This window comes from Bos javanicus, chromosome 12, assembly GCF_032452875.1.
Source record: "Bos javanicus breed banteng chromosome 12, ARS-OSU_banteng_1.0, whole genome shotgun sequence".
Taxonomy (NCBI): Eukaryota; Metazoa; Chordata; class Mammalia; order Artiodactyla; family Bovidae; genus Bos; species Bos javanicus.
In genome coordinates this window covers 75354236-75497798 of record NC_083879.1, presented here as the reverse complement: position 1 = coordinate 75497798, position 143563 = coordinate 75354236, and the positions used below count along the sequence as shown (strand labels likewise).

General features: G+C 42.1%; 1 protein-coding gene and 1 long non-coding RNA gene across 3 annotated transcripts; one reads left to right on the top strand and one right to left on the bottom strand.

Moving 5' to 3' along the window:
- Nucleotides 1–27581: 27581 nt before the first annotated feature.
- On the bottom strand, nt 27582–86322 carry IPO5 (importin 5). Of its 2 annotated transcripts, XM_061435248.1 has the most exons (28): nt 86243–86322; nt 74479–74590; nt 67284–67377; nt 60994–61074; nt 58469–58661; nt 56563–56665; nt 55398–55494; nt 55075–55179; nt 52691–52813; nt 52488–52608; nt 50618–50705; nt 48680–48786; nt 43002–43126; nt 42819–42908; nt 42564–42737; nt 40609–40827; nt 39110–39193; nt 37579–37711; nt 37360–37481; nt 35261–35357; nt 33917–34089; nt 32884–32995; nt 32740–32795; nt 31569–31691; nt 30496–30715; nt 29685–29913; nt 28327–28468; nt 27582–27727 (listed from the first exon to the last, which is right to left on the bottom strand). In XM_061435248.1, the coding sequence occupies exons 3-28, from the start codon at nt 67371–67373 to the stop codon at nt 27641–27643; spliced, it is 3294 nt and encodes a 1097-aa protein (XP_061291232.1). In that variant the 5' UTR covers nt 67374–67377; nt 74479–74590; nt 86243–86322; the 3' UTR covers nt 27582–27640. The 2 variants fall into 2 exon arrangements, with proteins under 2 accessions (XP_061291232.1, XP_061291233.1); XM_061435249.1 differs by lacking the exons at nt 74479–74590; nt 86243–86322 and having other exon boundaries at nt 67284–67463.
- On the top strand, nt 74540–78794 carry LOC133258550 (uncharacterized). Its single transcript, XR_009740076.1, has 2 exons — nt 74540–74628; nt 77603–78794. It is a non-coding gene; the product is annotated as an uncharacterized LOC133258550 (long non-coding RNA).
- Nucleotides 86323–143563: the final 57241 nt, after the last annotated feature.

The following is a 143563-nucleotide window of genomic DNA, read 5'->3' as shown; positions in this document are numbered from 1 at the left end:
TTCCAGTTAGAAAAAATTGCATAGAAAAGGAAAATAACCAGAATTTATTGCATAACAGTTGTATCAATTGCATTTATATGGTCCTAAGAATGTGACACTGAAAATTATTCTAAGCAAAATTATACTCTTGTTCTATTAGGAGGATAAGAAGGTAAAAGAGGTGTAAGAAAGAGGTAAATCCTTATATTCCATCGCAGGAAGTCAAATCGTTAGTCGCTCAGTTGTGTCCAACTCTTTGTCACCCCATGGACTGTAGCCCGCCAGGCTCCTCTGTCCATGGAATTTTCCAGGCAAGAATACTGGAGTGGGTTGCCATTTCCTCTTCCAGGGGATCTTCCCAACTCCAGGATCAAACCTGGGTTTCCTGCATTGCAGGCAGATTCTTTACCAGAGAGAAGGAAGTCAACAGGTACTGCTTAAGGTTGAAGAAGAAATATAAAAATAAGCGTATTATGTAAAGAGATGAAGAAAAATAAAAGAATCAGTTAAAGAACTAAAACAGTGACCCCTGGAGAGTGAGAAGTTGAGATGATGAGGTAGTGGGGAGACTAATGTCAACAGTTTTATCCATCAGCACTAAATAAAAATAAAACTGGAAAAAAAAACCAAAACAGAAAACGTTAGAGAGTTCATGAATAGACCAGCAGAATGGACATATCACTCTCACATTTCAGGTTTTCTTTCCCACAGGTTACTTGGACTTCAGTTTGGAAACACTTTTCTTAGTGGTATTTACACACCTGTCGGTCAACAAAGTGCAGTGGGCTCTTGCTGTGAGTCACACGTTGTGAGTTACCACATGCCAATAACATCGGGAAGGGTCTCAGAGGGTACTGTACCCGAGATCCTCAAGCAGGGTGATAAGCAGGCGGGAGGTGACGTTTCTATAACATTACTAAATGGCAGTAGTCAGAAAATATCTAAGATGGAGAAACACTGATCAAGTTTTTCAAAAGCATTAACGTTAGCCTAGGTGAAAGAAGGCAGTCTCAAAAACTTATATACTGTATAAGTTCATTTATGTGACATTCTGGAAAAAGCAAACTCCAGGAAGAGAGAACAGATCTGTGGTTGCTAGGAACCGGGGATGGAGGAGGTGTTGAAAATGAAGCACTGGGGGATTTGGGGGATGGTGGTAGTTCCAGAACCACATATACTGAGTTCGCCAAAAAGTTCGCTCTTTCTCTTGAACTTATTTACAGAACAGAAATAGAGTCACAGACAGAAAACAAACTTATGATTACTGAAGGGAAGGGATAAATTAGGAGGTTGGGACTGACATAAAACAGATAACTAACAAGGACATACTGTGCAGCACAGGGAACCACACTCAGTACTTTGTAACAGCCGATAAGGGAAAAGAATCCGAAAAAGAACAGATGTGCGCGTATAAATCAGTCACTGTGCTGTCCACCTGGAACTGACACAATGTTGTAAACCAACTATGCTTCAGTAAAATTTAATAATTTAAAAAGAGAATAAAAAACTAAAAGAAAAAGCTCTAAGACCGATGCATGGTAAAAAAAAAAAAAAATGTATCTAGGAGAAATATGGTACCTGAAATTGTACACACAGTGCAAATGGAAAACCACAATTTGTATAATTTGCAGCATTATGTGAAATTTGAGTCTGGCACCTTAGACAACCTGGCCATCCTGACAGCCTGTGTGAAATTTGTAAGAATAAATTACAGTTGATCCTTGAATACGAGGGCTTTGAACTGCCTAGGTCCATTTATACACGACATTTTTTAGTGGTAAATATTATATACTACACTATCCATGGAGGTTTGGATCTGCACATGCAGAACCTGGAATGCAGAAGACTGTCTATAATTCATCCACAGAGTTTGAATGTGCAGAGGGTCAGAGGGTGGACACGTCTAACCCCTGTTCAAGGGTCAGCTGTATTTTGGAAGACATCAATTATGATAATTAATCATTTATAATATTAAACATTTAGTGAAAATATTATTTGATTATGAAAAACAGAATAGGAAATTTAAGGACATATTAAGTTTTCTGTGTGAGAATAAACTCAGGCCTTACATCAGCTAGAATATTATGCTTTTTTTTTTATACTGCTAAAAAATCACGGAGAAACATAATTCTTTTTAAACCAAAAATATCAAAGCAGTATAAGTTGTTTGAAGATGAATCATACTTATTAACATTACCTGCACTTGCCCTTATACAATTTTTCTGTATTTATATACCAAGATCTTCCAAATCTTTGCATTTTCTTGCAAAGTTGTGGGGTTTTTTAGTATATTATTTTTTAGCTTGAAAACAACTTGTATTTTTCTTGCTTTTTAACCTTATAATTTAACATGTAAAGGCAATACTTTAGTTTATGGAGATTAACATATGCTTGTATAAATCAACACAACATAACCCAAGAATACTTAGAGAAAAAATAAATTTTAACTCCACATGCTTACAAAGGCTAGTCCTTTGAAAAAGCTCAAATACTTGATATACTGCAACCCAGAGAATTTTTTAAATTGAGTTTATCCATCTCCACAAATCAATCGGAATGGGAGCCCTTTTAATTTAAGAGACTTTAAAGTCTAATTTATTAACCTCCTCCAGAGCTAGCCAAAGATAACAAAAATCGATTTGTTCAGAAATCTCCCCAAAACCCTGCAATGGAAAAATCGCCTTAGGCAAGATAAGGTAACTCTAGACTTGTGCAGCTGATTCCTGTTGTACTTGTATGGAAATAATGTTAGTCAAATCAAGGCCTCAAATTTATTATTTATTTCAACGCTGCTATCAAAACATTTTAGAACAAGGGAGTAAAGACTTCTGAATACCCAAACTTCTGAAAAAGCAATGAGAACACCAGCAAAAAGGGTCAAAACAAAATTTTTCAGAACTCCGAAAATTAACCAAAGGCTTGCAACAATCCAAAAAGTGCTTCTTCAAGAAAACAGGCTGAATCTTGGTAAGAACCATGATCTTGGTACCATTTTAATTTGCCTTACTCTGCACCCTCTCTCAAGCTCTGCAGTAGTCTTGGAACCCAACAGTCTTAGAACCACAGTTGGAAAAGCAGTCCATCAGTCCGTGGAGGAAGAAGAACTGCTCTGGAGCTCCCCCAAAGCCACATTCCCAGAGAACCCTCACTGTGTGACCTGTCGCCCCGCTCAATGGCCACGGACATAGTAGAACCAGACTAGGCCAGAAAGTAGAAGCAGTGGGCAAGATGTAGAGCTTAGGACTTCCCCTGGTGGCACAGTAGATAAGAATCCACCTCTCATTGCAGGGGACACAGGTTCAATCCCTAGTCTGGGAAGATCCCACATGCCTTAGAGCAACAAGCCCACACACCACAGCTACTATGCCCATGCTCTAGAGCCCACATGCTGCAACTATGGAGGCCCGTGCGCCCTAGAGTCAATGCTCTGCAACAAGAGAAGCCACTGCAATGAGAAGCCCAAACATTGCAACAAAGAGTGGTCCTCCTGCAACTAGAGAAAGCTGGCGCAAAGCAACGAAGACTCAGCACAGCCAAAAATGAATAAATCACATTAACAACAACAACAACAAATACAGAACTTAACTGGCTCAGAATGACATGTACCAGAAGGACCGAAAGAAAGCAAGCCAGCACTCCAGGGTTCCCGCTGAGGTGTACATGCAAAGTGCATGCTTCTCCAGGCTCCCATGAACACACAAACAGAAAGATCTCAGCGGACCCTCCAGGAAGAATTGTCAAAGGGCAATTCAGAGAAATGAGTTTAGTTAAAAGGCCAGCTGAAACTGAATTTATACACAAGGAAGATTAATTGTCTATAAATCAAATGTCACTGAGCAAAGTCAGGGCAAGGTTTATAAAGTAAAAATCACAGACCATCTGTGGATCAGAGATTGCCCTTAATTTTTTGGTCTTTGTGGAAGCTGATGAGCTAAAAACTGCCAAGGAAGACAGTCTGCCCTGGGGCAGAGGGACATACTTAAAGGGAAGGTGATTTTAGTAATTTATGGGCTTTCCAAGACAGCTTGTGATTTCCGCTGTGGAATGAATGTATGATGGAGACTAGTTACTGGTACACTGGCACCTACGCCTTACTTGGGTCAGATGGCATTGTTTCCTTAATGGTCCTTGATCGTGGCATGACGTTAAGAGCAGACACTTGGAGTCCGTTCCATCAGGCCTGTCGTTCTTACCCATGCAGTACTGACATGAACTTCCTCATCTGAAAATGCAGATAATGTCATTTACATTGCAGCCCTGTTTGTATGATTAAGGCAAATAATGTTGGTTTGTTTTTTTATATGCTTAACAGTATCTCCTGTGTAAGAAACACTCAACAAATGGTACCCTTTATTATGAATTATGGGAATAACTCACTGTGTCAGTCAGGGTCCAATTGGGAGAAACCACACAGTAATCCAAACAGGGAGAGTTTAATATAAAGAACTGTTAACTAATTACCTGAAAAGAAGGCGTAGGGAGCAGCCACTACCTCCAGGCCGAGGCAGAGCATCTAAAAAAGGAAGAAACCTGAAAGAAGGACCCGTCCCCAGCCCAGGCGGGGATACAGACCTTGTTGAAGGGGGTATGGCCGCGCCTATTGGGTGATGGGGAGGTTTGCTAAGGTTCCACACTGGTAGAACTCAGTGAGTATCAGCCAACTGGGATGCAGGGCGAAAAAGCTCTCAGACAGATGCTACATTGTGGAAATCACTGGGAATCCGCCCTTGAGGTGGTGATGCTGGCTTGTTATGCTGGTCTACAACCATGAGGACAAGTGAAAAAGAAGCTTTTCCTATGGGGCCATCTTGGTATTTCCTTTAACCACTAAGCTTGTACTGTGCTGTGCCAAGTCGCTTCAGTTGTGTCCGACTCTGTGCGACCCTGTGGACCGTAGCCCACCAGGCTCCTCTGTCCACGGGATTCTCCAGGGAAGAATACTGGAGTGGGTTGCCATGCCTCCTCCAGGGGATCTTCCTGATCCAAGGATCGAACCCACTTCTCTTAAGTCTCCTGCGTTGGCAGGAAGCTTGGACTACTTTAATAAAGATAGAAAGGGAACATAACAAGAGCTGTAATTCTCACGTTCCCATCCCAGCTTCCCCATGCAGTAGCTGTGTGACTTTGGGCAAGTGTTTTAACTTTCTGGGGTTTCAAATTTCACCTTAAAAAAAGGGGTAGTAATAATAACTGCCTTTTAATCTAAAAAAAATACAACAAACGAGTGAATATAACAAAAAAAGAAGCAGACTCACAGATAGAACAAATTAGTAATTACCAGTGGGACGGGTGAGGGGGTAATGTAGGGGCGAGGAGCTGGGAGGCACAAACTATTAGACAGGCTACAGGGATGTGTTGTACAGGGAAGAGAGCCGATATTTTGTGATAACTATAAATGGTTGCTGCTGCTGCTGCTAAGTCACTTCAGTCGTGTCCGACTCTGTGCTCCCCCATCCCTGGGATTCTCCAGGCAAGAACACTGGAGTGGGTTGCCATTTCCTTCTCCAATAACTATAAATGGTAAGTAACCTTTAAAAATCTAATTTTACTTTAAAAATCACCATTACATATACTTTAAATACCTTATAACTTTGTTTGTCAATTAAACCTCAATGAAGCTGAAAAAAAATTTTTTTAATTAGCTAGAAACAAAATGACCTCCCTTTTTGTGAGGATTTAATATGTTAATACTTATACAGTGCTCAGAAAAGTATAGGCAATGAGTTAGCACTTAGTCTACTGGCCATTATAAAGTAGGTTCTGTTATTATCATAATCCTATTGCTAGAGTAAATATAAATTATTAAATAAATGTATTAGCAAGTTAGTGTGTTTTTCCTTCCAAATAATTTCTTAATCTAACTAAAATAGCACAGTGCTCATGGTGCTTTGCGGAAGGCAATGGCACCCCACTCCAGTACTCTTGCCTGGAAAATCCCATGGACGGAGGAGCCTGGTGGGCTGCAGTCCATGGGGTCGCTAAGAGTCGAACACAACTGAGCGACTTCACTTTCACTTTTCACTTTCATGCATCGGAGAAGGAAATGGCAACCCACTCCAGTGTTCTTGCCTGGAGAATCCTAGGGACGGGAGAGCCTGGTGGGCTGTTACCTCTGGGGTCGCACAGAGTCAGACACGACTGAAGCGACTTAGCAGCATGGTGCTTTGTAACAGTGCATCTTGAGATATATTTTTAGATCCTAAAAAGTTCCTATATTTTACAACTCCAAATGCCAAGAAATAGATCTCAGAGTATTAATCTGATGACCACAGAAATGGGTGTTCCATAACAAATACCTAAAACACTGGCCAGATCTTCAGTAATAAAACTTATGAGTAAGTGTATTTTAGCAACTGTGTTTTTTGCAATAATTTATTGCTAATAAAAACCAAAACCAAAATCACTGCAGATTGTGACTGCAGCCATGAAATTAAAAGATGCTTGCTCCTTGGAAGGAAAGTTATGACCAACCTAAGCAGCATATTAAAAAGCAGAGACATTACTTTACCAACAAACATCCATCTAGTCAAAGCTATAGTTTTTCCAGTAGTCGTGTATGGATGTGAGAGTTGGACTATAAAGAAAGCTGAGCACTGAAGAATTGATGCTTTTGAACTGTGGTGTTGGAGAAGACTCTTGAGAGTCCCTTGGACTGCAAAGAGATCCAACCAGTCCATCCTAAAGGAGATCAGTCCTGGGTGTTCATTGGAAGGACTGATGTTGAAGCTGAAACTCCAATATTTTGGCCACCTGATGTGAAGAGCTGACTTATTTGAAAAGACGCTGATGCTGGGAAAGATTGAGGGCAGGAGAAGGGGACGACAGAGGATGAGGTGGTTGGATGGCATCACCAACTCTATGGACATGAGTATGAGCAAGCTCCAGGAGTTGGTGATGGACAGGGAGGCCTGGCATGCTGCAGTCCACGGGGTCGCAAAGAGTCAGACATGACTGAGCGACTGAACTGAACTGAACAAAAACCAATGTTCGCAAAGAAAATCCATAAACCTCCAGACTTTAGCTATTGTTAAAGGTTCCTTTGACTTTCTTTGGAATATACTCACTTCCTTCAGAAAATAAAAAAAATAGGTTTCTTTTTTTACAGGCACAATATCTCCTAGCCTCTTAAAAACTGTTTTCTGTCTTACAGAGAACATGCCAGAACAGTAGCCATCTGCTGTCAAGGCTTCAGCACCTCTCTCTGTGGCCCATCCTCTCCTTTCCACACTCTTTGGTGGATGTCCATAGGAGCCCGACTCTGGGGCTCAAAACAGCCAGTTCTCACTCAAGGAGCTGAGGACCCCTCCCTGGAAGCCACAGGGAAGTAGGGACCACGTCAGGGGAGATTTTAATTTGTGTCTGTCTCTTGCTGCTGTCTTTTCTCTCTTCTCTTTTCTCAGGAAGCAAGAACCTGCCTTTCAGGGCTTTGGGGGTTCATTAGTGGTTTAGGGGATGCTGAGTCAAAAGCAGAAATACCAGGCACCCAGTGGACAATCCCCACTGCTGTGTTTGGCTGTGAAAGCCCTAGGCTTTGAGAAGCTGGAATGAGAGGTTTAGGGAGAGGAAGAAGGGAGGGAGAGGTACTCTGAGGCTCCCCTGAACTGGCCAGGGTGGCGGTCTGGGGATTTCTGCATTTAGCAGACATGGCAGCTCCCAGGGGGTGGGAGTGGAATTCGAATATGGAGAACGGGGTTCAGGCTGCACCCCACATGGGAGCAGCAGCAAGGATCTGTGTGGGTGGCACTGGCGGCAGGGGCATGGGCTGTGGAAGGGCTACCAGCCTGAGTGCCCACTCACCTCAGAGGACCCGAGTGCAGCTCCCTCGTCCTGTAGGTCCTCCAGGCACTCGGGTCTGACCCCTGGCCGAGCTGTTTCCATCCTCCGAGGCAGGACTGCTGTGATTTGTTAACTCCTGGCAGCTGTACTTAACATGGCACTTTAAAAAAATGCCAGAAAACCAAAGAGATTAACTGGTAAGAGACAAAGATAGAGTGGCTGAGCCATACACAGATTTAATAAATGGGTAATTTAAGCCTATAAACACAGCTAATCCCATGCATTTATATTACAACAAGGGTTGTCTAATTTGACTGCCAATTCCCTCCTCCTGTGGAATTAATAGCTTTCTAAAACTTTAATTTTTTTTTTTTTGGTTTTTTAACTTTTAAAGTTGATCCAATCGTTTGTTACTTTGGTTAACCTTTTGAGGAAATGATCATTGGTTTAAATTCTCTTCTTTTTTCTTTTTTAAAGTTTCTAGATTTTTCAGTTCCATTGAGCAATGGTTAATTACCTTCTTTTCTAAATCCCTTATGAGATCTATTTTCTATCTTTTTGCCTTCTTATTGATATATTTAGAGAAATGTACTTTCTTCTAAATAACATTTTGCACTCATGGGTTTTGGTGGACGGACTCCAGTGCTCTCCTGGGGAGTTTTTAAATGCTGCAGGGTATTCGTGAAGGCTGTTCTGGTTACTGGGTAACTTAGGCAAAGGGAGAAAGTACTAGAAGGATCCTGGGACCGCCCTGAATAGTAAAGAGCTCAACAGCCAGCTCTCAAATGCAAGTGCCTGGGAGCCCTGGCTGGGGCTGCCTCTAGGGCACCCCCTTGTGGGCTTAGCTGGGAAATAAAGTCAAGACTCCAGAGAGCTCAGGGTCAGTTTTAAACAGCTGGAAGAGCAAGTCTGATGGCTCAGCTTGGGTCAGGTGTCTGCTTCTGGGTCCAGTGGGAGGAACATCACAGACAGGTCCCCGGACATGTGGGGTCACAGAATAAAGAATTGTTGTGAACTGAGTGGCTACCTCTGTGTATACAGTGGAGTCACTGTCATGTCCTAGTAAGGCCTTTGGCCAGTTCTCTGCTTCAGTTGCTCCACTTGTAAAATGAGGATAATAATGAAATCTACTTCATAAGATTTCATTTAATGAAAATTAAATCAGTTAATATTTGTAAACATGCACAGAGAGAACAATGCCTGTCACAAAACAGACACCATGCAAGTGTTTGCTATTATATTTCTAATTTTATCAATATCTGTGCTGTCTGCACATTCTTTATTTACTTGGAACTTCTCCATCTATGATTATCTGGAGTGTGAGAGAAACTCATACACATTTTGAAAAGGTCTATTCTCCAATTCATCTAATTGTCTAAAACTCTGTTAACTCTACCTTATTAGTGATGCTGTTGTGCTCTGAATCTTTAGAACCATTCTTTCCTGTATGTGATCTGCCATATTCTGAAGCGAAGTTCTAAGGAATCCTAATAGATTTTCACTGACTGCTTCTTGGATCACTGTCACCTTTTCATTCGTACATTCTTCAGTCAGGAAGTCCATGGTACTTAACGAATCTGCTGTGTTTTCATTACTGTGCCTTTCATCATTCTGACATGCCAACGTGGCTACTGCCTCTCGCTTTTGCTTAAGTCTGTGTTGTCAGAGCTCATTTTTTAAACTCCTGCCTTTCTTACATTGGCACAGGCATTTCTTTTAGTTGGCTTTTTTTTTTTTTTTAAATGGGTCTTTGGACATAATCCCAAATCCATCAAATCCTTGGTGTTTAAATTCACTCGGTGACTCTTTCTTTTTAGAGGAATTGGTCCCTATTATAACTGTCACGTGTGTGTTTATCTTCGTTGCTGCTGCTGCTGCTAAGTCGCTTCAGTCGTGTCCGACTCTGTGCGACCCCATAGACGGCAGCCCACCAGGCTTCCCAGTCCCTGGGATTCTCCAGGCAAGAAGACGGTCTTTTCCACAACCGGATGTCAGCTGACCCCTGGTCCACTTCACCCTTGTTGCTGGCTCTGCGTTTGGCCGTGCACTGCCTGCCTAGATGCCGAACCCAGGTATATCTCAGACACACGCCCTGCCCCACCCCACGCCCACCAACCCACGCACACTTAAATGCGCACATGCGCACATGCGCACAGGCGCCACGCCCCCCCCCCCCCCCCCAAGACCACTAGCCTGCTGATTGGGGAGGACTCGGGGACGGACCACGTGACCTTCCCCCCAGCACGCTCTCCCACCGTCTTCGAAGCCTCTGTCCCGCTGTTTCTTCCTTGGTGCTTCTGGTCTCACGTCCTACCTAGAGCACTTAACAAAGCATTTCTCCCAAAGTCCTTCTTTGAGTCTGTTCTTCTTAGTCTCATCATATTTGTGTTATTAAGTGTCAGGTATCATAAAATAGGTATTTCCTCATTTCTTCCGTGTGAGATCAAGATGAAGTTATCTAATCGACCTCGCAGTGGAAATTCTTCCTCCTCGAAGTGTGGCCGGTGGTACAGGAACGTGCGCATCACCTAGGAACCTGTGGGAATCTCGGGGTCCCATCCCAGACTTAGAGAAGCGGACTCTGCATCCGAACAAGTTTCTCATACACATAAAAGGTCAAGAGATTCCGGTCTGATGAACTTTTCAATGCTTCCAATTTTAATACGTTAATAATTTAATACATTTACATCATAAGTAAATAGAACTTACCACCTTCTTTACGCCCTAAAAGCCCAGCCATCCAAGTCAGAAGCCTTGGGGACAACCCTACCTGCCCCCAACTTCAAGTCCAGTCGATGACCTGCTGATTCTCTTTCCTTAATGTAACTCATAGCCGTCTCATTTTCTCTCTTCTAGTCCCACTGCTTCCAGGTCCTCAGAGTTTTCTTTCTGGATTCTACCTCATCTTTCTACCTGCCCTCCTAGCCTATAGTTCTGTTCCTCTCAGTGAAGCCAGAGGCATTTTCCAAAACTGTGTATCTGATCCTATCACTCCTGGCCTTAAGATCCTCCAACATTCCCCACCGCCTTCAGAATTAGGTCCAAACTCTTCACGTGGAATACAAGAACCTTCTTATCCACACGTTGCCCACCTGTCCAGGTACATTCTTCTTTGCTCTAAGCTGCAGCCACAGCTGCTTCACGTTCTATGTCCCTGAATGGTTCTATGTCCCTGAATATGGCTTTTCTTCCCTCTGCCTGGAATTTCCCTCTTTACCTGAATAACTCCTCTCTACTTTAGAAATTTGGAAGTAGGCCTTCGCTCTGCTGAGGAGCGTTTTGTTTCTTAGTCTGGGGCAGGTGCCTGTTGCTTGTCTCCTTATGTAGCTTGAAGAGCACCCCACGGCACATGGTACAACCTTGTTTGCTTGTCCATCTGCCTTTGTAAGCCCGTGGGCAATTTGAGGGCTGGGACCACGCTTAACTGACCTCTCTGAATGCCAGCTTCTAGAATGGAGCCTGATCCATAATTCAGTTCAGTCGCTCAGTCGTGTCCGATTCTTTGCGACCCCATGAATCGCAGCACGCCAGGCCTCCCTGTCCATCACCAACTCCCAGAGTTCACTCAAACTCATGTCCATCAAGTCGGTGATGCCATCCAGCCATCTCATCCTCTGTCGTCCCCTTCTCCTCCTGCCCCCAATCACTCCCAGCATCAGGGTCTTTTCCAATGAGTCAACTCTTCACATGAGGTGGCCAAATTATTGGAGTTTCAGCTTTAGCATCAGTCCTTCCAGTGAACACCCAGGACTGATCTCCTTTAGAATGGACTGGTTGGATCTCCTTGCAGTCCAAGGGACTCTCAAGAGTCTCCAACACCATAGTTCAAAAGCATCAATTCTTCAGCACTCAGCTTCCTTTATAGTGCAACGTGCACATCCATACATGACCACAGGAAAAACCATAGCCTTGACTAGACGGACCTTTGATGGCAAAGTAATGTCTCTGCTTTTGAATATGCTATCTAGGTTGGTCATAACTTTTCTTCCAAGGAGTAAGCGTCTTTTAATTTCATGGCTGCAATCACCATCTGCAGTGATTTTGGAGCCAAAAAAATAAAGTCTGACACTGTTTCCACTGTTTCCCCATCTATTTCCCATGAAGTGATGGGACCAGATGCCCTGATCTTAGTTTTCTGAATGTTGAGCTTTAAGCCAACTTTTTCACTCTCCTCTTTCACTTTCATCAAGAAGCTTTTGAGTTCCTCTTCACTTTCTGCCATAAGGATAGTGTCATCTGCATATCTGAAGTTATTGATATTTCTCCCGGCAATCTTGATTCCAGCTTGTGCTTCTTCCAGCCCAGCGTTTTTCATGATGTACTCTGCATATAAGTTAAATAAGCAGGGTGACAATATACAGCCTTGACATACTCCTTTTCCTATTTGGAACCAGTCTGTTGTTTCATGTCCAGCAGTTCTAACTGTTGCTTCCTGACCTGCATACAGATTTCTCAAGAGGCACTCAGTAAACAGTTGTTTAATAAAGAAATGAATCAAACATTACTCTTGCTATTTATGGGTTTTACATATTGTATTTTCCATTAAGACAATATAATTTGCACCAAGATTTTCCTATTAGTTATAGGGAAAATTTTTTCTTTGCTCTGAGTCTACTTTTGAGATGCAAATTCAGTTGTCCAATTTAAATGATCCTTGAAATGAATGGTTTTTAACGGCAGGCTTTTCTATTTTTGAGGATTTACAAATGTTGCTTTCCTCCTCTCGAAGCACAACAACTTGATGGGGTAACTGACCTTGGATGGTGATGCTTGATCCTAAATTTCTCTGTAAATGTCTTCCCTGATTTTTCGGTCGTAAAATTGAGGTTTTCTTGTCTTTGGCCTCAAAGAAATGGAAAGAAATGGAATCTGGAAGATTAACTGCACCTAGAACAACCAAGATGACGCTGGTCAGACCAACCATTGCTGACCAATCTCAAGATGACCGTCAGGGAGGACTGGGCTGTTTCTGCATGTAACCCCCTCTCTGTCTATAAAATCTCTTGCCCACTGATTGAGAATCAGCCTTTGGACAGGCGTCTGTCCTCCCCACCAGAGGCCGGCATCCAAAAGAAAGCAGAGTTTCCATTCCACCAACCTGGACCCTATTGTCTTTTGAGCGGCAAGCAGCTGGATCCCACTTTCAGTTGCATATCCACTGTGCAAATATCAGAGGCCACTGTGACCTTGCCAGGCTCAGCCCAGGCACCCTGTCTCATTTTTATTTCACCCTCGAGTCTTACAGACTTTCCCAGCATGGGGTCTGTCTTCATTAGGGAAGACCCCTCAAGGGAAGACCAGTCATTCTTTACAGAGTGGTCACACTGGCTGGCACCTTCCTGGGACGAAGAACGCTGTGTGCAACCTGCTCTGCTGGGTGTGCTCGGTAAACGTAAGGAGAGGGATCGAGCCTCTCCCTTGACTATAGATAACAAATGAAAAGAGCTTCAGCTGTTGGCAAGCTGAGTGAAGACAGTCAGAGATTATTTCTTGATTCTTAACAGGTGTGTCAGAGAAGGACCTGGCAACCCACTCCAGTGCTCTTGTCTGGAGAATTCTGTGGACAGAGGAGGCTGGTGGGCTACTGTCCATGGGGTCGTACAGAGTCGGACACGACTGAAGCAACTTAGCATGCATGCATGCATTGGAGAAGGAACTGGCAACCCACTCCAGTGTTCTTGCCTGGAGAATTCCGTGGACAGAGGAGCCTGGTGGGGCTGCCGTCTATGGGGTCACACAGAGTCGGACACAACTGAAGTAACTTAGCAGCAGCAGCAACAGCTGTGTGATGAACCTTTGAAACTAACAACTCATTATTAAACTGGAGGAAGCGGAGGAAGAAGACTCCGTTTCAAGGCAGAAAACCAATATAAGCTTGTTTTCTTTGTTTCAAAAGCTTGTTTTGGTCAGTAAGGATCCCTGGAAAGAGAATCTTCCTCAAAAGCTGCTTGTCTGGACATCTGCTGTCTCCGTGGCTTGGGGACAGCCGGAAAGAGGCCTTGGTCATGGGTTCAGTCCCTATGTGGGCCCTTAACATTGCTCCTGACACAGTTACTAATACAAACTGTACTTTGGTTTCAGCCCTCCTAAAAATGCATGTCACTGATTCTGAGTGGGTCTGAGTGAGATGGCATGGGTACATCCATCAGCACGATTGGGAAACCAATTTAAAAGCACATGGTTCAATAATCTTGGGTTTTCTATGCTTTCTTCGCAGATGGAGGACAGAATTAGAGGACTTTTGAGGAACCAAGGTGGGAGAATTAAATAAGGACATGCAGTGCGTATTGAGCTTCCCTGGTGGCTCAGAGGGTAAATCATCTGTTTACAATGCGGGAGACCTGGGTTTGATCCCTGGGTCAGGAAGATCCCCTGGAGAAGGAAATGGCAACCCACTCCAGTACTCTTGCCTGGAAAATCCCATGAACTGAGACACCTGGTAGGCTACAATCCATGGGGTGGCAAAGAGTCGGACACGACTGAGCGACTTCACTTTACTGCATATTGTAGTTTAAACAGGAGTCTTTCAGTTTTTGTTTGTCCTTTCAGGAGGACAATAAGTAGCCATGTTAAAAAAAAAATGTTAGAGGTATACCTACCAGTAGCTGGGGCTTCCCTGGTGTCTCAGCTAGTAAAGAATCTGCCTGCAATGCGGGAGACCTGGGTTTGATCCCTGGATTGGGAAGTTGAGCATGGCAACCCACTCCAGTATATGCCTGGAGAATCTCCAAGAACATAGGAACCTGGTGAACTATAGTCCATGGGGTCAGAAAGAGTCAGACACAACTGAAGCAACTTAGGGTGTACACATGCATGCACGTGTTGAAACTATTCATCAATTTGGGGAAAAATGGACATCTTTACAATATTGAGTCTTCCAACCAAGAGTACAATATATATCTACATTTATCCAGGTCTTCTTTGGATTATTTAATCAACATGTGATTTTGAGCATACAGATCGTGCCCTGTTTTGTGCTACAAAAGACCCTGAAAAGATAAGCTGCCAAATGGGAAAAAAAATTAGCAAATTGCATATCTGACAAAGACCTTGTATCTGTAATGTACAATGAATTCTCAGAACTTGACAGTAAAAAACAAAACAAAAACACAGACTAGCAATCTAATTGTGAAATGGGCAAAAAATACGAATAAATATTTCATCAAACAGGAATTAGGGATGGCAACTGAGCCCATGGAAAGATGTTTACCATCATTAACCACATCATATTTTAATATTGACAAACTTTGATTATACACAAAAATTAATATACTGAGTGTTCGTGTTGCCTATTTAGTGTGAGAGATACACTAATGATAAAAGGAAAGTTATGACCAACCTAGAAAGCATATTAAAAAGCAGAGACATTACCTTGCCAACAAACGTCCGTCTGGTCAAGGCTATGGTTTTTCCAGTGGTCATGTATGGATGTGAGAGTTCGACTGTGAAGAAAGCTGAGCACCAAAGAATTGATGCTTTTGAACTGTGGTGTTGGAGAAGACTCTTGAGAGTCCCTTGGACTGCAAGGAGATCCAACCAGTCCATCCTAAAGGAGATCAGTCCTGGGTGTTCTTTGGAAGGAATGATGCTAAAGCTGAAACTTCAGTACTTTGGCCACCTGATGTGAAGAGCTGACTCATTGGAAAAGACTCTGATGATAGGAGGGATTGGGGGCAGGAGGAGAAGGGGACGACAGAGGATGAGATGGCTGGATGGCATCACTGACTCAATGGACGTGAGTCTGAGTGCACTCTGGGAGTTGGTGATGGACAGGGAAGCCTGGCGTGTACCATTCATGAGGTCGCAAAGAGTCGGACACGACTGAGCGACTGAATTGAACTGAACTGAATGATAAAAGAAATACTTAAGAAATTCAGTACTGTCAAAATTATGTGTTTTTATCATATACAAAGGCTACTGTTTTCTCCATAGGCATATGCCAAATGTATAACAATGTAAAAAGTATTCACCATATTGTATACATATTCCTTTTCAGAAATGTGTTAAGAACACAGAGCTAGCTTCACCTGTATTTTAGGGTAATAGATGTTATTTTTCATATTTTAAAATATTTATCCTCAATGAGTCCCTTCTGTTGTGTTATTCATTTGATCATAAAATTCTTGTGGTTTCTTCAAATTCTTCTAGCTCGCTTGCTTCACCATATTGTATGAGGCTCTAATTCTGAAGGGAATGCCTAGAAGCTGGGTTCTAAATATTGTTGTAAAAAACAATCCTAGATATCAAATAGCAATGAATTCTCCACCATATATTTGTTGAAGATCAAATAACTGGTTGGCATTTATCAGGCACTGAAAGTACAGAAAGTTTTAAGTCCTCCACCGTGGAAAATTTTCCAAATAACTCAAGACTTAAGCCTTACCAAGTTGTTAATTGAATTATTTGTCTCAACAATGAAGGAGGGTCAGAAACGATAATAGAAACACACTAGTAATTAAGCCAGGAGAGAATCTTTCCACTTGAGAATCATTTGCTATCTTTTCTGCCCCAAGGGCTCTAATTCACGATAATCTGCATTTCTTGCCCATTTATGCTTTGAAAACTGACCGCAGAAGGATAAAAATGTAACCCTGGCCTGTGACAGGAGATGGCAGCCACATTATCCACCTGACTGAAGAGAAGGCCTCAGTGTCTCTAATATAAGTGATATATTCTTCAGAATCAGCTTCCAGACAGGCCAGCATTTTTTTCCTCCAAAAGGATGAAACACAGAAAGTCATTGTTCGCTAACTCTTTAAAGCAGTGACGCTCCTCTGCTGCCCCCTCAAGGTTCTCACATTTTTTTCTCCAGGGAGACAAATCTTAAATAACCCCCAATCCTGTCCCAAATAGAATATAAAAACCATACATACGTTGCTCACCGTGCAAACTATTGACAGCATCAATTATTTAAAAACAGTCATCTTGGGGCTTCCCTCAAGGGCGAAGAGTCCGCCTGCCAGCGCAAGGGACGTGGGTTCGATCCCTGGTCCGGGAAAATCCCACACGCCTCGGAGCAGCTAAGCCCGTGCTCCACAACTACTGAACCTGAGCTCTAGAGCCCACGAGTCACAACTCCTGAAGCCCACACGCCTAGAGGACGTGCTCCATGCCGAGAGAAGCCCCTGCAATGAGAAGCCCCGACGCTGCAGCTACAGAAAAGCCCGCACCGCAACGAAGACCCAGCACAGACAAAAACAAAGATGAACAGACAAACAAAAACCAGTAATCTTGTCTTCCAGACATTTATTCCATGGGCTGACTGTTTACTTTCCATTGAGTAAAATTCAAGGATGAGGTGTCTTTCAAATGTATTTTGTATACATTTTAAGGTAAAAGAGAAAAAAAGAAAGAACCCAAAGAGTTTCTTTTTTGGGCTGTCAAACCGTGCAGTTTGCAACATCATAGTTCCCCAACCGGGGTCTGAATCTACACCCTCTGCAGTGAAAACACAGAGTCTTAACCACTGGACCACCAAGGAGTACCCAGCAAAACCTTTTTTTCAAATGTTTTTAGACTCTAAGATATCCACAGGGACGTCCCTGGAGGCTCAGTGGTAAAGAATCTGCTGGCCAGTGCAGTACACACGGGTTCGATCCTGGTCCTGGAGGATCCCCCACGGCTTTAAGCCCATGTGCCCTGCTCGCTGAAACTAGAGAAAAGCTTGCCCCAGCAGTGAAGATCCAGCACACCCAAAAGATAAATAAATAAACAAATACAATTTAAAAGATACCCACAGTATACATTTGTCAGAATAAATTCAATTTTGATTATTTTACTGTCCATCATCAACCTATCAACTCAATTTTTGCTCAGCAATAAAAGAATTTACTAGACATCGTGAAAGGTCAAATTTCGAAAAGGTGTTTTAAGTTATTTGTAAACTGCTGTGAACAGGTCCCCTTCAGGTTCCACAGGCATAATGTGTCTGTGGGAGGGATGGGGGCACCCAGCCTTCACCAGAACATCTGCACGCCTGACCTCACTGAGTTCTCAGAGACCCAGCAGAGCAGGTAGTTCCCTGTTTCACAATGAGCAAATTGAGGTAGAGAGGTTATGATGCCAAGTGCATTTTCCAAACCACACAACTAATAAAGAGGATACCTGCGATTCAAATGGGGCTTCCCTGATAGGTCAGTTGGTAAAGAATCGGCCTGCAAGGCAGGAGACCCTGGTTCGATTCCTGGGTCGGGAAAATCTACTGGAGAAGGGATAGGCTATCCACTCCAGTATTCTTGGGCTTCCCTTGTGGCTCAGCTGGTAAAGAATCCGCCTGCAACGAGGGAGACCTGTGTTTGATACCTGGGTTGGGAAGATCCCTTGGAGAAGGGAAAGGCTACCCACTCCAGCATTCTGGCCCGGAGAATTCCATGGACTGTATAGTCCATGGGGTTGCAAAGAGTGAGACATGACTGGACTTTCAAATCCAGCCTGGTCTGACTGTGAAGTCCATGCTTAAATGTTGGAGAAAAGGAAACCCTCGCACGGTGTTGGTGGGGATGTCAATCAGTGCAGCCACTGTGCAGAACAGTATGGAGGGTCTTCAGTACATTAAAAACAATTACCATATGATCCAGCAATCCCACTCCTGGATTTACATCCAATGAAAATGAAACCACTAATTTGAAAAGATAGGTGTACCCAGTGTTCACAGTAGCATTATTTACAATCGACAAGATATGGAAGCAACCCAAGTGTGCATCAACAGATGAATGAATAAAGATGTGGCACATATAGAAACTGAAATATTGCACAGCTGTAAGAAAAAGAGAATGAAATCCTGCCATGTGCAGCAATGTGGATGGAGCTAGAGAGTATTATGCTTAGTGAACTAAGTCAGACAGAGAAAGGCAAATACTGTATGTGGCTGTTTAGAAGGTGGCTGAGCAACTTCCCTTTCACTTTTCACTTCCACGCATTGGAGAAGGAAATGGCAAGCCACTCCAGTGTTCTTGCCTGGAGAATCCCAGGGATGGGGGAGCCTGGTGGGCTGCTGTCTGTGGTTAGCAGCTAGCAAACAGACTTGGGAGGATTCTTGCTAAGACTGGATGATGCAGAGACAAACATGGCAGTCTGAAAAGTCAAGCCCTAGGTGAAGGAACCACCTTACCTGCTTCCTGAGAAATCTGTATGCAGGTCAAGAAGCAACAGGTAGAACTGGACATCGAACAATAGACTGGTTCCAAATTGGGAAAGGAGTACATCAAAGCTGTATATTGTCACCCTGCTTATTTAACTTCTATGCAGAGTACATCATGAGAAATGCGGCGCTGGATGAAGCACAAGCTGGAAATCAAGATTTTCGGGAGAAATTATCAATAACCTCAGATATGCAGATGACACCATCCTTACGGCAGAAAGCAAAGAGGAACTAAGCCTCTTAATGAAAGTGAAAGAGGAGAGTGAAAAAGTTAGCTTAAAACTCAACATTCAAAAAACTAAGATCATGGCATCTGGTCCCATCATTTCATGGCAAATACATGGGGAAACAATGGAAAAAGTGAGAGACTTTATTTTCTTGGGCTCCAAAATCACTGCAGATGGTGACTGCAGCCATGAAGTTAAAAGATGCTTGCTCCTTGGAAGAAAAGCTATAACCAACCTAGACAGCATATTAAAAAGCAGAGACATTACTTTGCCGACAAAGGTCTTTGTAGTCAAAACTATGGTTTTTCCAGTAGTCATGTATGGATGTGAGAGTTGGACCATAAAGAAAGCTGAGCATCAAAGAATTGATGCTTTTGAACTGTGGTGTTGGAAAAGACTCTTGAGAGTCCCTTGGACTGCAAGGACATCCAACCAGTCCATCCTAAAGGAAATCAGTCCTGAATATTCATTGGAAGGACTGATGCTGAAGCTGAACTGAAGCTTGAATACTTTGGCCACCTGATGTGAAGGACTGACTCATTAGAAAAGACCCTGATGCTGGGAAAGATTGAAGGCGGGAGGAGAAAGGGACAACAGAGGATGAGATGGTTGGATAGCATCACCGACTCAACGGACATGCATTTGAGCAAGCTCCAGGAGATGGTGAAGGATAGGGAAGCCTGGTGTGCTGAAGTCCATGGGGTCACCAAGAGGCAGACATGACTGAGCAACTGAACAACAGCAAGATGAGGGAAACAGCTGAGAGGAGTCTGATTAGAACTTGGGTCAAGGAGAGTCTGTCACTCTCAGGGGAGTCAGAGAGAAACTGTCACAGTATTTTAAAATATGGATAAAAGATACCTGGGAGTTTTTGTCTTTTTTTTTTTTTTTACACTTTCTCATAAACTGAAAATTATTTCAAAATGAAAAGTAACCTGCCCCGCCCCACCCCCCCCCAACAAACCTATGGAGGTCTCCTGTTTTCCTCTGATTCAAACCTCCAAGTGTCTCACTGGCTAAGCCATATTCTTCTTGCTGGCTTTTGTTCATCTAATGTGATAGAATAATTACCACACTGTATTTCTTCTAATCAAGTAGAACAAAACTTCTTGGACCTATACAATTGTGTTGCAAACCTCATCCAAGAAAAAGTGTTTCCTGAACTTCACTCATGAATACTGTCCATGTACTTGCCATACCTCAAAACAACTGTGCCTCTGTTTACAGTATAATTTAAAAAGTCCACTCAGTGCCTTTTTAAAGGAAAATTTTAAATTACTATACAAATGAAACACAGACTGATATCATTTGCTATGAAAATAGCATGCAACCACAAAATACACACATGAAAAACAGAACAGTGTTATTAAATTTAAAAAAGATGAAATGAAATAAATGAGACAATTAATTTAGGAAAATGCATTCTTGAAAATATGCTCCCTAAAGAGAGTGGAACTTTTTATGCTGATTTAGTATAAAAGGATTTTGGCCAGATGTCACTTAGTTTAAGATGAAATGAGGTTCTAAATCAATATAATGAGCTAGTTTTAAAATTTTGATGGTAACCAGCACCGCACATACTACTTTATATATCATCATTTATTGGAAAGGACAAGAGACATTTAACCACCATCTTTAACAAAGTTCAATATTGAGAATTAATTCCTAACCAAAAGGACGGTACTTTTATTCCAAAAACGCATTTGAATGTTTATGGCCCTGGAAGGATACATTAAAATAGACAATCTTTCCTTCTGAGAATGTTTTAAAAAAATAATTTTCGGATAATTTAGTTATGTGGGAACTTTATTATACACTTATTGCAAGGGCACAGACCTTGAGTTGGCCAATTTAAAAAATTTCTTTCATAGCAGAGGTATTTAGAGGCCAAAAGAAAAAAATAGGGTAGATAATCATTGTTGACTTAATGGGGGGTAGGGTGGGAAGAACATAACCAAATGTTTTAAACAACTCAGGCTAGGTTACCTAGAAGGGTAGGCAGTTTCTCAGATTAATTCTTAACCTGAGACTCATATCCACAGAAAGACACGTCTGCATTTTCATCAGGGATGCTAATTTCCTTCCAGAAGGTGGTTATGAATTGCATCAAGCAAAAATGTTCTGGAGGGATCAAGTTCTCCTTGTGAGTAGAGCTAGGTGTAGGTGGCTGAGGAGAAAGTGTGGGAAGAGACTTTACCGAATAATGTTTTATAAACCTTAAATTTTGAACCAGGTTCAAGTGGCCCTTTTTGTAAAATTTAAGTGATTAAAAAAGGAAATTAAGACTCTCGAGAATTTGGGCCCCTTTCTCAAAATACCCACATATTTTTGTAACATATGAGAACTAAAGGGAGAGAGCATCCCTCACTTATACACTCGCTCCTACCACCTGAATTGAGAAAATATGTCAGTGCTTTTTTCCATATTTCCAGCAAAGTGTTGGAAAGCAGGAACAGGAACCTCAGATTGCTAATAGATTCTCCACTTCTGTTGGTATCTGGAATGTCTGCCGGACTGGGAACTGGCCCCCAGGCCTGGATGCAGCTCTCAAGTAACAGCCGCTACTGGAGTTCCCCAAGCATGCTGCACTGTGGTTACACTGTTCCATCCAATCCTCACCACCACCTTCCACCACACACCAATCAGAGGAAGCCTTTGGAGCACCCAGAACAAACTATTTAGAAATAATGTAATCCATGGGCTTCCCTGGTGGCTCAGAGGTAAAGAATATGCCTGCCAAGCAGCAGACGAAGATTTGATCCCTGGGTTGGGAAGATCCTCTGGAGGAGGGCATGGCCACCCACTCCGGTATTCTTGCCTGGGAAATCCCATGGACAGAGGAGCCTGGCAGGCTACAGTCCATGGGGTTGCCAGAGGTAGACAAGACTTGTGACTAAACAACATCCAGATAGCTCAAAAGTCAAGATGGGATGTTTGCAATGAACTGTCCAGGTAAGAAGCAAATGCTTTCCATATGAAAATGTTACTGGGCGCTTTCACTTTCATGGGGAGAGCATTTGCTTCTTACCTCGAGCTGGTTCATTGCAAACATCCCATCTTGACCTTTGAGCTATCTGGATGCAAATTCTCTCTGTATACTGTGTAATGAAGCAGGAGCAGGCAGAGGGAAAGACCTTACCTTCAGGTGGAAACAGTGGTTTTTAGGCAGGAAGCCTGTGGGTCTAGGGCTCCCTTATCAGGTGGTAAGAGAGTTGGGACTGAAAGGGATGGTGACTAGTCAGATGTGGGGATGGGCTCTGGCCTGGCTGGCCGACCCATTTTGCAGGCCTTCAGGAGTGACTTCCAGGAACTGGCTGCTGTGTTGGAGGTGGGCAGGCTGTGTGGGTAAAGCAAGTTGCATAAAGCAAGTTGCCAAAGGGTGAATGGCAGGCCTGAGGGCCAGGGAGGTGCCCCTCACTCTGCTTCTGCTGACAGGGCCCTTGAGGTTTCTAACTTTGGAAGAAGCAATCCCTTTTGTGACACTAAAAGTGAGTTGGTGTCCTCAAGCGCAACTTCCATTCTGCTTACGCACCTTCACTAACTGTTCTTTTAAGACATGATTATTTCAATGCATTATAATCTCTCCAAATTGGTGATGCTATTTGTATCTTTACTTTCGTCTTGAGACAGCAGCCGTAAGAAGAGCTTATCTGGGCTTATTAATCATTCATAGTAGTGGTAACCATTCCCCCTAAGACCCAGTTCACAAACATGACATTGATGGGCTGTATTTTTCCCAAAGTAGAACTCTCTTTTCTGGCCTTTTAATAAATTTAAATGTGTGTTTTTTAGTAAAAAGACGCGACAGGGTTGTAACCCTATACACATTCTTTCACTATTTCCTGATCAAAGGGGGATCTACTTCATTTCAATGGCTGTTTAAAATTTCCCTCCAAGGGGAGAGCTAAGTGCAAGTAGTACAAGTGCTAGTTGCTCAGTTCTGTCGGACTGTCTGCCAGCCCATGGGCTCTAGCCCGCCAGGCTCCTCTGTCCACGGAATTCTCCAGGCAAGAATCCTGGAATGGGTTTGCCATTTCCTTCTCCAGGGGATCTTCCCAAACCAGGGACTGAACCTGGGCCTCCCACATTGCGGGCAGATTCTTTACTGTCCGAGCCACCGGGAAGCCCCCAAGGGGAGAGGGGTTAGAGAAAATCCAGGAGTGTGTGAAACAGAGTGGAAAGCAGCAGCCACTGACAGCTAGTACAGAAACAAACAAGCCTGGATGCCCCACTAAGAGGTAAAGTAAGAGGGTAAGTGCAGCCGACTCATTGGAAAAGACCCAGATGCTGGGAAAGATCGCAGGAGGGATGAGAAGGGGACAACAGGGGACGAGATGGTTGGATGGCATCACTGACTCGATGGACATGAGTTTGCGTAAACTCCGGGAGTTGGTGCAGGGAGGCCTGGCGTGCTGCAGTCCATGGGGTCACAAAGACCCCACTCCAAAGTCAGACACGACTGAACTGAACTGAACTGTCAACCCGACAATGACTTAGCAGCAATACAGTCCCTAGCAGGAACCAGAGGTGGGTGTGAGGAGAGGGCTTAGAGAGGCTCAGCCTTCTTTTTGCTGCTGGTTCTTTCACCCTCCAAGACAGCACATGCTACACGTTGGTTGCAAATGCTCCCACGTGGGCCATCTGTGACACAGCCTGTGGCAGTAGCAGGCCTGGAGAGACTGCTTCCGCTCAGAGAAGGCTTTCCAGTGACCAGGAGAGGCCAGACTTTCAGTGTCTGGTGCAGTTTGCTGGAATGCCCAGATGGACAGCTTCCAAGTGAGCACTGAGGCACAGAAAGGCCGAAAAGCTTCCCGAGGGTCCAGACTGGTGACAGTGGGGTCAGGCTGCCCACCTCTGGATGGCCACCACGGAGACCTCCTCCTGCGGGGGGCGGGGGGCAGTCACCGAAAGGGCAAGAGTCCCTGGTCTGGTGGACAGAACCACCCAAGGCTTGAAGTGTGTTCCCTAATCAAGGACAAACTCTTCATTTTGAGGTCGTGGTGCAGACGAGGTAATGGGTGGCTTTAGGGGCTGTACCACAGCATCCATCTCCAAACACCAGCCACTTGGTGCTGAGCAAGTAAAATCCCATTTCCATCGGCCAGATACACTCCTGGTACCACTCCGCTGACTCTGCAGAGATGATCCTTTTCACAACTTCCTCTCAATGCTGAGGCTTTTCAAGGAATTTGCAAAAAAGATACTTGATTTTGAAAAAATGAAAACTTAAATGATGATAACTAATACCAAGCCTGACTTCTAAACTCAATTCAATTCCCTATAAGGTGGGTACTATTTTATTCCCATTTTAAAGAGAAGGCAACTAACATACTGAAGTTATTAGCCTGTCTGGAGTCTCAGCACATGTACCGTGTACGCTGAGATTCTGGAACCCAAACAAAGCTTTTAATCAGCTGTCAGGCGTGATGGCCCATCTTGTTTCTGTAGTCTATTGGCACACCTGTTAAGTATTGTCTGAACATTTCAAAACAATATTCTGCTACTCTAACTGGAATTTTTTTTTTAAACAATTTTTGTGGTGTTTTACACAAAAACTAAGATTACACTGCTTTGGGATTTCTTAGAAATTGAGTAACTGAGCTACAGTTTATCTTCAAAGAATTTGTATTCATCCACTCAAACATACACAGAAAAAACATGACCAAATATTGTCCAGCAACCGACTGTTAAGATTACAGATTGTGTGAGGAAAAAACAGGGGAGGCGGGTAGAGTCAGTCAGTCCAGGATAGTTCTAACACCCTACCTGGTCAGAAGTTCAACTGTTGGAAGTAAAAATCCAACCCCACCCCTTGCAGGTAATTCACTTCCTTCTAAAGCTTCATACCTTCAGGGCTGAGGAAATGAAAGAAGATTTTGGCTATGACTCCTTTGAGGCAGGGAGTTAGGAGGAACAAAGTGATTTCTACAGAACAAGCCAAGAGCCAGATGGTTTGATGCAATACTTGTAGGCAGAATGAAGCTGCACTAATTACTAAGTGAACCGTTCAGCTTAGCTCTTTAGCCCTCCAAATAGGCCGTCATTCAACATGAGATCACGAGGATACAACGCGTAAGGCACTGCAAGTATGCACTGCCCTGTATTTATCAGGAGACCAGGTGCATCATGGATGTTTATTTGCTTATGTATTTACTGATGGTTTTGTTAGTCAAACGACAACTACAGAGTTACAATAAAGTTGACTCTCATTATGGAAATATCATATGAGCTTTAAGACAATTTTTTCTTCAGATTTACAGCATTAAGAAAAATATTCCAAATGAGTTGTGCTAAAAATTTCTGACACTTGTGCACGTAGCTTAACCCTCTGTGTTACAAAAGACCCAGAAAATGTAAGGGCCACACACATTTTTTTCCTCTAGAAATAGCTCGGATTCGTAAATATATCATTATTGGCTGTCATGCAAGGCCACTAAACTTGGTACAAAAGAAAAACCACATGAATTTTCATCTTGTAGAGACAAAATCTTGTAGAGGTGTTAAAAAGGTTTCCCCAGGTAATTTAAAAGAATTGTGTGTCACAATTAGTTACAAGCCCTGGATTTCAGGATCATGTCACAGTCTTTAAAACCAACTTCTCTGATTTGGTTCAACTCCAATTATTTATTCTATTTCTATGCAGAAGGATGCAGTCAACCTGCAATTGATTGATCTGTACCCACCTACTTCTTTCAGGGACCTTAGACCCCTGTGACGGGGGTATGTCTTCTGACTTTTTCCAAAAACATTTAAGTAAGTGCTCAGTACAGCCCTCCACAAACAGCAGACTCTCCAAAAAAAAGTACCCATCTTCTGACCATATACCATCTCAAATTAGGTGAGCACACACATTTTTAACGTTTTTAGTAATAAGTTAAAAAAAAAAAAAAGGCAAATCTAACTTGCTCCAGTTGATTGCCATCACTACTCGAATGAGCTTTCCAAACAGCATTCTGTTTAAGAAAGGACTGACGGGTTGTCCTACCACATTTTACTCCAACAGGAAGACAGGCTATTAGGGAGCTTCAAATATCCCCTCCCATCATATTAAGAGAGTCAAACAGGTACCACTGAAAGCAATGATCTTCTTGAGAAGTCATTCAACATGGTATGTGCCCTGCCAGATACCAAAGCTTCTGGGCTAGAAACAAAATACACGTGAAGGGTATTTGCTCCCAACCAAACCATCTTTATATAATTTATTCTACTTTCTACTTCATTTCAGATTTACTTTTAATAAAGTAATGCAAATCATTTAAAGAAAAAAACCTTTAATTTTAAATTCTGATCTAAGCATAAAATTCATTTTTGTGTCACGGTTAAATTCAGTACAAACTATAAAATTGTTAACACTTGAGTTTCAACAGAAATCTAGTAAGACCTCTTAGAAAAATTCCTTAAAGAAACAACAGCAAGTCATTTACTGCTATGAGGTTAATACATAAAGAAAAAAACATTCACACATTTTACTGAATTTATCAGTAAATACTTTTAGCCATAATACTTATCATAAAATTAAAAGTTTAAAAGTTGTGTGTGGCTCCATAGCAATTACAATTTGCAATAAAAATACTAAGCCAAATTCTTTTTTTCTAACAAGAACAATGCTAGCTTTAAAACGACTGAAGTTTGCACATCAATTGTGAATGGCGTAGGTGTATCATAACTTAGCTTAAATTAAAGTGGAAGATGGTAAAAACTAGATGCTTTTAACTTTGAATTGCACGAAGAAAATATCAGGGGGAAACAAAACTCAGAGCCATTGTTAGCCGTTTAAAAAATATTACTCTTATATTAAAAACATTAAATGAATCAAAGCCAGACAGTACTAAATTTTTACACAAACTTCTTTCGTATTTCAACGTTGTTTATTGAGGAGTGAATGAGACTACTGCCAGACATGCCAACGACACTTCACATTCAAGGGCTGGAAGCCAAAAAGCTTTCCAAACTGAGTCACTGCATAAGCCTTTTAGGGAAAAGGATCGAGAGTGACGTAAAATAACATTTTCATGCTTGTTGTTTTTGTCTTCAGCTTTTCTTCAATGTTTGGATCTATGAGCTTGCTGGGTTGAAGGCTTCTTTCTACCCCACAAAAAGGCTCACACTCCAATTAAGAGAATGAACACTAGGTGTACAGCAACTTGTTTTAACACACATCTATGCTGAGGAACGGATCTTAATTAAAGCTGTTTTGTCTTAAGTTTCCTTGTATCTAGTGAGGAAAATTAATTTTATTTCCCTTTCGCCTTCACATGGGTGGGTCACACCAATAGAAAAATACTCTTCAGTGTTACTGCAGGGCTCACGGGACTTCCTCAGTAGTCGGGTGGGGGGAAATCCACTTACACACCATCCTGAAGCCCAGGGCTTCTCGTTCTGCTGTTGTGGCTTTGCAGAAGAATGGCCTACACACAACTCTACCGTTCTCTTTTGCTCAAAAACAAAACAAAGAAACCTAAACAAAAGGGTAAACGTTTATTTGGAGTTAGTTATCTGGTGGTGGTAGTAAGGCCCTTCAGGCAGAGTTCAGGAGCTCCTGTATGGCTGCCTGCTGCTCGGGACTGAGCTGCGCTATGCATTCAGTCCACAGTCCTCCAGAAGTCTAGGAAAGAACAACGTCACATGTTTAGATTTGGCAAACGGTTACTGGGCAGTACCCTCATAACCATCATTAGGCAGACGGTAACGGCAAAGTACTCTTTCCAGTAGATTAGCCTGATGAACACCATTGTACAAGCAAGACATCTTTTCATTTCTATGAAGTATGTTTCACTCACAGTAAGCTTTCTCATTTGTACGTTGATAAAGCTACACTTTTGATGACCTGTTCAAGTTATCTACACACATCCACTTAGGGAGGAAAACTTGATTATAAAACATTGGTAGCTGACAGTTACTACGATTAACGTCTCGCCTTTCTGTTTTCACATATATACAGAAAAATAACATAATGAGTATGTGCTAATCTCAGATTTAAGACAAAGGTTTCAGTTTTAATAGATAATGAGAATATACAGATAGATTATATTAAGTATAATCTATTTGAGGCTTGATGACAAGATAATATAAAAGTGAAATTTCCTTAGCTTGTTGAATTTCTACTCTCTTCCTCTAATAGAAAAAATACAGAAAAACAAAACTAAACAAAAAATCCCAAAACCATTTTAGTTCTTCTTTCCCAATTTAACTAAATCAGCTTACCTGTACTTGGCGAACTACATTGGCCAGACGTTTGGCACAAGGATCATCATGTTTAATTGCCTCATGCATTTCTCCTTCTGCGATTATACTGAATATTTTGGGCAGATTGGTATTGTTTGGGCCAAGGACAATTGGGTGATTACTGAAATAAGAGAAGAAAACCATTATAAATGAAAATTGTAATAGAAATCACTCAAGCACTCATATATTTTCCCATACCCTTCCCCCAATACCAAATTCTGTTATTAGATCCTTCCTTATACAATGATCATGCGCTAAAATCAACTGCCTTTTAAATCCAGTAGGAGGAAACCTGATTAGCTTTGCAGTTTCTTCCCATGTAAACCATACATATAAGAACAGTTCCTTAACATAAATTTTATTTAGATACTACAGAATGGTTTCTAAAATAAATTTGAAGTTCAAAAAGACTTACAGGCATTTCAAAAGTAAACTGGGAAATGAGTTCCAGTCAAGTTTAATGGAAAGAACCCTAACAGTGAATCTGACTAGTTTCATCTTTTTCATCAGGAAAATTTCAGAGCAGTCATTTCCAAGGGAGAAGATTAAATAGCATGATGGAGAACAGGTCACTTCAGAGGCAAGAACAGGTTAACGCATCTCCACGATGGCTCTGAAGTATTCCTTAATGATGTCCTCAGTGAAAAGACTTCTAGTATTTTTATGACCAGTGAGAACTTAGGCGTGAAGGAATACACACATTGGCCCATTTCTACAAACTCCATGAGACGAGTGGTTGTAGCCCCTGATTTATTTATGAACTAAAAGCAGTAGTTAATAGTGACAGAGCCCAGACCACCAATGGACACAACTTTGATGTGATAGCTTTTGTAACCTCCTGGTTGTTCTAATTCTTAGCAATACTCACAGACACAAAATAACACTAATAACGCCAAAGGTCAAGGGCCAGACCATGAGTGCCCATCTGGTATATTTCCCTTAGACCACTGATTTTTTAATTCAAAGAAAAACACTAGTATTTCAGAGGGTCAAATAACAGTACGAACCCATGTTCTTTCGTCTCATTCTATTAATAAATGATATGCCAATGATGCCTCAGTAAAGCTAATGACTGAATGGATAAAAGAATGAATGAATGGGGTGGAAGACAGAACAGAATCTTCTTTGAACATCTTATTCTATAATGACTCATCTGTTGAACTGAATCGCACATAACTCAAAATTAGATGTGATTATAAGGCACTCCTGTGATAAGGCTTCTTAACCTGATTTATAAACATAGCATTATTAGGACCTGAACGCCTGAGAGGCACGCACAGGAAGCACCAAGCTGCGTGAAGGGAAAGGAAGTAAGGCTGCCCTGTCCCGCTGCCCACCTCTCAATGAGGTCGCAAAGATAATTGAAAGTCTGAACAGCTTCTTCTTTATCCTCATGCAGTGGAAGCCAAGAGAGCCAGTGTGGGAGGACTTCTTCAACGTTCACACAGTCAGGCTTGAACTTCATCATTTTCCCCACCGCTGAGATGCAGTTCTCAGTAGCATTGATGTTTTCTTTGGTCTTAGCATCAGCAGACTGAATAACTCTTACCAGCAGTGGAAGTGCTTCTAAAATAAGCATTTGGAAAGAAGTCAGTCCAAGGCTCATTTACATGCAAATGATCAAAAATATGTCTTATTTTTTGGTCCAGCTACAAATCACAGTGAGAAAATGTTCAAGTGTAAGGAGCACTTTGTTTTCATGACTTCAGAACCATGACAGGGGAGAGGGAGGTTGCCTGGTGTGCTCAGGACCAGCCTCACTACATTAATTTATAGGCCCCCCAAGAGGTCAGCAGTCTCCAGACTTGCACTCCTGATCACCTCAGTGTACTACAGCTTTTAAAAGCCTCCAAGCTCTAGTCCTATGCCGAACTCACAGGGACCCAGACGTGCCTTAAAAGCACGTCCTCCAAGCCCCAGATGAACTGCACCCTGGGACCGGGGCGAGGAGGCGCTGGTCCCACTCAGACTTCATTCCCATCTCTATGCAAATGAGGATGGTAAATGTCTAAGTGCTGTAATAAGGTGTGTGCAAAAGGAAAAGAGAAGGAAGCAGTGTATACTGTTTTCAGGGTCAGGGCAGAAAGCAAGGTAGGGCTAACAGGGATGTCTGGGGCGAAATGTGCATAACCAGACAAACAGAAGTACCTGTGCAGAAAGGACGGTAGTTATCGCCACCATACTGTGCCATGACTCCCAGGCCATATGCAGCTGCTTGCCTGACTTCCGGGCTGCTGTCACATACGTATTGGAGCATTGGCCTTAAGAAATATTCTGCATATTTAAATGAGGCTGGACTACAGTGTTCTATGACATCATCAAAGATGCACAGTCCCCACTGTCTGTCTGGCCACGGTCTATGTGGACACTACAAAAGAGACATTCTTTTAAGCTTTGGATACTGGAGTGAAGACTATAAAAGAAACAAACATTCACTATTGGCTGTCATCTCACAGGGATATTCCTGATACAGGTAATGAAAAATAAACATTGCAACAATCAGTTCTTATGAATAACAACCCTCAAACTACAGATTTTCCACCATCTGAAATTACCAAGTATGAGGAAGAATGACAGCAGCATCTACGTACATACATTTACTTTACAAAAAAGACAACGGCAATGCTATATTTAAAAAAAACACAGCAACAGCAAAAGCTGCAAAACTTTATAGTACTGATTCAACAGGATGTCACATGCCTACATCACTTTTAGAAACATACTGTGCTACAAAGTATCACAAAACACATAATTAAAAGCCAAAAAGGGGTAAATATCCAATGACTGCTTTTAATTTATAATACATGTAAAAAAACTGAATATGTAATGCTATCATCCAGAACCTATGATTGTTGGTGGTACATAATAAAGATCAAAACTGAATTTTCTAGGGTCTACTTTAAAACAAAAACCTGTAACCATTTTGTTTCCACTTGTTAATTTAGCAGGGTATAGATAATCTGAAATAATAAAATGTCAGTTGTATATTTTTAGACTGCATTATAAATTAATTGGACTACAGAAAACCTAATTAGTAAACTTCCAAACATACACTGAGAAAGTATCCAAGGCAATGCAATAAACTCAGTAAATTAAAGAGGTACGGTGAAAACTATGATTTCTAGGATCCATTTTAACCTGAAAGTGTTAAATTTTAAAATGCTGTAATAGATTTTCAGGTCAACTATCTAAAATAATTGTCAAAAAGAGGTAATACTCACAATTAGGTTGACAATTAACGGAAGCAGCTGTTCAAACCATGGTAACACTTTTTCCTTGTAGCTACTGAATATTGAATGTAAAATGTCTGACACTTTGGTCAGAATATAAACATCATTATCATCCTAAAAAAAACCAAGTGGGCATACTATGTGTTAAAAAAAGTATGTATGTATTTAAAAAGTGTCCTCACTATTCTTAACATTTATTATAAAAAAATCTAAGAAACATAGAAAATTAAGTTTCTTGTCACTTTCCTAAGAGCACAACAAGAGTCCAGAGACTGAGGTTACTCCAGTGATATCTTGTCTGGCAATAAAAAGGCAGAAGGAGTATTCAAGTACTGCACTTACTGCAAATACTTTCCTTGGAATGTATTTAAAATAGATGGTTGAAAGACTATCCCAAATTTCAAAGTTTTGAAATGAGTGATTTTACTTTACTATCTTTTGTTTGTTTTCTAGGATTTCTCTAGTTTTGGAGTGGGATGGTGGGGAGATGTGGGGTCAGTTATTTACAACAACCTCATCCCCGGGAACCATATGCGTGTCAGGGTGAGCACCTGCCAAGGACAGGGATGAGTCCCACGAGCCAGCACGGGTCCATCAGATGGCCACATGCCACGCACGGCAGACCCTACATACAGAGCTGACCTGTGTTGATGGCATCAAGTGGTCTGATGGTAGGAGTTCTGAGTAACAAGGTAAAGAATTATGTCAACCACATGCCTATTGTTTATAGGGATAGGGAAATTTGCACAATTCTGTGGTCCAGGGGAAAGAGAGCTGGTATTACAGAAAGACCTGGCCTTAAGCACGAGAGTGTCAACAGTGTGGCTCTAGGCAATCACTTAACATCTGAGTTTGAGTTCACTCATCTTCAAAATGGGGAAAGCACCAGCAGGCACAGATGAGCATTGTGAGAGTGTAGAAGATACGAGGGAACTCCAAAGGTTTGTATGTAAGGTCACTGCGACAAAGCGCACACACAGCACCAGAACACAAACCAGCTAGCCTCAAACCTCTTACTCTCTAAATGAATAAATGAAACACACATCAGATTCTTCTGCTGAAAATTACTAAGAAGTACCTTTTAGGAGAAGTCAGATGAATCAGAAGCTTAAGCATTAATGCAAATGGTCACGTAAGTTAAGTTCTAAATGGGGTAACTTACCTCATCTTGTAGTGATTCTTCCACCTGCTCATCATAGTCTTCATCTTGTCTTTTAACTAAAACACACCCAAATAAATGTCTTCTTAAATGGTCACCAAAAATGGTCAAGAATTACATCCAGAAATGAAAGTGTGGAAAACTTACCTTGCCGCAATTCTTGGTTTTTAAAATGTTCTTCAAGTTTAGCTTTCAGTATACCACCCAATTCTTCAAAGTGTTCATTATTAAGGCATCCATCTCCCATGACTTCAATGCACTAAACATGAGTTTGAGGAAAGAAAGCAACTCTTAAGATTTAAGTGTTTTGGAGTCAAAAGTTAAACTCCATTAAGAATCAGATGGAGGCATTGAGAAAAATGAACATAACTCCTACCCTGAGATTAAACAGTAGATACACTTGGATTATATTTGCTACCACACCAGTACTTAAAAAAAAAATAATTTAAAAAATATTTTCCCTTTAAACATGTCCTGAGTACGTCTTAAGTGCCAGGAATTATGCTGGGTGTTGCAAATTCAAAGATGGAAAAGACCAACCAGTTTTTAAGAAGCTGTTATCACATGCATACTCTGTACAGAGATGGTGCTGGAGAAAGGCTAAGCTTGTGCCACAAATGGAGGGAATGAGATGAGCAAAGGCATGGAAGCAGGCATTCTTTGAAAAGTAACAGAAAATCTGAACTTGAGGAGTGCAAATGGGAACAAAGAATTTTTAAACCCAGTTGTGGAGCAAGCTATGGAGTTGTGAGCCTTGGAAAATGGGGGGAGTGACTCAAAAGCAAATTAATGCTTGAGGAAAGGTGACTGAACTGTGAGGGAAAGAAGGAATGGCTTCTGGAGCAGATTAAGTGAGGCACAAGCAAAAAGAAAAAATACAGCAAAAAACAGAGAAATTTAGGAGAGAGAGAAGAGGACAGAGACCAGACTTGACTTGGATGACACCGAAGTGTCATCTGGTGGTTGGATTACTGGGTAAATGACGATGGAAACTAATCAAGAACAGAATACAAGAGCAGCTACTCTTAAAAAGTAAGGAAAAGAGTGATAACACCAAATTAAATATTTTTGGTTGCAAATTATGTTACAGCATAAAAAAAAAATCCCCCCATTTATTTAGTAAGACAAATATATGAACACACAAACTGTTTACACTAATTGTGAAGAGAAAAATATTTACCTTTGCAAAAGAATGCATTATTTCTGAGAGGACATCTGAATCTGGTTCTGTGCCAATGGCCTTGATTAGCGCATCACACATAAAATGCCACATCTGTGTGAGGTACTCAGGACCACGAACCCTCGCACACTCCAGGAGAAGAGGCATGGATTCTGCTGCTGCCACTCGAACGCGTTTTATTGTTAAGGAAAACGTACTCACTCAAACGAACCTTAGACAACATTTAGCGTGATTCCTATCTTCAAGATTGTTCTATTGTTTTGCTCAGTTACATACTGAAGTGCTCAGTCAGTTATTAACAGGAGTGCTAGGCAACTTCTGTTTATCTAAGAGTGCTCTCCAAGAGCTTGCGTTCAATATAACCTGTGTATAAAAACTCAAGTCTCCCCGCCCCAAGACATACTTCCTGTCTTTCCAATCACCTACAATATAACAGGAATAAAGGTTCAAATATAACCCCTCAACACAAAAATAACGGAGGAAAGAGCCAGGACTCTCACAGTGTCTCAGGATATACCTATCCCCAAACTTCAGGTAGTACATTTCTTACAAAGGCACCTGAAGTAACGACTTTACTAAGAAAACTACCAATGATCTCTTCCTGAATCAGTCTCTGCAGAGTTGCCTCCCCCATCTAATATCATGTCTAAAATAAATGTCTTGAGAATTCCTCTTAGAAATGATTCTGCCCTGTCCTCAGGCATTACGGGACATCTGCTGGGGAAAAGCCCCCTTCTGTGAAGGACACCACCGTCGGGTACTGCGCAAGGAACCGCAACCAAGGGGCTCTGGGGCCGCAGATCTGCGTGTGTGGCTCTCAATCCACTGTGCTGTCATTTTTTAACCCATCTTAAAGTGTGTGTGTGTGCAAAAAAGTGTAAAAATATACCTATACTTACCACAACTACCATTATACTGAAGAGGACAATTGTTACATGAAGATTTATTAAGAGACATTTCTCCCCAGAGGTATTATCCACATTTGAAATGAGCTAGAAAGTTAAGCTGGTCTCTAACCAATTAAAAAGAATCTTACTTTCTTAACATCACCAGAAGACATTTGGGGAAAGTGGCAATACACAATTATAGATATTTGCTAATAAAATCCCAGTCCTTAAAACTCCTCAGTGCTTCACAGAGAACTGTCAAACTAGTGGATAGCGGACATTCTCCTTTTCAGGTTTTTGGCACAAGTGAAACAAAGGCACAAGCAAAGAACCTGAAACCACCATCAGTGCAAACAGAGCACTGGTGACGCCCGCTCACCTCAGCTGGCACAGAGCCTCGTACTTCTACAACTGACGTCTATCTAGAAATCTTTTCTGTTCAAAAATTACAGGATATCATCGTGGAAATAAAATTTCAGTAGAGGTACCATGAGTTTGACAACCTGTTCAGTATACTCCACAAAGCCTTCTTTTAACTCCTTAGCATAACAAACCTGAAATGAAAGTATTGGAAGAGAAATCAAGATCCATGTCATGCATTTGTTTTTTATTACAAACTGCAAAACTTAAGGACCACAGAATGCTCTACCCTAACTAGAGTAAACTACTTTTAAAGCTGTATGCAGGACAAGGAACGTAGTCAAACTCATGGGAACTGTAAAATGGGAAAGGGCCATGAAACAACTGTAAAATATATTGTCATTTAAAAGGTGGAATGCTTCATATTCTTATTTAGTGTGGGGAAGAATTTAGCAAAAGCTTTCGTACTCTGAAAATACTTCAAACGAAAGATACCACTTAATTAAGGCAATATAAAAAGTTATTTTAAAAACCATGAAAATGTAATCATGGCACATCTCTTCTGTAAATCTGCAGCTATGAGTTTCTGTTTTGAATTAAAAAAAAAAAATCATTACAACAATCAAACGAAAAAAAAAAACATCGTAATTCTTTTCTCTTTTACCACATTAAAAGATTTGATAATTGTGTTTATGTAACTGTAAAAGATGTTACATTTATATTTTTTCTCAAGTTGATACTATAAAGATTCCAAAATATTTATAAATTATAGGCAAATATGATGGCTCAGTGGTAAACAATACGCCTGCATACAGGAGATGCACAAGATGCAGTTCAGTCTCCGGGTCAGGAAGATCCCCTGGAGGAGCTAATGGCTATCCACTCCAGTATTCTTGCCTGGAGAATTCCACAGACAGAGGAGCCTGGTGAGCTACAGTCCATGTGGCCACAGAGTCTAACACAATAGAGTAAATAAGCACACAGGCGCTGATAAGAGTAAGTTCAAGAGATATGCTTAAATGAATTAGAAAACAATGCCTTGTTAATAGAAAAATAAAATTGAAGTCATTAGTTTTTATTTAGGCTTACTTAACTGCTAGATTTATAATATATCATAAAATGGTTTTTCCAGTGGTCATGTATGGATGTGAGAGTTGGACTGTGAAGAAAGCTGAGCGCCGAAGAATTGATGCTTTTGAACTGTGGTGTTGGAGAAGACTCTTGAGAGTCCCTTGGACTGCAAGGAGGTCCAACCAGTCCATTCTGAAGGAGATCAGCCCTGGGATTTCTTTGGACAGAATGATGCTAAAGCTGAAACTCCAGTACTTTGGCCACCTTATGTGAAAAGTTGACTCATTGGAAAAGACTCTGATGCTGGGAGGGATTGGGGGAAGGAGGAAAATGGGACAACAGAGGATGAGATGCCTGCATGTCATCACTGACTCGATGGACGTGAGTCTGAGTGAACTCCGGGAGTTGGTGATGGACAGGGAGGCCTGGCGTGCTGCGATTCATGGGGTCGCAAAGAGTCGGACACGACTGAGCAACTGAACTGAACTAAACTGAATCTCTTAAAAATTTTTTTACTCAAGTTTAGTTGACTCACAAAGTTGTGTTCCCATAGTCTCTTAACCAGTTAATAACAAAACAAAACTTACCCCTCCCTGTCTACAACACATACTCATACAGGTTAAGATAATCACTGTAAATATCCTGGTTCTCCTACCATGTCTTTTTTCATACAATGAAATCATACCAATTTTAATACTATGAGCACATTTTTTGTTCATTCAAAAACATTCCTTAGCCCCTGTCATACACTAAGCACAAAATGGGCAAAAACCCTTCCCTCAGTTAGCTCTGTAACAGTTTTGTAATACTCCAAGGCACAGTGCTTCCTGATCATCATCTAACAACAGGTATTTGGGCTATTCACTGTATTGGGGCTATTCACTTTGTTCTTGTTATTAAAAATAGCACTGGTAAAGAAAGGTTTCATCCACATGATTTCTTTAGGATTGAAATCTGTAAGTAGAAATGTTGAGTCTAAAGGTTTCTATATTTCTTAAAGAATACATTCCTGGCTCTTCAAACTAACTTCTTCAATATCTATAAGAAGCACTCCTATGAAATATATTTACACACACACATGTATTCATGAGAAGTTGTAAAATAAAGTTTAGTAAACATAATTACCAGCATCTGACAAGCAGTTGACTTTTCTTCCAGTCCTGCAGTTTTAATACCAAAACTTTGCTGATCTCCAAGGTTCACAAATTCCCAACCATCATCATCACTCATGTTCTCCATGTCTTGAGCTATTAACAAAGAATCAAAGCAAATTCATTTTAACTTTGTTAAAAATGATAACAAGGAGAACTCCTACAAGTGCCACTTCCTCATGAAGACACCTACTATCTAGAAGGGCTACTTCAGGCTTAATTGAAGCTGTCTTCATTAAAGGCCCCATCACCACCGGTAGGTACTGCTGAAATTCTTTCCCAAGGATTTTGCACATCCTGGCCCATGCGGAGATCATGTAAGAGATCTGGGGGGGAGAAACAATTAAAAATTAAATTTAAATTGATGTTTCAAAAATGTGTAAAGCCCCTTTCCCCTTCTCATAGAAATGATGTTTTATTTTGGCCCTTCAAGCAACAAGTGCGCTAAAGACCACATACTTAAAATGTTCGTAAACAATAAAGTCACTGAGAACTTACTTCTACATGAGAATACAGACAACAGGTGAGGCAAGAGACAGACCAGTGCTATGTCTTATGTTTTCCTGTTTTCAAGAAGCAGTACATAACAGCACATGAATCATGTAACAAAAATCCACTTAGACTTATCAGCCCCTGGCCGCTAATTTTCCCCAAGGCAGGACTTTACCTGACTTTGCCTACAGCCTAACACTCCACTCAGTCAATATTAATCACCCCTTTCTCCTCCTTGTTTAAGTTTTCTGTGTAGGGGGTTGTCCACATTTAAGATACCTCTTCTACTACTCAATTTAGGAAGACTTTAATTACTACAAAGTACCCTAGAGAATCTGGTTCTATTTCATCTCTATTGCCCACAAAGGGATTTTTACCCTCTGGTATCTATTTATATACTTGTTTACCTCATGTGGCTGCATGTGCAAACACACTCCCCTACTCCTAATTTCAAAAACAAAACCAAAAAAAGTTTGAAAAACAAAACAAAACATTTTAAGTATGGAAAACAATTACAGCATGGCTGTGCAAAGTTAAAATTTAATCCAACAATTATTTATTGAATGCTCATTGTGCAGCAGGCACTGGGAGTATCACCAAGAATAGGATAGACATTTGCGACATTATTACAACCGGGTCCTAAGCACCCACCACTGAGACTTGTACTGGCCAGGAAATCTGGGCAGGAGTTAGAAAGGCTGAGTGGGAACGGCTCTTTCTAAGCTACAGGATGTTTGTTCCTGGGCAGAGAAAAGAGCACAACACATTCTAAAATTGTTGGTTGCGACATTTCTTTTGCTTTAGAAAGGGGAAGGAAGTCACGTGGCACTGAACGGGCCAGGAGAGATCCAAACGGACATGTCTTGGAAGTGGCTGGATAAATAAACCCTGCGTTCAGTGACTGAAGTCACAACCCTATGGAGGAAAACCAAAGCCACGACTGTGGATGACACTGCTCAAGGGAAGTGAGGAGATCCGAGCACCTAGGATAATGGAGATCAGCAGCACCAAAAACCTTCAGTCATAAGAGCAGCAGCCTGAAAATCGACTGAGGAAAAACACGGTGTGCAAAAGTAAACACGTGTAAGCACACATGGTGTGGAAAGCCAGTGAAGAATGCCCCTGAAACCAGGGGTTGTATTACCTCAAGAAACCTATTGCTCAATTTTTCTTCTCAGTATTTAGCCCTGCACTATCAACCAGGATGGAGGGGACCATGCGCGCTGCTTTACCTGAGGGTCGTCATCTTCCATGTCACTGAAGTCTGTTTGCGTCTTCAGCAACAGCTGCATCACATCAGAGGCATCCTGCATGAACTGGAGGAAAGTTTGGGGAAGACACATGTTACTCACGTATGTCTCATCACAGAGATACCACTGCCACCTAATTTTGTTTCTCACATAATAAATCTCTCTCCCCAAATCTATTAACATTTCCCGCGTGAGTTTTAACCCCTCAGATAAAAGTACTATATAGAGAAGTTGTCACATATACTTCAACAGATTTAGTGCTCTAGAATTTCTAGAAAAATGTTTTTCAGTTAAAGTCAAAATGAATTACAGTATAAAGATAGTTCTCGTGTCATCCAGTTTTGGTCCATGGCTTATGCATTTCCAGCAGTAAAAAGATAACTCAAATTCAGAAAAGCAATTCTGGATTGCTCTCTAGCTTCCCTGGTGGCTCAGTGGTAAAGAATCCACCTGCAATGCAGGAGACCCTGGTTCAATCCCTGAGTCGGGAAGATCCCCTGGAAGAGGAAATGGCAACCCACTCCAGTATCCTTTCTGTGAAAATCCTACTAGGGACAGAGGAGCCTGGTGGGCTATGGTCCGTGGGACTGCAAACTTGGACACGACTGAGTGACTGAGCTGCAAAAGCTGTATGATTTTCACTTCTCTGTTTAGTTTTGGCTATCTCCACTGTATAAACAGGCAGTGCTGCACAAAGATAGTTTGAAAGCCAAAATACAGAGTATGGAACATAAAAATGTTTTACTGACTAGGTTCTCAGTGTCTCCCAGAAAACTATTTGTAAGATAAAAGTGCTAGTTGTGGAGGAGACCAGAGAGAAAGGTTTTATGTTGAAAGCTCTGAGAATCAGAATGGGAGGGGCTGATAACAGAAACTTTTTTGGGGTTAGCTTTGACAGCTGAGATGCTGGCTAGGATGAAAAACACATGGGCCAATGGTCCTTTTTAATTCTTTTCTGAAGATCTAAATGCATATTTCTCTTGGGACACTCAAAGCTTTGGGGATTAACAGGATTGCAACTGGAATGTTCCCAAGCACTTTTTTAGTTTTAAAAAAAAAATTTTTCAGTCACACCCTGAGGCATGTGGGTCTTAGTTTCCTGACCAGGGATGGAACCTGTGCCCCCTGCACTGGAAGACAGAGTCTCAATCACTGGACTTGGGTCCCCCGAGCATATGTTTAAATATGGGTAAAACTGAACATATGGGTCTGGAATTCCACAAGCCTCCAGAGATAAGACTGCACATGTAAGGAAAGGTTTCAAAAGCATGACTGAGTTAAGAAGAAACCTTATTAGCAATGAAAAAATGAAGCTGATAATTTATATATAAAATTAAAGTAATACAAGAATAAGATGATGGAAAACAACTAAATCTTTAGAAAACCTCTTATCAGAAAGAAAAAAATCCTCTGGTACCCTTGATGCCCCCAAAGCCAGATGACACACAACAAACCCAACACATTGTTGACAAGTCGCTTACCTTTTCCTTCCCAACAGCCAGACCAATGAGGCTGATGCACTCAATAGTTTTTCCTCTGAGAAGTCTGAGTTCCTTTTGAACTGCATTCTCGACAATGTGCTTCAGTGACGGCATGAATAAGTCATAGTAGGGGACAAATTTTTCTTCTGCAGTATCTGCAACTGATGCAATAGACGTCACAACTTGTTCCAAAACTAACTTGGTGCCTTTCTGGATCAACTGGAAGGAAGACAACAGAACATCAGCCCCACAGAGGAGAAGATGGGGCAAGCACTCCCAGCCAGTTCCCGAGGGCTGCACTGAGACTGCACGCTGAGCCCACCCTACAGCAGCCAGAGTGGAGACTAGGTCTCAGCGCAAACTGAAGAGCCCCCGCTGAACTATCTGTGAGGTGTTCTCTCCTGTCAGCACAGCGCTCCTCACTTGTGTCCACTTTATCTCAAAGCACGGCTAATTCTCGAGCATAAATGTGAACTCCCTTAAATTTTTGTATCCAGCAAGCTTAATTTTACTCATTGTTCTTCATTTATTTCCACTACTTAATTTTATATCTTGTGCTGTCCGATTAGGTCGTGGAGAAAGTTCCCTTTTATGGCCCATTCCTTTATTTTCTATTTCTCTTCAGAAAAATACCACTGAGGACACCCCTGAGAGGTGCCCTCTTTCTCCACCCTGGTGCAACAGGTGAGATCAGCCTTCCCCCTGCACCAACAATCCAGTGTTCTCTGACCTGCCGAGGAAAATTCTTCCTGGGTACTTGTGGTCAGGCCATGTCAGCACCTGGCAATGTTATTCTGTAATTCCTTGTGGGTTCATAGAAATAATTGAGCCAGCAACTGCTTCGGACCCTCCACCCCCTCATCAACCACAGCCACTCTCGGCAGAGCTCTTTCTACTTGTACCTCGAGTCCCCACACTGCTCTGCAAGGTGAGCTCACTCCTTCCTTTGGCATCTCGCATCTGCTCTGTGGTTAACGTCATGACCAGCCTGTGATCCCACAGGAACGTCTTTCTTCCTTGGCTACCCTGCCTCCGCGCAGCTCTTCTCACACACACACACGACCCTCTTCCCCTATCCCATCTCAGCAGCCCCTTCCTTCAGTCTGCACCTCACACACGGGTCCCCAGCGGGGAGCTGGGTTATATACAGCCATCCTTCAGCCAAATCTACTCGAATGTCCTATCTGACCCATCTGATTTAACTAACTAACCTAACTGACCTGCCCTCAACTCGACTACCTCCCTGTCTTCACGTACTACACTCACCTTCCTGTATCATGCTCTTAGCTTGCTATCGTAGTTCACTGAGTGCCCATCCTCTGCTTCAGACCCCTTCTCTGCCTTCTGGGACCTTGTAATTTCCCGTCTTCCTCTCTGCTCTCCTTTAGACCAGGGCTAGGTGAAGTGCGGTTTACCAACTGTTACCAGTTCATCATGAGCCAAAGTACAGACGCTGAGTATTTAGAAAAATTTTTATAGCAATCTGACAGTAACTTTATGTTTGCTGAATATTCGAATTAAAAGGCTTTTATTTTGTGCGTCCTTTTTATTTTATAGCAGAAATTTCATTTCATTCTACTTGATAACAAACCAGGTTTCTGTTTTTGCCTGTCTTACCTGCATCCTGTCTTTTTCTGCTGCTGCACTGATTATTATTCACTTGTTTTTAGGTTGCCTCTTACTTAAGCTGTAAACTATAAACCATCTTCTATTTGGATGGCCAGGCCTTATTTTAAGAATTCAACATGTTTAATAATACAAAAAGGATATTCTTTTTTCACGTCTTCTCTATGTCTGTCATTCTGGTTAAGAGAGTGGGCAGTCTCTTTCACCTTTTTAAAATCAAAGTGGCAGAAACTGCTAACGTTTCCTGAGAAGTCTCTTTCAGAATCACCATTCCCTCCGATTTCCACTATACCAGCCAAACAGACAGCTTAAAAGACAGTGAAACTTACCTCTTGAAGTTTAAGGACCATGATGGAATGCAGATGCTTCACCAAGCTGTCTAAGTATGGAATAAGCAGTGACTTGGGACAGTCCTCTGTGAAGTTGATGAGAGCGGCGGCAGCGTGGGCCTGGACACGCTGATTGCCCTGGTCTTCCATGGTCTGCAGCAGTGCTGCAATCACCTGTGAGACGAAATCACACAGGCTTTTCAATCACCACCCCTCTTCCTGGAGTTTTTCAGTGTCTGCAGACTCAGTACTTACCTTCTCATGGAACTTCTTCTGGAAACCAGGTGCAAAGTCAGTAGCCATCTGTCCCACAGCATTACAGGCCGCATACCTCACCCTGGGATGCTGGAAGAGGAGCTCGTGTGTTAGTAAAGGGAACAGGGTCCCCTGCGAAACCCTGGCAATATATTAAGGAATCAAATGTTTACTGGTACTTACAGGATCCTGAAGAAAAAGCAGAACAAAATTTACTATCTCGTTGAGAATCCCCTCCATCTGCTGGTGGCATCCTTCCCCAATGGCGGACAAGGCCATGAGCCCCGCGTGCCGGTACTTCCAGTCAGCTGTGGAACAGTTACATGGCGGGGAAGAGCAATTAGACACCACTGATGGGGCCTTCCAGTCGTCAGGAGTATGAGAGTAACAAAGTATGGTCATACATGGCTATTAGGTAGGCAAATAGAAAAACTCTGTTTCTGGATTACTTTACTGTCACAGTGGTTACGTCACACAAGCATTTCACTCCCAAAGTTGAAAAGACAGCGTGGCAGCAAAGGGCTTGTCAGTATTTATACCAACCGCCTAAAATAGGACACGTCCCCACAGACTGACTATGGGCAGTGAAGATACGGATCTTCTGTCACATACTGCTGTTCACTGAACAGAGACTTAATGATCTCCACAGTCATATTTCTCTAAAAAGAAAAAACGCCAAGGAGAAAAGATGCTGTTTTCGAAAAATTTTTATTTAATAATATGGTAAATGAGCATGGAACCTTATCTGTATTCTAACATTAACAATGGCTATCTGCTTTTTCGTTAAGGGAATATTAACTAAACCAATGTTTATTTTACTGGACTTCATATACTATTCTATATAATTTCCCTGACTCTCATTTCTAAATATTTGTTTTTACTATATTATCATTCACTTTAAGGTTGCTTTAAATTCCTTGTGGAACAAAAGAAGATACACCTAAATATAAAAACCTGAACAATGGTTCTCAAAGTGGGGTTCAAGAACCCTGTGATTTCCTAAGACTCATTCATGGGGTTCACAAGGTCAAAATCATTCTCCTAATAACATTATTCTTTCACTTTCATTTTGAGAGTACAGAGTATTCTCAGGATTACAGCATATGTGGAATATCAAGAAAATCAACCCACATTATAAAAAAAAAAAAAAAAAAAGAAAATCAACCCAGAAGCACACATAAGAATTCAGTTTTACCTAAGATATTTACAAAAATGCCCAAAATAAAAAAAAGACATCCTCACTATTTTCCTGTGTGTCTTGGAAAAGAGAGTCGTTTTTCATGAAATATGTCATTTCTGTTAACATGTAACAGGTTTAACAAACACACTCTGGGTCATGGTTGTAGAAAACAAACCAATGGTTACCAGGGGGAGGGGGAAGGATAAACTGGGAGATGGGGGATATACACACTACTATACATAAAATAGTTGTAAGGATCTACTCTATAGCACAGGGAACTTACTCTACTCTACTCTTCTCTATAATGACCTATATAGGAAAAGAATCTTAAAGTGGAGATACATATATATATATATATATATATATATATATATAGACAAATAGGTATGTATAACTGATTCATTTTGCTGTACACTTGGAACTAACACAACATTGTAAATTAACTATATTCAATGAAAAAAAAAAAAAAAGCTCTCATCATATTATAAAGGGAAGCAAATGTTCATATAAAAAACCCAAAAATCAACAGCACTCTGAGATCCTCACTGTAAAGGGGTCCTGAGATTATAGTTTGAGAACTGCTGGTGTAAGAGCTAACTAAGTTATAAAAGAAAATCCTAAATGAGAGATCAGACTTAATTCTTTCCTTTGGGGAGCCCAAAACTCATGTAAAGATGTATGTTGTAACCAACTTTACTGAAAAAACTGCTAAATTATTTGCTAAACATTAAAACTTTATTATTTATGATAACATTATTATATCAGTTCAGTTTAGTCACTCAGTCGTGCCCAACTCTTTGCGACCTCTTGAACCGCAGCACTCCAGGCCTCCCTGTCCATCAGCAACTCCCGGAGTCCACCCAAACCCATGTCCATGGGTGATGCCATCCAACCAGTTCATCCTCTGTCGTCCCCTTCTCCTGCCCTCAATCTTTCCCAGCATCAGGGTCTTTTCAAATGAGTCAGCCCTTCGCATCAGGTGGCCAAAGTACTGGAGTTTCAGCTTCAACATCAGTCCCTCCAATGAACACCCAGGACTGATCTCTTTTAAGATGGACTGGTTGGATCTCCTTGCTGTCCAAGGGACTCTCAAGAGTCTTCTCCAACACCATAGTTCAAAAGCATCAATTCTTTGGTGCTCAGCCTTCTTTATAGTCCAACTCACACATTCATACACGACCATTGGAAAAGCCATAACCTTGACTAAACGGACCTTTGTTGACAAAGTAATGTCTCTGCTTTTTAATATGCTATCTAGGTTGGTCATAACTTTCCTTCCAAGGAGCAAGTATCTTTTAATTTCATGGCTGCAATCACCATCTGCAGTGATTTTGGAGCCAAAAAAATAAAGTCAGCCACTGTGTCCACTGTTTCCCCATCTGTTTCCCATGAAGTGATGGGACCAGATGCCATGATCTTGGTTTTCTGAATGCTGGGCTTTAAGCCAACTTTTTCACTCTCATCAAGAGGCTCTTTAGTTCTTCGTCACTTTCTGCCATAAGGGTGGTGTCATCTGCATATCTGAGATTATTGATATTTCTCCTGGCAATCTTGATTTCAGTTTGTGCTTCTTCCAGCCCAGCATTTCTCATGATGTACTCTGCATGTAAGTTAAATAAGCAGGGTGACAATATACAGCCTTGACGTACTCCTTTTCCTATTTGGAACCAGTCTGTTGTTCCATGTCCAGTTCTAACTGTTGCTTCCTGACCTGCATACAGGTTTCTCAAGAGGCAAGTTAGGTGGTCTGGTATTCCCAACTCTTTCAGAATTTTCCAGTTTATTGTGATCCACACAGTCAAAGGCTTTGGCATAGTCAATAAAGCAGAAATAGATACACACTTAAAATGTATTTCAGTTATCATTATACTATTAAGCCAGAATTTCTCAACTGAGGAATAAGAATCTTAAGAAACCAATATCGGATACAGATTAATCTAGACTTTTACTGTGGTGGTCATTCTGCAATGTATACAAATACTGAATCATTATGCTATACATCTGAAACCGATATATTGTTATGACAATAACTCAAACAAAAATAAATAGTAAAGAAAAATACTTTAATGCAACAAATATTGAAATAGATAAATGTCTGTATTTGGTTTGGACATTTAAAAGTTATGTCTCATATATTCTCAATGGGCAGAGTTCCTGGAAGTATATTCAGCAAATGTGATGGGATGGTACTGGGATGTGAAAATGGTCTTCCTGCTTTGAATTTTAAGATTAAAAAAAAATTGCTGTTTATCAATGCTAGAAAAAATACAAGGGCTTCCCTGGTGGCTCAGTGGCTCCGTCTGCCAAGGGGGAGACATGGGTTCGATCCCTGATCCGGGAAGATACCACACGTTGCAAAGCAACTAAGCACAACTATTTAGCTTGTGCCCTGGAGCCTGGGAGCCACAACTATTGAGCCCAAGCATCCTAGAGTCCGTGCTCCACAACTAGAGAGCAGACCCACTCTCTGAAAGCAGACAAAGGCCCACACGGCAGTGAAGACCCAGCACAGCCAAAAAGAAAATAAACCAATAAATAAATAAATAAATAAATTACAGTGGGATAGATGTTAAGTTGATGCTTTTGAACTGTGGTGTTGGAGAAGACTCTTGAGAGTCCCTTGGACTGCAAGGAGATCCAACCAGTCCATCCTAAAGGAACTCAGTCCTGGGTGTTCATTGGAAGGACTGATGTTGAAGCTGAAACTTCAATACTTTGGCCACCTGATGCGAAGAGCTGACTCATTGGAGAAGACCCTGATGTTGGGAAAGATTGAGGGCTGGAGGAGAAGGGGACAACAGAGGATGAGATGGTTGGATGGCATTACCAACTCAATGGACATTACTTTGGGTGAATTCCCGGAGTTGGTGATGGACAGGGAGGCCTGGCATGCTGCAGTTCATGGGGTTGCAAAGAGCTGGAAACGACTGAGACACTGAACTGAACTGACTGAGATGTTAAGTTACTAGAGAAAAAGTATTGTTTGTCATTTTTAACACTCTTTTCACGTGCAGTGAAGTGTTAGTTGCTCAGTCATGCCCGACTCTTGGTGACCCCATGGACTGCAGCCCACCAGTCTCCTCTGTCCATGGGATTTTCCAGGCAAGAATACTGGAGTGGGTTGCCATTTCCTTCTCACATGTAGTATTAACACTAAATACACTTTTGGACCCTAATTCCACGGGAAGAGCCTATTTTTTTCCACGAACAAGGAAATCAAAGGTCCAGACTTGCTCCAAGCCACACATTTAACAACAGCAAATCCGTACCCAAAGTTCACTGCCTTACTGTGAACACATGTGAGTTCACTGTAATACATGCAAAGCCTTCTGCAGCCAGCTAATATTGTAGCAGAAACTTACAATCAAATTCTTTAATTGCAAATGAGCAGGTCCACAATATATTTGAAGACTGGCACTAAGCAGTGTGAAACAATGACAACTGGGTGACGTTGTGCAAACTTTCACATCTCTGGCCTTTACATTCTTCATCTTAAAAATGGAAAAGCTAGACTCTCTCTACTAGCTCTTATAGGTTGACCAGCCTGTGATGCTGTCTCTGTTTGGGGAAAAATCCTTCAAAATTTAGGGGTAATAAAAGGGGAACCTATTGTCCAAGACCCAGATGTAAAATCACCATCATCCTAAAGAAACAATGGTTTTGGACAATGCCCTTTTAGAATACATAAGAGCTTTATAGCATAAGGAGGACCTACTTAATAAAAAGCATAAGGGCTGGTATGAAGCTGTTATTAAGACCCAGAATCAAAGGCTGGACCCTCAAGTCCGTCTCCTGCAATGTACGCTACAAACATACACGCTAATACAGGTAAGCCAGGACTTCTGTAAGAATGTATGCAGTGGCATTATTTATTACGAACAAAACTGTTCGGTTTAATGGGGAACTGTGCAGCGCTGTGTCGCTGTTTAGCGAATGGGAGGTTATCATGAGGTGACAGGATGCGCTGTGGGGCAGAAGCTCCCAGAAGCATGGGGTCTGGGTGCTTTACTCACGTTAAACACAGCTGCCTTTGTGCATAATGAGGACAGAGACTCAAGTCTCAGAGAACCGTTAACAGTGAACACCTCTGAATCTCAGTTAAGGGCCTTTCAGTTTATACAATTCAGATTTGAACTTTTTAAAATATGTCAAGCACAATCACTTTGTAATATAAAACACAAAAATGACAATTTTTCTTATTGAAAAAAATTACATGGTTCAAGGCTAGTGACCAAGTATTTGTTAAATTATAAAAACAAATACTGACATGGCTTCCCCTCTGATTTGTACAAGGCATTTTATTTTTTTTAAATAAGATATTAGATGAAGGAAAATTAAACCAAATACACTAATATTTCATAAACACTGCAAATACTGGTACGTTAAATTTGAACTTAGGTATTTCTGACTAGGGAGTAAAACAATTTTTCCTAGAATTAAAAACTTTTTCCTATATACTGAAGCTAATAATTCTGAGGAGGGAGACTAGAGCAATAGCTGCAGTATCGAGGAAAAAACATTCTTTACCGTTAAGACTGAGTGCTTCTAAAGATGACTAAGTAGTATTTTATCAATATGAGAAGTAGGTTAAACAGAGAATATAAAAAGGCAAAGACTGACTTTCAGACACAGTCTAAGCCAAGCTCCACTATTCCAGCATTTCAAAGAGGTAATAGCTTACGGTTCTGAAGCATCTGCATAATGTGTTCTTTGATCATTGGCAGGACGAGCTTTCCACCGAGTCCACAAGCCATCCGGTCTAGAGCACTCTCACCAGCAACCGCATTGCTACACAGAGAACAATATAATTGACATACAGAAACACGTAAAAACAGGACACTGCACGGACGTGTTTTTAAACCGACACTGAAGAAGAATAGCTCGAGTAGTATTTTCTAACATATGTACTGAAGTTTTGGGTTAAAACCCCTAGAATTTAAAAAGGGGTGGGGGGGGGGTGGATAAAATTTTTATCATGCCTCATCAATAGTTTAAAAGTCTTATGTCTGAATCTGATCTTTCACGACTTCCCTCTGTCCCCACTCACTGGTTAAAACTTAGCTTCTGACACTCTGAAGACTCAGAGGGATCAGCAGTGTTTAGGAGAGCCTCTGAATCACATTTCCTGGAAATATAGTCTTCAAACTTATCAGAACACAGAAAACAGAAAAGGGTGCTGAGCCTGTATGTGATTTTCTCTAAACTGGGAGCTTATTCATCTTTTAAAGGGGTGCAATCTGCCCTATAAAATATTATGTGTAAGTGAAACTCAATTACAGTTTTTTCACTGAAAATCGAAGGAATTTGGGCATTAATGCCTTTGCACATTTATTGTTTTAGAACCTCAAGATTAGCAGTTGCCACGTACATGACCTCTAACTGCTCTGTGAAGGTAAGACCAGAAAGACAACACCATGACCTTGAAAACAGGCTCTTAAGACTTAGCCTGACCTTGAAAATGTATTTATGTCCTGCTTACTCAGAGATAAAATCTTATTTATCTAGTTCAGAAAAAAATAGCTTCTTAACATCACATACACCTTAGTGCCTTTTACAGGGCAAATTAAAAGCCAGGAAGCAACACATCACAGTAACTGAACCAGGACAAGGAAACTCGATCAGAGCCCCGTCTCCTCTTCAGCCCTATTTAGGTGTTTCCAGTCAAGGATTATTTTCATATACTTCTATAGGGTATTCAGGCCAAAAGTCAGTTATTTTTAATGACAGGATCAAGCTTCAAAAATACACCATATATTTTCGAAGTCGAACGTCTTTAATTATATCTGTAAAAGTAGCTTACACTGACTACCAATCTTTCAGGGAAATAGTTTCAGTTCTTTTTAAGAAAAGGAGGTTAGGCAGTCTGATGTCCTGGGAAGAGTAAGAGAACTGGTTTTAAGTCCAGTCTACTAACTGGCCATAAACCCTGGACAAGTCACTCAATCTTTCCTCTCCATTTCTGCACTTAAAATAGGACACTAAACCCTCAGGCCCACTGAAAGGTCAATTAAAACGGTAGCTCTGAGGCACTATGTTTCATACATGTTTAAGGGGCCATTTTCACTATTTCACAGTGAATATACATTTTGGGGACTTCTCCATAGGAATCTGTATTCATGGGTGCCTACTGAGTCAAAACAAGTGAAATAGTAAGTTCAGTGTTACTGTCATCCAGTGTATAAATCTCACCATCATTGCCCCTTTTCTATTCTACATTTAACTTGCATTATATGAGGAAAACACAAGGAATCTGCTGAAACAACTATTATAACTTAAGGTCTACACATACACAAAGGTATTTACCACAATAGAGCTCCTTCATATATATTTCTGAAAGTACTCTTAAAAAATTCTTGACATGACGAACAGTTTAGAGTAAGACAGGGTAGAAAAGATAGCTACCTTCACTAGAAATAAATATCTACAAAATTTGATATAGGAAAACACACAATGGAGAAAGCCAAAATGTCCCACGTTTCAAATTTAAAAGCTTAACCTCAGGTTTGTAGACCACCACGTGGGGCAGAGACAGACCCTGTAACCCTAAGCTCTCACCGCCAGCTGGCCTCGCTCTGTCCCACCAGGGAAGCTCCGTACAGTGTTCGGGGTATGTGATTACCTATCAAAGTCATCATCTTCCAGTTCATCTGCATTTGCCCAGTCCTCATCCTCTTCAAGGTCAACCATCATGGCTAACATCTGCGGAACTAAAGAAAAGAACTACTTCATACCCAAAGACCATGACGCTATGATTTTGTCAATGTCACCCACAAGAATTGTAAGAGGTAAAACACAAAGGACATACTAAAACAAAAAACTTATTTGCCTGTGCTCCCCACATGTGGCTTGTTCTCTTTTCACCTTTCTCATCTCCCTGGCTTTATGTTTTGTTCTTTTTTAAGAAGTAAACATTAAGGCGAAAAATCAAAATTTCCAAGTCCTGTTACGTTTTCTTCCTCCCTCATCAGAAGTAAGACCGTGATAAAATCAGTGTTTCTCATTATCAAACTTTTTTTCTTTTTTACACTTGAACTACAGTTTTCTCTGTGTATAACATATAGCAGTATTCAAAGGTTTTATTTTCTATATAATAAATGGTACATATACCCTTCGGCAACTTGCTTTTTTCTCAAGACACATGGATTTCACTTGAATTACTTCACAGCATTCCATTACATAAACACATCAACCTTTCGGTGGACATGGCAAAATTGTGCTTTGATGAGATACACCTATCTCCTTGACAAGAGCACGTTCAGGGCATTGGGAAAAGGAAGAGAACATATATTAAACCCGGTCTGTACAACCAGGCTATACAACCCTGGACAAATCAATCTTTCCTCTCTGTTTCTGTGCTTGAAACTGTTACAAGTATCTTTATTACTAGAACCCACTCAAATGCTCTCCATAGTGGCACCATAAACTTAATTCCTATGGGAAGCTCAAAAGGAGGCCGATCTTATGTCACAGGTGTGACGTCTCCCGTGAGTCCTCTCTGCCCCACACCCTTCATCAACCACCACCTGACAATGTCAAACTCTGACAACTGGTGTTCCACAATTACACTCGTGTTTATTGAGACTGAGCAGTGTTCAACAGCTATAACTTTTGTGAATTTCCTGTTTCCAACCACTGTTTTCTGCACAGCAAAACTCTGTTGATGTGTGCACTCAACTACTTTCTTCCAGTCTGGCTTATCTTTTGATCTCATTTATGGTGTATTTGGTTGGTCAAACAACTGTTTTAGTACAAATTTAGCAATGTTTTGCACTTATGATTTTGACTCTGTCTTTAAAAAAAAAATCACTTTCTACTATTAAGCTTTATATGTAAAATGTATCTGTATTATTTCGTGTCTAATCAACTGAAAATTGAGGTTCGAATATGTTTTTCCCATAGAAACAACCAGTCGTGCAAACTATCTTTGATGAATTATCAAAGTTCAATTTGTTTCCACATGAGCAGATCTGCTGCTGGGCCACCTTGTCCCATCTGATTCATCTGTCTATAGCTGCACCATCAACAAACTAAATCTTCACAGCTGATAGGCAAGACCTGCACTTCAGTCATCAAAATTGTCTTGGCTACTCCAGGCCCTACATTAGACTCTATCTTATCATGACCAATTCTATTATAATTTTGGGCTGAAATTATACTGAATTTTTAGGTTAATTTAAAGGGTATTGACATTGGGTTCTCTTATTAGTCTTTCAATATGTTACCCAATTTTCCCCAGAGGTCTTACACATCTTTTGGTTTACTTCCAAGTATGACAAACCACGCTTGCTACGCTGAGGTTTCAGGGTGCTGGAGCATAGCCATCATGTCGGGCCTATGCAGTTAAGAATGTATTGGTGCATTTTCACAGATTCACCTGAGTTTGAAAGGACGTTCAGTCTTCCAATAAATCTGTGGCCTTGCACAACTCTCAGCAAACCTATCCGACAATTTTTCCACCTTAAAACAAACTATTTAGACTTTTGACTTACTTGTCTGTGCAACAATATTGGTATGTTTTCTTAACATAGCAGCTGCAGTCTCAGAGAGGGTCACAATTACTTCCAGGGCAAGCTGGCGCTGCATGTTATTGAGGCCAGTGTCTCCACACAACTACAAAGAAGATACATTTGTACACATTTAGTTGATTCATTGAAAACAAGAAACAGAACATTCACTGCACTATTTAATTTACCTTTAGACTCAGCTGTAAAGTGGCTTCCAAATGAGGACGTAAATACTTTGGAACCGTGTCTGCAATCTCAACAAGGGATTTTAGGACTGAATCATCATTCTGGTAGCAGGAGTCGTTTACAGCCTAGAAAAGATGAAATAGATTAAAAAAAAAAAAAAAGTCTGTGTTCAACAGTCACTTTATGATGCCTCATTAGCCAGAGTATCAAGAGGAAAGGACAACAGAGAAACGCTTGTGTGCTATTTTTCACTAAATAACTTTGCAATCAACCTTATGCAGATGTTCTACCTACAACTACGTACATATTTTACTCTAGTCTAACGTTAACTACAAACGTATAATATAAAGATTTAAACCTAAGTCAAAATTAAAACCAGTCAATCTCCAATAACCACAACGACAAAACTTAAGACCGGCAAGGAAGTGTTTTCACAACCAGAAGGAATCTCCTTTTCTCTGTCCTTCCAAAATTCATACAGATAGTAAATACTAGATCCCATGATATATTTAAAGTGTCCAATTATACTGTATTTCTCTTTAATGACAAGTTCAGTCACTGTGGAATTTTAATGTAGCATTCTGTATCTACCTTTGCTTATATCACAGCCATAACTCCTAGAAGTTCTGGCTAACATTTTAACTTACTCTAAATTGAGACAAGAAAAATACAAAATTAAATAGTAAGTCAAGATGTGTCAGTAATATAAAACATTCGTTTCATCAGCTAATGTTTTGTCATTGACTAAACTATCTTTTCAGCTTAGTATCATGGGAAAAAAGTTTCTAAGTCCTGGCAGCAATTCCATCACATATGAACTTTTTAGTTTCAGATTCCCTGCTGCTGCTGCTAAGTCACTTCAGTCGTGTCCGACTCTGTGTGACCCCATAGACGGCAGCCCACCAGGCTCCGCTGTCCCTGGGATTCTCCAGGCAAGAACACTGGAGTGGGTTGCCATTTCCTTCTCCAATGCATGAAAGTGAAAAGTGAAAGTGAAGTCACTCAGTCGTGTCTGACTCTCAGCGACCCCATGGACTGCAGCCTACCAGGCTCCGCCATCCCTGGGATTCTCCAGGCAAGAATACTGGAGTGGGGTGCCATTTCAGTTTCCCTAAACCCTCTCTAATCTGGCCCTCAATAGGGCACTATCTCTCTCAGGGGTGTTTCTTTGTTTGTCACAAGATTGAGGACATGGAAAGGCTGGGGTACTAGATGTCCCACACCCGTGACACTAACGCTTATGAGGAATTCATTTGACCGTATTATGCATCTTTACATGATTATGTCAAACATATATATAAAAAAACTCATTTATAATGGTCTCAACCTAGACCCTAACTCACAAATTCTTTTTTGCCTGTTTTAATGTACTATGATATATTTCTTCCCTAAAATGCAGATACTGTACAAATAAAGAAGGAACCCGTATTTTGTTTCATCTGGAACCGTACCTTTTCTGGAAATCACCAGTTCAAAACACCAAGAGTAACACAAATCATGGTGTTCAAATTGCCAATAATATCTATCAGTCCACATTTTTAGCTATTGCATTCGTATAGACCGTGTAGAAATCACCTAGTCTCCTATATCTGTGTTGGGTCAGGCCCTAGCATTTATACGTGGAAAAGCATATCATTTTACTAGACATTACTTTCTCTTTTTCCTTTGTATCCACTTACAACCATACATTGATATTTTAAAAACTTATATGCGTACATAAGCTGTATGCACACAAATTCATTTCATTTTAAGAGAGAATATGGAAAATTATAAAATACTTGTTATAAAAGGAGGTTTGAAGTCTGACAAGGTTGAGACCAATTACTCTAACTTCCCCAAGTTTATTTTACTTTCTCATTGGGGCAGATGTCCTTAAAATAATAATTTATCCTTGGCTTCCAGTAATGTTTAACTGTAAAATTACTTTGTGATATAAACTGTCACAAGCCCTGTATTTAACAGTAAAGACTGTTAAATGGTCCAATCTGGGTTTCAACTATGCACAACTCCACCATGCACCACTCAACACTGTGACCTTGGGCAAGTTTCTTATCCCCTCCTTAGCTTTTCCTTCTGTAAAATGAGCATTTCATAGGTTATTTGGTTGTTCTAATAGAAATAACCTACTGTGATTATATACTCAATAATCAGCATATGTTGCTTATTATCATTTGCCTTAAAGAAAAAATTTGAAACGAAGAGACCCAAGGTATATCAAAGGCAAAACATATTAAGAAACGTGCATGTTTTGTTCACTGCTGTATCCTTAGTTGGCACATAGCAGGCAATAAATATTTAATGAATAAATGAATGCAATACAGAACTCTGATGAGAATTTAAGCAACAGAAAACTAGTTAAGGATATAATTATCACCTATTTTCTTACCTGTAAGAAACCGGGTAACAAGTCTGCAAAATGCTTGAACAGAGCAACATTATGCTCGTTGGCAAGTATAAACGCAGCGGTAGCTCTAGCAGATAATGTTCGGATCTGAAATGAAGACAGGACAAATGCCAAACATGAGACATTTTTGATAGACGTGCAAATTCAAGTTTCCTTCCACAAGATGAAATTGTCTTTATCAGTAACATTAGTATTTATATTTTCAAGTATAAGAGCCAAGACAATCTCCAAACACACAGATTCTTTCACAAGTTAGATGCTGTATTAAATTATGTGTTAATATTAATGGAATGGAAATTACTCACCGATGGATGTTCCTGATCTTGCATGCACTGAACTAACATCCGTTTGATGACGTCTAAATAGTGTTGCTGCTGATTCCCAAAAATTCCTGGGAAGTTCCTGAAAATACGATAAAAAACATCCTCTGAAAACTATGTTATATCTTAGTAAGTTGTCAGCTAGAACATCTAATTCTATGTTTATTTACATGACTCAATAGTTTACATTAATCCCTAAGGCTGAACATCACCTACCCGACCTCCAAGCAATTCTACTCTGGGCTTGGGTGAACAGAAACAATGCAGCAGAGGAGATCAGACTGGGAGAAGAGGGGACTCAGGAGCACACCTGCCCAGGTCTCTGCTTTACCCTTACTGCCCTGTCTCAGCAGGAAGCTGATCCGGAGTGCAGGACGGGACAAGAGCAAGCACTGGGGTTCAGGGGTAACTATACTAACCATGCTCACAAGCTGCTTCCAGCCCTGGTATCCAGGCAGTCCACATTCTGCTCTATTTTAAATCTGGTAAATAATTACACTGAATACCTTTACTTAATTCTCCAGTTTGGACCTTTGATAGAAACAAGATACATTTGACAACTAAAGTAGAAAATGGTGTCATATCTACCCTTCTTTAGAGGTTCAACGTAGATCTCATTAAAAAAAAAGAGAGAGATCTTGCTAAGTTACAAATTCAATTATATATTATTATTTTAAATGCAGAACTGTACACTAGGCCACACTTTTTAAATGCAGACAATCATTTAATTCTAAACTTAGATCATTTGCTTATAAATGAGATAATTAAAATACATTTTTATAAAGCTTGGTCACAGACCAAGACAGTGGGGGTTCACAATTTTCTTTCTTTTCTTTCAGATGCTAATATTAGAATGGCTTTCTAAAAGTTACAGTTGGTACTGTTAATCTCTTGAAGAACAAACTGTCCCAGAAATTTTTTCAGAATCATAAAGGACAAAGGAAAGGAATAAAAACTGCAGAGACTCCTCAGTTATATATCAAATGAAAAGCTTTGTTCTTTCCAATTTTGCTTCCAACAAAAGTACAAAGGTTATCTAGAGGCATTCTTTAAGGTTAAAACGTTAAACTAGAGTAAAACAATCAATTAAAATGCACTTCGGGCACTTATAACATTAAATTTTCCAAGCTTATCAGCCCAATGTATATACCAGAAAATATGAAGGGCAGCTTCCCGCAGTCCCATGTTTTGAGAGCTGACGGAGTCAAAAAGGAACTTCAAACCTTCAGGCCACTGGTTGTTGCCATCCTCATCTAAAAGTAAAGAAATCCAGGCATAAGGTGTGTAAATTAAACTTCAAAATATTGACGGTGAATTCATTTCAGAAGCCTCATTCAAAATATGTGGCTATAGAAAGTGTCACTTGCTCTGTTTTTACAAAAATTTTAATGAAACCAAGTCCTTCAATCATAAAATGGCATTATAATCTAGTAAAAAACAATTGTGTAAATCTGGGTTACAGAAGCACAGGTATTAGTGGTGGTTATTTCTCAGGAGGGGGATTTGGAGAAAAGAAAGCACACTTTGACTATGTGACTAGTTGAATCCTTCACACATATTATTGCTATTAAAGAGGCTAAAAAGTAGGCAAAGTAAGTATCTGATAACAAGTCTTGAAACCAAAATACTTATTGCTTACAAACTGCAGAATGGGAATCCCAGAGCACTGTTCACGCTTTGCAGTTTTAAGTGCTACAGGATGTTATCAATGTGTTGACATTTTAAACAGATTTCAAAACACAGATTTTTGTGATACCTTGCGATAAAAATGAACCACAAAAATCTACTGAACCAGTTAAGACTTGTTGGTTTTACTGTCACAAAGAACTTAGGAGTTACAGAGAATATAGACATGTTATGCATTTTTTCTTTCTTAAAAATCGCCCCCATATTTGCTGAACTTCTCTGAAAGGAGAAGTGGGATAACAGAAAAATTTATGGAGAGAGCACTTTTTCCATTATTAAGTGATTTTGAGTTAGGAGTGATGTAACCTATAAAAATTTCATCTGCAAAAAATTTGAAAATAGAACTTCCCAAGTTACTTAAAAATTCAAGTTTCTGTGGGTTTAGAACTTACTTAAAAACTTAACACATTTCCTATTAATTTTCAAGAACTGGCTGTATCAGTAAGTTGAACATACGCATTACTAGTGGCGGTGGTTTAGCTGCTTAGGCGTCTCTGACTCCTTTGTGACCCTATGTACTGCAGCCCGCCAGGCTGCTATGCCCACGGAATTTCCCAAGTAAGAATACTGGACTGGGTTACCATTTCCTTCTCTAGGGGATCTTTCTGATCTGACCCAGGGATCAAATCTGCATCTCCTGCATTGCAGGCGGATTCTTTACCACTGAGCCACCAGGAAAGGAGATTTAAAAAGTCATGTCATAATTCACTAAGCACAACTAAAAATGTTTTCCAAGTTAGCCTTATCTTAGTGAATTATTCTTTTCAACCTTTAAAAAATACCACCTAAGTGAAGAGAGTTTATGATGATTCTGTCAAAAAAAAAAAAAAAGTAACAGCATATCCAATTATACTACTACTGTTTTAAGTGTGACCAAAAAAAGATCTGGCTGCTGATAAAATGCATTTTCAAATGTTTTAACTTAATTTCTAAAAATATTTTGTGGTACTGAATAACAAACTATAGTAGTATAGTAAGCACACGTGCTTAATTTATAAACACAAATATAACAGCACAAAATCTCCTGGAGTCCATGATTTCTACTTCTATTGCCAGGTTTGTAAGTTAGACTATACTTTCAAAACTACAGATTATGGGGAAGATAAAACTGACAATTGTAAAGTAAACTAGAAAATTATTTCTCTACAGAGAAATGGTTTTGAAGATTAAGAGGTAAGAATTATATCTGCATTTCACAACATCTGTAATGTTTGGTTTTAAACGCAAAATCCACAATCACTCTCATTTTGAACAGAATAAATGATACTCAAGTACTTGTGATTCGTCCTCTAAGATTCCACTGAAACAAAAAAAGAAATATGTACTCACTTTCGTCCGTAACATAATGATAACTGTATTTGCATACACACCTATTAAATTCCTGGCCAGTTCAGCAGCAATATCACAAATTTTTTTCCTCATGCTAGACTGTGTTTCCATTTGAATAATCATCAGTAGCTCACTCTTGATGGCAGTCTGAACATCAGTGGGAAGAGTTGGATAGACTTCATCAAATGCAGAGGACAAAAGACGTCTTAGGAGAACGGCAGCCATTTGTCTAGCCTATAAATAGATAACATTGTTAATGACCTGGTGTCTTACTGGAGAAAAAATTTCCAACAAACTACATTCACTCTGTCATTGATATATTTCACTATTCTATTTTTACAGTTCATTTCAAAAGCATTTTGTTTAAAAAAAGGTAAAATACATAAAAAATATAAAAATCTTTCTAATCACATTAGTCTTTTGTACAGAAAATGCCATACAAAGGCTATTTGTTTATAGCTGAGGAAAAGCCCTGAGCGTATTACACCTTGAATCCTGGTAATGATGAACCTGTCTTTAATTTGTATTTTTAATATTCTCTTTGGAGAAAAGCAAATCTTATGTAAGTCAAAAACCCTGTAATAAGTCTTTTCTTATGTCTCTATGTGGCTCTCATTCCAGTATATCAAGTACCTTTCCTATTTAATCTTATGCTCCCAGCCTGGCCTATCTTACTATATTATTACCCTTTCATTAGCCTCTTACATAAAATGCTATCAAATCCATTTGTCTTTATATTTCATTCATGCAAATATTACAAGTTCCGCACACCTAAAAAGTACTAACTAATCTCAGCAAGTGTATTACTAACCCATTTTCGTATCTGTAAAATGTATTTAAATTTGGCATTTCCTACATAATAGTCCTTCAGATTATTAAAAGAAAGCTGAAACAAATGCCATTTTAAAATTTTATCAAAAGTCAATAAACCACTGAAAATATTAAACTGAATTTTTCATGTTCTTTTTTTCTGGACTGTAAGTACTCATGGATCCCTGTAACTATTTTGATATTGTGACAACAAAAAGCCATAAAAATTTCCACTTTTTCCATTATCTGAATCTTACTTGGAATCATTTCTGGCAGAGAGAAAAATTTAATTTATGCTCTACAAAGGATTCAGAGAGGTTGCTACGCAGTGCTTAGTTGCTAAGTCATGTCCAACTCTTTGCAACCCCATGGACTGTAGCCCCCCAGGCTCCTCTGTCCATGGGGATTGTCCAGGCAAGAATACTGGAGTGGGTAGCCATTCCCTTCGCCAGGGGATCTTCCCAACCCAGAGATTGAACCTGCATCTCCTGCACTGCAGGCAGATTCTTTACCATCCGAGCTACCAGGGAAGCCCCTCAAGAGAGGTTAAACAATGGTTAAAATTAGTGCAATTCTTCTCACACATACACTGACTTATGGAGGTTCTGAGGCTAGTTCATAAATCAAAGTAAGATCTAAAGAGGGTTCAAAATAGGTTTTTAAAGATAAAATTCAATAATTTTCACATTATTCTTGGCTTGAAAACGTTTCATAGCTAACCTGCATCGATCTTCAAGAATTAAAACAGCCAACTATTTTAGGGATTTAAGTTACTTCTATGTTTGTTCCTCACATTTGACATTTCCTCACATTTGACATTTTAAATTAAAGAAAAATAGTATGTTACAAAGGTGAAGAAGTGTCTTTTATCACCTGTTTTAAAAAACTGAGGCACATTTATAGTGTTTCCTAAGTGGTACTGGAAAGCACTAAATTGCCAGCTTAAACTGACCTACTAGAAGGCAGGTGTAACACTATAAGAAGATGAGTGTGACTTCATTTCCATCATGTGTTAATAGAAGCATTTTACATCTAATGTGACTGCTAGCAATAAAGTATCACTTTACAAAATTCTAATGCAATGTTTTTTACTTGGAGTAAGTTTTCTAGACTTGGGTATTTTGATGCCTTTTCCATGAGGGAGGCTATTCAATGAACATTCATTATACACAAGGATATTACTTTTGAGAAGACAAAGTTGGCTGTTAAACGAATAGAAGAGCAGTAACAAACTATACATTTGAATTTAGTACAGAAGCTAGGTAATTTGCTAAAAATCATGATTTTTAAAGGATTCTAACAAAGTGTGTCCTTGTTCTTACGCATCTGTAGCACAAATTCTTCACCATCCAGAGATAGCTTAAGCATAAAGTATTTTTTCATTTGGCAACACATTAGAACACTGAACTCAATTTCCTCCTTTAGAATGAACTGTTCCTAGGAAGAAAAATTTTTATAACTATTAAAAAAATCACTTAAATTTAATAATTTGTATGTAATTATTTAAGAACCATTAATTCGAAAACATTCGAGATACACCATCTTACATGGAAAAAAAGAAATTCTCACTCTTAAAACAGAGTATTTTAAAAAATTATCATTCCAAGTAGCTTTTCACAACGAATTAAGTTCAGAGTTCTGGTAACGTCTACACAGTAAACAACAGTTCGCATTACTCACTCTGACCACCATCTGATACCCAACTTGTTTGTAAAAAAAAAAAAAAAGGCACATTTCTCAGGTATTAAAGAAGTACCTCCTCAGCAGCTGCTGTATTTCTGATGGCTTGTAAAAGGAATGTGATCTTCGACTGGCCTGGGATATTCTCATAGGTTTCCTACATGAAAAACATTAAAGATTAGAATATCATGTTAGAAAACTTCACAAGTATACCAGTGACAGGAAATGACAAGAAGAGCAGGGAAGATTCATGCATGATGAGTCCACCAATCTAGGTCTGGTGGAAGTTTTCTCCTGTGACAGAACATACTTTGGACAGGCCAGGAAAGGGAAAATATCAAATAAGTGACTTAATTAAGATCCTTTCCACCCTTCTTAAATAGATTTTTCTGATGTACAGGATCCCTTTAGGGCTCCTCTGATTAATAAAACTCAAGGCCTGGGAGGGGGGTTCAGATAGGGGACACATGTACAGCCATGGCTGATTCATGTCAATGTATGGCAAAAACCACTACAATACTGTAAAGTAACTAGCCTCCAATTAAAATAAATAAATTAATTAAAAGGAAAAAACAAAACAAAAACTCAAGGCCTAAGAGAACCAAAACCTTGATCAATGTGACTTGGGCTATCATGCTGCCAGTTAAGTGCTCACTCAATATCCTTCTCCATCATGGAAAACTGCTTATTTTGTCAACATTGTTTTGATTAGATGATGTAGAACTGGTTCAAATTACCACTTATAACCACCAGAGAAACAACCTCAGATGAAGCAAGTCAGAGAAAGGGCAAGTATTCAAATTCTCTATGCTACATTTTCTTTCAAGCAAGGATTATACTGAAATCATTTTATATACATAAATAAAAGGTCAGGAGAAAGTTGGCCAGAAAACTTAGTATCATTTCTTTGATATCACTTTAATAGATCTAGAAATCTAGGTTTTGTAACTCAGGACACTTCTTCCCTTTACAATTAATCACATAAATAATGAGAGCGAACTGTTAAAACAGTTAAAAAACAAAACCAAACCTGACACCAATTAAAAGGCAGATTGTTAAGAGTGGATCAAAATATAAGACCTAAGTATATGATGCCTACGAAAGTAAACTGAAGAGAGGTATAGATTCACATGGACCTCCCAGGTGGCTCAGTGGTGAAGAATCCACCTGCTAACGTGGGAGATGTGGGTTCAATCCCTGGGTTGGAAAGATCCCCTAGAGAAGGAAATGGCAACCCACTCCAGTATTCTTGCCTGGGAAATCCCCATGGACAGAGAAGCCTGGCGGGCTGCAATTCACGGGGCTGCATAGCGTTGGACATGACTTAGAGACTGAACAACAAATAGATTCATGTGCATGCAAATAATGTGGGAAAGAAATCATTCTTTTAAGTACACTTGGAATTGTTTTCCCCAAGAAGTCTCTTAGTAAACATTCTATTCTCATCTATCCACTTTAAGGGTATAACATGTAGGTAACACATTAATATCCCAGCAGGCTAAATTCAAAGAGCTGGCCTGCACTTTAACAGCTACTGTGCCCTATAATTTACCTATTTTCTTTCTAGTCAGAAGTGATGAAGACAGGGAAAGGAAAACTGGACTTCTTTGAATCCACATCTCCCATTTGTCTAGTGCTCTGTGGTACCCTGGGATATTGACAGATAAGGAAATAAAGGCTCAGAAGTTAAACAACTGGCTCAATATCACAGCCAATAAATAGTGCAAAGAACTCTGGTCTTCCGAGGCTAACCATACCCCGAACCTCCCCAACACTGAATGCTCTCTCTGGGTTTCACCTCTGGAGCCCGACTGTCCTAAACAACCAGTGCTATTTAGTTTTCAAACTTCTTAATATCTGAATTTGGGGAAGAACACATTTTTGAGGAAAAGACAATACAAAATCTTCTGATGACCTCAAGTTCCTCTCTAGTACATAAACGTATAGGAACATAACACTGCTGAAAACTGTGACCAAAAGCATTCACAGCTGAGGAGAGAAGAGGGTCTGAATTTATCCAGAAATGAGGTAATTCATGTAAAGGTATTTTCATTTAAACAAACTCTCTAACAGTACAATAAAAATGTCTTTTTGTTCCTTGTACTAGCTTAGCCCCTGTTGCCCTGTAGATGCTATAAACATTTAAGTTTTCAGTGGTCTAAATCAAGTTCTGGGGAAAAAATATTCTTCACTAAGATACCACGCTCAGAAAACTTATTAAACTCTATTCCATAACAAATTAAAAGTCAACTAGATGAGAGTTTGGTGTGACCCCTGACTCCTGCAAGAGGGGTCTCCCCATTTGATATGTTTCAGTGTGGCAATCCAGATCTAGTATTATTACATTTATACCACAACATTGTCAGGATAGTTTGGCAGCAAGAACACAGCCCTCAAGTCAAAAGAATAACTTTTTCTTAGCCTAAGTAGACGGAGTTCCACAAAGACAGAAATGGTATCACTTTTTGGTTGTATTCTCAGCACCGAGTAGGTTAGAGAACAGCAAATACAATTTTTCTAAGAATATTCCTAGCACTAGTCCAGGCAGGTTCAATGAAATGTGAGCAGTGTCACTGTAATCATAGTGCAATTCCATTTGATACCATCAAAAACAATCACACAATGTAAAGCAGACCTCATCTAACCCTCCCAAAGGAGAAATGCTAATATGCACTCATCTTACTCATTCCATTCATATTTATGGCAAGCCTACGTTGTATATGGGCTTCCCTGGTGGACTCAGATGGTAAAGAATCTACCTACAATGTGGGAGACCTGGGTTCAATACCTGGGTCAGGAAGATCCCCTGGAGAAGGAAATGGCAACCCACTCCAGTATTCTTGCCTGGGAAATCCCATGAACAGATGAGACTGGTGGGCTACAGTCCATGGGGTCCTAAAGAGTCAGACACAACTGAGCAACTAACACTTTCACTTACTTTGTATGTGGAAATGTAAAGAGAGGACAAACAACTTTTATCTAACGAACACTCTGGTTCAGGTAAAATTTTTAAAACGTTGCCCTCCTTCAAATCTCATCAATCAAGTGTCGTACTAGAATCAATGAAGAATATAAGTCATTGGAAACAACTGAGAATATAAAATCCATGCATATATGATTAGTGAAATACTCAAGCTTATGTCATAGAAGAATGTCCACTCATGAATGGACATTCAACTTATTCTGTTAATTACTGAATTTTGGGACTCAGAGGCATTTAAATCATTTCTTCAAATACCAGAAACATTTTTTTGTAAAGCTAAAGAGAAAAATCCTTTAAGATTTAATAGAAATAAAGCCTACCAAATGCTTTGTACAATATAAAAAGCTTTATCTTTTTAAAAGTTCTGAAACCATTCAATGATTTCAACAATATATAACAATAAGTTTTTAAATGTACTTGACTTCATATCTGGAGTCAAAACAAGTGACCTTAGTCAACAGTTTGGTATTTATGTGTCAACTAAGTATTTTTATTTTGACTGAGTAAATTACACAAATACTTACTGAGCCCTTGCCAATTCTTTAGTTAAGAAAAAATTCTGTTATTTGTTGTGGTGTGTGTGTGCGCTCAGTCGCTTCGCTCTTTGCGACCCCATGGATTATAGCTTGCCAGGCTCCTCTGTCCATGGAATTTTTCAGGCTACAATACTGGAGTGGGTTGCCATTTCTTAATCCAGGGGATCTTCCCCACCCAGGGATCAAACTGGTGTCTCCCGTGTCTCCTGCATTGCAGGTGGATTCTCTACCTGCTGAACCACCAGGGAAGCCCAATGGCTTCCAGGTTACAACAAACTGTAATATTCAATTTTATTTAGTTTGATTAGTTATAAAAGGTTCACTTTGTAAGGCAAAAAAGAGAAGAAGGTGGTATTAAGGTATCATTTCATGCAGCCATTTCTGTTTCAAATATTTTGCTTTCCTAAGGAGCTCTATCTACAGACGAGTTTAGTGCTATATTACATGGTGCCAGGGAGCTTCCTCTCAAACATTTACCTTTTCTGTCAAATTAAGAAAATTGTGTATTATAGTACTTACTTTACATGTTAACATAGTCCCAGCATAGACAATGAAAGGAAAAATATAGTATCTGAATGTTTTCACTAAGAATAAAGAGACTCAGAGCGTAAAAGTACTTATTTTCAATTGTTCTTGATGAGAAAATGTGCTGAATGCTGCTAACTATCCCCAAAGTGATGGGAGAGATAAAAGATTTACAACAGGCACCAATTGGAATTCAAGCTGAACCAGACATTGGTATTTAGTTCAATAGAAGAGAGATTCCCCACTAGGCTTGACAATAGAGACTTAAGCAACTGGAGGGAAGAGGGAGAATTAAACTAGCTTACTAATTACAATGCTGTTCTGCTTTGCAACACATGGAAATTTCTATTATGGGTTGGGATTAAGAACTTATTTTGGTGAAAAATTACCTCTAGAGTTAGCAGACAGCATTAAAACGTTTTTACAGGCTCATCACATCCCACTGGTATCAGTGCAAAGTGATGCAACCAACAAATGCATATCTCTTCTAAGGAAAAGACAACTTTTAAGTATTATACAAACAAACCTGGCAAAAGTCTGAAAATACAGTATACACGTACTCCTATGTACAGCACTGTTTTTACCAGCAGGACACTAGAAACTTCAACGTTCATTCATAGGAGGCTGGTTGAGTAAAGGCATCCATAGCTGCTTTAAAAAGCAAAACAAAACCCTCTAATAGGGCAATGTGAAATACACTGAATAAAAAATTCCAAGTTGGGCAACAGGATGCATATTATAAACCCATTCGTGTAAAAATAAATGTATATATATATACGTAATATTTTGCAAGGAAGATGCATAACCACTTAAAAGTGGTTACTTTTGGGGAATGGGATAAAAAACTATTTGCAATTTGAATTTTTTACCCTGAGTATGTATTACGTGTATAATAAATGAATCGACAGTCACTAGGACAAAGTTAATCACAGTTTAAAATGCTTTTCACACAGCACTGAACTTTCAAAGTATTGACCTCACAGATCATAAAACCACTAAGTGTAACCAGCAGATCCTCTATTTAAAGTAGGAATGATGCTGTGATTTTAAAAACAACTATAAAATCTCGTGAGTCCTGAAAAGGATTTCATTAGCTATGTAAAAATAAATGTTTGCTCTGTAAGAATATCTGGCTGAACGTCCCTCATTGAATCTTTTTCTTTTCCTTCACTGAATCTTATAAAAATCTTCAATCACGTGGTGACAAAAAATTCCATATGTAATCAAGTCTGAGGATAGGATCTGATAATGCACTAAACAGAAACTGGAAAGTTTCTGCCCTTCCCTTGACGTGTCTCAAATCGCATCTCAACACACTCGAACAACAGTCTTCTACAGAACCAAGTGTGCCTTACCGCTACCTGATAAATGAACTTGCAGATACATTTCAAATACTGTCTCTTGAAACTTTATCCACAGCTCCACATTTTGGCGGTCAGGAGCCAATAAGGTGGTTAAAAAAAAGAGAAATTCAGGTTAGATTGGGTGAAATTTAAAAAAGCCTTAAACATGTGGCACTAGCCCAGATAGACAACGGAAGTCCAAGGATATCCCATTAGTCTCTAGAGACCAAAGAAAATTTATCTGAAGGATGAGCAAAGTAAGGTGCAAGCTGCTTGGAAAGAAATCCTAAAGGCAACTTCGCAAAAACTTGTGTGTGGGGGCGGGGGGGGGGGGGAGGCGGGAGAGGAATGGAAATCCGGCTTCTGATATTAGAGACTAGACTGAGAAAGAGGACGAGATGGAAATAGGTGGAAAGAAGACGAGGCACACTATTCAGTAGGAGGGGTCGGGGAAGGGAGGGACGGACGGTGGTGTTAAGAGTTGAGGGGCAGGAGAAGAAAAGCAGGGGTGATGGTTCAGGGAGCAGCCAGGGTTTTGGGGGGGACCAAAGGGCTTGGGCAGGGTGGAGACCACAGCTGGAAGGGCGGGGGAGGCTCCCAGCCGGAGAAAAGCGGGAAAGGGGCGAGGGGAGCCGAGGGGCCCGCCCCACACCCCACATCCCTCCCCGCCGCCCGGCTTCCCCATCTGGGCGGGGGCAGCGTGTCAGCAGCGGCCGCACGTGTGTGCGAGCGGCGGCGGGGAGGTAACTGGCGCCGGGCGCCGCGGCTGCAAGGGCCGGAAGGGCCCGGGGGCACCGCAGGGAGCCGCGGGCCGCCTCACACGTGGGCTGCGCGGCCGCCGCCCGCCCGGCCCGGCCCGGCCCGGCCTGGCCTGCGCCGCCGCGGCTGACCGACCGAGGCCCGGGCGGGCGGCGTCGGGGGGCAGGGTCGGCGCGCCGACCCGGGGCGCCGAGAGTCGGGGGGCGGCGCGCTTGGTTACCTCTGCCTGTTTCCGGACCACATTGTCGGGGCTGAGCAGGTTTCCCAGGAGCAGGTAGAACTGTTGCTGCTCCGCCGCGGCCGCCGCCATTGCGCTAGGCGTGAGAGAGAGAGAGAAGGAGGGAGGGGAGACAGGAGCCGTGAGGCGCGCTGGCGGGCCGGCGGGAGGGGCGGGGGCGGGCCCAGCGCGGGGACCGGCACCAGCCTCGGCGCGGGACTGAGGAGGGGGGCGGGGGGGCGGAGCGGGCCAGAAAGGGCGGGGCAAAGGGGAAAGGGGAGGACGGGGCGGGGCCTCGTGACCCCTCACCCCCGCCGCGGCCGCCGGCGCCAGCGCTCCATTGGCCCTGGACGCCGGTGGAGGGGCGGAGCCGAGGCCGCCTCCTCGGGGGCCGTGCCGATTGGCCACGCACCCTGCAGCGCCGTCACTGGCAGCGCGGCCGGCCGCCTGGCTGGGCGCGGGGCGGGGCGGGGGCGGGGCCTTGCGGCCCAGCTGTGGTCGCGGCTGTGTCGCGGGGAAAGCGGGAGGAGCCGGTGGGCCAGCCTGCCGGGCTGCGAGGGGGCGTGAGACCGGGCTGGGGAGGAGGGGCCAACTCCAGAGCGCGGGAGATTTCGGCGCCGCAGGCGGGCGGGTCTCCTCCCCTTGTTGTCCGCCAGCCCCTCCCTGCTACCCCAGCAGCGCCCCCAGCCCCTGGGACCCTAGGTTAGACCCCCCTCACTCCCTCCGCCGCCCCTGCCCCAGAGGGAGGGAGTGGGTTTCAAAATCCACCTCCTACTTCCATTCTACCCCCAGCTCCACAGATCCCTCCGTCAGTCAGACCTGATCTTCCCCGGGGCTGTGACTCAGGCCACCCCTTCCTCCCGCCAGGCTCACCGGTGACTCACGCCCTGGGCTTGCCCGGAAGAGGGGTTACTCAGCCCCGGGCCCTGCCGCCAGGCCTACCCTCCTCTCCTAGCCCGTTGTCGTCCTGAGATAGCCACGTAGCACACTTTCCTCCCCCTCTTCTCACCCCAGGATCCTAGACTATTCCTTTGATTTCCTTGTTTGGGGGTCACATTTCTTTCAATCAGTTCAGTTCAGTCGCTCAGTCGTGTCTGACTCTCTGCGACCCCAAGGACTGCAGCACGCCAGGCTTCCCCTGTCCACCAACTCCCGGAGTTTACTCAAACTCTTGTCCATTGAATCCGTGATGCCATTCTTTCAATGGCTGGGGTAAATTAAGACCCCCATTCCCTTTCCTAAAGAAAGACTGGCTTGTAGTGATCTTTCAATAAGTGTTTGGTTCACACCAGTCCTTAGGAGCTCAGAGACCTGGTTTCAGTTTGAAGTTCACTAATCCATAGATCCTGGGCTTCCTGGTGACTCAGACTGTGGAGAATCTGCCTGCGATGCAGGAGGTGCAGGTTCTATTCCTGGGTCAGGAAGATCCCCTGGAGAAGGGAATGGCTACCCTGTCTCCAGTATTCTTGCATGGAGAATTCCAGGGACAGGCCGAAAAGAGTGGGACAGGACTGAGCAAATAACCCTTTCGCTTCACTCAATGCATGGATAATACCCCCAATCTGCCTTCATTGGAGGTGCCAAAGGCTGAGGGAGTAGGAATGTTCCAATCAAAGGGCACTTCTGATGAGTTCCTACTGTGTCCAATGCATTGGGCTAAAGGTGACAATGAAGAAAATAACAATTCATTTCTGTCTCAAGAAGACACATTTGTAGAGAGAAGGTTCCACATCGAGTACATAGAGATGACTACATTTCTCGCTGCTCATAGTATTTATTTAGGGGATTTAATTTCCCGTTGACTATTCTGTTGAGGTTCTAGTCTTTGAAAGTCTTGCAACATTTGCTTTTGAGTGAATGATAAACCTCGGCTGTACATTTAGAGTCCAGACCACTGTGTCCAGAATCTGTGGGCCAAGGCTTGGGTGCTGTGCTTAGGTGTGCTCAGTTGTGCCTGACTCTGTGACCTCATGGACTGTAGCCCGCCAGACAAGAATACTGGAGGGGTTGCCATGCCCTCTTCCAGGGGATCTTCCCAAGCCAGGGGTCCCACTTTGCAGTCGGATTCTTTTATCAACTGAGCTGCCAGGGATCCACATGAAACTATGATTGCTGGCCAAAATATTTTTAAAGAATTCTGACTGATTCATGGAGAAAACTCCCTTAGAGAGTTTTATCTCTGACTGATGGTGTTGTCCATAAGAAGATTGCCAACCTAGCTTTGTACAATTGATGTTTCTTAGGTGTGACAATTTGTCATTCTTACAACACGTTATTTCTTCAAAGACAAACCATTGTGTACATTAATTTGGGGTAGGTTTTGATTTTTGTTTTTTGCAGTGGACATGTCTGGATTCTGAGGAGGCTTAATAACCTCACCCAAGGTTTATTAGGATTTGGGGAATTACATACTACAACAATTACCTTTAATGACTAGCTTACCTATGAAGTAAGTGAATTGCCTACAGGCTTGCTCAGAGTATGGCCTGATCTAACACCTGCTGTAGTATGTGTGTTTATAGGCAATGACTCTGTAGATTACATATATTTATCTCAAATATCTCAAATAATAGAAAATCCAACCTAAGCCTAGAGCTCCCTTAGTGGCTCAGTGATAAAGAATCCACCTACCCATGCAGGAGATGCAGAAGATGCGGGTTTGATCCCTGGGTCAGGAAGATCCCCTGGAGAAGGAAGTGGCAACCCACTCCAGTATTCTTGCCTAGAGAATCCCATGGATAGAGGAGCCTGGTGGGCTACAGTCCATGGGGTTGCAAAGAGTTGGACATGACTGAGCAACTAAACCACAACCTAAGTCTACAGATTTGTCAAAATAGGAAGCTTGATGAGGCAAAAAAGCATAAAATTATTTCAGGCTAGAAACAACACAAGTTAGTATTAGTGGTGACATCAACTGCTAGAATATGGACGGACAGCCCATCTTTCTTTTAATATTGTAAGTATCTAATCAAAAGAGAAGGAGGAGATTTTTAAGGGTAATGAATAAGGAGATTCCCAAATGGGAGCAATGCCTATAACCTTGGAGTAGGTAACAGAACAGTTGAGACCAGTTTTGGCGTCCAGAACACCTACTAGGTGGATAGATTGCAAGACCTACTGTCCTCTTAGCAGCAGGACTGCCTGTCACCTTAGAAGAGTTTGTAATGCTCGGCTTTCTAGGAATTTACTGCACTGGAAACCAGTTTCCCATGGAGATAATGCAGTTTGTTTTTTGCGTATTATCTCCCCATAAGAAAATAGCTCAGATATTGTATAAAGGCAGTCCACAAGAATAGAGATTTATTTCCCAAGGAGATTAGATGGTTTAAGGTAAAGAACCTTGAACTTGAGTTGAACCGGTTTAAGTCTTTAGTCTCTTATTAGTCATGTGAAGTTCAGTGAGCACTTAATGTCTTTAAAGCTCAATGTCTCATCTATAAAAAGGAATAATAATGGTTGTTAAGGTATGATATTACTAATCACAAAAGTTTTAACATTAAAGTATAATTGGGAATGAAATGGAGGAGCAGAAAACTTTTTGAGTCTTACTCCCAATGGGTTGGCATTGCTTTGGGCTAGTTAACTGGGAAAACGGCCAGCTCTTGATGCCTTTGTCTTAGCTTATTGAAAGTGAAAGTGAAAGTCGCTCAGTTGTGTCTGACTCTGCAACCCCATGGACTGTACAGTCTGGAATTCTCCAGACCCCTATTAAATTCTGGAGGCATAGTTGCTTAGGGCATTTACAACTCCCTGTAAAAGACAGTGAGGTAGGAAAAATGGAAAGCTGCAAGTTTCTGTCACCTGCGACCTGACGTCTAGGTAGTTTAGGATATTTGAAGTTTGTGAGAAGGCACCGTACTGACTGGCCATCAGTCTTGTTTATAAATCTACAGGAGGCAAAAGAGAGCCTCAGAATCCTCTCTGGTTGCCGCTCTTCGTTTCCTGGGCTCCCACATGGATGGGCCTGTCCTAAAAATGAGAGGAGACTGGGGAAATGAAGCTTATGAAACTTCTGTGGAAGCTCCTGTCAGCTGTGGTAGAATTTGGTCTTGTCTGTCATTTCTGGTTCATTAGGTGCTGAATGCAAATAAAATAAGATTCTCCCAAATGAACAATTTGTAATTTTTTAAAAGTTGCTGCAGGACTCCAAAAGAACCTTAATTACCTATCCTGGTAGTTGTAAGCATATGGGCTTTCTGTATCACGACTTATTATGAGAGTCAGTTTGGATGATGTCAATGGAAGTATTATCATCTGTAACTGTACACAGGTTTAAGGTGATGATATTATTTACAGATGTTTGTATTTTATTAATAGCTGCTGCTGCTGCTAAGTCACTTCAGTTGTGTCCGACTCTGTGTGACCGCATAGATGGCAGCCCACCAGGCTCCCCCGTCCCTGGGATTCTCCAGGCAAGAACACTGGAATGGGTTGCCATTTCTTCTCCAATACATGAAAGTGAAAAGGGAAAGTGAAGTCACTCAGTCGTGTCCGACTCATAGCGACCCTGTGGACTGCAGCCTACCAGGCTCCTTTGTCCATGGGATTTTTCCAGGCAAGAGTACTGGAGTGGGTTGCCATTACCTTCTCCCCAGTAACATAACATACTGAAAAAAAAGTTGGCTATATTTCCTCATCTGTAAAATAGGGAATAATACTTCTTCATAGGAGTGTTGTAAAAGCTAGGATAACATTTGTAAATGTACACAGTATGGCATCTGCATCGTATTTACTTGGCAGTTGCAACTATTATTAGTTAGATGGATTTGGGTATTAAATAATAAACAGGCCTTAAACAATTACTTTTAAAGCTACATAGATATAAATGTGTAATCACATTTCTGTGTGTATAAAATATATCTGTATAGTTTCTATTAATCTTTCAATTATACAAATTAAAATAGTACGTGGATGAATTTAAAGAATAGTTAGTAGACACTTGGCTGATAAAGAAGATTTCTAACTCTTTCCATTACTGATGTTATCAATTGCCTAGATGAGAGCAAGCAGAAAAAGTTGAGAGCTGTTGAAGAGCTATTTACTCAAAATAAAAAATGCTGAATAGTTCACATTTCTTCTGCCGCTTTTTATCAAAATGTTCGAGCCCCTCTCTGAAGCAGTCAGTTTCAGTCAGAGCATGCCAGCCAGGGGTGAGTGAAACCTGATTCCCAAGGGCACTGAACACAATAGGCCCTCAGCAAATTGCTGAATTGAACACACGCAGGGGAAATTTGGACTCTCTCTCATAGCTTTATATATGAAATTCACTATATGTCTGCAGGTGGTTGATTCATTTTAGGGAGGCAGTAGAATTTGGAGGCTAGGCTTACAGGCTCCAGAGCCAACCAGAAAGAGACTTCACAACTTACATGCTGCTTGATCTTGCCCAAGTTAATTAACTTTTCTTAGCCCCAGTTTCCTCTTCCATGAAATGGAGATAACAGAAGTAACTTTCACCATGTTTTAAAATACTTGTCATAGTGCCTGGCACAGAGCAAATGCTTAATAAATGTTACAAATCATTACCAATGCAGATTCAGTCAGTTCAGTCGCTCAGTCATATCCAACTCTTTGTGACCCCATGGACTGCAGCACTCCAGGCTTCCCTGTTCATCACCAACTCCCGGAGTTTACTCAAACTGATGTCCATCGAGTCGGTGATGCCATCCAACCATCTCATCCTCTGTCGTCCCCTTCTCCTCCCACCTTCATTGTTTCCCAGCATCAGGGTCTTTTCTAGTGAGTCAGTTCTTCTCATCAGGTGGCCCAAGTATTGGAGTTTCAGCTTCAGCATCAGTCCTTCCAGTGAATATTCAGGACTGATTTCCTTTAGCTAGACTGGTTTGATCTCCTTGCTGTCCAAGGGACTCTCAAGAGTCTACTCCAACACCACAGTTTAAAGTATCAGTTCTTCAGTACTCAGCTTTCTTTATAGTCCAACTCTCACATCCATACGTGACTACTGAAAAAACCATACCTTTGACTAGACAGACCTTTGTTGGCAAAGTAATGTCTCTGCTTTTTAATATGCTGTCTAGGTTGGTCATAGCTTTTCTTCTACAGAGCAAGTATCTTTTAATTTCATGGCTACAGTCACCATCTGCAGTGATTTTGAAGCCCCCCAAAATAAAGTCTGTCACTGTTTCCATTGTTTCCCCATCTATTTGCCATGAAGTGATTTGACTGGATGCCATGATCTTACTTTTCTGAATGTTGAGTTTTAAGCCAACTTTTTCACTCTCCTCTTTCACGTTCATCAAGAAACTCTTTAGTCTTTGCTTTCTGCCATAAGGGTGGTGTCATCTGCGTATCTGAGGTTATTGATATTCCTCCTGGCAATCTTGATTCCATCTTGTTCTTCATCCAGCCTGACATTTCACATGATATACTCTGCGTATAAGTTAAATAAGCAGGGTGACAATATGCAGCCTTGACGTACTCCTTTCCTGATTTGGAACCAGTCTGTTCCATGCAGTCTGTTGAACCAATGCAGATTGGAACTTCCACATTTTGTAAATTTAATTCTGATTGTACCACCTGTTAGGTTATTACATTTTTATGCTCCTATTATATAAGCAATGGACAATAGTTGTGGTTAAGAAAAAAATTTTAGGTTTGATTTGGTCATCATAGAGGATTTCAAGGCTAATTCTCAGCTTTAAATACTACTGTTGCACTGTCCAGTGTGGTAGCCATTAGTGACTATGGCTGTTAATCATCTGAAAAGTGGCTGGCTTTCATTAAATTGTGCTTTAAGTGTAAATTTCAGAGACTCGATAGGAAATTAAGAATAACATGAATTTGAGAAAACTCTGGGAGATAGTGAAGGACAGGGAAGCCAGGTGTGCTGCAGTCCACGGGGTTGCAAAGAGTTGAACATGACTTAGTACTGAACAACAGCAAAGAATAATGATATTGTATTAGTCATGTGTAGAAATGATATTATACTGGGTTAAATAAAATATATTTATTAATAAACTATAATTATTAGCTAAATAATAAATAAATTTGGCTTTTTTTTTCTTTTTAATAATATGTGGCTACTAGAAACTTTAAAATTTACATATGTGATTTGCATTTGTTCATGTTATATTTTTATTGGACAGTGCTTTCCCAGAGAATAAAATAATAAAACTAACTCAGGTGTCCTGAGTACTTTGTTCACTTAGATTTAGGAACTCAAGTGAAAATCAGTTACCTTATAGTGCTCTCCGTTGCTTCCAGTTTTCCAGAATTGATTCTCAGGGATTTGGAGACATGGTACAGTACTTTCTGAGCAGTGTTCCTTGCTTAGGAATTTCCTTTCCCTGCTGGTTTGACAATAAATGGATTGGTGAACCTTTAGAAGGTAAGTAAGACTCCAGATTTAATCCTGTGGAATAAACCGTTATGGGTTAAATCAAGGACTGGTTAAGAGATGGGGGGCGGGGGGGTGGAAGACTATCTTTTATTATTTAGATATTTTCATTTAAATGTGGTAAATGGATTTTAAAGCCATCATTTGCTGCATTTTAATACCTGAGACAAAAATATACTTAGCACAACAGTTTAGTTTTTAAGTTTAATGTTGTTCCTTAGAACACAAATAGGTTAAAAGTAAAAGAATAGAAAAAGATATACATGCAAACAGTATCCAAAAAAGGGTTGAAATGGCTATATTAATGTTAGATAAAATACATTTTAAAATGAAATTGTTATCAGAGACAAAGGAGGACATTTTATTGTGATAAAAGTGTCAATCAGTCTGGAAGACTTAACAATTATAAACATATGTACCTACCCACAGAGCCCCAAAATACATGAAGTAAAGCTTTAATAAGCTGGAGGGAAATTCAATAAAATAGTTGGAGACTTCAATTTTTACTTTGAATAATGAGTAGGACCACTAGGCAGAAAAGCAACAACAAATAGAAGACCTAACAGATGTCTCTCTGTAGCACTCCAGCCAGTGACAGCAGAATGCACATTCTTCTCAAGTGCATGGGGAACATTCTCCAGGATCGGTCATATGTTAGACCATAAAACAAGCTTCGGTGAGCTTAAAAGGATTGGAGTCATGTGAAGTATGTTCTCCATCCACAGTAAAATGATATTAGAGGTCAAGAACAAAGGAAATTCACAAATAAGTAGAAATTAATCATCCCACTCCTAAATAAAAAGTGGCTTGAAGACGAGGTCACAAGAGAAATTAGAAAGTGCTGAGATGGAGGAAAATGAAAACATAAGATACCAAAACTTAGGGGATACAGTGAAAACAATTCTCATAGGAAGATTCAGAGTTGTAAGGATCTTTATTAATAAGGAAGAGAGATCTCAAATCAATAATCTAATTTCTTTGAAACTAGGAAAAGGGCAAACTAAACCCAGAGTAAGAAGAAGAAATAAAAAGAAAGGAAATAAAGGAAATAGAGAATAGAAAAACAATATAGAAAAAAAATTTTATTCTTTGAAAAGTCAAAAAATTGATAAATTTTGGGCTTGGTTGATCAAGAAAAGAAGATTCAAATTACTAAAATTAGAAATAAAAAAGGAGGGAATTCCCTTGTGGTACAGTGGTTAGGCGGAGAAGGCAATGGCACCCCACTCCAGTACTCTTGCCTGGAAAATCCCATGGATGGAGGAGCCTGGTGGTCTGCAGTCCATGGGATCGCTAAGAGTTGGACACAACTGAGCGACTTCACTTTCACTTTTCACTTTCATGCATTGGAGAAGGAAATGGCAACCCACTCCAGTGTTCTTGCCTGGAGAATCCCAGGGACGGGGAAGCCTGGTGGGCTGCCATCTATGGGGTCACACAGAGTCGGACACGACTGAAGTGACTTAGCAGCAGCAGCAGCAGCAGCACAGTGGTTAGGACTTGGTGCTTTCACTGCAGTGGCCCAGATTCAGCCCCTGGTCAGGGAACTAAGATCCCCCAACCCTCGAGGCACAGCTCCCCAAAATAAAATAAGACAAGAGGGGATCACTATTAAACTTTCAGAAATAAAAAGAATTATTAGGGGATACTGTGAGGAATCATATGCTAACAAATTAAATAACCTAAATAAAATGGGGAAATTCTTAGAAAATCTCATCTCAACTTTGAAAGTAAATTCAAGAAGAATTAGAAAATTGGAATAGAAAAGAGATCGAATTAATAATTAAAAAAAACTTTTCACAATTCCAGGACTCACTGTAAATTCTACCAAACATTCAAAGAAGAGTTAGCTCCAATCCTTCTTAAACTCAAAAAACAGGAGTGTAGTGAACACTTACTTATTCTATGAGGCTAATGTTAACCCGATACCAAAACTAAAGACAGCTCAGAAGAGCCACTTACCAATATAAATATTGATGCGAAAGTTCTCAACAAAATCCTAGGAAAGTGAATCCAGCAACATATAATAGAATTATATAGTATTACCAAGTGAGTTAATCCCAGGAATGCCAGGTTGGTATAACATAAGGAAATCAATCAATGTAATATATCATAGTAATAGAATAAAGTACAAAGATCACAATGTTCTCTCAATGATGCAGAAAAAGCCTTTGACAGAATCCCACACCCTTTCATAACAAAAAACACTCAACAAACTAGGAAAAGAAAGAAACATCATTAAACTGATAATAGCCATTGATGAAAAACCCACAGCTAATATCATGCTTCCTGGGTGGAAAAATCAATGCTTTCTCCCTGACATCAAGAATAAGATAAGAATGTCCATTCTCATCATTTCTATTTTACATTGTACTGGAGATTCATAAATGACATGATCTTGTATGGAAAAAAACCCAGATGAATCCACAAAAATGCTATTAGAACTCAGCGAGGTTGCAGGACACAAGCTCAATATACAAAGATCAATTATGTTGCTATAAACTGGCAATGATCAATCAAAACAATGAAATTAAGGAAATCCCATTTATAACAGCATCAAAAATAATATACTCAGGAACAAATTTAACAAGAGTAAGACTCGTACACTGAAAATTATAAAACATAGTTAAAAGAAATTTATAAAGAGCTAAATAAATGGAAAGACATTCTATGTACATGAATTGAAGACAATATTAAGATGGCAGTATTCCTCAAATTATCAGTCATGTCCGACTCTTAGCAACCCCATGGACTGTAGCCTACCAGGCTCCTCAGTCTATGGAATTTTCCAGGCAAGAGTACTGGAGTGGGTTGCCATTTCCTTCTCCAGGGGATCTTCCCAACCCAGGGATTGAACCCAGGTCTCCTGCACTGCAGACAGACACTTTACAGTCCGAGCCACCAGGGAAGCCCAGATTCAAGGGAGTAACTATTAAAATTTCAACTTCTTTTTTTTTTTTTCCAGAAATGGACAAGCTGGTCCTAAAATTCGTATGAGTTGCAAGAGACTACAAAATAGCTAAAACATCTTGAACAAAACAAAAGTTGGAGGACTCACACCTTGATTGTAAAGCTTACCATAAAGCTTCAATAATCAAAACAGCAGTACTGGCATAAGGATGGGCATATATAGATCAATGAAATTGAGTGGAGAATCTAGAAATAAGTGATACATTTGTGGTCAGGTGATTTTTGGCAAGGGTGCTGTAATGGTTAATCTTATATTTCGTCTTGACTAGGCTGTGAAGCCTGGTTGTTTGGTCAAACCCTGGTCTAGATGTTGCTGGGAAGGTATTGTGGATGTCAGTAACATTTACAATAGTTGATCTAAGTAAAGCAGATTACCCTCAGTAGGTGAGTGGGTCTCATTCAACCAGTGGAAGGCCTTGACAGCAAAGACAGGTTTACAGAAGAAGAAGCAATTCTGCTTCAAGACGGCAACATAAGAAAGCTTGCTACTTGCTCTGCAAAGTTCAGGCTCTAGATTACAAAATCAACTTTTATCTGAATTTCCACTTGTTGGCCTGCCCTACAATTTCAGACATGCCAGGCCTGACGATTATGGTAGCTAATTCCTTAAGATAAATCTCTCTATAATGTATGCTAATGGTTCTCTGGAGAATGCTGATATATACAGGTACCAAGACCATTCAATGTGAAAGAACACTCTTTTTTTAACAAAGATTGCTGGTACGACTTGATATTATCTTTTGCATGATATCCACGTGGAAAAGAATGAAATGGACTGCTAGCTTGCACAGTGTGTGGACCTCAAAATGAAGCATGGATCTAAATGTGGGAGCTAAAACTATCACATTCTTGGAAGAAAACATGAGATCAAATTTTCATGGCCTTGAATTAAGCATTGGTTTCTTAGATGTGACACCAAAATCACAAAAAGACAAAGAAAAAAAAAAAAAACAGATACAACTTTTGTGCTTGCAAGGAAACCATCAAGAAAATTAAAAGACAATCCATAGAATGGGAGAAATATTTGCAAATCATATAGCTGTTAAGAGACTTATATCAGAATGTATAAAGAACTATACAACTCTATAGCCAAAAAACCCCCCAAAACTAATAAATGAGCAGAATATTTGAATAGACACTCCGCCAAAGAAGATATATGGATACCGATAGCTTTAAGTACATTAAAAGATGATCAACATCCTTAATTATTAGGGAAATGTATAATGAGGTACCATTTCATACCCACAAGGATGACTATAATAAAAAGGACAATAGCAAGTTCTGGTGGAAAGATTGGTGTAGAAATTGTAACCCTCATACACTGCTGATGGGAATGTAAAATGGAGCAGTCAATTTGGAAAACAGTTTGACAGTTCTTTAGAAATTAAACAGAACTACTATATGACTCAGCAATTCTACTGAAGTATATCCTTGAGAGAAATGGAAATGTATATCTACACAAAACTTGTACACGAATGGTCATAGCAACATTATGCATAATAGCCAAAAAGAATTAACAATCCAAATGTCCATCAACCGAGGAATAGATAAAATGTTGCTTGTCTACACAATGAGGTATTATTTGGCAATAAAAGAAAATGAAATACTGACACAGTGTATAACATGGATGAACCTTTAAAACATTATCAGTGAAAGAAACGTAATGTTAAAAATCACATATTTTTTGGTTACACGGTTATGAAATTTCCAGAATCAGCAAATTCAGAGAGACTGAACATGGACTAGTGGTTGCCGGGAGCCGGGAGGTGAGGGCGCTGAGTAAGAGAGGAGGGGAGGGAATGTGGAGTGACTGGTAATAGGTCTGGAGTTTCTTGGGGGAGTGAAATGTTCTGGAATGTGATTGTGGTGATGGATGTGAAACTCTTGTAAATATACTAAACACGCAACTGTACACTTTGAAAGACTGAACTTTATGGTATATGAATTATATCTCTGATAAAATGGATATTTTAAAAAATGCCTTTCCTTAGATGAAGGAAATTGATGCAGATTTCAAATACTGATTTTTTTTTCCTATCTTTTTCACAATATATGTAGTTCTGTTCAGAATATATGGATGGCATTCATAACTCTCAAACCTGAGCACTCCTGAACCAATGTCTGGGGGCAAGAGGAATGGGGAGATTCAGATGAGATTTAGTCTGTATATTTTCCTCTCCATTTACTTGCTACTTATGACAAATACCGTACAGTTTGGACACAATGCCATATACATTTTAGCTCACATATTATGATTCTGTACAGAGTGGAATATTAATTGTGACATCAATTCACATCTCAAATTTGCATCCACTGGAAAGATAAAGTTTTAACAGTCTACAGTTAGGAAGAAGTGAAAAAAAACTTCATAAAAAGTTCGTATTCCTCAATCCTACTGACACTGTGTGTAGTACCTCTTCTTTATTTAACACACATTTCACTTGTGCATTTATTTAGCAAATACTTTATGGGAACCTTCTCTGCAATAGATACTGCTAGGCTGTGGGGATTCAGTGGTGAGCAAGTGAACCTTCAGGGAGTACATAATCTTTTGAAAGAAGTCAGACAATAAAGAAAACTGAGTAGATAGTTTCTTATTGTGACAAGTGAAAAGAAGGGGATAATGGGATCAAGAATGACTGGGGTGGAGCTGAATCTCCACCCAAAGGACACAGTCTTCTGAGGGGAGGTGACGTTTGAGCTGAGACTTGATGAAAAGTGAAAGTGAAGTTGCTCAGTCGTGTCCGACTCTTTGCGACCCCACGGACTGTAGCCTAGAAGGCTCTGAGGAGCCTCTCAGTCCATGGAATTTTCCAGGCAAGAGTACTGGAGTGGGTTGCCATTTCCTTCTCCAGGGGATCTTCCCAACCCAGGGATCGAACCCTGGTCTCCCGCACTGCAGGCAGGCACTTTACCATCTGAGCCACCAGGGAGACTGGAATGATGAGGTGACAAGTGAAGAAATGGGGAAAATTCCCTTCAGCCAGGGAAAGGGCTAGTACAAAAGCCTTGAGGCAAAAAAGACTGCAGTATATTCCAGCAAGGAAAGAAGGGTACAGCCAGAGGGGAGTCAGCTGTGCAGAGAAAGGACTGGGAGCTAAGCAAGGACCAGATGACCACAGGCATTGTGATGGTTCCATGGTACGACTTATTTTAAGTGGAACGGGAAGCCAGTGGGTTAAGTAAGGGGTACGACTAGAAAACAGTTTCAAAAGATCATTCTGGCTGCTATATAGAGGGAAGTGAGGAAGCTGGGGAACATCAGGAGGTCATTGTTGTACTCGAGGTCAGAGAAGGTGGTGGCTTGAAATACTTTTCTTACAAAATAGGGCAGGAGGTAGGGTGCAGAGGCAGATCCAAGTTTAATGGGACCTGAAATATACACAAGTTGAGGGCCCTCTGTAAGAAAAATGAAAACCCGAACACAAAATGGGGTGCCTTGCAAGGGTCCTGTGCGTGTGGAAGGCATGGCAGATGAAACTTCACAAACGTTATGGTGGATTCTTCTCTGATGAAGATGAGATGGACGAATCAAGCATACCTAGGTTTGGGGTCTGAGAACGGGTGATGGAATTTAGATGAAGATCTTTTAAGGGTAAGGTCTGGAGAGAAGAAAGTAAGAGTTGGGTTTTGTTCATGGTGAATTCGAGATGCCACTAGGCACCTGGGTGACAATGTCCAGCAAGTAGTTGGACAGAGAGGCCAGGCGATCAAGGAGGAGGGCAGAGCTGGAAATGCCAACTTCAGCCATCACATTCATGGCATTTAAAGCTATGGAAGTGGGTGATGTTGCCTGGGGAAGAGAGAAGGGGGCCAAGGACTCAGCCTTGAGACATCCTAACACTAGAGGTCAGGCAGGAGGTTTCTAATTCGTACATAACACACATATCATCATAAGAGGGAACTGGCACAGTGAACCTATCCCCTTATATTCTAATTTCCTTTGATCTGTTTGCAAGGGCTGTTTTAACATCTAGGAGTCCACTAAGGGCGAAAGTAAAGGTAGTCAAAGGAACAAGTAGGTACAAATGTTAAATGTCAATTGCACAGCATTTTATTTGAGGGGATTTTTAAAAAAGATTTTGTTTGATGTGGACCATTTTTAGAGTCTTTACTGCTTTTGTTGCAATATTGTTACTGTTTTCTGTTTGGGTTTTTTGGCCCATGAGGCATGTGAGATCTAGTTCCCTGACCAGGGATTGAACTGGTGCACCTGCAGCATAGGAAGGTGAAGTCTTAACCACTGAACCATGAGGGAAGTCTCCCTATTTTTATTTTTCATGTTTCAGGAGATGTAGTAGTGGTGGTGGTGCTGAGGAAATACTATTTTCTCTAAATCTTAACTATCAGCCTTCTTACAATCTCATCTACTTCTCAAACTCACTTAGAAACCATGCTTTAACAATATGGAATTAAAATGATCATTTAAAGAAATTAGATCACAAGATCAAATCAAAACTAAGATGTCAAATGCTATTCTTTTCCCATCTCAATCTAAGCTGTTATCTAAATTTTGTTTACACTTAAGTTTTTGCTTGATCATCAGAGATAATAGTCCAGGCCCTTTTAAAGAACATAGAAAGTAAATGGGAAGATTCAGGAAGGTGTTCTAATTTTTATATGCCATGTCCAGTAACAGTGACATTGAAACTGTCTTATAAGAATGCTTGTGTTAGATGTAAAGAACAGACTTTTGGACTCTGTGGGAGAAGGCAAGGAAGAAGGGATGATTTGAGAGAATAGGATTGAAACATGTATATTACCATATGTGAAATAGATCGCCAGTCCAGGTTCGATGCATGAGACAGGGAGCTCAGGGCCAGTGCACTGGGATGACCCTGAGGGATGGGATGGGGAGTGAGGTGGCAGGGGGGGTGTTCAGGATGGGGGACACATGTACACCCATGGCTGATTCATGTCAATGTATGGCAAAAACCACTACAATATTGTAAAGTAATTAGCCTCCAATTAAAATAAATTAAAAAAAAAAAGAATTCTTGTGTTACATGAATTCACCTCTACCACAGCCCAAATATTTCCTCTTAAAACCTAACTACAGATAGAAAATCTTGATAGAACTCAGTTTAAGGTGGGAATATTGGTACTTATATATAAACACCATCATTATAAAGGGATTTCGTTATATGTTACAATTTAGGCTTGTTATAATAAGTTACATTTGTGTGTGTGTGTGTGTGTGTGTATAATTTATTGTTCAGTTCAGTGGCTCAGTCGTGTGTCTCTTTGTGGCCCCGTGGACTATAGCCCATCAGTCTCCTCTGTCCATGGGATTTCCCAAGCAAGAATACTAGAGTGGTTTGTCATTTCCTTCTCCAGGGGATCTTCCCAACCCAGGAACTGAATCTCTGTCTCCTGCATTGGCAGGCAGATTCTTTACCACTGAGCCACCAGGAAAGCCTTTATATATATGTGTGTTTGTATATATATATATATATATATATATATATATATATATATGTATATATTTGTGTATACACACACACACACACACACATATATATATATATATATAAATTGGGAAAGAAGTACATCAAGGCTGTATATTGTCACTTTGCTAATTTAACTGATATGCAGAGTACACCATGTGAAATGCCAGGCTGGATGAAGTACAAGCTGGAATCAAGATTGCCAGGAGAAATATCAATAACCTCAGATACGCAGATGATACCACCCTTATGGCAGAAAGTGAAAAAGAAGTAAAGAGCCTTTTGATGAAAGTGAAAAAGGAGAATGAAAAAGCTGGCTTTAAACTCAATATTCAAGAAACGAAGATCATGGCATCTGGTCCCATCACTTCATGGCAAGTAGATGGGGAAACAATGGAAACAGTGACAGACTTTATTTTCTTGGGCTCCCAAAATCACTGCAGATGCTAACTGCAGTCATGAAATTAAAAGATGCTTGCTCTTTGGAAGAAAACCTATGACCAACCTAGACAGCATATTAAAAAGCAGAGACATCACTTTGCCAACAAAGGTCCATCTAGTCAAAGTTATGGAAAAAAGCTGAGCACCAAAGAATTGATGCTTTTGAACTGAGGTGTTGGAGAAGACTCTTGAGAGTCCCTTGGACTGCAAGGAGATCCAACCAATCTTAAAGGAGATCAGTCCTGAATATTCATTAGAAGGACTGATGCTGAAGCTCCAATACTTTGGCTGCCTGATGCAAAGAACTGACTCATTGGAAAAGACCCTGAAGCTGGAAACCACTGATGGCAGGAGGAGAAGGGGATGACAGAGGATGAGATGGTTGGATGGCATCACCGACTTAATGGACATGAGTTTGAGCAAGCTCCGGAAGTTGGTTAAGCCAACTCTAGGGAAGCCTGGAGTGCTGCAGTCCATGGGGTTGCAAAGAGTCGGACATGACTGTACAACTGAACTGAACTGATATATAACTTCTTATGGTGGTAGGTTATAAGACATATTAAACCAAGGTAAGGAGATAGAAAGTAAAAGAAAGAGGCACTGTTTTTTTAACAGGGTGATCAAGGGAGAACCTTTCTGAAGAGGTGACATTTTAGCACCCAAGAATGGGTTGCTTCATGGAAATTAATTTTCAGAAGAAGAAACAATATTTAAAAGATTCGTATTAAAAATGCTCAACCATTGTTTCAGTTCAGTTCAGTCGCTCAGTCGTGTCTGACTCTTCGAAACCCCATGAATTGCAGCACTCCAGGCCTCCCTGTCCATCACCAACTCCCGGAGTTCACCCAAACTCTTGTCCATCGAGTCGGTGATGCCATCCAGCCATCTCATCCTCCGTCGTCCCCTTCTCCTCCTGCCCCCAATCCCTCCCAACATCAGAGTCTTTTAGATCAGATTTAAAAATTCATAATAATAGCTAACAAGATTTCAATTTCTTTCTGTTTTTGTGTGAACTTTCTATACTTTATCTCAGTCAATCCTCATCTTTAACCAATGAGGCTTCAACCATTTTGTCAAGAAAAACGTGTATTGGGGTCAGAATAAAACTGGTTCCAACTACAGCTCCACTACTAACCAGCTACAATGCTGACCTGGGCCCCTGGAGCTTCCCTAGGCCTCCACCTCTTCATCTGTGAATTGGGAGAGTTGGGCCGAGTCCCAAGAAATCTTTCCAGCACCAAGCTTTGAGGATAATTAAGTCAGTTATCTCTCTGTTGTTGAAACAGATGACTACAGAGGGCACTTAGAGGTGCTTGTCCTGAAACAAAGTTGTTCTGCACCTCTGGAATTTGAGGTCTTATATCTGCCTGGCTTTTAGAAGTTTTCTCTTTTTCATTTTTCCTGTCAGTTCAGCTGCCACTTCTTATGAGTGAGTGTGTGAGTAACAGTTGCTCAGTCATGTCCGACTCTTTGCGACCCCATGGACTTTAGCCTGCCAGGCTTCTCTGTCCCTGGGATTCTCCAGGCTAGAGTCCTGGAGTGGGTTGCCATTTCCTTCTTCAGAGGATCTTCCCGACCCAGGGATTGAACACAGGTCTGCCACTTTTCATAGCTGCCGACATAAAATGACAGCCGTCTCTCCTTGTCAGCTGCTCTCATCGTTTGGTTTGCTGTGGACTCTGGAGACCAAATAACCGAGTATATTAAATGGTATATGAAATAGGGAAAACCGAGTATATTTTCTGTAGAGTCCCGTGCATGAACTTTACTACTATTTGGCTTCTCAGATATTTTTCACTGAGGGCTTCCTAATTGCGTTCCAAACGTTTAAGCAGGTGCAGACACAATGCTCCAGCATAAAGCTGCCTCTCACTGCTAGTTTACGGAGGTTCCAACATATATATGTTTAAACACATATAAAAACGTGGAGCAAAAGTGTTTAGGGAGGCCTAAATTAGAACTTTAAATAATAAGAGAATTGCCATTGACAAGTCACCTGTATCTAATAATTTTCTTTGTAATTTTGGCTTTTTTTATACCTTGCTGGGCTTCCCTGGTGGCTCAGATGGTAAAGCGTCTGCCTGCAATGTGGGAGACCTGGGTTTGATCCCTGGGTTGGGAAGATCCCCTGGAGAAGAAAATGGCAACCCACTCTAGTACTCTTGCCTGAAAAATTCCATGGATGGAGGAGCCTGGTAGGCTATAGTCCATGGGATAGCAAAGAGTCAGACACGACTCAGCAACTTCATATACCTTGTTAGGGGATTAAGTTCTCAGAGAAACAGTTAAGTAAGGTAGTCCATCAAGTAAGTAGTCTTTTGACTACTAAGTGATTTACTTTTCCCGCAGTGAAAATGAATTATGTTATCCCTCCTTTACTAGCCTATAGTCCCTGAAAATGAAAATAATGTGTCCTTAGCCTCTGAGAGGAAGCAGCCAGAATGTATAGAGGCCTAGGATGGAAATTCTAAAGATTTTAAACAGAGCTTTTCTTGAGATGCTTGAGAAATGAAAGACGCTAAGAGTCAAACTGCTTTTAAGTGCTTATTTTCCTGTGGGAAAGTCAGGTGGAAAATCCTGGTGACTTGGATTGCAATCTATCAATGACTGGAAGGTGAAATGATCAAGAAATGAATATCGTCACTGTAGAAGAAAAGAGTAGATACTTTTTGTTATAAAGGAAACAAAGAATGCAGTTAGCAGTGGCCAGAGATAGAACAAAATATATCTGATAATTTTAGTCTTACTTGGGTGCTGCAAGGATACTGATCAGGGGAAACAGCCGTACCCATACATAGGTCCTGGAAAAGTTTCTTCCCGGAACCACCTAAATGAAACAAAAACGCATTTCCAACTCTTTCAGGATGGCCACCCAGATCACTCGGGCAATGGTCTACATTCTTTTGGGCAACTCTAACCAAATGATGCTTCCTTAAATACACAAAGGCGGTCAACAGCTAATTTAAGACACAGTTTCAAGGAATAACTTGCGGTCACAGAATTCACATTCTTTCTTTCTTGGTTTCTGTCTAATCCATTCTCAGAATCACTTTTTCTGGCCTTTCCTCCCTTGTTGGTACCACTGTGGGGACCGCAAATGGGGAGACAGTGAAAAGACCCTGCAGGATCTCACACGAAAGACTTGCCCTCCAGAATCTCCTGCATTTGTCCTCAGTATGAATTGAGTTCTTCCAGTTTTTCATTTATATCTCAGGTCCAGGGATGACTTACCGTAGTCAAAGCTGTTCTCAGCACTATGGTTGCTCCAGTCGTGGGATGTCATTAATCCCACAGTTCCGACCTCATGGCTCAGAGACGTTACCATGGAGACCGCTGACTACCATTGTGACCCGTTGCAGGTCAGCAGTGCCACGCTGCTGGCCCCGTTCAACTTGCCCACCATACAGGCTTCCCAGGCAGTTCAGCCGTTCAGTTGTTATTAGCTGACCCAACTGTTCCCAAAGCCATGGAAGGGACAACTCATGCGGTTGGGGGTTACTCAGACTCCAAATATATCAACAACTTCAGTTTTGAAACTACTTAGCTTCTTGACCTAGGATTTCACTTCTATTCTACTACTCAGTACTGAAAAGAGAAACTGATTTCTCAAGTAGATAGAGACAAATTTATATAGAAGCAGAAGGCAGTGCCCTGTTAAATAAGCATATGGCATTTTGGTCTGTAGTTTTAAGTTCTTATATGATATATTAATCAAATTTGGCCTAGATTATCCTTGATGACCTAGTTTCACTGTGTTTAGTATTTCTTCTGTTTCTTAATTTTCATCAGTAATGACTGAAAACATTTTCAGTTTATAAAATTTTTTCATAAAACACATGCACACCCCTTTGTAAAGGTCACTTTTTTTTTCCCCTTGGTAAAATGTTCGGTCGCAGCACTTTCAAGGTCTCCCTGCCAATCCTGAAAGTTTTTTGGTGCCAATTTCCCACTTCTTTGTCCTCAGTTCCATCACGTGTTATTTGTTCTAATGTTTTGGCTCCTGAGCAGGGCTCATGTCTGTGAGGTGTCCTCATGGCATTTTGCTTGAGGATCCTACCAAGAGTCCAAAATCAGAAGTTATACAGATTAAGAATCAATGCTTGATTACAAGGTGATCGTAAGACGTATGACGAACATATTAAAGGAGTGAATCTCAGCCATTCCTCCAGCCCCTGGGAAAGTGACCAGTTGCTGGCTGACCTTGGCTGCCCTGGCTGACCTTTGGGCATTTCAAACCAATACCAAAGACTGTAATCTGGGAACTGTCTATTGATTTCTTCATCAGTAGGTGCAACTGATGGAAAAATAGTTGAGTAGGGAGCATCATAGAGGTAAGGGTAGGCTAGAAAATCAGGTATAGAGGGCTTGGGGTGGATGCTTTGCATTATGGCTTTATTTGCCTTCTAGTCCATGTTAGTGGAGAAGGCAATGGCAAGCCACTCCAGTGCTCTTGCCTAGAAAATCCCATGGACCGAGACTGGTAGGCTGCAATCCATGGGGTCGCTAAGAGTCGGACATGACTGAGCGACTTCACTTTCACTTTTCACTTTCCTACATTGGAGAAGGAAATGGCAACCCCCTCCAGTGTTCTTGCCTGGAGAATCCCAGGGATGGGGAAGCCTGGTGGGCTGCCGTCTATGGGGTCGCACAGAGTCAGACACGACTGAAGCAACTTAGCAGCAGCAGCAGCAGTCCATGTTAGGCAAGGGCTTCCCGGGTGGCTCATTGGTAAAGATTCTGCCTGCAATGCAGGAGATGTGGGTTCGATCTCTGGGTTATGAAGATCCTCTGAGGGAGGGCATGGAAACCCGCTCCAGTATTCTTGCCTGAAAAAATTCCACGGGCAGGGGAGCCTGGCAGGCTACAGTCCATAGGGTGGCAAAGAGTCAATATGACTGAAGTGCCTGAGCATGCATGCATCATGTTTAGACACAAAATGAGCCATAAGAATTTTGGATAATCAGAAAACACCACAATCCCTTCTTCTTTTTAAAATGTAAACCTTCTAATGATTACTTAGATATGGTGTCCTTTTTCACTCAACAATAGGTTTGAATCCTTTAAGCTGTTCATGTAGCCTTCACCACTTAAATTCTATTTGAGATGGTGACGGACATATTAGTGATGGATAATGTAAATATCTTCTGTTCTCGAAAAAATAAAAATTCCTGTCACTCATTCTTAAATATTCAGTGAGCTCATACTGTGTTTAAATGATCAACTGTGGTGCCTTCACTGGCCCCAGGTCACATCTTTTTACCCTAAATTCTCAAACCTCAAACTACTACATCTACGCACTCACAACCTGGTACATAGGAATGCAGAGCCTGCAGACCTAAAAAAAATAATTAAAACAAATTTAAATGTTCATCTTTATTAAAAAAATTAAAAAAAAATTTTTTTGACCACACTGTGTGGCTGCAGGATCCAGGTTCTGCAACCCAGGATTGAACCTGTGCCCCCTGCAGTGGCAGTATGGAGTCCTAACTATTGGACCCCAGGGAAGGGCCTAAATGTTCATCTTTAAATTAAGTGACATAAGAACTCAGAGGAAGGGAAAGGACTGGAAGCAAAGTGCTGGCTTTCCCTGCCAAGACTGCACCTTTCATGAGCATGTCTATAATGAGACCCTGTTGAATTGCTTTTCTTGGGATGTATATTTTCATGCTACATCATACATTTGGTGGAACAATGTAGCTACCCTCTTAGCTGGTTGAAGATGGATCACCCCATAATGTAATTCAGACAAAAACTGGGTTTATTTTTTTCAAAGGCCATGGGAAGTTAAGCACATCTGCCCACTGGCTCCTTTCTGGGCCAGGTTTTGCACCGATATGGAAAACCTGTTTTGCAGGACACAAACTGAGGAGTTTCCTGAAAGGTGTCTCCATAGCTCTTCTAACTCGAAAGTTCATCTCTGTAGGAAGTGGGGACCTTTTGCAACATTTTATTCCTCATCTTTCCTTCTATAAAATTCAAACTTAAAATACAGAAGTTCTTCCAAATTGTAGATTCATGGAACCAGAGTTGGAACAATTCAAATTCATGCAACTAGGACTTTTATATAATAGAGGATCTGATCTGAAGCAACCCAGAGACTAAGAATCTAATCTGCACTTGACCTGTCAATTTTTTTTTTCATGAGCAAAGGATCTGAATAGAACTTTCTCCAAAGATGACACACAGATTACCAATAAACACATGAAAAGATGCTCCATATCATTAACCATTAGAGAAATAAGAATCAAAACCACAATGAGATATCACTTCACACCCACTAAAATGGCCAGCATCAAAAAGTCATGATAACAATGTTGGTGAGAATGCAGAGAAATTGAAACCCTCTTACACGACTGGTGAGAGTGAAAACAGGGCAGCCACTTTGTAAAACCATCTTGCAGTTCCTTAAAAAGTTAAATGTACTTGTTATCATTTGACCCAGCAGTTCCACAATCTTGGTACATACCCAAGAGAAATAACAACAGCTGTCCTCACAAGAACTGGCAGATGGATGTTTTCAGCAGCATTATTCACAAAGGCCAGAGTTGGAAACAACTCAAATACCTGTCAACCGATGAACAGATAAGCAAAATGTGGTATATCCATGCAATAGAGTATTATTTTGGCAATGAAAAGGAATGAAGAGGGCGTCCCTGGTGGTCCAGTGGTTGAGAAACCACCTTGCAATGCTGGTTCGATTTCTGGTCTGGGTACATCCCACATGTCACAGGGCTACTAAGCCCGTGAGCCACACTAACCACGCCTGCACTCGGCAGCCCGGGAGCCACAACTACTGAGCCGAAGTGCCTAGAGCCGCGCTCTGCAACAAGAGAAGCCACCACAGTAAGAAATCTGCATGCCGCAGCTAGAGAGTAGCCCCTGCTTGACACAACTAGAGAAAGCCCATGTGCAGCAACTAAGACCCAGCACAGCCAAAACTAAATAAAGAATAAATACTTAAAAAAGGAATGAAGAACTGATACATGCTACAACATTGAACTTTGAAAACTTGATGCTAAGGAAAGAAGATAGTCACAAAAGATCACGTATTATAAGATTCTGCTTACATGAAATGTTTAGAATAGATCAATCTGTAAAGACAAAGTAGATTAGGGGTTGCCTATGGCTAGGAGATGGCACCCCACTCCAGTACTCTTGCCTGGAAAATCCCATGGACGGAGGAGCCTGGTAGGCTGCAGTCCATGGGGTTGCTACGAGTCGGACACGACTGAGCGACTTCACTTTCACTTTTCACTTTCCTGCATTGGAGAAGGAAATGGCAACCCACTCCAGTGTTCTTGCCTGGAGAATCCCAGGGACGGGGGAGCCTGGTGGGCTGCCGTCTATGGGGTCGCACAGAGTTGGACACGACTGAAGCAACTTAGCAGCAGCAGCAGCATAGCTAGGAGAAAGGAGGGGACGGTGAGCGAAAACTAAAGGGTATGGGTTTTTCCTGAGTTGATGACAATGTTCTAAAATGGATTATGTTTACCATTGCACAACAGTGACTATATGATACTAACAACCATTGACTTTGACACCTTCTATAGGGGAATCGTGCAGTAGGTGAACTGTATTTCTAGGTTTCGTATCTCAGCTTTATTAATCATTCTGGCTGCCAGAAAATGCTTTTTTATATTTATTCTCATTCTTTTTTTTTGCTCACTCTAAGCAAAACTTATTCCCTTTTGTGTTTGGTAGAGACAGAGAGAGGGAAACAACTTCCTTATTAAACTTCCTGAATCATGACACTTCTAATACTCAGAGGTCATATTTGACTAGCTGTTTGGAGGAAGCAATGTTGGCGCCTTTCACCTTTTTTCATAGGATCCATTTCTACACCATTGTTTACCTTGGAGCATCTGCTCTCCTGGAGCTTCTGAACCACTCTGGGCCTCAGATTCCCAATCTATAAAATGAGAGTATTGGACTAGGTCTCAGGGACTCACTGCAGCTCTGAAGTCCTGTGAAGATGTCAGTGTCCTGTGAGAAAACTAGACACATAAAATATGGATATTTTCCTGAGCCACTGAAGGCATAACTATAACCAGCTCTGCAAAGAACCTAAAAACGGATTGAAGTGGCTGCGTTTTAAAATCAGTGAACACAGTATGAAGTGGACGCAGCGGAAGACCAAGTCAGGAAACTTGATTTCTGCTTTTATGACTCATGGTGAGAGTTTGGAGAAGTCACACGACCCCCTCGTGCACATTTCCTTTTAAGTCAAATGGGCTTCATGTAACCTACATACCTCTCTCTAAGCAATGTTCCCATTGATGAGTACATGAGCAAATATTGTAATGCAAAGATTTTAACAGCCGTTTGTATATTTATAAATTGAAACAAAAATGCTGTCATTGAAAGAATTCTTTCCTTGGAGAATATTTATGGCGCCTAATTTTTAGGGCGGCCCATTTTACTTCGATCTCATCATCTCCTCTTAAAACAAATAAAGGGACTTCCCTGGTGGTCCAGTGGCTAAGACTCTGAACTCCCTGGGTTCCTGGGTTCCATCCCTGGTTTGAGAACAAGATCCATATGTTATAACTGAGACCTGGCACAGCCAAATAAATTTTTTTTAAAAATAGTGAATATGGCATAGTAAAAAATAAAATACGCGTGAAAATAAAAGCATAATGAAATCATGATAAATGTGAACAAAGCTAAGAAGAACATAAAAAAGTCAACAAAATATCTTCCTTGCAAATTTGGCCTTGTAAAAAATCGACGTTAATTATAAAAAATGGTTAAACATATTTCTAGTTGACCCTTCCTCCCCCACTTCTCTGTTGATTTCACTGTTGTCTTATCTTTCTGGTCAGATCTCAGAAACCAGAGGTCAAGCGATCATGTCTAATTTCTCCTTTGTAACATCTCACTGCCTATAAAAATGCAGTTACCTGGTATTTACTCAGGAAATACTGATGTCATTTGTTGCCTTGTGATGGAAGCGGTGATTAAATAAAAATGTAAAAATAAACATTTTACAGTCCAGGTAGACTTTTTTGTGGGTCTAATGATTTCTGAGAAACATAAACTTCATTTAAAGCACCTTAAACAATCACAAATGTTTCGTAATACTCAGGAGGTCAATTACATCATAAAGAGACTTAGAAAACCGAACAACAGTCACTAGAGTTCACACACCTAAGTAAGGGCTCATCTTCAAAGTAGGGAGTCTGCGTGCTTTTCCCAGTGACGGCAGTGCTCAAAATTGCATGGATCCTCCTCTGTGGGGAATTTTGTTCAGAGTCAGATGGCCATCTTTCAGGAGAACCAACCTCATTACTTACAGTCACACAATGAGGTGACTGGTGTTTCTTTTCCCTCTCTTTCAAGCTACTTATCAGCAAATAGAACACTTTGTACAGATGGCGATAGCACTCCCCCAATTCCTGTGTAATTGGAGTTAGAGATGGGCCTGCCTAAGAAAACAAACCTCCATACAGCTGAGGTTGACTCTGTTATGGATACTTCCAGGTTGGTTATTGCATCCTTAAAGCAAACCTTGAAGACAGCTGGTATTTTGCTCAAGAATCGGGATACACTTAGGGACACAAAGGGGCTTCCCAGGTAGCTCAGTGGTAAAGAATACACCTGCCAATGCAGGAGATGCAAGAGGCTCCAGTTTGATCCCTGAGTCTGGAAGATCCCCTGGAGAGGGAAATGGCAACCCCTTCCCATAGCCTTGCCCGGGAATCCCATGGACAGAGGAGCCTGGTGGGCTGCAGTCCATATAGTCACATAGAGTCAGACACAGACCTGTGTCCTGGGCCCTGAGTGATTCTGGATGGGCTGTACAAAGTCTGAAGCTGCTCACAGGAGTCCCTCCTGCTGAGGGTCACCTGACACATCACTGGCTGCTGCTGGGAGGCCCTCTAGGGATACAACAAAACCACTGCAGCTTCTTAGCACTGCAATAGGAAGCGCTCCCAAATGGCAGTGGTGGTTGCTAACTTTGACCCAGCTCCCAGCCTAACTTCCGGGAACCAAGACCAAAGATGCTCACCTGGAGGGGCCAGGCTATCCTGAGGAGACTCTGCTCCTTGAGGAAAGGAACCCCCAGGAATGGGGGACCTACCTCTTCACTACCCCCCAGAGTTCTCATCCTCAGCCAGAAAAACCTAACTTCCTCCCAGGTCTTGTTTAAAGATAAACTTTACCAGTGGTATCTTCAGAGCTTTGCTTTTTGACTCTTTCCAAAAAAAGAAGAAAAAAAGAAAAAAAAATGAAGGAAGAAAGAAAGGACAGAAGGAGGAAAAAAATGTTTTGGCTTTTAAAATAACTGTTCCATGTTTGCAAAAATTTGTAGACAGGTAGAGATCTTGTCCTCATGAAAAGAGATTATAAAACAATTGTGTGGTATAAGAAAAAAAGATGAAAGGAAGAGCACTGAGCTTAGTATGTTGAGCTATTACTCCCCTATTCATGCTTAGTCACTTAGTTGTATCCGATTCTCCACGACCCCGTGGACTGTAGTCAACCAGGCTTCTCTGTCCATGGGATTTCCCGGGCAAGAATACTGGAGTGGGTTGCCATTTCCTACTCCAAGGCATCTTCCCAACCCAGGGATTGAATTCATGTCTCCTGCATTGGCAGGCGGATTCTTTACCACTGAGTCACCTGGGAACCTTGTTGGTCACCCATTTAAAATATAGCAGTGTATACATGTCGATCCCAAACTCCCTAACTGTCCCTTCCCCCTGTCCTTCCCCCAACAACCATAAATTCCGTCTCTGACTGTGAGTCTCTTTCTGTTTTTACAAGCTCATTTATATAATTTCTTTTTAGACTCCATATATAAACGATGTCATACGATATTTCTACTTCTCTGTTCGACTTAAAAGGGTCGTTTAAAAGAATTGCCCTGAGAGAGGGGAAGGATGGGGCAGGAAGTTGTTACTTGTTATAATGCCTTTCAGTGCTATGTCTTACTTTGATTAGAAAAGAAAATACATGGGGAATAATACTCAATATCTTGCAATAACCTATAATGGAAAAAGAATCTGAAAAAGAATATATGTATGTATAATCGAATCACTCTCCTGTACACTTGAAACTAATAACGCTGTAAATTAATTATATCTCAATTAAAAAAAAAGACAATGACAGAATTGCCGTAGTATTTGGTATTTGTTTTCTAGAGCTTCCACTATGAGGTACTACAAACTGAGAAGCTTAAACAACAGAAATGTAATGTCTCACAGTTATGGAGACTAGAACCCAAGATCAAAGAAACTAGATTCCTAGATTATAGAAAGATGCTTCCAGAGTCCGTTTATCATTATCCAGAAATTCAGGCATTAAAGATGTCTCAGTCTTCTGGATTTTCAGGGTGTCCTGCAAATTGTCATTCTTAATCCTGCATGTTGGAGCAATTTCCTCTCTCATCCTCTTCACTTACTCATCTTTGCCCTGAGAAAAGCACTTTACATGTCTCACTCTTTTAATTCAACACAATGCCCCAGTGAATTCACAGCCAGTATTTCCCCCATTTTACAGATGAAGCAACAAAGCCTAGAGAAGCTAAATAACACACCTGTCCTTTCAGAGCTAATTACCAGCCAGCTACGCTGTGAACCCAGGTGTCTGGTTCCAGAGCCTGTGATCTCAGGCACTAAGCTATGCTATTTCTTAGAAGATTAAAACAACAACAGGCATAATAAAGTTTCACATCAGTGTCAGTAAAAGAACTTTTTACAGTTTCTTGGCGTATGGTAAGTGATCCATGAATTTCCCCACAACTTTATTGAGATATAATTGACATATAATGGAGAAGGCGATGGCACCCCACTCCAGTACTCTTGCCTGGAAAATCCCATGGACAGAGGGGCCTGGTAGGCTGCAGTCCATGGGGTCGCTAGGAGTCGGACACAACTGAGGGACTTCACTTCCACTTTTCACTTTCCTGCATTGGAGAAGGAAATGGCAACCCACTCCAGCGTTCTTGCCTGGAGAATCCCAGGGACGGGGGAGCCTGGTGGGCTGCCGTCTATGGGGTCGCACAGAGTCGGACACGACTGAAGCGACTTAGCAGCAGCAGCAGCAGCAAGTTTTAAGATGTGTGATGCAGTGACTTGATATACATATTTCTAGTGAAATGATTGCCTCAATAGTATTAGTTACCACGTCTAACACCTCACATAGTTTTTTTTAAGTCTTTTTTTCTCTTGTGGTGAGAACACTTACTCTTTTAGCAAACTTTCAAGTATACAATACACTTTTTTAAACTTTTTATTTTGTACTGGGATATCGCCGATTAACAAACAATGTTGTGATAGTTTCAAGTGAACAGCAAAGGGATTCAGCCCTACATATACATGTAGTCATTCTCCCCCAAACTCCCCTCCCATCCAGGCTGCCACATAACATTGAGCAGAGTTCCCTGTGCTGTACAGTAGGTCCTTGTTGGTGATCCATTTCAAATATAGCAGTGTGTACACGCCCATCCCAAACTCTCTAACTATCCCCTCCCTGCTATCCTTCCCCCTGGCAACCATAAGCTTGTTCTCAAAGTCTGTGAGTCTGTTTCTGCTTTGTAAGTAAGTTCATTCAAGTATGCAATACACTTTGGTTAACTATAGTCACCAGGTTGCACATTATATCCTCAAATCTAATTCTTAAGATCTATTCATCTTACAACTGGAGTTTTGTACCATTTGACCAGCATCTCCCCATTTCTCCCAACCCCCCAACCCCTGGTACCACCAATCTACTCTCTGTTTCTATGAATTTGAATTTTCAAAATTTCACATCTGAGTGATGCCATGCAGTATTTGTCTTTCTTGTATGAATGATATTGATCTTTTTTCCCCACTTCTGATACCCCTGTTCTTCCTTTGACTTATTGCTTTACAAGACAGACATATTTGGGGATCACAGAGTTAAAGACTTACGTGGGACTTCCCTGGTGTTTCAGCGGTTAAAACTTCACACTCCAAACCCAATGAAGGGCACGTGGATTTGATCACTGATTGGGGAACTAAGATCCCACATGCCGCATGGTGTGGCCAAGAAATTGTTTTCAAAAAAGTACTTAAAAGATGACTATGTTTGTTTAGAAATTATGTAAATCATTGAAGCTGGCCAGTTGTTGGAGTTTTTCTGTTGCTGGATTGATAAATGGCCTAAAAGAGAACATTTTCTTGAAGAGAATACACAATTTTCAACAATGCTGTAATATTGTCTTTTGATCTGAGGCCAGGCCAGCTCTGAAGACACAAAGTAACATGGGTACAGAGATGTCAACAGGATTTGCTTTCAGTTCTGAATTGTGATATAGTTCTTAACTTTGAAAAAAAAATTCTTTTTACTCCCCCTTTTATCTTTGGAAAATGAGACTTCTTTTCAGGTCATGGCCAGCCTTTGGTAGTGTTAACTTAAGTTTTATTGAAAATTAAACTGAGAATGCCTCCTGGAGATGGAGACTATTAGATCTGAGATTTGGTTTTTCCTACTTACAAGCGAATTATCGAGCCTGTGACTGTTTCCTGAGTGCTGGCAGTAGACAAAGATTCCCGGGGCTGAGATGTGGGACTTTATTATTCATGGAAGAGCAAGCAGCATGCACATCAGCATATTTGCTTCAGTTCTCGTTGCCCTTGGGTCCTGTGTGGGTGATGCGATACAGCCCAGATGAGCGCTCTCTACACAGTGGGTTTGGAATGCAGCTGAGAAACACTGAGCTTGGGGAATCCACTGCTTTTAGAGCAAGCAGTAAGCAAGCCTGCTCCTTATCCCTGGGGAGATACTAATCCATCACTCAAGGTTACCACCTGAATAAACTATCCTGCCCTGGAAAAAGAGGAGACAGTGATGAGAAAACTTTCAGTAGAAGCTGGATTAGTGGCAAACCAACTGTTAGTGGGGCTTAGAAAAGCAGTGAGAAAACTTCATCAGCAACGTGGGTAATGGCATGTGGCATTACGCAGTGCCCCAACAGTGTACACAACTGTTGTCTCTAATAACCTGGAAGATAGGAAATGCTACTAGTAAACTTTTGGATTTGCCTAAAGAAACCCCCAGGCAGAATGATGTGAGTGTCAGTTTGTTGGTCCTGGATACATATGATAAGATACCAGGAGGAGATGGACGAGGTCAAAATGCAACTGCTTAATGTGCAAGCACAGTTTTGAGAAAAACATAATGTATCCAAGATGTGCTCAGCTGTAAAATAAAATTGTTTATTATGCCCAGTGTCCATAGCAAATGAGATTCTCAAAATAAAATGAGGCCTGGGGCCAAGGTCCAATTCCAGCATACAGCTGTAATGTCACACTTAAGATCATTGGACAATTTGAGGCAGTGTCAGCTAGACTCTCTTAGGAGACAAAAGAGCATTGTCCGACTGCTGCCTGATTTATGACCCAACATAGAAAGAGACCGGCCTCAAAAATAACTGTAAATGTGACTTTTGCCCCACCGAGTAGACCTGTATCAGAGTCAGAGGAAATCCACAAAATTTTAAAGAGAGTGTTGCTGGTAAAATCATTGCCAGCTGAGACTAAAAGGAACCGAGACAGTTCATAATGAATAAACAAACTCTGGGCTGTCAACATAGGTAGCAGGCAGACTGAGAAACCTACTCAGCTGCAAAATGGGCCATTTCTGATAGGAGCTGAGTCAAGAGGCTTCCAGAAAAATGGATTGGATGGTTCAATACCCAGGGAGCTGTGATTGACCCTGATCAAGAAACTTTTCTTGGACTTCCCTGGTGGTCCAGTGGTTAAGGATCTGCTTCACAATGCAGGGGATTCGGGTTCAGTCCTTTGTTGGGGAGTTAAGATCCCACAAGCCAGGGAGCAATTAAGCCTGCGAGCAGTAACTACTGAGCACATGGGCCAAAACTAGGGAGTCTGTGAGCCATAACAGAAGATCCCACACGCTGCAGCTAAGACCTGACACAGCCAAATAAATAAATAAAAATAAATATTTTTTAAAAAGAAAAAAAAAAAGAGACCCTTCCTATTTCTGGTTCAAGGGGACCTAGTAACCATGTACCCTGCTATATTTCAGAGTTTCCATGGAACAGTGACTATTATGTGCCTCCCAACCTCCCCCTCCCTTGAATGGGAGCGTCTACTGTGGTTACCCTGCCTTCCTAATATATTTTGGGTGTGTGGGGAGTGGGAAACTTGCCTTTTTGTGGGGGCAGGTGTCCTTCCTGACAGGAGCTGCACCCGAGGATAGCACTCATTTGGACCAAATGGGCTTCCCTGGCAGCTCAGATGGTAAAGAATCTGCCTGCCACAGGAGAGCCAGGTTCAATCCTTGGGTTGCAAAGATCCCCTGGAGAAGGGCATGGCAACCCACTCCAGTATCCTTGCCCGGAGAATTCCACGGACAGAGGAGCCTGGCAGGCCACAGTCCATAGGGTCACAGAGAGTTGGACATGACTGAGCAACTAATACTTTCACAGGTGGTAAGATCTTAGACTTTGAACCTGATGCCATATTGGATGAGACACTTGGGGTTCCTGGGGTGGAAGTGAGCATATTTTGCCTGTGAGAGGAAAATAAGTAATTGTGGTCAGGTTGAAGATCATGGGAACTTGAAAAAAAAAGTGGGCACAATATTTTACTGGCTCTCTTATCAAAAAGAGCTGTTTATTGTTCTTGAATGGGCTTGCCTGCTTTGACCGATGGGATGCAGCAGAAGTGATGCTGTATAGCCTCCTAGCCTAGGACTCAGGAAGTACTACAGCATCAGCTCTCGTCCTTTGTAATTCTGCTTCCTGTGAAAAGCACAGGTTGTCCTGCTGGAGACATAGAGCTCAGCCAAGACATAAATAAGGATGTTTTATCCCACTGAACTTCCTTGAGCTATCAGATAGCTGCAGCCACAGGAGTGACCCCAGCAGAAAAGGTTATTGGTTTAGCCAACCAAATTGCTGATCTACAGAATCATGAATCACAACAGCAAAATAGATTCTGGATTCTGGTCTTGTTTATTATGGCCCACATAGTAACTGATGGGGCTTCCCTGGTGGCTCAGTGGTAAAGAATCTGCCTGCAGTGCAGAAGACCTGGGTTCAATCCCTGGGTCAGGAAGATCCCCTGGAGGACGCCATGGCAACCCACTCTGATATTCTTGCCTAGAGAATCCCATGGACAGAGGAGCCTGGCAGGCTACTGTCCTTGGGGTCACAAAGTCAGACATGACTGACGTGCTTAAGCAGCAGCAGCAGCAGCAGTAACTGATATATCTTTTTTTTTCTGTTTGTTTCTATTTTTGTTATTTTTAGCACCCTATGGATTGTAATTATCTTAAAAAAATTTTTTTGTTATTGAAGTATAGGCAATTTTAGGGGGGCTTGTCTGGTAGCTCAGTGGTAAAGACTGCTTTCAATGCAGGAGACCCGGGTTCGATCCCTGGGTTGGGAAGATCCTCTGGAGAAGGGAATGGCAACCCACTCCAATACTCTTGTCTGAGAATCCCATGGACAGAGAAGCCTGTTGGGTTACAATCCATGAGGTCGAAAAAGAGTTGCACATGACTGAGCGACTAACACACATATCAGTGATTTATAATTTGTGTTAATGTCTGCTGTACAGCAAAGTGATTCAGTTATATATATATATTCACTTATATATCCATATTCTTTTCCATTATGGTTTATTTCAGAATATTGAATAGTTCTTTGCTATATAAGTTCTTTTTGAAAAATTAATTTTTAAAAGTGGAGGATAATTGCTTTACAATGTCATGTTGGTTTCTGCCATACAACAACATGAATCAGTCATAAATACATATATCCTTTCCATCGTGAGCCTCCCTCCCATCCCCCCATCTCACCCCTCTAGATCATCACAGAGCACCGGACTGCGCTCCCTGTGCCACACAGCAGCTTCCCACTGGTATCTGTTTTACACACGGGAGTGTGCATGTGCCAACGCTACTTTCTCCATTCATCCTACCCTCTCCTTTCCCGCTGTGTCCACAAATCCACGCTCTACATCGGCAATATGTACGTTCTTAATGCAAACTGGCCACAAACATAAAATCCTTTCAGAAGAGTCTCCCAGTCCAACTATTTATTAAAAGCTAGGCATCTAGACTATATTTTTCTGTAGCTCGGCTTCCAGGTATACACAGTAGAAAGGTCTCCATATAAATCCCTAAAAGATGTAAAATTATGCATGGAGCAGCATATCTGTGATAATCATTAACTGATAACATCCATATTTCCATCAATGGTAGAATGGATAAAACGTGATATATTCATACAATAGAATGCTATGCAGAAAGAAAAAAAAAAACTACTTCTATAAACAACTACATAGATAAATCTCACAAATGTAGTGTTGAGTAAAAACTCCAACACACAAAAAAGTATGCTGTGTGATTAGCAGTTAGAATACTGGAGGTTTCTGCAGTGAAAGAGAGTAAAGATTTGGAAGTGGCTCATGGAGGGTTTCTCAGGGGCTGGTCATGCTCTGTTTCTTGATCTGGGTGGAGATTACAAATGTTGGCTCCTTTTGTGAAAATTCATTGAGCTACAAACTTGAGATTTAGGGACTTAACCATATGTATGATGTAATTCCAGGAAAACATTTCCCTTTTAAAATAGAGGATCTCGGATTAAACTAGGAATTTGTGAGAGGGAAAAATCAATTTTTTCCCTGCAAAATCTAGAACTTTCCAGTTTACACATCCCAGTGTCTTCAGGGGACAACTTGGTTTTACCTTGTCAACTATTCTCTCTGTGACAGCTCTGATCAACCTGCAAAAATGTCTTTTCTCTCTTATATCTAAATCCTGTTTTTAATCTTGACTAAATACTGATCAAGTATGACAGCATCCTTTAATACTTTGTACACATTGATATACAGGGACTTCCCTGGTGGCTCAGATGGTAAAGTGTCTGTGCGCAATCACAATGCGGGAGACCCAGATTTGATCCATGGGCGAGGAAGAGCCCCTGGAGAAGGAAATGGCAACCCACTCCAGTACTCTTGTCTGGAAAATCCCATGGACAGAGGAGCCTGGTAGGCTACAGTCCCTGGGGTTGCAAGAGTCAGACAGAACTGAGAGACTTCACTTTCACATGTTGATGTTACTGGACAGTGAAAAGTCAGGAGTCCTTAGGATGGACAGCAAGTGAAAGTTCTTGACTTTGCCCAGGGAAGAATTCAAGACCCAGCCAAAGTAAAGGGAAAGCAGGTTATTGGGACAGATACACATTCTATAGACAGATCTCGACCATCTCAGAACGTGTGAGCAGCCCCAGGGCATGGGGTTGAGGATTTTTATGGACTGAGTTACTTCATAAGCCAACAAGTGGGAGGAACAGTCTTGCTATTTGGGGGAAGGGTGAGGATTTCCCAGGAACTGGGCCACTGCCCACTTTTTGGCAGTCAGCAAGCAGCAGAAACAGATTTAGAACCTGCAAATTCAAATCCAATACCCTTCTCTCAATCCTACAACTATCATGTGCATTAGGTTGCTTTCTTGCACCTTATTATGTTAAATCCAAATTCCTTGGTCTGTTATTAAAGCATCTCCATAATCTGGGTTAACCCTTACCGTCCAGCCTCGGTCTCCTAAAGCTCCTTTAGTGGATATTATGGCTGGCGCTCCCAAGTTTATTCCTCCCCATTGAGCAGCAGCGTGCATTCTGGGAGACTGTTCTTCCTCCAGGGCATGCTTGACTGTTCTAAGAATAACTGAATCCTCTGACTAGTGAATTAGTTCATAAACATGTGAGCCATCCAATGCTGGCCAAAGAGATGCAGGGTGTTGCTAGAGACTTCTAGGTAAGTTCTCTACTCCCTTTAAAAAAACATTATTTATTTATTTTTGGCTGTGCTGAGTCTTCAGTGCTGGGCTTGGGCTACTCTCCTGTTGACGTGCATGGGCTTCTCACTGTGGTGGCTTGTTTTGTGGAGCACAGGCTCTGTGCACGGGCTTCAGTAGTTGTGGCATGTGCTCAGTAGTTGCAGCTCCCAGGCTCTAGAGCACACACATAATAGTTGTGGTGCACGGGCTTATTTGCTCTGCAGCATGTGGGATCCTCCCAGACCAGGGATCGAACCCATGTCTCTTGCATTGGCAGCAGGATTCTTTACCACTGAACCAGCAGGGAAACCCTTCTCTCTGTTATTAAGAGAGTAACAGGAAGTCCTTCTTTCACTCTCTCTTGTTGGATGGGAATAAGGAGGTGCATGGCTCCCATACTGTCTGAGCCACTGGGGAAGCCCTGCATGGCTATACTAAAATTCATTCTTCCATTTTACATTGATGGACATTTGGGTAGTTTCTGGGCTTCCCTCATAGCTCAGTTTGTAAAGAATCCACCTGTAATGCAGGAGACCCTGGTTTGATTCCTGCGTCAGGAAGATCCGCTGGAGAAGAGATAGGCTACCCACTCGAGTATTCTTGGACTTCCCTTGTGGCTCAGCTGGTGAAGAATCTGCCTGCAATGCAGAAGACCTGGGTTCGATCCCTGGGTTGGGAAGATTCCCTGGAGAAGGGAAAGGCTCCCCACTCCAGTATTCTGGCCTGGAGAATTCCATGGACTATATAGTCCATGGGGTCTCAAAGAATTGGACACAACTGAGAGACTTTCACCTGTCACTATCTTTTGGGTAGTTTCTAGTTTTAGATGGTTAAGAATAAAACTCCTGGGCTTCCTTGGTGGTCCAGTAGTTAATAATCCATCTGCCAACACAGGGACACGGGTTCAATTCCTGGTGTAGAAAGACTCCCACCGGCCTCAGAGCAACTAAGCCCGTGAGCCACAACTACTGAGCCTGTGCTTTAGAATCCTCAAGCCACAGCTACTAAAGCCTACACACCTAGAGCCCGTGCTCTGCAACAAGAGAAGCCAACAAAAGAAGCCCCTGCAATGAGAAGGCCATGCACCACAAGGACGAGTAGCCCCCACCTGCTGCAGCTAGAGAAAGCCACGTGCACAGCAAAGAGTGTGCAGAAAAGAAGAAGTAGCCAAAAAATAAATAAAAATAAAAAAGAATACAACTCTGTACTGGGAAAATTTGTAGGAGTAAAAATACTGGACATTATACCCCATTTTCAATTTCCAGACAGAAAAACTTTGAAAGCTAGACTATTGAGGTAGGAAACAAATGATACAATTACTCAGCTTGGGAACTTCATGACATTATCCTGAACTCATCTTGGTTTTTTTTTTTTTTTGGAAGGAAAATTAATCATTATCAAAATATCAGAGAATATCATTAATATGTACCTAATTTGCACTCTAGTCACCTTACATCACACATTATTGCCTAATGCTGTTATTTACTAGCTATTTGATCTCAAACAAATTCCTTAACCTCCCAGATCCTCAGCTTCCTTATATGTAAAATAAGGACAACAAACAGCACTTACTTCACAGGTTTTCATGAGAATTAAGTGAGCTAAGGCATATAAAGTACATATCACATCGCCTGACACACAACGGTGCTCAGCAATAATAACTATTATCATTATTATGATATATCATCTTACAACAACCCAGTAAGATAAGAATTCATACCCCATTTTCAGAGGCAATATGCAAAAATGTACAGTTATAGAACAAGGATCGGTATTCAAATTTGTATCTACATGAGTACCAGAGCCCAAGCTTCTCCCACTGCGCTATTACCACAAGGTATGTATTCTCATGGTGTATCTTATTTAATCTTCACAGTGATCCTGTTAGATGATTTATGCCAATGTGAAGAGAACAAGAAGGGAACAATATAATGAATTAGGGGGAAAAAAGTCTGAAACAAAGTCTCAGAGAAACATGAGATAAAATTCAGTTTGCTGTGTTATTTCTTCCCCCAAATAGTGAACCATAGTTACCCAGAGTACTTTTGAAACATTCTAGAGCTCCCTGGTAGCTCAGCTGGTAAAGAATCTGGTTGCAATGCAGGAGATCTCAGTTGGATTTCTGGGTCAGCAAGAGCCCCTAGAGAAGGGATAGGCTACCCACTCCAGTATTAGAGGGCTTCCTTGGTGGCTGAGAATCCGCCTGCAATGCGGGAGACCTGGGTTTGATCCCTGGGTTGGGAAGATGCCCTGGAGTAGGGCATGGATATCCACTCCAGGATTCTCACCTGGAGAATTACATGGACAGAGGGGCCTGGCGAGCAACAGTCTATGGGGTCACCGAGTCAGACACAACTGAGCGACTAAGCACAGACAGCATAGCACAGGGCTCCATGGGAGAATTTTGCAAGTAAAGACAGGATTTAGAGGGTGTTGTGTGTTTACACTTTTATAAATATTTAACCATATGTTCCACTTTTTCTCTAATTTCTTCTCTTTATTGTCATTGTTCCCTGCCCCGATGCAATCTTGGCAGGATTAAGAATGGCACATTTGAATGGGCTTATGGGAAATTTTAACGTATCTGTATCTGTAAATATGTGGGCGGTTAAGGAGAAGCAACAAGGCGCACCGAACATTTTTGAGGACAGAGAGAACAGCAGCCATCATGGCGCCTGCACTGGAAAAGCGAGGGAATGCTACGGTTACTACAATAGGGAGACGGTTACTCTGCCTGTAGGAAAACACTGCCCAGTGGCAGTTGTGGCCGTTGGGGGCTGGTCTCAAGACATTTGAGATGACCTGGGAGGGTGGAAGGCCGAGAAATAAATGCCCTGACCTCGCTGGGTCTATCCCTGATGTGTGTGTGTGGGAGATGGAGGAGGTGGAGGGCGAACATGGCGGCTGTGTCTCTCCGGGTATTTGTGAAGGAGGTGAGGGCGGTAGCGACACGTTCTGCACGCGACTTTTGCAGTTAGACATTTTTTTCCCACGCCTAGACTTGGGCATTTTAGTAACTTGCCCAAGGTCCTTGAGCTAGTAAGTGAGGAAGAGTTGAAGTTGAAGCCTGCGTGTATGTTGTGCAATAGTTCTTACTCCTAGCTGAATGTTAGCTAACACCTGAAAGAAAAAGTGAAGTCGCTCAGTTGTGTCTGACTCTTGGCGACCCCGTGGACTGTAGCCTACCAGGCTCCTTGATCCATGGGATTTTGCAGGCAAGAGTACTAGAGTGGGTTGCCATTTCTTTTCCTTCTTCAAGGGATCTTCCCCACCTAGGGATCGAACCCACGTCTCCCACATTGCAGGCAGACACTTAACCGTCTGAGCCACCAGGGAAGCTTAGTATCACTTAGGGAAGGGCTTATAAAGTACTGACGTCAGGAAACCATCCTTTGAGATCTCAATATAATTAGCATGGCGGGGGGGGGGGGGCCCAGGGAGCGTATTAAAACCTCCCCCAGGTGATTCTAACGTGCAGCTAGGGTTGGAAAACTGTGGTCTGGCTGAACGCCAGTATCTGTGCTGTTTTCACTGTAATGTGATCTGCTCTGGGCACAGAGGTAGTGACAAAGACATCACTGACCTGAAGAACCCTCTATCTAACGCTGAGAAACCATCACAACACAGACAGGAGAAGCTAGAGGCAGTTCGGAGGAGTGAGGGGAGACTCCTCAGAGATCAAGCTGGAGCAGAGCTGGTGGTATGGTTTTCCCACCTGCTGGTCTTTGCTCCAAGCACTAAATAGTATTTCATTTCAGTTCAGTCCTTCAGTCTTGTCTGATTCTTTGCGACCCCCATGGACTGCAGCAGGCCAGGCTTCCCTTGTCCATCACCAACTCCTGGAGCTTGCTAGTAGCTAATTTAATTCTTATCACCACCCTGCCAATAGGTGCTGTTATTAATATTATTTTAATCAACAATCATTATTTGTTAAATTAACATCTCAGTATATCCATTTTTTTCTGGAGGAGGGCATGGCAGCCCACTCTAGTATTCTGCCTGGAGAATCCCATGGACGGAGGAGTCTGGCGGGCTACAGTCCATGGGGTCGCAAAGAGTTGGAGTGAAGCGACTTAGCACATATATCCATTTTACACTTATGGATGCTAAAACACAGAGAAATTAAGGGTCTTGTTTGTGGTCACACAGAGGTATAAGTGGGCTTGAATCCAAGTAGTTTGGTCTGAGATCCCACCTGCATTAAAAGTATGTGAGTTAGCAAAGGTGATGTTGAATGGGAGGGGTGGTCAGGGAGAGAAGGTTGAGGAAGTGGTATTCCTGGCAGAGTCTTTGCTGATTGGAGCCTGTTGGGGGATTTGGGGTGGGTCGGGGCGTGGTTTGGGGGGAGGGAAGGAGAAGCAGGCACCCCACATCACATTTCCAGGGGTGAGGCTGTATTGTGGGTTTTATTCTCAAGGCAGTAAGCAGTCAGGAGAGAGTAACTTGGTCAGGTTGGCATTTTTAAGCCAGAGAAAGGACAGGACTCTGGCCCAACAGGAAATGGAGGCAGGGACCCTGGGGAATGCGGAAGGAGAAACATGTTTGGGTTTGGCCTTAGAGAGTGGGAAAGGTTGAGATAATAGAGAAGCAGAAATGCGGTAGAATGAGTTCTTGAGTGCATCTATCGGTCAGGCGTTCCACAGTTTATCTATGTTTATAATAAAGCACTGACGTTTGATAACGATTTCTTTAAGTTAGAATACAATCTAGCATCTTCCAGGATAGACTCATAACTGTCACCCTTCCTTTCCTGGGGGAGACCGATGTGAGATGATGGGCAAAACCCAGAGAGGAATTCATAACGTGTAAGAAGGCAAGGGGAGATATGAACACATTAAAATCTGCAAAATATATGTCATCCTTTTAATTAAAAAATTAGTAGTTATGTCAAAAAATGAGATTTCTTTATGCATGTGTTTCAACATTTAAATCTGTTTAATTTCTCATGTTTGGTGTGGAAGTCTGGGAAAAAAATGTCAAGACATTTTAAAAACAGAGTTCATTTGGTGGGTATAATTTGATCAGTCACGTTTATTTTTCCTTAGTCTCAAAAGGTGTGAGAAATAAAAACTTTCTTCCTCCCCAGGAAAGGAATGGAGAAGTGGAAGATGATGAGGTGGGGGTTTAGTGGCAGCCCAGGGCCTTTAGAAACACATAGCAGGCTTCTTTGCTGGAGAAATGTACCCTTTGGTACTTTCTTTTAAACTGAAGTATAGTTGATTTACAATGTTGTGTTAGTTTCAGGTATACAGCAATGTGGTTCAGTTTAATAGAATCTATCTATCTATCTATATATATATATAGTTATATTTAATAGCTGTATCTATAGAGATATTAAACTGAATCTATATATAAAAGATATATAGATATAAAAGATACATATGGAAAATATATATATTCTTTCTCAGATTTTTTTCCATTATAGATTATTACAAGATATTAAATATAGTTCACTGTCCTATACAGGTCCTTGCCTGCTGGTACAGTTTATTTAATAAGTTGTTTTTTAATATAATTTTTAAAATGTGTTTTTCTATTGAAGTATTGTTGAGGTACAATGTTCTTTTAGTTTCAGGTATATAGCAAAAGTGACTCAGTTATATATACATGTATGTATTACATATATGTATCTATATATAATACATATAATCTATGTATCTATTCTTTTTCAGATTCTTTTCCTTGTAGTTTATTAAAAATACTGAGTGTATTTCCCTGTGCTATATAGTAAGTCCCTGTTGCTTATCTGTTTTATTGTATGTATGTATGTGTGTGTGTGTGTCAGCTGTGTCTGACTCTTTGTGACCCCATGGACTGTAGCCTGCCAGGCTTCTCTATTCATGGAATTCTTCAGACAAGAATACAGGAGTGGGTAGCATCTCTCTCCTCCAGGGGATCTTCCCAACCCAGGGATTGAACCCAGGTCTCCCACATTGCAGGCGGATTCTTTACTGTCTGAGCTACAAGGGAAGATTTATATACAGTAGTCTGCATATGTTCATCCCAAAGTCCTCATTTATCTTCCACCCCCTGAAACATTGTACAATGGGCATCTCTGTGGATGACCAAGGCTGGCAGCAGTGATGCATTCTAGGGAGGATTCTGTGCTCCACAGGTGATCAACAGAGGGACTCCTGCGTTTGTCTGACATGAGGGCTCACCCAGAGAGGACCTGGGCAACATCCCAGAGGGAGCCCCAGCAGTGAGGTGAAAGCCCTGGACCAGCCCTCCTGCTTTCTGGCACCAGGAGTCTCATAATTCCTTGAACTGTGGAGAGATCCTCTCTTGACCAGGATCACCAATGAAATCAATAAGCCTAAGTCAGTATTTTGCTTTAAACTTTCTTACCAGCCCACATGGTATCTCAGAGTTTGGACCTTATCCCAGGGATGGAGAGTTGTTTTTTTTTTTCTTTTAAATTAATTGATTGGATGTAGGTTGAAGGACTGTGTGAACAGACCTCTTTGTGTAAAACAATGAAAGCAATATTGACCCTACCTCTTAGGTTGCTGAAGAGGATTAAAAGGAAGTGATTGCCAAGGCCCAAAGGCACAGAAGCCTCGTAAGAATTCTAAAAGGCCTCTTTTACCCACGAAAAGGCAGGAAAACATTTTAATCTTCTTCTTGAGTCCAAAATAGAGATCTGATTTTATCTCCTCAAGGCAAAAATAATCTCATATGGGCATAAATGTGCAAAATCACTTTCCTTTTCCTTCAACTAATTGCTGTAAAATAGATGAGCTATTTCTTACATGGATAGAAAGGTAGGAAGAATAAACAGAATAGTGTAAAAAAATACTAGTTTCTAACCACCTGGGATCAACATGGAATATTTTTGTTATATTTATCATTTTATTTTTTAATTAAGTGTTATAGATAAACATTTAAGTGACATTTGACTTCATGTCCCACTATTATGAGTTTTGTAGGTATTTGCTCATTTCATCTTCTTTTCATGTATATATGGATCTACAGCCAGTATATAAAACTGTTTTGTGAGGTTATTGCTTTCAATTTATATCCATGATGTTATACAATATATTTGATCTACATCAAGATTTTTCCACTGAACTTTTTAAAAAACATATTAATATTCATACAGATGGATCTAGTACCTTTTATTTTTGCCACACCGCATGGCTGGTGGGATTTTAGTTTTCCCAGCCAGGGATCAAACCTAGGCCCTTGGCAGTAGTGATACAGGAGGAAGCAGGGCAGGGCACGGTCTTGGGAAGAATGACATGGCCTGAGGACACGACATAAACTGATTAAACCAAACAGGTCCAAGATAGCAGATGAGTCAACTCCACTAGATCTTGAACCTCAGTGTACAGTCTTTGGAACACACCAGCAAGCTAAACGACACACCCACAGGTGCCAAGACAGTTCGACAGCCAACTGTGAAGTTCAGAGAGTGGGCAGCAGCTCAACTCCTGGCCTGCTGTGCTGTGCTTATTTGCTAAGTCGTGTCCAACACTTTTCGATCCCGTGGACTGTAGCCCGCCAGGCTCCTCTGTCCATGGAATTCTCCAGGCAAGAATACTGGAGTGGATAGCCATTTCCTCCTCCAGGGGATCTTCCCAACCCAGGGATCAAACCTGGGCCTCCCACATTGCAGGTGGATTCTTTACAGTCTGAGCCACCAGGGAAGCCCAATTCCTGGCCTACCCCTTCTCCAAAATATCTGGAATACTCCTTCCACTCAGTCTATAAACACTGACAACCTCATACCTGCAGGAAACTCTCTCTTTCTGAGATGGCCCATACTCTGTGGAGCGTTTGTCTTTAAATAAATCTGTTTCTTACCTATTACTTTGTCGCTCACTGAATTCTTTCTTCAAAGAGACATAAAGAAACTGAGCTTCTTTAAATACTGTGATCAGATGTGATCTCAGTTGAGAGACTGTGCATTCAAGTCCCAGTCTGGGTTTTGGCTAGGTTCGAGTCTTGGCTGGTGGGTTCAAGCCCCACTCTGAGTTGCACAGTTTCACTACCATCAGAGTCCATTCCCGTCTCTCCAATTTCATGTCTAGTTGTGTTAGAGAAGGCAGACTAGACCTTGATAAAGTTATGACTGGTGAAGGCAGTTGCCACTCTTATTAACTAGGAAGGAGAATGCTTGGTATTTTGTGGGTAGCAGAGAAATCTTGTTTTTGTCTTTACTTACACACAATTTACTTTCCTTACATGGACATGACTTAGTGACCAAACAAAAACACACGATTTAGATGTGAGCTTATTTTGTCTCACTACATCACAGCACACCTTGACTGACGGTGGTCTCCCATGACGTGGTTTATGTGCAACAGGAGAACACCATGATCTAGCTATGTCAGGCTAGTTCCCAGATGTACAGTGACACAGAAGTCCTCTGCTATGGGCTGCAAATTTCTTTGTTGATGTCCTAACCCCCAATGTGACTGTATTTAAAGAAGGAATTAAGGTTAAATGAGGTCATAAGAGTAGGGCCCTGAGCTGATAAGATTAATGCCCTTATAACAAGAGACACCAGAGAGCTTGCTCTCCCCCTCCTCATGCAGGTGCCAAGGAAAGGCCACATGAGCACATGATGGGAAGGAGTCCATCTATACACCAGGAAGAGAGCCTCACCAGGGACTGAATTGGGTAGCGCCTTGCTCTGGAACTTCCCAGCCATAGGAACTGTGAGAAAATACATTTCGGTTGTCCAAGTCCACCCCACCCCCGCCCAGTGGTGTTTCATTATGACAGTCTGAGTGGACTCATACCTCCATATTTCCCTGCTTCTGGTTTTTCTCCTACTGGTAACAATTTTAGGTGGATTAAACTGTTTCTTCTGGCATTTATCCTGTCCTACCTATTTGAATTCCATATGGCACTATCTTACGACTCATCAATTCTAGGCATTGTCTATTAATTTTGCATGATGGTAGATAAGTATTTAGCTTTGTTGTACTTCATTATCTCCCCTATCCTCCCACTGTAGTTATACTACAACTTTTGGTTCAATAAATATGTGGAATTTGGCTTCCCTGGTGGCTCAGACAGTAAAGAATCTACCTGCAATGTGGGAGACCCAAGTTCGATCCGTGGGCCAGGGAAGAGCCCCTGGAGAAGGGAATGGCAACCCACTCCAGTATTCTTGCCTGAAGAATTCAATGGACAGAGGAGCATGGAGGGCTACAGTCCATGGGGTCACAAAGAGTTGGATACAACTAAGTGACTAACACGTTCACTTTAAATTATTTCGTTAATTATTGGGAAAACTGTCAGGGTAACACAGCTTGCCATAGTAAGTACAAGTCTCCCCTACAGGGGCAAGTTTTCATGTGGAAAAGACTTGTATCTCTAAACAGGAGTAACAGAAAGAGTGAGTGATGGTAACTAAGTTAGTAATGTCATTAATTTTCCCAAAGATCCATCAGATAACATACTCCTGTACCCTAAGGAATGAAAAAAGGAAGAAAAAAGAGGCCAGAAAAATTCTGCCTGCATTTTTGCCTCCAGGTGAATGGAAAGGAGTTCCCTTCCTTTAAGGGAAATCTGAAGGGGGAGGAAATAAATGCTTCCTTTTCTACAAGATCCTGCAGCAACGTTAGGGACTCAGAATTGCCAGGACCAGAGGCTCCCCTGCACGCTTAGGTCAACTCAGATATCCTGGGATGGTTGCATGTGACAAGTAGGTACCGAGGAATGAGCAGTTTAGGAAGTTCAAAGTGAAATGTGAGGCAGGTCAGATTCCACAGTCATTTGCCCTTTGAATTGGACGCCACCATTAATCTGCCATGTTCAGTGTCCTTCTAAACGATAGACTTGAAAAATGATGCACACACAGCCCTAAATTTGCTGAGCTATTCTCATCCCCAGCCGAACTCATTTCAGAGCATTCAGACTGTACCACGATTAGCTGCTGAACTATCCTAAAATAATATGAAGCCAGGCCAGTAATTATACACTGGAAGAAACTATGTATAGAAAGCTCATTAACTTGCGGGGTGGTACAGGTTTCTGAAGTGGGAGCCTTTCAAACAGGATGATCATGCTTCTGTTGGTACAGTTGAAAATCCAATTGCAAATCCTTGTGTATGTGTGCTCAGCCGTGTCCGACTCTTTGCGACCCCATGGACTGTAGCCGGTCAGGCTCCTCTGTCCATGAGATTTTCCAGGCAAGAATACTGGAGTGGGTAGCCATTTCCTGACCCACGGGATCTTCCTGACTCAGGGATTAAACCTGCATCTCTGGCGTCTCCTGCATTGGCAGGTGGATTCTTTACCACTGAGCCACTGAGCTAAATGTGATATACATATATATCACCTTAGCTAAATATATATATATAAATTTTACAAAAAGTAGTCATTCATGTTTATTGCAGAAAATACACAAATATAGATGAATTTAAAAAATAATCCAGAAACAGTATAATAGAGAAAATCATCTCAATCATTGTACTTTCTTTTACACATTTTTGTTTTGTATGTATATATTTAAACATATTTATTACCTATCTATAGTGTATGTATGCGTATTGGACATACACTTACATTTCTACATACACTTTATATCCATTTTCCTCACATTTGGAGAGCCGAAAAGCCCTATGCTGCTGCTGCTGTTGCTAAGTCGCTTCAGTCGTGTCCGACTCTGTGCGACCCCATAGACGGCAGCCCACCAGGCTCCCCCGTCCCTGGGATTCTCCAGGCAAGAACACTGGAGTGGGTTGCCATTTCCTTCTCCAATGCATTCATGCATGCTAAGTCGCCTCAGTTGTGTCCGACTCTGTGTGACGCTATGGACAGCAGCCCACGAGGCTCCTCCATCCACAGGATTCTCCAGGCAAGAATACTGGAGTGGGATGCCATTTCCTTCTCTAGAAAAGCCCTATAAGATACTTTAAATGAATGCCACCTTGGTAAAAATGTGGCAAGCCCTGTGTTTTGTACTTTACATATATTGCTTTGTATAGTTTTTGTATATGCAGTGAGGTAAATATTATTGTGCCCAGTCTACAGATGAGGATGCTAAGGATTAGAAAGATTAGTTTTGTTATCTGGTTATGTTTTCTGTGGAATTTATCAAGGTCAAACCAATAGTGTCTGACCTGGAATTTGAACTAAATGGGTTCTCAACCACTGGCGATAGTGCCTGGTGTTTGCCAGGAAGAGAAGCAGAGTCTGCAGGCTGGAGCTTGCAGGGTGTGTTTGTGGCTTCAGGTATGGGTTCAGTTTAGTTGCTCAGTCATGTCTGACTCTTTGTGACCCTGTGGAATGCAGCACGCCAGGCTTTCCTGTCCCCCACCAACTCCCAGAGTTTGCTCAAACTCATGTCCATCGCGTCACTGATGCCATCCAACCATCTCATCCTCTGTCATTCCCCTTCTCTTCCTGCCTTCAATCTATCCCAGCATCATGGACTTTTTCAATAAATCAGTTCTTCGCATCAGGTGGCCAAAGTATTGGAGTTTCAGTTTCAGCATAAGTCCTTCCAATGAATACTCAGGACTGATATCCCTTAGGATGGACTGGTTGGATCTCCTTGCAGTCCAAGGGACTCTCAAGAGTCTTCTCCAACACCACAGTTCAAAAGCATCAATTCTTCAGCACTCAGCTTTCTTTATAGTCCAACTCTCACATCCATACATGACTACTGAAAAAACCATAGCTTTGTCTAGACGGACCTTTGTTGGCAAAGTAATGTCTCTGTGTTTTAGTTTGCTGTCTAAGTTGGTCAGAATGTGGTCCCCTGGAGAAGGAATGGCAAACCACTTCAGTATTCTTGCCTTGAGAACCCCATGAACAGTATGAAAAGGCAAAATGATAGGATACTGAAAGAGGATGTCCCCACATCAGTAGGTGCCCAATATCCTACAGGAGATCAGTGGAGAAATAACTCCAGAAAGAATGAAGGGATGGAGCCAAAGCAAAAACAATACCCAGCTGTGGATTTGACTGGTGATGGAAGCAAGGTCTGATGCTGTAAAGAGCAATATTGCATAGGAACCTGGAATGTTAGGTCCATGAATCAAGGCAAATTGGAAGTGGTCAAACAGGAGACGGCAAGAGTGAACATCGACATTCTAGGAATCAGCGAACTAAAATGGACTGGAATGGGTGAATTTAACTCAGATGACCATTATATCTACTACTGTGGGCAGGAATCCCTCAGAAGAAATGGAGTAGCCATCATGGTCAACAAAAGAGTCTGAAATGCAGTACTTGGATGCAATCTCAAAAACAACAGAAGGATCTCTGTTCGTTTCCAAGGCAAACCATTCATTGTCACAGTAATCCAAGTATATGCCCCAACCAGTAATGCTGAAGAAGCTGAAGTTGAATGGTTCTATGAAGACCTACAAGACCTTTTCGAACTAGCACCCAAAAAAGATGATCTTTTCATTATAGGGGACTGGAATGCAAAAGTAGGAAGTCAAGAAACACCTGGAGTAACAGGCAAATTTGGCCTTGGAATACAGAATGAAGCAGGGCAAAGACTAATAGAGTTTTGCCAAGAAAATGCACTGGTCATAGCAAACACCCTCTTCCAACAACACAAGATAAGACTCTACACATGGACATCACCAGATGGTCAACACTGAAATCAGATTGATTATATTCTTTGATTATAGCCAAAGATGGAGAAGCTCTATACAGTCAGCAAAAACAAGACCGGGAGCTGACTGCAGCTCAGACCATGAACTCCTTATTGCCAAATTCAGACTTAAATTGAAGAAAGTAGGGAAAACCATTAGACCATTCAGGTATGACCTAAATCAAATCCCTTATAAGTATACAGTGGAAGTGAGAAATAGTTTTAAGGGACTAGATGAACTATGATGAAGGCACTATAGAGTGCCTGATGAACTATGAATGGAACTATTGTACAGGAGACAGGGATCAAGACCATCCCCAAGAAAAAGGAATGCAAAAAAGCAAAATGGCTGTCTGAGGAGGCCTTACAAATAATTGTAAAAAGAACAGAAGTGAAAAGCAAAGGAGAAAAGGAAAGATATAAGCATCTGAATGCAGAGTTCCAAAGAATAGCAAGGAGAGATAAGAAAGCCTTCCTCAGCGATCAATGCAAAGAAATAGAGGAAAACAACAGAATGGGAAAGACTAGAGATCTCTTCAAGAAAATTAGAGATACCAAGGGAACATTTCATGCAAAGATGGGCTCGATAAAGGACAGAAATGGTACGGACCTCACAGAAGCAGAAGATATTAAGAAGAGGTGGCAAGAATACACAGAAGAACTGTACAAAAAAGATCTTCATAACCAAGATAATCACGATCATGTGATCAGTCACCTAGAGCCAGACATCCTGGATGTGAAGTCAAGTGGGCCTTAGAAAGCATCACTACGAACAAAGCTAGTGGAGGTGATGGAATTCCAGTTGAGCTATTTCAAATCCTGAAAGATGATGCTGTGAAAGTGCTGCACTCAATATGCCAGCAAATTCGGAAAACTCAGCAGTGACCACAGGACTGGAAAAGGTCAGTTTTCATTCCAATCCCAAAGAAAGGCAATGCCAAAGAATGCTCAAACTATCGCACAATTGCACTCATCTCACACACTAGTAAAGTAATGCTCAAAATTCTCCAAGCCAGGCTTCAGCATTACATGAACTGTGAACTTCCAGATGTTCAATCTGGTTTTAGAAAAGGCAGAGGAACCAGAGATCAAATTGCCAACATCTACTGGATCATGGAAAAAGGAAGAGAGTTCCAGAAAAACATCTATTTCTGCTTTATTGACTATGCCAAAGCCTTTGACTGTGTGGATCACCATAAACTGTGGAAAATTCTGAAAGAGATGGAAATACCAGACCACCTGACCTGCCTCTTGAGAAACCTATATGCAGGTCAGGAAGCAATAGTTAGAACGGACATGGAACAACAGACTGGTTCCAAAGAGGGAAAGGAGTATGTCAAGGTTGTATATTGTCACCCTGCTTATTTAACTTCTATGCAGAGTACATCATGAGAAACGCTGGGCTGGAAGAAGCACAAGCTGGAATCAAGATTGCCGGGAGAAATATCAATAACCTCAGATATGCAGATGACACCACCCTTATGACAGGAAGTGAAGAGGAACTAAAAAGCCTCTTGATGAAAGTGAAAGAGGAGAGTGAAAAAGTTGGCTTAAAACTCAACATTCAGAAAACTAAAATCATGGCATCTGGTCCCATCACTTCACGGGAAATAGATGGGGAAACAGTGGAAACAGTGTCAGACTTTATTTTTTGGGCTCCAAAATCACTGCAGATGGTGATTGCAGCCATGAAATTAAAAGACACTTACTCCTTGGAAGAAAAGTTATGACCAACCTAGATTGCATATTGAAAAGCAGAGATATTACTTTGCCAACAAAGGTCCGTCTAGTCGAGGCTGTGGTTTTTCCAGTGGTCATGTATGGATGTGAGAGTTGGACTGTGAAGAAAGCTGAACACCGAAGAATTGATGCTTTTCAACTGTGGTGTTGGGGAAGACTCTTGAGAGTCCCTTGGACTGCAAGGAGATCCAATTCTGAAGGAGATCAGCCCTTGGATTTCTTTGGAAGGAATGATGCTAAAGCTGAAACTCCAGTACTTTGGCCACCTCATGCAAAGAGTTGACTCATTGGAAAAGACTCTGATGCTGGGAGGGATTGGGAGCAGGAGGAGAAGGGGACAACAGAGGATGAGATGGCTGGATGGCATCACTGACTCGATGGACGTGAGTTTGAGTGAACCCCCTGAGTTGGTGATGGACGGGGAGGCCTGTCGCGCTGCAATTCATGGGGACTCAAAGAGTTGGATACAACTGAGCAAATGAACTGAACTGAACTGAAGTTGGTCATAGCTTTTCTTCCAAGGAGCAAGTGTCTTTTAATTCCATGGCTGCAGTCACCATCTGCAGTGATTTTGGAGCCCCAAAAAATAAAGTCTGTCAGTGTTTCTATTGTTTTCCCATCTATTTGCCATGAAGTGATGGGACAGGATGCCATGATTTTAGTTTTCTGAATGTTGAGTTTTAAGCCAACTTTTTCACTCTCCTCTTTCACTTTCATCAGGAGGCTCTTTAATTCTTCTTCACTTTCTGTCATAAGGATGGGGTCGTCTGCATATCTGAGGTTATTGATATTTCTCCTGGCAATCTTGATTCCAGCTTGTGCTTCATCCAGCCCAGCATTTCTCATGATGTACTCTGCATATAAGCTAAATAAGCAGGGTGACAATATACAACCTTGAGGCACTCCTTTCCCAATTTCGAACCAGTCTGTTGTTCCATATCCTGTTCTAACTGTCGCTTCTTGACCTGCATACAGATTTCTCAGGAGGCAGGTCAGGTGTTCTGGTATTCCCAACTGTTTAAGAAACTCCTGTAGGTAAAAACGAATCTGGGCCATTAGTCTTTATATGTTTCTGCATCCAGACAGAGTGCAGTTCATGAGGGTGGGGTGGGAGGGCTGAAGGGAAAGGGTGTTAAAGTGATATAAACTTTCCACAGTTTGTTGTGATCCACAACGTGTATAGGTGGCGGGGTGGGGTGGGGGGGAGCGGGGGTGGTAGTAAATAAAAGACCATATGGAAAGGCAGGAAGAAGATGAGCTGGGATACGTTGCCGCAGGAGGTAGCCCAGAGGATGGCAGAATCAGGCCCGAAAGGCTCCTCCCAGAAGCCCATTCCCCAGCAGAAGCCAAGTCTCACAGGATCTCGCGGGTTTGTAAGAGGTTGGCAAGAGGTTCCTGAAAGGGGAAACACCTGGGTGCCTCACTCAGAATGGAGTTTGGTTCCCATCGTCTACCCGGCCAAAGCCGCTCCTGGGGCTGCCTCCCCTCTTGCCGTTCTTCGTGAGTCTGTCTGTGTGGCGGCCTGTTCGTCCCAGCTGCACCCTCAGCTCTTAAGGACCCAGCTCAGGCCTGTGGCTGTGCAGGGGCCGGAGCACCCGAGGCCCGAGTGGGAGAGGGGACTGCTCGTGCTTGTGCTGCAAGTGCATCAAGTTCTGAGAGGCCGAAGGGCCACGCCAGGAACCCAAGCTTCTGCTGTGGGCCACTGGGGCCCCATCTAACGTCTGCAAGGTGCAGGACTGCACCAGGTCCAGGTTCGAGCCCTGCCATCGCACCGAGCTTGTTTGTTTCTCTGCGCTGCGCCCGAAAGCAGTGAGGGGCCTAGGAGTCCTCCCTGGAGACCACGACTACCTGTTCCCAGAGACTTTCCCGGAAGAACAGCCTCAGGTAATTGCTCTCTCTTCCTTGAAATATTAATCTTACCGTCCCTATGGAAAACAGTATGGAGGTTTCTCCAGAAATTACAAATAGAATTGCCATGTGATCCAGCAATTCCACCTCTTGGTATTTACCCAAAGGAAATGGAAATAGGATATCAAGGAGATGTATGCAATCCCATGTGTATTGCAGTGTTTATTCATAGCAGTCAACAGAGGGGAAACAAGTGCCCATCAATGGATGAATAGAGAAGATAGGAGTGTATACATATAATGGAATATTATTCAGCCACAGTAAAAAAGTAACTTTTGCCATTTGCAACAGGATGGATGGACCTTTGGATCTGAAGCCCTTATGCTAAGCATCAAGATAAGACAAAGACAGATACTTATGATATCATTAATATGTGGGATCCAAAGAAACAAATTGGTGAAAAAGAAGAGTAAAAGCATGGCTACCAGACGCTGGTGGTGGGGGTAGGGAAATTGGGACTGCTTTGTTTAAAGATACAAACTTGGAACTGCTAGATAAATCCTGAAGATCTAATGCACTGCATACTGATTAGAAAACAATACTGTATTATAAACTTCAAAGCTGCTAAGAGATTAGATTTTTTTTTAAGTTAAAAAAATTATTTATTTTTGGCTGCACTTGGTCTTCATTGCTGCTCATGGGCTTTTTCTAGTTATGACAAGCGGGGGCTTCTCTTTGTTGCGGTGCAAGGGCTTCTCCTGCTGCCGAGCACAGGCTCTGGGCACATGGTCTCTAGAGCACAGGCTCAGAAGTGGCGCTCGGGCTTAGTTGCTCAATGGCATGTAGAGTCTTCGCGGACCAGGGATTGAACCCATCTCCCCTGCACTGGCAGGTGGATTCTTTATCCACTGTGCCACTAGGGAAGTCCTGAGACTAGACCTGAATTGTTCCCACTATAAAAAAGAAATGATAATCATGTGAAGTGATAGAGGTGTTACTTAGCTAAATATTCATATTTAGCAACATCCTCCTGAAAAGCATCAGAGAGGTTGTCAGGATTTATGGGTCAAGCGATAAAAAGGGTCAGGTTGTTCCCAAGTTTACCTGTAGGTGACACTGTAAGAGTAGTCAAGGAAAGACCTACATTAACCTACCAGGCTTATTATAGTGATCACAGTCAACCATCAGGATGTTGTCATTGTCATCTTCATCACTGTGGTCATCTTTACAGCCATCATTAGGATTGTTCATTTAGGAACTCATTGCACGTGGCATAGACCTCTATTCCATATTCCACCATTCTGTAGTCACGGACCTCTGGTCCAAGGGAGGTTTATCTCGCACATGTATGCATTTAGCTCTGGGAGTCTCATCTCTGAACCTTGGCTCCGGTGAAATCTCTTGGCTGGGATGTCCCACCATGCCCCTCCCTGCATTTTTATGAGAAGGTGTTCATCATGAGTCATCACTGCTCCACTCTGGTTCCTGAGATCCAGCTCAGAGAGGGCTTCTGTCAACCGTACAACCTTCATCTAAGAAACTGTCCTGCTTCCCTATTTCTTATCTTAGTAAGGTCTTTGCATCTTCCTTCTAAAGTTGGAGTTCATTTCACACTGGTCAGAATGGCCATCATTAACAAATGCTGGAGAGAGTGTGGAGAAAAGGCAGCCCTCCTATATTATTGGTGGGAATGTAAATTGGTACAGCTAGTAGGGAGAACAGTATGGAGGCTTCTCAAAAAGAATCAAATAATGCCATTTGCAAGATCATAGATGGACCTAGAGGTTATCACACTAAGCAGAGTAAGTCAGAAAGAGAAAGACAGTTACCATATGATATCACTTATAGGTGGAATCTAAAATATGACACAAATCAACATATCTATGAAACAAAAACAGACTCATAGAGAACAGACTTGTGGCTGCCAAAGTGTGAGTGGGGCATGGGAGGGAAGGATTGGGAGTTTGGGATTTGAAGATGAAAGCTAGTTTGTATAGGATGGATAAACAGCAAGGCCCTAGTGTATAGCACAGGGAACCATATTGAATATCCTGCGATAAACCATAATGAGAAAGAATATGAAAAATATATAACTGAGTCACTTGGCTGTACAGAAGGCATTAACACAACATGGCAAGTCAATTATAATTCAATAAAATTTTTTAAAAAGTCAACATCTAAAATAAGTTGTCAGCAACTGTCTCCTGGGGCTTCCTTTTCTCCACCCAGCTCTCCAGAGTGGAAGCTACCTCCTGGCCACCTTTGCCCATTCTTTGACTGCAGTCACCTGCCCTTCCTCCATACACAGAGTGCTTTCTATGGTCGCTCACTTGATATCAGTTGTGAGCTTCTAGAATTCAGGGACTTTGTCTTTTTATTTTTGGTTATATCTCCAGTTGGACACATGTTAAATTCTCCACACATATTTGGTGAATGAATGAATGAAAGCAGGAGAAGATTAGGTAAAAAGCCCCATAATGCACTTTCTTAAAGGCAGGGATGCAGAGAGGAATAGAAATTTCCAGTCTTCCTCTCACTAAAAAGTTTTACCTTAACTTTGAAGATCTCTTGGGGGAAGGAGGGAGAAGCTACAAGAAAGCCTCTTTCTAGAAAAGAATGTTATTAATATATTATCCTCTCTAGAGCTAGGCATTTTGGATAACAGCCCTCAGAAATTCCCACCCTTCTCTTTGTTGTTAGAGCTCTGAATTTGTGGGTCCATCCCGATCCCAGATGTCAATCATGATGAATTTAAGTGATAGTCTCAATCACACTACTAGGGAATGGTTTAGGCTTGAATTCTGGCTAATGAGATCTGAGGTATCCTACATGGAGAGTCTGTGAAAGATTTTCCTCACTGAAGAAAACTGTGGAGGAAAAACACTTTTAGTCTTGACTAGATGTTGCTGTTGCTGGATTAGTGTGTGACATCTGGAACATCTGCAGCCATCTTGTGGCCCAGAGGAGAGACTTCGCTCTCATGCCTGTGAAATGCAAGGCCCCTGACTTTTGAGGACATCATGGATTTACCTAGAAACATCTCCCCTCTCCCTCTCCAGACTTACTGTAAAATAGTAAATCCCTATTTTAACTTCTATCAGTTGGGTCTACTATTTCTTATAGTCCAAAATATCATAATTGACACAGCTCACAATCCAATTTTAGTATATGTGCTGCCGAAGCGAGCACTCACAATCCTTCTATAGTATTTTTCTTGTGGAATGTGCTGGATAGCTTCCCTTTGCCCTTTCAGGTAAACTTTCAACTCCTGCTTTCCATCCCGCTTTCTGCTCTGAAAGTGAAAGGAAAGTGAAGTCTCTCAGTCGTGTCCGACTCTTTGTGACCTCACGGACTGCAGCCTACCAGGCTCCTGCGTCCATGGGATGTGCTGGATAGCTTCCCTTTGCCCTTCCAGGTACACTTTCAACTCTTTTCCATCCTGCTTTCTGCTCTGAAAGTGAAAGTGTTAGTCATTCAGTCATGTCCAACTCTTTACAACCTCATGGACTGTAGCCCATCAGGCTCTGCTGTCCATGGGATTTTCCAGGCAAGAATACTGGAGTGGGTTGCCATTTTCTTCTCCAGGGGATCTTCCCGACCCAGGGATCGAATCTGGGTTTCCTGTATTGCAGGCAGATTCTTACTGTCTGAGCCACCAGGGAAGCCCAGGCTGACCTCTATCTACTGTCTCTGTCCTCTCATCTTATTAACAAGGATAATAACCAGCATCTTTTTGAGTTTGCAAATTATATCAACATATTATTTCTTCCAAAAAACTTCTCATCAAATATCGTGTTACCTACAGTTTTCTTTTTAATTTTGTCCAAGGTTGAATCCGAACTCTGTGACTTATAATTTGATTCCATGTGCCAGTCAGGGTCCTAACAAGACACAGATGGTTTACTCAGATTTGGGTAATTTGGGGAAGTTTATTTTACAAAGGTGTGGGTGGGTGGTGGCAACCATAAGGCTAGTCAGAGTTAGTCAGCCACATTCTGTGCCTGAATCCACTCAAGCAGATCTAATCCAAAATCAGTTAGAAGCCTAATTCTTTGCAGAAGAACATTTGTTGGATCAAATGTTGCCTTCTCCATCAACACCTCCTCTCAGCCAAATTTTCTTTTTCTTCTAGAAGGATTTCAGGTTACACTTTTTTGGGAAAGCTTCCCTGTTCTTCACTAAGCAACACTTCCTGAGCCTTTACTTAGAATTACATCCCATTGTTATTAGTGTTTAGAATATATTGGAGTTCCTTGAGAACAGAGAACACACCTAATGCTTATAAAACCTATCTCTAAACTGAGTAATACCACTGTGACACATTTCACACTTTATGATTGCTTTTATTTTGGTAAAATACATGCAGCATAAAATTTACCATTTTTACCAGTTTTATGAGTGCATTAGGTGGCTCAAGTAGTTAAGAATCTGCCTGTCAATGCAGGAGGCTCAAGAGAGACAGGTTTGATCCCTGGGTTGGGAAGATCTCCTGAGAAGGACATAGCAGCCTGCTCCAGGATTCTTGGCTGAAGAACCCCATGGACAGAGGAGCCTGGCAGGCTAAAGTCCATGGAGTCACAAAGAGCTGGACATGACTGAACACATGGGCATGCAGCAGCATTAAGTACATTCACTTCGTTGGGCCACTGTCAACACTGTTCATCTCAAGAACTTTTTATCATCCTCAACTGAAACTCTTTGCCCGTTAAACAGTAACTCCCATCCCGCTCCAGCCTCAGCTGGAGCCTCAGCCTCCTGCTTTCTGTAGTCCATACTTTATTCACATTTCCTCAGTTTTTATCTAATGATATTTTTCCTGCTCTAGCATTACATCTAGGGTACCACAGTATATTTATTTGTCATGTCTCTTTAGGTGCCTCTTGGTTGTGATGTTTAGACTCTTCTTCTTTTTGATGACCTTTACAGTTTGGAAGAGTACTGGCATTTTGGAGGATGCCCTTTTATTGGAATTTGTGAAACACCAGTGTAATTTTTATAATTGTTTTTTGTTTTGATTTTTTTGGTCACAGACTTTAAGGAGTTAGTAGAGTTATAAGTTATAAAAACATTATTTATAAGTTACAAAAATAGGTCTTTTTCTTTTTTTTCCTCTAGTAAACTAAGAAAAGGGCTATGATGAAATGATTAGTCTATGCATGTAAATAGAACAAATGCATTTGTTAAAAAATGCAAAACTTATTTTTTTGTGTGTGATTATTCTCTTCTGATATTATTTTGATCTCCAAGGAATGTTTTTAGATAATTTTCGTTTGCCTTCCCAAAGATGGTCTTTAAGCTAGAGATATGAGGAAAACTGCTGTATGAAATTTTAAAACTTCAAGTATTCTTGCAATAGTGATGAAATGAGCACATCTTTTTAGCCTGGATGGAACAAAGCCACATGACCATTGATTTATACTACGCACTGCCATAACCATCGAGAGCTCTGGAAGCACTCCTGGTGTTGAAGGATGCGGCAGATGGGGTGTCCTAAAGAACAACTAGAGAGTTTATTTTGGCCTCAAAGCTGGTTACTATTATAAGAGACAGCAAACTGGGCAATAGCAAGCTGCAGCAGAAGGGCCTCAACAGATGAGCCTGATATATTATTTTAAGAACTTTCCTCCAAAGTCATAACACCTTATTGCTTTATCTGCAATAGAAAACATGTTTTTTATTATAGGACTTGCTTTCCTTGAAAATGGCAAAAGTAAATTGCAAAAACTTAGATCTTATATAAAAATGGTGGAGCTCTTGATTCAATGATATGATGAAACATTACATCTTCGTTGTGTACCCTGTTGGTACAGCCATCTCTCTACACAAGTGTCATTCCTTAACTGGTCCCTGGTTCATTTTATACATTCAGTTGTATGGCGAGCCAGCAGTATTCAACAGATAATTCCATGGCCACCGCTAATTCTCAACCCCCCTTATAACTGAGTTGGGACCAGGTGCCTAGATTAAGGCCAGTGGGTCATGAGCTAAAGGGACTTTGGTCACTTTTTGTCAAGGGAGTTAAAGAAGTCTAGGTTTTCATAATCTTCTTCCTTTTGGTGGTGAGTATTTTGACATGGAGGAGTCACAGAGGGAGGTGGTCTCTATTACTGAGTCACCATGTCAGGACAGCAGCTCTATTAGACATTTTGTAAACAGGAAAGAAACTTTGGATTTGAGAAGTCACTAAAATTTTGGCATCTGTTTGTTACTGTAGTTCAGTCTAGTGTGATGCTGATTCTTTTAAGTCCTGCAACCATGAGAGAATTGGGAACTACTAACCCATTCACTGGAGAAGGCGATGGCACCTCACTCCAGTACTCTTGCCTGGAAAATCCTATGGATGGAGGAGCCTGGTGGGTTGCAGTCCATGGGGTCGCTAAGAGTCGGACACGACTGGGTGACTTCATTTTCACTTTTCACTTTCATGCCTTGGAGAAGGAAATGGCAACCCACTCCAGTGTTCTTGCCTGGAGAATCCCAGGGACGGGGGAGCCTGGTGGGCTGCCGTCTATGGGGTCGCACAGAGTCGGACACGACTGAAGCGACTTAGCAGCACCAGCAGCAACCCATTCACCACTTGCAGTGTTGAGATAATCCCAGAGGTGGGAAGGTTGATATCTGACGTGGACCTGGGCACATGGTGGAGTTCCTGGGGGCCCTCTTTAGGGTTTGCTCATTTGCTGCCACACTCTTACTGCACGAGGAACTTTGACAACAGAAACAATAACAACATGATCTTAGCCATGAATCAGTTAAGTCCAAGGATGAGTAACACACACGTTCTCCCCCCAGTAAACTTGCAGCCTGGTAGGAGAGCTTTAGAACAGATACCAAGTAATTAAAATCCAAGGTAGAGTGATAACGTTTTCTAGACTTGGGGAGATTATAAATTGTACATTATAACTTAGCTAGTGAAGACATGTCACTCACCTTAACTCAATGGAAGAAAACAGCATGCAGTCCTATGTATTCATGCATGTGTTTGCATGTGCTAGGACATAGTCGCAGTATGGGAATTTGGAGAGTAAAGATAGTGTTATGGGGTTGAGTCTATTTGAAGGGTAATTTGTATTTTTTATGTACAGAAAAGTTCAGTTCAGTTCAGTCGCTCGGTCGTGTCCGACTCCTTGTGACCCCATGAATCGCAGCACGCCAGGTCTCCCTGTCCATCACCAACTCCCGGAGTTCACTCAGACTCACGTCCATCGAGTCAGTGATGCCATCCAGCCATCTCATCCTCCGTCGTCCCCTTCTCCTCCTGCCCTCAATCCCTGCCAGCATCAGAGTCTTCTCCAATGAGTCAACTCTTCGCATGAGGTGGCCAAAGTACTGGAGTTTCAGCTTTAGTATCATTCCTTCCAAAGAAACCCCAGGGCTGATCTCCTTTAGAACGGACTGGTTGGATCTCCTTGCAGTCCAAGGGACTCTCAAGAGTCTTCTCCAACACCACAGTTCAAAAGCATCAATTCTTCAGCGCTCAGCTTTATTCACAGAAAAGTTAACATTGTGCTTTTATCCCAGTTTGGTGGTAAAATCTTTAGCCCTTCCCTTTCCATCTTGGCAATGAGAGCCACAGATAATTTTTGGACCTGTGATATTGCCTCACAGTGATGGCAGATCTCCACGTATCCGTCATCATAACTGGTCCTGAAAGCTTCCACCAGCTTAGCCAGAGCTCCTCTGTCTTCTGAGTTAACCTGTGCAAAGTGTCTTTCTTTAGACGTGACATCCTAGTCTGGTTTATCCCTTGAGAATGAACTTGGGAACTCCTCTTTTAAGGCCCAAGGCAGGCAGGCCACTAAGGGTGGTGGCGTGCATCTGTGTGCCATTTCCACCAGCTGAGCCTTCTTGTTCTTCAGAAGGTGGGGACAGTGTTAACACCTGCTTGATGGACCGGCAGGCTCAGTGGGGTCTTCCCCTTTGTGCGCAGCTTTCTTCTCGCTGGGACAACAGCTTCTGCTTTTGTTTTGACTCTGGGCTGGGACTGTGGGTAGCTGAAGCAGTTGAATAGCTCTTTGGCTTCCCCAAGGCCTGGGTGAACTGGTGGGGAGCCTTTCAGATAATCACAGAGGCGAGCCTTTGCCCCTGACGATGCAGATGGCATGGGTGGTTAAGTGCCCTATTTTGCAGGAAATGATAATTGCCTTTTGATTTAGACACTTTAAGATTTTGATAGTGTTTAAAGATTCGGTCAACATAATACATGGACATGTTTTATTTTATTTTTATTGGAGTATAGTTGCCCATGTACATGTTTTAAATCAGCAAGTCCTATGTCAGGCCTTTGGCCACCCTGAATCACATGATGGTTTACATTTGTACAGGGATTTTTCAGATTATTCCTAGAGCAATAAATCTGACCAGTCAAGGGCAGGCTAAGTCTGTACTTCTTGAATTCAACATTTGTAATAAATGACTGCAATATTGAGTGTTTCTGCCATAGTAAATTTTTTTCTTAGAAGGAATAGATCAATTTTTATCATTTTTTTTTGCTGAGAAAAAATGAATTTTTCATGTGCTCTAAAGACAGCACCAGCCCATTTGTCCCTTCTTGACTAAAGGTATGATGTTAGCTATATTATGAAATTTATCCTCAGGATTCTGTAAATAATTATAGTAAAAGACTGGTCTTTTGCCTCTGTTTCATTTAGCTCTATTGCTATCTCTTACCCCAAATTTTATTACTCTACTAATGAAGAGATAGAAAAGAATAAAAATTGGGTTACTAGACCGTATGTATGTAATATAAATATACATATATATAATCTACCTATCTATTTATATGTGTGTATATAAATATTTATCTACATAATATATACGTATATATAAAAATCTGTCTAATATGCTTTTCATAAAAATTGTTGTTATAGGATTGTTTTAAGTGTCCATTATATACCCTTTGAACCAAATTCTCTAGTTTTTATTATATTTTCTCCTGGAAAGATAGATGAGGCACTGCATAGTGGAATAAAAAACAGATTTGGCTTTTGGGAGTTGGGAAAGTTCTGGTGAAATGCCAAGTGCTGAGCTGCAGGTTTTCAAAATTGTTTATTTTCAAACCTACAGATGTAGGAAAATATCACGTAGAGCCTCATGTCATTGCTGCTGACAGGGAAATAGGTCAGCTGCCCAGGTGGCATCTAAGGGAAAAAACCCATGGAAATAGGTAATGTGTAAATCTTGTTTTCAGCTCAGGCTCTTTTTGCTTTGTAAGAGGCTCTGTAGGATTGAAAATCATCCGTACCATTCCCTGTTTATTGTCTCTTAGTCTTGTGGTCTGACTTTTATGATTGTGGTCATAGTTCTTTGAAAGATTTTTTTTTTTAACTTTGGACATTCTAAATTAATTTAGTCCTGATATATTCATGGAAGCCTGTAAAAGTAACTCTTGTTCCCAAGGGGCACAGGCCTAGATTCTTTCTAATAGGAAATCAGTGTGGAATTCTAAATGCCATTATTCTAGCTTCAGTTCATATGATGAATGAACTGAGTGCCCATCATGTGGGAAGCGGTAGCGGTACACCCAGAAGGAGGGATGAAGATTTTTAGATCTAAAAGATGCTGAGTAGAAAAGCATGGGAGGAACTCTGGGAAGCATGAAGCCCCCACCCTTCCCCAGAGATGGAGGAAAAGCTACCTTGGTTGTTTTTTCCCCAGTAGGGAAAACGCATTTCACTAGCAGAACTGGTGGTAGCTAAATGTTCTTTTATCTTGTAGATGGATGATGTGGTGTGAGGTGAATTTGCTAAAGAGATGGGAAATGACACTGATTTTGGAACCACTCTAATTCATAATAAGTAGTCATGGGGGAAGTCACTGTAGTCAGGAGGTGCCCCAACCATCAGGTATCTGGAGGAGAACGAGGTCAGAGAGGCAGTGGGGGTAGATTCTAAAGGAGATTCTGGGGTCAAAGAACATCTAGGGTTGACCCTGAAAAGGTAAGTCCTCAGTACATAGGGAAAGGGTTTCTGCAGACAAGTCTCTTGCCCCATCTACAAAGCTACCTAAAGTGCCCTGATAAGCTACAGTTTGGAGTTCAATATGTCTGTTTGGAACTCCATTCAAACACACATTTTACTCCAGGGGAGGCAAAGCTTGAGAGCCTAGTATCTTAGTGATTTAAACTAAAGTGTCAGAAACTTCTTAGACTTTATGTTTCAGAATACAGTCTATATTCAAAATATAGAAGTTAAAAAAGGGGAAATGTTCACAATGAAAGAAATCTCATTAATTATAAAGGAATCTACCAACACAATTAGTGCATAGGCTAGCCTAGGCTAGAATGCTACATCACATATTCTAAATATTCCTCACAACATCCAAATGTTTTTGAATGCTAGCAGGATTTTGTTCACAAATTCTTATGGCTCAGATGAGGCACAGAAAATTCTCATTCTTTTTACAAGTCAACTAACTACAGCTCAGAAGGATCTGCAGAAGAAAAGACTGTCCCATGTTATAAGATAAAATGAAAAATAAAAGATTAAAAATAGATTTAACTGCATTATGCTTTGCATAACATTTAAAAATGGCCAACTGTTTTTGTTTTAGAAATGTGTCCCCATTGAGTATATCAGGTAATTCTCCAAACTAAAGATGCTTCAAGGGAAAAGAGATAAGAGAGAAAATCAAGCAGATTTTATCTTAAATTTTTGTCTGATTTCAATTTTTTAAAAAAGCTTACTGATACTAATATTAATAATTTTTTGTTTTTTAAATTGAGGCATAACTTATATAACACCAAAGAATACAAATCTTAAGTGATTAGCTCAGTGAATTGTATACACCTACGTGACCACCACCTAGATTAAGTTGGGACTATTTCCGGCATACTAGACAGCTTTCTATCTTTGTGTCAGTCAGCTATCGCTGCCTAACAACCTCAAAATCTCAATGTCACACAGTGACAAACATTTATTTCTTGCTCATGAATTTGAGGCAGCTGAGTCAACTGTTTTATGTTCCAGCTCAGTGAGGATATCTCTGCACCAAATGGCTCTCATCCTTCTGAGATCAGCCAAGGCCTGTTACCTATCAGTGATGGAAGAATAGAGAACAGGCTTCAATAGGTAACCACATGTCTAGTTCCTACTAACATCTCTTTAGCTAAAGCAAGTCACATGGTCACATAGAATGTCAAGGGGTGGGGAAGTTCACACCACCTTTTGTGTAGCAGTAACTTCAAAATCACGTGACAAAGGGCATAGATATAGGGATGAAGGAAGAGTTAGGACCAATAGTTTTATCCACTGCATTCTTGTACGCTAAGCCTTTTGGTTGTCATGCATATACGGTATGTGCCAGAATCCATCTAGATTATATAAGGTTCCAGCAAAAGGTATAGAGTAGTCTTTTTCTGTTTCTTCAGAATAAATTACTTTTCATAAGTATAGTAGGGTCACAAATTCTGCTCACACTATTCTCAGATGTTTCTTAATTTTCTTCTATAGCTATCTAGTCTTTCTCATAAATATCACCACATTAAGGAGGAGAGGAAAAACATAGTCTAATCTAGTAAATGTAAACAGGTTCTTTAGTAAGTCAGTGTTTTAGAGTGTTTAGCAAGTTGGTGTTGCTTGTGTTTTTGCTGCTGTTTATTTCAGTGCTGTTCTCTGCCATCTAAGATGGCTTCTGGATACATGGAGCATGGATAGTGACTAATACAGCTTGCTCAGGTGTAAGTTTCCCTGGTGGCTCTGGTTGCCACACACCCTCCTGGCATTTGCATCTACAGTCTTGGTGGGAACTAATGTGTTAAGTTGTTCTCACAAATAACATAGAGCCTAGTAGCGCTCCCCTGTGACCTGGCCTTGGTTCTTACTGGTGTTCTAAGCTCTGCTTTATTGACTATGCCAAAGCCTTTGACTATGTGGATCACACTAAACTGTGGAAAATTCTGAAAGAGATGGGAATACCAGACCACCTGACCTGCCTCTTGAGAAACCTATATGCAGGTCAGGAAGCAACAGTTAGAACTGGATGTGGAACAACAGACTGGTTCCAAATAGGAAAAGGAGTATGTCAAGGCTATATATTGTCACCCTGCTTATTTAACTTATATGCAGAGTACATCATGAGAAACGCTGGGCTGGAAGAAGCACAAGCTGGAATCAAGATTGCCAGGAGAAATATCAATAACCTCAGATATGCAGATGACACCATCCTTATGGCAGGAAGTGAAGAGGAACTAAAAAGCCTCTTGATGAAAGTGAAAGAGGAGAATGAAAAAGTTGGCTTAAAGCTCAACATTCAGAAAACGAAGATCATGGCATCTGGTCCCATCACTTCATGGGAAACAGATGCGGAAACAGTGGAAACACTGTCAGACTTTATTTTTGGGGGTCCAAAATCACTGCAGATGGTGATTGCAGCCATGAAATTAAAAGACGCTTACTCCTTGGAAGAAAAGTTATGACCAACCTAGATAGCATATTCAAAAGCAGAGACATTACTTTGCCAACAAAGGTCCTTCTAGTCAAGGCTATGGTTTTTCCAGTGCTCATGTATGGCTGTGAGAGTTGGACTGTGAAGAAAGCTGAGTGCCGAAGAATTGATACTTTTGAACTGTGGTGTTGGAGAAGACCCTTGAGAGTCCCCTGGCCTGCAAGGAGATCCAACCAGTCCATTCTGAAGGAGATCAGCCCTGGGTGTTCTTTGGAAGGAATGATGCTAAAGCTGAAACTCCAGTACTTTGGCCACCTCATGCGAAGAGTTGACTCATTGGAAAAGATTCTGATGCTGGGAGGGATTGAGGGCAGGAGGAGAAGGGAATGACAGAGGATGAGATAGCTGGATGGCATCATCGACTCGATGGACATGAGTTTGAGTGAACTCTGGGAGTTGGTAATGGACAGGGTGGCCTGGCGTGCTGCAATTCACAGGGTCTCAAAGAGTCGGACACGACTGAGCAACTGAACTGAACTGAACTGAACTGAAGCACACTGAATCTCTGCATTGGCTCCCTGGTCGGGAGTCCACCCCAGGCCTCTGTTTCTCATTGTTCCTCTTCTTACCATGGCAGGCCCATGGCTGCTTTTAACTCAGCTGCCTTTTGAGTCCTCAACGTAGGGACTGTAGGAACTTCTTGGTTCTACCTACGCCCCTGGAAGCCACAAGAAGCTTGGGGAAGCAAAGTACCAGGGTGCTATTTTGGTGAACCATTCTATCAGCCAGGGTTCTCCAGAGAAACTGAACCAAGAGGAGACAATCCTCATGTACAAAGGGAGATTCATTACAAGGAACTGGCTCACAGGCTTGCTGCTGGCAAGCTGGAGGCTCAGGAAAGCTAGTGGTGTAACTCAGCTAAGTCTGAAGATCTGAGAGCCATGGTGTAAACCCCAAGTCCAAGAGTGGAATAAGATTAGATGAAGGGTCCCAGTTCAAGCAGTGAGGCAGGAAAAAAAGCGGGGGTGGGGGGGGCTATTCTTCTTTTCTCTACTTTTTGTTCTCTTCAGGACCTCAGTGGATTTGATGATGGCCACGTGCATTGGGAAGGATGATCTGTGTCACCGAGTCCACGGATTCAAACACTCATCTCATTTGGAGATAGCCCACAGACACATCAGAACTGCTTTTAATCTCCAGGGAAGATCCCCTGGAGCAGGGCATGGCAACCCACTCAGGAGCCTGGCGGGCTACAGTCCATGGGGTCGCAAAGAGTCAGACATGACTGAGCGACTAAGCACCCCATGACCAGTGAAGTTGACATTAACCATCACAACCATGTTGTTCTTCCAGTTTCACTCTTGTGTCCACACCCCAGGCTAATGCAGGACAACTTGTTCAGTGGCCACTTTTCACTGTTCAGAATGAAGTAAAGGGGTAACCTTCGCCCTACCCTGCCTCCTGCGACCTCTACAGGAGACCTTGGTGAGTCATCCCCAGATTGGAGGGGGGACTCCCATTCTCCCCGTGCCCTGGGGGGAAGTGTGTGGCAGCCCTGGTCAGCAGTTCTAGGCAAAGGCAACTGGAGACTCCATTCAGGCCTCTGGGATGTGCTTCAGCTAATTTAGCTTTCCCCAGAGAGCCTTGCCTTTGGGACGTTGCTGGGCATTGTCCAAGACATTCATAAAGCTGATATTTTGACGGTTGGTTCTTTCTGTGATTTAGGTTGGATCACTCGAATGCTGACATTCAACCATTTTTTTGAGCTAAGAATAACAACAATTCCATATGGTTCAAGCCACGCCTCAACTGATGGAATCCCCTGAAGAGATGGAGAGTGACGCTTAGGGCCCCCAATGTCCCCTGACCCTGTCACATTTCACATTCAGAAGGTCTGGGAAATTGCTGGCAAAGGATGTTTTAACAGGGCCTGGAGGAAAATGGAACAAGCCGAATGCTGTCAGAATTGCTGATGCGAGCAGCGCAGGGTCTGTAAGAGAGTTGGTGCATTGACCCTCGGCTCCATGAGCCGCAAGACCTCCCTGCATGTGCCCCGTGGCCTGGGGGTATTCAGGTGGGAAGAAGGCCCTCCAGCGCCATCCAGGAGGCCTGGCTTCCCCTCGGGGTGGAGGTGACACACTGCTTTTCAAGTTTGGAGGGTGCGGACCATGGCGTGTGGTGTGCCAGTGCGCATGCGCACGTAGGGTAGATGGTGGGCCGTCCTGAAAAGCAAAAGCCCCCTGCTCCCCGACTCCTTGCCCACAGACCTTAGTGCCTGCTTGATTCGCTCCAAGGTTTTGAGGACACAAGGCCCCAGCGCAAACCCAGTTTCAAAGATAGCTCCGGGCGGTCAGGGGGAGGGAAGGTGGGTCAGGGCACGTCTGTCCTCCAAGGAGGAGCTGAAATATCTCCCATCCCTGCCCGGTGATGACGTAAGAGAGAGAAGCGGAGCAGACACGCTCCTTTTTTTAGTTCTTTCTCAGAGGGTTTTCAGGTCTGGGAATTACAGTTTCTAAGAGAAACAGTGCCGTGGCTTGTTGCCATCCAATACAGCTGCTGAGGTGTCTCTATTTAGTGTCCAACAGCGCTTGATCTGCAGCTCACGGTGACAGAGGGCAGGAACACCCAGCTCAGCGGGGGCGTGGAGAGGCCAGGGAGACCTTGTCTTCATTCTGAACAGCAGACTGTCTTATAGGAGGTGCAGTGTGTAGTGGTTTGTTTTTCAGGGTTACAGAGAGACTTGGGCTGTGCCCAGAGCCACTGTGAGTAGAGGGCTTGTTGCACCTTCTCCCCACTTCCCTGCTGTGAAAACTGCTCTGGCACTGAGGGTGGGACGGTGGGCCACAGGTCCACCCTTCACCCATGGCACCACCTGGATTCCCTTGACGGGTGGCTGCTGGTGGAGGCCAGCAGGGAGAGAGGGAGGGAGAGAGCGATGGGGGAGGGAGAGGGGGAGGGGAGGGAGATGGAGGGAGGGAAGGGGTAGAGAGGAGGGGAGGAGGAGGTGCAGGTGCAGGGAGGGGTGGAAGGGAGGGGAAATGGAGGGAGGGAAGGAGGGAGGGGGAGATGAAGAGAGTAGGGGAGGGAGGGATGGGGAGATGGAGGGAGGGGGAGGAAAGGGGGAAGAAGGAGGAGGTGCAGGGAGAGGTGGAGGGAGGGGGAGATGGAGGGAGGCCGGAGGGGAGAGGAAAAAGGAGGGAGGGAGAAGGCAATGGTACCCCACTCCAGTGCTCTTGCCTGGAAAATCCCTTGGGTGGAGGAGCCTGGTGGGCTGCAGTCCATGGGTCACTAAGAGTCAGACACAACTGACTCCACTTTCACTTTTTACTTTCATGCATTGGAGAAGGAAATGGCAACCCACTCCAGTGTTCTTGCCTGGAGAGTCCCAGGGACAGGGGAGCCTGGTGGGCTGCCGTCTATGGGGTCACACAGAGTCGGACACGACTGAAGTGACTTAGCAGCAGCAGCATGCATACAGGGAAGGTGGAGAGAGATGGAGGTGGGGAGAGGGGAGCGGGGAGGTCCAGAGGCTGTGGGCAGAGGGAGGAGGGACAGGGGAGAGTCAGCAGCAGTTCCGCCCCATCTGGCCGTCTCTGAAGGGCTGTGCCTTCTCTCCCAAGGCCCCACGTGGACGGCCCCTCTTCCAGTCTTTGTCCCCGGGCCCTGGAGAACCTGACCCCCCTTTTCCAGTATGCCCAAGGGTGGTAGTGGCTTCCTGCTGTTTCAGTGCCAGGTTCTTCACCTTGGCCACTTTCCTGTAAGTCTGCCCCCAGCCTTCCACATAGTCTCTATGAAGCTCTCTTTGGATCTGCCATCCGTTTCTGCTGGAACCCTGACCCTGGAACCCAAGGGCCTCCTAATCTTCTAATCACCGGGACATATTTCCATTCTGATCTTCAGCACCAGGAGGTGGACATCTCTGCATGTCCTCTCACCAGGGCCCCACCTCCTGGCAGCTGGTGGTCCCCATGATGGGTGTCACCTGTGGACGCCACCTCATTCACCTGCCCATCCCTGCATGCCTGCACGGCTCTTTTTCTGTTTTTAGGCCACACCGAGCAGCTTGTGGGACTTCAGTGAAAGTGCCTAACCACTGGACCACCAGGGAATTCCCTCTTTTCACTGTCTGTTCTCCCCCTTGGATGACCTCAGTCACACCTATGCTTCAACTTAGAGGAGGAAATCAGCTTTACTGAGTAGTCTGTGCGTGAATACCAGGTGCTTTATTGTCTCCAGTGTGGCAGGACTTGTCTGGGGTTCAGCTTGTGTTATCTCTGACTTTTCACAACCAAGTCGCTACTACTGTTTCTCTTCTATAGATGATGATTCTGAGCTGCAGGCAGGTTAAGTAACGCACCCACCTGAGACAGAGCTGGGACTAAAGTCTGCTCCCCTGCCTCCAAAGCTGGAGTTCTTCCTCCTGTATCGCAGTGACAATCGAACGCCTCTTCTTTATACCATTGAACTCGAGTTGAACTTAGCAGAACCCTTATAGATTCTAAAAACAGCAGAGTCTGACTTTGGGGTTTGAATTGAACTAGAACAAAATTTTTTTTTGCTAACTCATTCATCAGAGACACGTGCCTTACTCTGACTTTGAGGCTCTGCATGCTCTGTAATTCACTGTGATTCTAAAAATTACCTCTGGCTCCCCAGGGGCTCTATTTTAGAATCTGGTGTCCTGACAATACAGGATGACTTTAAAGTCAGAGCGGGAGGATTTATTTCAGAGATCTCTGCTCATAATAGAAATTAGAAATAGGCATAATTGTTGGCATTTTCTTCTGCCCTGAAAGATGACAGTTACAGCTCAATCTTTTCTGTGTTTAGGCTCTGGGACACTCTAGACTGCCCCTGTAACATGGGAATAATGGAGCTGAGAAAATAGAATGTGGACAGTTGGCAGTGCTTGGTGATTTGGGTCCTAAAACTTTGGCGAGCCTTTGGTAGAGACTGCAAATACTACTTTGCAGATCTGAATTACTGGGGCTGAGGGGGGAGCCCACAGGGAGAATGCCTCCATTAGTCTCCCATCACATACTCTGTTGGAAAGCAGAGTGCTCGATGGCTCTTCAACACCCGCATACAGAGCACTGGACCTTCTAAGAGAGCAGGGAACCAAGACCCTAACCTCTTGTCCCAAAGAATCGAGGTTCAGAACACTCTTCTGAAAGGTCCAGGGGGACTCCAAGCAGAGACAGGCTGATGAAGATGCTAAAGTAAAATTACCACTAAGGTAGAAAGACGTGTGACCCCGAGGGTGGTGGCCAGCCTGCAGCCCTGAGCTGGTGAACAGCACAGAGTCCAGGTGTCTCTTGGTCCCCCAAGAAGCCAACCTGCATGCTACCTTCCCCTACCTGGCCCTCCCGAGGGCAGAGTTAGACCTTAGAAAAAGCAGCTCAGAAGAATAATCTAAAAGGGAGTTCCGTCCAGTTTGGGGTAAAGTTTTTACTGATGGTTTTAGCCTGAGAGGATGGAGTCAGTGGGACTACCTGGAAGCCCCCTGCCCCCCCCCCCAGAGTGGGGATCCGGTTGGGGAGTACTTTGCTGGTGGGAGGGGTTGGGGTGGGGCGCTGGACTTCCTGCTGGGCAGGGTAATTGGGCTGACAGCATTCCAATTCGGAATAACACTACTGTCACATCAGTAACCGGTTACAAATACGAAGCTCTAAGCACAGTGCCTGGCACATAGTAGGCTGTAAAGAAATGGTCGGTAGTTATGAGCATCATTATATTATTACTGGAGAGATCCTGATGAGGAAAAGAATGAGCCATCTGAGCTGAGGGGATGAGGGCGTCGGGGGTGGGAGGATGCTACTGCATCCCGTGACATAACCTTCTTGGTGTCCCACCTCCAGTGGCTGTCACCCTGGGCAGGGGTGGAAGTGGCCTGTAGAGTTCCCTCTGTACTTTACCTCTAGGGGCTGTCACCCTGTTTCATCACCCAGAAGCGTGGCTGAGAGAGATTTAGGTATTGCTCAACTCTTGAAAGGAATATATATCTAAGAATCTTGGAAGGAACCCAGAAGCCACCTATTGGTGGTTATCAAACATTTGAAAGCAGTAAAGCCTGTTTTCCTTTTATATGACACACTGATCTACAAAACCAGTCAAATGAAATTTGGCTATTAAGATGCCTTTCTAAGTTGAAAGGTATTGTGTTGACTTATGTTAGCCTCAATCAACAAGAAGAGTAAAGCAATTCCTGTGAGTGTGTGTGCTCAGTTGTGTCGGACTCTTTGCAACCCTGTGGACTGTAGTCCGCCAGGCTCCTCTGTCCATGGGGTCTCCAGGCAAGAATACTGCAGTGGGTTACCATTTCCTCCTCCAGAGGATCTTCCCAACCCAGGGATTGAACCCATGTCTCTTGCACCTCCTGCACTGCAGGCAGATTCTTTCCCACTGAGCCACCACAGGAGCCCAAGCAATTTGGAAGAATCCAAAACTCATATTTGGTGATTTCTGGTTTTGCAGTCTTCTGTGAGATTTAGTTAACATGCATACAGTTCAAATCAAAATGCAAATGAAATCTTGGGAGTGTCCCATGATACTCAGTATACCCCTAATCTAGCGTTGTATCAGCCACAGCCCCAACAGGAAGCAGTTGGCACTCTCAAATTAGGGTGCTTCCAGGAGACTTTGATTTTATTAAAGCATTTACGAGAGCGGAGGCAGGCTTGGGGAGCCACACAAGGTGGTGGGATGCCTCAGGGCTGCTGACAGTGGAGTTGTAAGCACCAGTAGACCTGAGGGTGAGCTGAGCGAGCGCTTGGAACCTGGAGGATGATTGTGTAGGTGGTGCTGTCTTGAGAGGGCAGAGACTTTCAGGAGAGGGGCTCCACCACTCCCAAGAGACCCTCCAGGAAAAAAACGAGTATATACCCAGTCTCACTCTCCTTTCTCCTACTGCCTTCCAGTGAGGCATGAGATAGATGGGCCCCAGACTAGGCATTTACAACTGGCCTCCTGTTTTTATTTATTGAGGCAAGAAAAAAATACGGGCTTCAGGTCTGACACTTAAAACTAGCCTCCTGTTTGCATTTCCTGAAACAGGAGATGGGTGGGCTCCAGGCTCCAGGTTAGATATTTACAACTGTGCAAGTAACAACTGAAACAGAGGAAATCGTCAGGCTTTATCTCCTGTGGACGCTTTAAGATAACAACAGTCTTGGCAAGAACAGAGAAGGGCTAAACCTTTTCTGAGTAAGGGATCAGAAGGTCATATATTTCCCATCCTTGGGGCAAAGGGAGACAGTGCACAGAAAAGCTCCTTGGGGGTGAGAAGGGAGGGGGGCACCACCCCATTATATATGAGGCTAATATGTGATCCTGTACACCTCTGGGCTGGAGTCCATCTTGGAAAAAGTTGTGCATGCATGTTGGGGAGGATAGATCAGGTGTGGACAACAGATAATTGGATAGATCAGGTGTGGACAACAGATAATTGGCTGCTGCTGCTGCTGCTAAGTCGCTTCAGTCGTGTCCGACTCTGTGCGACCCCATAGACACCAGCCCTCCAGGCTCCGCCGTCCCTGGGATTCTCCAGGCAAGAACACTGGAGTGGGTTGCCATTTCCTCCTCCAATGCATGAAAGTGAAAAGTGAAAGTGAAGTCGCTCAGTCGTGTCCGACTCTTAGCGACCCCATGGACTGCAGCCTACCAGGCTCCTCTGTCCATGGGATTTTCCAGGCAAGAGTACTGGAGTGGGTTGCCATTGCATTCTCCAGATAATTGGCTAAAGGTCAACAAAGACCCAGAAAAACTGCCCTATATAATGACTTACCCGCTTCTTCACTGTGCTCCTCACTAGGGGGTGGACGCCCATGCCCTTCCTCTCTGGGTGTGCAGCTTTGCTTCTATCTTGTTAAGCTGTTTCTCTGTGTGCTCGCCCACTTATGGTTATCTCTAATAATAAGCTGGGTATGCGCATTTACAGTTTTGGCCTCCATGAGAAACACATTTTTCAGGGGGCAAAGATAAAAAGCTTCCAGCCTCTAGCCCTTGCTGGTCTGGTGGCTAGGATCCCAGGCTGCGCTGTGCTGTGTTTAGTCGCTCAGTCGTGTCCAATACCCCATTGACTGTATGTAGCCCGCCAGGCTCCTCTGTCCATGGGGATTCTCAAGGCAAGAATACTGGAGTGGGTTGCCATGCCCTCCTCCAGGGAGGATTCCAGGCTCCCCAGGTTCAATTCCTGGACAGGGAATTAAGATCTTGCTTCACATCGCTGCTCACTGCTGCCTCATTGAGATCACCAAGAGCACCCGTTGGCAAATTCCCAGCCAGAATCTAGAGAGTGAAAGACACTTTGTTGTCATTCCTACAGGTCAGCCTCTCAAGGTAGACAGCAAGTTGGAGCAGGGTGCAGAGTGAAGCCAGAGGAGCCAGTGAACACCCCGTTCCTGTTTCTAAAGACAGCGAGAATGAAGGCTTCGAGTTCAATTGACTTGCCCAAGGTTAAGGACAATGATAAGAAACCAAGTCCTCCAGTCCCGCTTCAGCCCTCTTTCCATTGTGCTTTTTCATCGTTCTAGTCCGAGGACAGTTCTTAATTCAGAAATGCTAAGGTTTTTGTGTGTGGCTGAGTCCCTTCACCTGAAACTGTCACAACATGGTTAATTGGCTATGTGCTCAGTTGCTTTAGCTGTGTCTGACTCATTGCGACCCTGTGGACTGTAGCCCGTCAGGATCCTTGTCCATTGGATTCTCCAGGCAAGAATACTAGAGTGGGTTGCCATGCCCTCCTCCAGGGGATCTTCCCGACCCAGGGGTCAAATCCATGTCTCTTAAATCTCCTGCATTGGCAGGCAGGTTCTTTACCACTAGTGACACCTGGGAAACCCCAATACAAAATGCTTTTGGTGTTGAAAAAAATTAAATGGTAAGGTCATCCATTGGACTTTGGATTCTGGTTAAAGGGGCAGGCTTAGCTTTGACCAGTAATTTCCTCTGTTAGGGTCATCTGTGATCCACTGTTGCTGTGTGGCTCTTCACAGGTCTAAAGACAGACCACAGCTATTTAGGGAAATAGGAGAGCGTGAAACTCTTTGGAACTTTTTACCCTACCGTCTCAGGTCAGCTACTTTCTCAGAAAGGGCAGGAAGAATGTCAGCCGAACGGCATAAGGGAGCTAGCTCACAGAACATGGGTGCTAATTCTGGCCCAGAAATATCCAAGAGGATTCATGTCTTTGAAAGCTGAACAGCTGCAAGCCAGCTCTTGGATCCCTGGATCCCTCTTGGATCACAAATATAGACATTTGTGCTATATTCGGCTGGCCTCCCAAAGGTTCCACGCTTGGCCTGCTTCTCATAGAACGTTCTCTTCAATGAGGTGGATAACAGTTGTTGCCTAGCACTCCTTGATATGGTTTGGGGGTAATGGTGAGATCCCTTGACCCATTTGCAATTTAAAATAGGTCATGTGTGGTGGATATCTTGTAATTTCTTTAATTTATTTAGACACTGTGGATAAGCAAGTTTTATGATGAGGTGAGGGCTATTTACTTATTATTGGTTTAGAGTAGTGGTCCCCAACCTTTCTGGCACCAGGGACAAATTTCATGGAAGACAGTATTTTTTTTTCCCCAGGGGTTGGGGAGATGGTTTCAGGATGATTCAAGTGTATTACATTTATTGTGCACTTTATTTCAAACCTCATGCCACCACCGATTGGACAGAGATAATGGTCCACGGCCCAGAGGTTGGGCACCCCTCGTTTAGAGTGTAGCAGTCAGCTTACAAAGAAACCACGTGACCCTGAGCGTCTTGGGTATTCCTCACCACAGGTAACTCACGTGGCTGCTGCAGCCAGCTTTACTCGACTTGCCTGGGGTGTGTATGTTCTCATCTCGTCTGCCAATTACATCCCTCAGCATGGTTGTCACCCCTCTCATGTTGTTGGTTGACTCCTTCAGTTTATTGACATCCTGTCCATCTTTTAAAATGGTATTTGTGGGTGACCAAAGTATGTAGACATAAACTTTCATGGAGTTGGGTCCCAGTGCAGTGTTATATGGAAGCATTCTGATTCACCACCCTGGAAGCTCTCCAAACCCCCTCCTTTGGGGTTTTTACAAAGGCTTGGTTTCATAGGCACAGTTGATTAGGTCAATGGCCATTGGTGATTGATTCAACCTTCACCCCCTCTCACCTCCCCAGAAACCAGGGGGTATGACTGAAAGTTTCACCCTTCTATTCATGGTTGGTTCCCTTGCTGCTTTCCAAAAGTCACTTCGCAAAGATACGTGCAGCCCTATGTTCGTAGCAGTATTATTTACAATAGCTAAGACTTAGAAAAACCTATGTCCATCAACAGATGAATGAATAAAGAGGATGTGGTACATATATACAGTGGAATATTACTCAGCTGTAAAAAGAATGAAATAATGCCATTTGCAGCAACATAGATGCAACTAGAGATTATCATACTAAGTGAAGTAAGTCAGAAGCAGAGAGACAAATACCGTATGATACCACTTCTATGTGGAATCTAAAATGTGGAAGAAATAAACCTGTCTGCAAAACAGACTTGCAGACAGAGCACAGACTTGTGTCTCCCAAGGGATGGGCAGGGAGAGGGACAGACTTGGAGTTTAGGGTTGGGAGATGCAAACTGTTACATGTAGAATGGATAAACAATGAAGTCCTGCTGTATAGGGAACAACTCCCAATCTCCTGGAACTGTAATGGAAAAGAAATAGAAAGGAATGTGTATATATGTATTATGTATGTATGAATAACTGAGTCACTTTGTTTGCCCATCAGAAATTATCTGTACATTGTAAATCAACTATACTTCAACTAAAAAAACAGAGACTAAACAAAAGTCATCTCATTAACCTCAGTAAGCCCATCTCATTAAGCCCAGTTGTGGTGGAAAGGACTTATCAGGAATAACAATATACCCAGTTCACCTTTTTGGCTCTGAAGCTTTTTTAGGAGTTGGGAACTAGAGACCAAACATTGTAATAAGAGACACTACCGTTGTCTTTTCACTCAGAAAATTCCAAGGGTTTGAGGCGCTATGGGCCAGGAACCATAAATAAAGACCAAACACAAACAAGAAATATAGCTGGCTCATCTGAATGACCATATCTGTATTTCTTATAAATTACAATATTGTGGACTTACCTGGTGGTATAGTAGATCAGAATCTTGCCTTGCCAATGCAGGGGTTCAATCCCTGGTCTGGGAAGATTTCACATGCTGTGAGGCAGCTAAGTCTGAGCACTGCAACTACTGAAGCCAGTGTGCCCTAGAGGCAGCAAGTCACAGTTCCTGAGCCTGCCTGCTGCAGCTGCTGAAGCCCGGGCATCGAGAGCCTGTGCTCTGCAGTAAGAAAGTCGCTCAGTCGTATCCGACTCTTTGCAACCCCCTGGACTATACAGTCCATGGAATTCTCCAGGCCAGAATACTGGAGTTGGGTAGCTTTTCCCTTCTCCAGGGGATCTTCCCAACCCAGGGATCGAACCCAGGTCTCCCGCGTTGCAGGCGGATTCTTTACCAGCTGAGCGACGGGGGAAGCCCACTGCAATAAGCTCGTGCGCTGCAACGAGGAGTAGCCCCCATTCGCCATAACTAGAGAAAGCCCGAGCACAGCAACAAAGACCCAGCACAGCTAAAAATAAATTTAAAAGATTACAAAATCATACCACTGTCCAACACTGTCCTCTTTCTTGCCCCTTTTCTTTTTATTTGATACTACACCACCATACTTCTCTTGTTAAACCTGCACTTCCTGCTCATGCTGGGAAAGTCAGACGACTGGCAAAGTTTTGCCACTACAAGTGTATCATCTCCAACCACATCCGAACTTTTTTTTCTCTTTGTATATTTATTTTTATTTATTTGGCTGCACTGGGTCTTAATGCAACATGCAGGATCTTCAGTCTTCCTTGCGGGATGTGGAATCTTTCATTGGGGCAAGTGGAGTCTAATTTCCTGACCAGGGATTGAACCTGGCACCCCTGCATTGGGCGTGTGGGGTCTTAACCACTGGACCACTGGGGAAGTCCCCTGCGTCCATACTTTAACACGTGCTCAGCCACCCACCTGAACCACTGCACAGGTTTGTCTCTTCTTTTCTGCCACAAACGTTATCAAAACATCTTTACTCCCCTCAAGGCCCCGTGTGCCCTCCTGACTCCCAGCCATGCCCTTGCCCTCGGCAGGTGCCACGCACTGGTCAAGTCGGCTATGACACACCTCCAGAAATCTTCTGTATCTGTTCATGTCCAAGGCATTTGAGATAATGTAGCAACGTCTCGGAACAGTGATTTTTCAAAGCATGGTTCACTGGACCCGCAGCATCAGGTGTCACCTCGTTGGAAATGCAGTTCTCATGGCCCACCCCAGATGCATGAAACCAGGAACTCTGGGAGTGGGCACGCTCCTCCTGTTTAACAAGCCCTCCACGTGGTTCTGCTGTCACTAAATGAGTGCGAGAACCATTGCCTTCAAATAAGACACAACTTCTGCTTCCTTTTTCAGCCTCGTGTCTTGCCAGTGTTGCCAACTTCTCCATTGTATTGTGCCCTCTGACCAAGGGGCACTGTGCTGCTGAGTTCCCTTACCCGATCAAGGTTCCTCTTGGTTCTGAGGCTTGCAGAGCTGCTACCTCGGCTTGGCAGTCCCCCTGCTATTTATTCCCCATCACCCTTCATCTCTCAACCTTCCAAACTTTAGGGACTTCCCCCTATCCTGCAGCTAATGTCTGCGTAGACAGAATGGGACATGTCTCTCACATAATCAGCAGG

Excerpts from the sequence above, each read along its gene's own strand:
- IPO5 (XM_061435248.1), bottom strand. The coding sequence starts at position 67,373 with ATGGCGGCGGCCGCGGCGGAGCAGCAACAGTTCTACCTGCTCCTGGGA. Across the intron at positions 55,180-55,397 it reads AAGATCAGGAACATCCATCG|ATCCGAACATTATCTGCTAG; the intron begins GTGAGTAATTTC and ends TCTTCATTTCAG. Across the intron at positions 32,996-33,916 it reads TAATGCATTCTTTTGCAAAG|TGCATTGAAGTCATGGGAGA; the intron begins GTAAATATTTTT and ends ACTCATGTTTAG.